General features: G+C 43.3%; 2 protein-coding genes and 1 pseudogene across 2 annotated transcripts; all 3 read left to right on the top strand.

The window, feature by feature from the left end:
• Positions 1-47,534: 47,534 nt before the first annotated feature.
• On the top strand, positions 47,535-63,816 carry LOC101413985 (sialic acid-binding Ig-like lectin 6; annotated as a pseudogene).
• A 6,937-nt stretch (positions 63,817-70,753) lies between these two features.
• On the top strand, positions 70,754-105,632 carry LOC105744222 (sialic acid-binding Ig-like lectin 6; the record flags this gene model as incomplete). Its single annotated transcript, XM_012527822.1, has 9 exons — positions 70,754-70,922; positions 71,123-71,401; positions 71,552-71,599; positions 72,443-72,676; positions 89,908-90,156; positions 90,369-90,416; positions 92,281-92,358; positions 92,966-93,072; positions 105,570-105,632. Coding segments are annotated over 9 exons (1,275 nt in total), but the record flags the coding sequence as incomplete, so codon positions are not given.
• A 9,314-nt stretch (positions 105,633-114,946) lies between these two features.
• Positions 114,947-125,345, top strand: LOC101413545 (sialic acid-binding Ig-like lectin 6). Its single transcript, XM_071209009.1, has 7 exons — positions 114,947-114,980; positions 115,049-115,429; positions 115,624-115,902; positions 116,046-116,093; positions 116,929-117,205; positions 118,103-118,184; positions 125,160-125,345. The coding sequence occupies exons 1-7, from the start codon at positions 114,950-114,952 to the stop codon at positions 125,343-125,345; spliced, it is 1,284 nt and encodes a 427-aa protein (XP_071065110.1). The 5' UTR covers positions 114,947-114,949.
• Positions 125,346-144,179: the final 18,834 nt, after the last annotated feature.

Genomic DNA, 144,179 nt, shown 5'->3' with positions numbered 1-144,179 from the left:
CTTCACACCAAAAGCACGAGCAGCAAAAGAACAAATAGATAAATGGGACCTCCTCAAAATTAAAGCATTCTGCACCTCAAAGGAGTTTGTCAAGAAGGTGAAAAGAAAGCCTACACAATGGGAGAAAATATTTGGTAACCATATATCAGATAGGAGACTTATAACCTGCATATATAAAGAACTCCTATATCTTGAAAATAAAAAGATAAACAATCCATTTACAAAATGGGAAAAAGATTTAAACAGACAATTCTCCAAAGAAGAAATACAAATGCCTATAAAGCACATGAAAAAATGCTCACAATCTCTAGCTATCAGGGAAATGCAAATCAAAACTACAATGAGATACGATCTTACTCACATAAAATTGGCAGCTATGAAAAAACAGAAGACTATAAATGCTGGAGAGGATGTGGAGGAATGGGAACACGCATCCATTGCTGGTGGGAATGCAAAAGGATCCAACCATTCTGAAGGACAATTTGGCAGTTTCTCAACAAACTAACCATAGATTTGCCATGTGACCCAGGAATCCACTGTTGTGTATATACCCAGTAGAACTGAAAACAAGGACACAAACCCATATATGCACACCAATGTTCATAGCAGCATTGTTCACTATTGCCAAAAGTTGGAATCAACCCAAATGCTCACCAACAGATGAATACATAAATAAAATGTGGTATATACATACAATGGAATACTACTCAGTTATGAGAGCAAATACACTACAAGCACACGTGATAACATGGAAGAATCTTGAGAACATTATGTTGAGTGAAGCAACCCAGGCACTGAAGGACAAGTACTACATGAACTCAATGGTATGAAATAAATAAACCAAGCTACCTCAGAGAGCGAGAGACTGGATGATAGGTTTGTAGGAAATTGGGGGGTAGAGGATGTAAGCTGACACCTACATGGGTGAAATCTATGATAAGCTGGAGGTAGGTATATGTACAAGGAAGGGATAAAATGGGGGCATAGGGTTACCTTTGGGTGGGGCTTTGCAGGCTGGAGGAGTGCTAGGGATGGGAGGATGGATAATATTGTCCAGGAAATTTGGGGGAGGGTGGGACACATATGAACATAGGAGATTGTCAGGTATTTGGTTGAAAGTAAAATGCTGAGAAAACCTTTCCAAAAATATAATAAGGAAAATTACCTCTTTAAGATGCTTAAAGGGGATAATCTGATGCAGGACAGGCTCCTAGGGAATATGCGAATGCTCATTTTGCCATAGTGGGTTATATCATTGGATAGAGACCCACATAATGAGAGTGAAAGTATACCCACATCCTGGGGAGGACTGATGCCATCAAATAGAGGGAACTGTATCTCTCAAGAGAAATGGTGGCTCCCAGTGCATTAGGGCAGTCGAGCATGTCAAGCCCTCAACACTGTTGCAACTATCTCTGAACATGGCTCTTCAAGAAATGAAGATTGACTGTCACTGTGGGCACCAAGGGGAGGGGGAAAGAGGTATTGAATAGATAGAACCAGTGTAACTGTGTGGGCAATAGAAGTGTTTCATAAGAGTATGCAAGGATGGATATAAGACATGTAAAATTACACCAAAAATATATAGGCTCTGATAGGCTAAAATGTAAATCATAATGTAAAACATAAGATAACTAAGAATTTAGAAAATTGTATAGTCTAAAATATAAACCACAATGTAAACAAAAATGTTACCTTGTTTGGAAGCTATTGTCTCAATATCTGTACATTATATTCAGTAAATACAGTATGAATATGCAAAAAAATTATTGCTGTGGAAGGGAAAAGGTTTTATGTTGGATATGTGGGAGTACTGTATATTGTATATATGAAGTACTGTGATCTAAAACTCTTGTGAAGATAAGTTTAATAATTAGAAAAAGAAAAGAAGAAGATAGGATGTAGAATTTTTCCAAATTAATATTTATCCTATATCTAACCTTTAAACTCATCGCTATATTCCATTTTACTATTAATGGAACATGGCAATATATTGGGCTTCACTTTTCAGGAAGTTTTGGATCACAGAGAGGTTCAACAATGGCAGCAGAGGAATACTGGTGTGGGATGTTATTGACAGGGGACACATGGTTGGCAGGGAGTTCTCCAGAAAATATATCCAGGGTACATAAAAATGCTTGGAGATTTTCATGGTGGCTACAATTAAAAACAGCAACTGAGGGAATGCTGAGTTCCTAGCTAGGGGAGCTCTGTCACAGTCCCTAAAGGAACAGCAACAATCCCCCAAATGCAAAAGCAAAAACCGAAAAAGAATGAAGGTCCAACAATGAGCCCTTGATACTAAGGACTGTGCTTGTGAGCCTGTGCACCTGAAATAAGAGCAAGGCCTAGAGCTGCATGGTGCCTAAGAGTTACCCCCTAAGAGCCTCCATGTTGCTCAAATGTGGACAGTCTCGAAACTATACTCAGCATGTAAATGCGTTGCCTTCCCCTTGGGTGGGGCATGACTTCAGGGGATGAGCCTTCCTGGTGCTGAGGGATTACTACTAAGTACCAGCTGATGATGCAGCTAGAAAATGACCTTGAATAAAAGGGTCAACTTGGACCAACAAAATATCTCAGTCTACATATAATACCAGGAGTTAAAAATGCTTTTTGACCTGAATCAAGGTGGAAATGGAAAGGACAAATGAGTTTATATGGCTATGAGTCTCCAAAAAGAGCCGGGAGGTTATCAGAGAGGTTTCCCTTATGCACACCTGAGTGGAGTCCCAGAGACAGAAAGTAGATACAATCCTGGGTATTGGTTCTTCTGAGGGCTACAGAGACCCACACGTTCTATGGTCATGGCAGATGGAGTTCAGTGCCATGTCAGTTGGCCCTTCTTTGGTGTTTGTGTTTCTGTGTGATGGAGCTGGAATCAGATGTGATCTTTTTTCACAAGCCTCTCCTGTTACTTTTACCAGAACTATAGTTGATGCTTGGGTTTAATATATACATGGGGATCTGAATCTCTGGACTGACCATATGATAGCCAGGCCTTGAGCCTCAACAATCTTCAGCTCCTACTCTCTGGTTTATTGGACTTACCCCACTCAGCTAACATGGAGTTAAAGAAGGTCAACCACCACACCATGGAGCCAAGAGTGCCTACAACTGAAAGCAGGAGGATTGCATCCAGCATCCATGTGGAATCTTAGCCCCCTCTTGATATAGATGTGGAGTGGACACAACCAATCCAAGGTCCACAGGATGGAGGAGTAGAGTATGGATTAGAGTGGACTTACTGATATTCTATTCATGAACTATAATGATTAGTAATCGAAGAAAAGTTGGCATTGGTGTGGATAAAGTGGCCATGGTCGCTGCTGAGTGTGGGGAATGGAAGGAAGAGATGAGATGTGGAGGCATTTTCTGGACTTGGAGTTGTCCTGGCTGTTGCTGCAGGGACAGTTACCGGACATTGTATGTCCTCCCATGGCCCACTGGGTGGAACTTGGGAGAGTGTGCGCTACGATATGGACCACTGACCATGAGGTGCAGCGGTGCTCAGAGATGTATTAACCAAATGCAATGAATGTCTCATGATGATGGACGAGATTGTTGCTATGGGGGGATGAGTGTTGTTAGGGGGGTGGGGAGTATATGGGGACCTCATATTCTTTTGAAAGTAATATTAAAAAAATAAAGCCAAAAAAATAAAAAGAAATAAGCCACTCCATCTGGAGGATTGCTCTCATAATGTTATTTTTTACTCCATCTCATAAAGTCTCTTCTGTATATTTTAATTAATTAATAAACAGGATGTAATTAATTCTGGCAGGGTCGCATTTGAGCACAAAGCAACAAGATTAAATGGATCCTGATATGAGTTAACCAGGACAGCACACCACTCTCGTGTGAGCACACACATGTAAATGGTCTTTCTTTTCATTGGAAATATTGTGTAATGATCTGCAAAGGAGTTTCAGAAGGTTAACTTGACTTTTGGGGGAAACTAAAGAGATACAGAATTACAGCAGAAGCGAATGTTCCAAAATAGTTGGTTACTGGTACATAGTGATGTATCTATACTTTAGAACTAAAAACACTAAATATCATGAACTGATACTTTCTAATAAACTCAAAATGGCTCATAAATAAAAAAAAATGAGCTTTGCATCTCGCTGCATTTATATGGGTTAGATTATGAAAATGAATAGCTTTTTGTGAAACAGGAGTGACTAATTTATCAGCAACATTATTGCCTTGTAATAATGATCCAGGTAAATTTGAATGAGATCGCATGCGAATGATAAAAAATGGACTTTTCCTATTTCTAATTATCTGTTGAAGTTTGTGAAAAAGCTTATAAAGAAACTGATTTATGTTAGGTTAAATAAGAGCTGTTTCAATCAATTGAGTAACCTGGATGACATACGCTGAATCTGAAAGGATGTTTATGGACTCTGGTATGTCTTGCAAACAGTAAGTACTGCTATTAATTCAGTTTGCTGAGGTGAAAATCCAAGAGTAGGAATTTTCTTAGTTTTATACATAGCACACCCAACTGTGCCATTTCCAGACCTGTCAGTAAAGATTGTAGGGGTGTCAAGTATTGGTTGAAACTTAGTTATGCTAAGTAAAATCCATTGAGTGCTTTTAATGAATTGTAATATGTGATTTTTAGGATAATGATTATCTATCTGTCTACTATAATCAGCAAAGGCTATTTGCCACTGTAAGTTATATTGTAGGCAAGCCTCAACTTCCTTGTGCAAAAGTTGAAGAATGATATGAAAAGAGTCCTGTCTGTGAAGGGCACGAGTGTGTTCATGGCCTTTAAGTATAATTTGGGCCATAAAATCCACATGAGGAGATAAAGTTTTAACAATACTGTTAGGTAAAAATATCCATTCTATAATATGATCTTGTTGCATAAGGATTCCCATAGGGGAGTGTAAAGAAGGCAAGATAATCAATTGCAATGGCTATTCTGGATTAATGCGCTCAACTTGGGCGCTTTGAATTTTTTTCTCTATTAGCTTTAATTCCTGTTTGCTTCTCTCATTAGAACCTGGGGGCTGTTTAATTGGGGATTTCCTCATAATAGGGAAAAAATATTAGACAATTCATATGTGGAAATGCCTACGATGGGCCTCAGCCAATTTATATGTCCCAATAATTTCTGAAGATCATTCAAAGTTTTAATAGAATCCCTATGAATCTGAACCTTCTGAGGCTTAATTGTAGTTTTATCAACAATAGTCCCAAGGTAAGAAATGCAAGTAAACTTTTGAATTTTCTCAGGGGCAAGTTATTTATTATTTATTTACTGTTACATTAAAAAAAATGAGGTCCCCATACACTCCCCCACTCCCCACACCACTCCTCCACCCACAACAACAACCTCCTCCATCATCATGAGATACTCATTGCATTTGGTGAATACATTTCCGAGCACCGCTGCACCTCATGGTCAATGGTCCACATCATAACCCACACTCTCCCACAGTCCACACAGTGGGCCATGGGAGGACATGAATTGTCCAGCAACTGTCCCTGCACTACCACCCAGGACAACTTCAACCCCCCAAAACACCCCCACATCACATCTCCTCCTCCCACTCCCTACCTCCAGCAGCCACCATGGCCACTTTCTCCACACCAATGCCACATTTTCTTCGATTACTAATCACAATAGTTCATGAATAGAATATCAGTAAGTCCACTCTATTCCATGCTCCACTCCTCCATCCTGTGGACCCTAGAATGGCCATGTCCACTCCACATCTGTATCAAGAGGGGGCTTAGATTCCACATGATGCTGGATGCAATTCTCCTGCTTTTAGTTGTAGGCACTCTTGGCTCACTGGTGTGGTAGTTGACCTTCTTCACCTCTATGTTAGCTGAGTGGGGCAAGTCCACTAAACCAGAGTGTAGGAGCTGCAAGTCTGTTGAGGCCTAGGGCCTGGCCATCACATGGTCAGTCCAGAGATTCAGGTCCCCTGGGTACACACCAAACCCCAGCACCAAATACAGTTCCAGCAAAAGTAACAGGAGAGGCCTGTAGACAAAGATCACATGAGTCCAGCTCCATCACACAGAAACACAAACTCCAAAGTAGGGCCAACTGACATGGCACTGAACTCCATCTGCCATGACCATAGAAACTATGGGTGTCTGTAGCCCTCAGAAGAACCAATACCTGGGGTTGCATCTACTTATATCTGCCTTTGGGACTCTGCTCAGGTGTGCATAACGGCAACCCCTCTGATAACCTCCCGGCTCTTTTTGGAGACTCATAGCCATATAAACTCATTTGTCCTTTCCATTTCCACCTTGATTCAGGTCAAAAAGCATTTTTAACTCCTGGTATTATATGTAGACTGAGATATTCTACTGGTCCAAGTTGACCCTTTTATTCAAGGTCATTTTCTAGTTGCATCATCAGCTGATACTTGGTAGTAATCCCTGGGCACCAGGGAGGCTCATTCCCTGGAGTCATGTCCCATGCTGGGGGGAAGGCAACACTTTTACATGCTGAGTTTGGCTTCGAGGCTGGCCACATTTGAGCAAAACGGAGGCTCTCAGGAGGTAACTCTTATGCACCCTGCAGCTCTAGGCCTTGTTCTTATCTCAGGTGCACAGGCTTACAAGCATATTCATTAGTACCAAGGGCTCATTGTTGGACCTTCATTCTTTTTTGGTCTTTGCTGTTGCACTTGGGGGATAGTTGCTGTTCCTTTAGGGACTGTGACAGAGCTCCCCTGGCTAGGAACTCAGCACCCCCTCAGTTGTTGTTTTTAATTGTAACCACTATGAAAATATCCAATCATTTTTATGTACCCTGGATATATTTTCTGGAGAACTCCCTGCCAACCATGTGTCCCCTGTCAATAACATCCCACACCAGTATTCCTCCGCTGCCATTGTTGAACCTCTCTGTGATCCAAAACTTCAAAAATGAAGCCCAATATATTGCCAGGTTTCATTAATAGTAAAATGGAATGTAGTGATGAGTTTAAAGGTTAGATATAGAATACATATTAATTTAGAAAAATTAAGGTAAAAATAAATTGGGGTATCAAAAAATTAAAAAATGCAAAAGCTTTTTTTTTGATATTTTTCCTTCCATAACAGAAATACATGTTGCCCTATATGCAAATTGGCAAGGCAACTTCTTCCATCTTTTCCTCAGTGTCTACGTCCTTTCTTTTTTCTTTTTTCCTAATTATTAAGCTTATCTTCACAGAAGTTTTAGGTTACAGTAATTCATATATACAATATACAGTACTCCCACATATCCAACATAAAACCCTTTTCCCTTCCACAGCAAAAATCTTTTTACATGTTCATATTTTATTTACTGAAACTGATGTACAGATATTGAGGCAATAGTTTTCAAACAAAGTAACATTTGGGTTTACATTGTGGTTTATATTTTAGACTATACAATTTTCTAAATTTTTAGTTATCATATGTTTTACAGTATGATTTACATTTTAGCCTATCAGCCTCTATACATTTTTGGTGTAATTTAACATGTCTTATATCCAACCTTGTGTAATTTTGTGGAACACTTCTATTGGCCACACAGTTACATTGATTCCATCTATTCAATACCTCTTTCCCCCTCCCCTCAGGGCCCACAGTGACAGTCAATCTTCATTGCTTGAAGGGCCATGTCAAGAGATACTTGTGACAGTGTTGAGGGATTGACATGCTCAACTGCAGGGGCAAGTTTTAACCCTGCTGTAGTTAAACTCTTTTCTAAGGCTTGATATGCTAGAACTAGAGTCTGGGAAGAGGGACCAGCACACAGTATATCATCCATGTAATGTATACTATAACAAGAAGGAAAAGCCAGTTTGACTGGATTTAAGGCTTTAGCTACAAAATTTTGACATATAGTGGGGCTATTAAGAATATTTCCACTGAAACTGTTTCATAGGTTCTTTGTTATTGAAAGAAGGCACTGAGAATGCAAGTTTCTCAGTCTTGGGGAGCCAAAGGTATACAATCCTTTAAATCAATAACAAGTGGCCAGCTCTGAGGGATCATAGCTAGAGTAGGCAAACCTGGCTTCAGTGCACCCATAGGTTGAATGACTGCATTTGCTGCTCAGAGGTCTGTTAAAAGCCTCCATTTGCCTGATTTTTTCTTAATAGGAAATACCAGAGAACTCCAAGGACTAAAAGATTCCTCAATATGCCCCTTATCTAACTAATTTATGGAGTGCCTCCAATTTTTCTTGTGTTAATGGCCACTGTTCAACCTAAACTGGAGAGGTTGCAGTCCATTTAAGAGGAATGGATTCAGGTGGTTCAAGGAGGCTAGACTGAGCAGTCATCATTATGGGAAAGGTGACTATCCTAATTCTTTACAGTTACTATGAGCTGTGGAATCTGTTGGTTTAACGATTCCCTGGTGGTGCTCACCCAATCCTAACCCTGGAACATGCCCTTGTTTCCTCATTATTTGTTGACTTTGTTTACTATATTGGCTAACCTGGGAAATATAAATTTCAGTGTGCCATTGTTCTAATAGATTACTTCCCCAGAGATTAATAGGTAAGTCTGCAACATACAGCTTCAGGGTGGCATGTTGCCCATCAGGTCCCAGACAATGAAAAATTTGTACACTCTGTTTTAAACCTCTGGGAGTGCCAAGTTCCACAGCAGAAATAGATGCACCTTGTAATAGCCAAGCAGAGGGCCAATGGTTAGAACTAATGATAGAAATGTCACCTCCAGTTATCAATAAGTCCTTTAAATCATTTGTTCTGAATGATTACTTCACTAATGGGACAGGATTCTAAAATTTTTTCAGTTAAGAATACTCCTGTTATTCTTGTACATTCAAAAAATATGAGGTCCCCATGTACCCCCAACCCCCTCACCCCATTACTCCCCCCATAGCAATATTTTCCTCCATTATCATGACACATTCATTGCATTTGGTGAATACATCTCTGAGCATCACTGCACCTCATGGTCAGTGGTCCACATCATAGCCCACACTCTCCCATGTTCCATCCAGTGGGCCACTGGAGGATCTACAATGTCCGGTAATTGTCCCTGCAGCAAACACCCAGGACAACTACAATTCCCGAAAAGGCCTCCACATCTCATCTCTTCCTCCCATTTCCCACACCCAGCAGCCACCATGGCCACTTTTTCCACACCAATGCCACATTTTCTTCGATTACTAACCACAATAATTCATGAATAGAATATCAGTAAGTCTACCCTAATCCATACTCTATTCCTCCATCCTGTGGACCTTGGTATTCTTGTACTTCCCAAACCATTTTTACCTCAGACTTTCTCACTAACTCCTACAGGAACATAAGGGAGCAACAACAATTGTGTTATGTGATCTCCAATATCAGCTTTCCATGGAACTCGGGTGGACATGGTAACCTGAATCTCTCCTTGATAGTCACAATCAATTACTCCTGTATTCACTCTAACTCCCTGGGAGGTGAGACTGCTCCTCCCGAGGAGAAGTCTGACCATGCCAGTTAGTAAATGTCCCCTTATTCCCATTTTTACACAGATGGGGGTAACACCTGCAAGGAAGATAACAGGTTCTGCTTCCTGCCATAGTAGGGGATAAGTCAAGGGCACTGTGAAATATTGGGGAGTGCTGGGATTGCAATGCTGAACCAGCAAAGCTCCCTTTTGGAATTGGCTAGGGGTGGGCCACTGGAAGTTTCCTGACAAGGGAGTGCCATTCTTATGATAATTAGACCGACATTGGCTAACCCAAGGATTTTCTTTACCGCAGCAGGGGCATGACTCAAATGGTTTCCAAGCAGAAGTATTCTGTCCAGTCAGCATTGTTTTCCCTCAGACTTTTTCTGACAATCTTCTCTCATGTGACCAATATTTCCACAATTGAAACATTTTCCAGAGAACCTCTTATTAATTTTTATTCCTGCCATAGTTTGAGCCATCAAAGTGCCCTACATCCTGGGACAATTTAATATATCCAGTCAAATCCACTTTACGTTTCATAAACCCAATAGCTTTCTGACAATCCTGATTAGAATTTTCATAAGCCATTAGCTGCAAAATGGTATCATCAGCTTCTAAATTATTGACCTGTTTTTTTAAAAGATTTGTTTTTATTTATTTCTCACCCCCACTTCCCCCAGTTGTCTGTTCTTTGTGTCCATTTTGCTACATGTTCTTCTTTGTCTGCTTCTGTTTTTGTCAGCGGCATGGGAGCCTGTGTCTCTTTTTGTTGCATCATCTTGCTGTGTCAATTCTTGGTGTGTGCGGTGCCATTCCTGGGCAGGCTGAAATTTCTTTTACACTGAGTGGCTCTCCTTATGGGGTGCACTTCTTGTGTGTGGGGCTCCCCTATGTGGGGACACCCCTGCATGGCATGACACTCCTTGTGCGCAACAGCACTGCACATGGGCCAGCTCCACACAGGTGAAGGAGGCCCAGGGTTTGAACCGCAGACCTCCCATGTGGTAGACGGATGCCCTAACCAATGGTCCAAGTCTGCTTCCTGACCTGTTTTTTGATAGCCTCTTGTAAATGAGTGATGAAGTCAAGGTAAGTTTCCTTAGGTCCTTGTAATATTTTTTGAAATGACAACAGAGGTTCACCTTTATTTATTTAATTTTTCTTTTTTTTAAATTCATTTAAAAAAAATATTACATTAAAAAAATATGAGGTCCCATTCAACCTCACCGCCCCCACCCCCCACTCCCCCCCCAGCAACACTCTCTCCCATCATCATGACACATCCATTGCACCTGGTAAGTACATTTCTGGGCATCGCTGCACCCCATAGTCAATGGTCCACATCATAGCCCACACTCTCCCACGTTCCATCCAGTGGGCCCTGGGGGGATCTACAATGTCCCGTAGTTGTCCGTGAAGCACCACCCAGGACAACTCCAAGTCCCGTAAACGCCTCCCCATCTCATCTCTTCCTCCCATTCCCCACACCCAGCAGCCACCATGGCCACCCTTCCCACACCAATGCCACATTTTCTCTGTGGACATTGGATTGGTTGTGTCCATTGCACATCTATGTCAAGTGGGGGCTTAGATTCCACATGGATACTGGATGCAATCCTCCTGCTTTCAGTTGTAGGCACTCTAGGCTCCATGGTGTGGTGGTTGAACTTCTTCAACTCTACGTTAGCTGAGTGGGGTAAGTCCAATAAATCAGAGTGTAGGAGCTAAAGTCTGTTGAGGCTCAGGGCCTGGCTATCATATTGTCAGTCCAGAGATTCAAATCCCCTAAATATATCTTAAACTCCAACACCAACTACAATTCCAGTAAAGTAGCATGAAAGTCTTGTGAAAAGAGATCCCATCTGAGTCCAGCTCCATCACACAGAAACACCAGCTCCAAAGAAGGGCCCACTGACATGGCAGTGAACCCCATCTGCCATGACCATAGAACCTGTGGGTCTCTTTATCCCTCAAAAGAACAAGTACCTGGGGTTGTATCTACTTTATCTGTCTCTTAGATGCTACTCAGTTGTGCATAAGGACAATCTTTCTGACAACCTCCAGAGTCTTTTTTAGAGACTTGTAGCCATATAAACTCATTTCTCCTTTCCATTTCCCCCTTACATTAGGTCAAACAGCATTTTAAAGTCATGTTATTATATGTAGACAGGGATATTCTGCTGATCCGCATTGAACCTTTAATTCAAGGTCATTTTCTAGTTGCATCTTCAGCTGGTGTGTGGTAGTGATCCCTTGGTGCCAGGGAGGCTCATCCCCGGGTGTCATGTCCCACGCTGGGGGGAGTGCACTGCACCTACATGCTGAGTTTGGCTTCGAGACTGGCCACATGTGAGTAACATGAAGGCTGTCAGGAGGAAACTCCCAGGCACAATGCTGCTCTAGGCCTTGTTCTTATTTCAGGCGTATTGGCTCACAAGCATAGTCATTAGTATCAGGAGCCCACTGTTGGACCCTCATTCCTTCCTGGTTCTTACAGTTGCACCTGGGGGACTGCCGCTGCTCCCCTAGGGACCATGACAGAGCCTCCCCGGCCAGGAACCCAGTACCCCTCCCAGCTGTTGTTTTTAATTGTTTCCACTATGAGTATATCTAAACATTACCATGCACCCTGGACATATGCCCTGTATAACTCCCTGTCAACCATATATAGCCTGTCAATAACATCCCATACCAGTATTCCTCCATTGCCATTGTTGAACCACTCTGTGATCCAAAACTTCCTGTAAAGTGAATCCCAATATAATGTCAGGTTCCCTTACTAGTAAAATGGAATATAGCAATGAGTTTAAAGGTTAGATCTAGAGTACATATTGATTTGGAAAAATTTCTACATCCTATCTTTTTCTTTTCTTTTTTCCTAATTATTGAGCTTCTCTTCACAAGAGTCTTAGATCACAGTAATTCATATATACAATATACAGTACTCCCACACATCCACCATAAAAACTTTTCCTTTCCACAGCGATAATCTTTTAACTTATTCATATCATATTTCCTGAAACTGATGTACAGACTCTGAAACAATAGCTTTCAAACAAGGTGACATCTGTGCTTACAATGTGGTCTATACTTTAGGATATACAGTTTTCTAATTTTTTTAGTTATCCTATGTTTTACATTATGGTTTACATTATTAGTCTGTCATCCCCTATATGTTTTTGGTGTAATATTACATGTTTTATATCCATCCTCGTGTACTCTCACGAAACTCCTCTCTTACCCATCATTTCCCTTGGTTCCATCCATTCAACATCCATTTTCCCCTCCCCTTGGGGCCCACAGCGACAGCCAATCTCCATTTCCCGAGGAGCCATGTCCAGAGATACTTGCAACAGTGTTCAGGGCCTGACTTGCTCAACTGCCCTAATGCCCTGGGAGCCACCCTTTCTCTCGAGAGATACAGTTCTCTCTATTTGATGGCATTAGTCCTCCCCAGGATGTGCGTCCACCCCAACTCTCACTTCTTGGGTCTCTACCCATTGGTACAACCCACCCTGGCAAAATGAGCCTTCAGACATTCCCCAGGAGTCTGTCCTGCATTAGACCATCCCCTCTAAGCATCCTAAAGAGGTAACCCTCCTAATTATATTTTGATACGATTTTCTCAGCATTTTACTCTCAACCAACACCTGACACTCTCCTATGTTCGTATGTTGCCCCTCCCTCCTCCCAATTTTTTGGGCAATATTACCCATCTGCCCTTTGTAGTATGTTTTGAAGTCAGGTAGTGTGATTCCTCCAATTTCGTTTTTCTTTTTCAGTATGTCTTTGGCTATTCGGGGTCTCTTTCCTTTCCAAATAAATTTCATAGTTAGTTTTTCTAGTTCCTTAAAGAAGGCTGTGTTGATTTTTATTGGGATTGCATTGAATGTGTAGATCAGTTTTGGTAGGATAGACATCTTAATAATGTTCAGTCTTCCTATCCATGAACAAGGAATAGTCTTCCATTTGTTTAGGTCTTCTTTGATTTCCTTGAACAATCTTGTATAGTTCTCGGTGTATAAGTTCTTTTTTTTTTTTAATTTTTTATTTTTTATTGACTTTGTAATAATATTACATTAAAAATATATATGTGAGGTCCCATTCAACCCCATCCCCCCCCCTCTCCCCCCCCCAACAACACTCGTTCCCATCATCATGACACATCCATTGGATTTGGTAAGTACATCTTTGGGCACCTCTGCACCTCATATACATTGGTTCACATCATAGCCCATACTCTCCTCCGTTCCATCCAGTGGGCCCTGTCAGGATTTACAATGTCCGGTGATTCCCTCTGAAGTACCATCCAGGGCAGCTCCATGTCCCAAAGACGCCTCCACCTCTCATCTCTTCCTGCCTTTCCCCATACCCTTCGTCCACTATGTCCACTTTTCCCATTCCAATGCCACCTCTTCTATGTGGACATTGGATTGGTTGTGTCCATTGCACCTCTATGTCAAGAGGAGGGTCAGATTCCACCTGGATGCTGGATGCAATCCTCCCATTTTCAGTTGTAATCACTCTAGGCTCCATGGTGTGGTGGTTGTCCTTCTTCAACTCCATCTTAGCTGAGTGTGGTAAGTCCAATAAATCAGATTGTAGGTGCTGGAGTCTGTTGAGGCTCAGGATCTGGCTATCACATTGTCAGTCCAGAGATTCAAATCCCCTAAATATATCTTAAACCCCAACATTAACTGCACCTCCAGCACATTGGCATGAAAGTCTTATGTAGGGAGATCCCATCTGAGTCCAGATTCATCACACATAAACACCATTTCCAAAGAGGGGCCATCTGCCCTGGTAGTTAACCCCATCGGCCATGACCATAACTCCCGTGGGTCTCTTTAGCCCTCAAAGGAACCAATATCTGGGGGTTGTATCTGCTTTATCTGTCTCTCTGACTCTGCTCAGTTGTGCATGAGGGCAAACCTTCTGCCAGCCTCCAGACTCTTTTTTAGAAACTCGTAGCCATATAAACTCATTTCTCCTTTCCATTTCCCCCTTACTTTAGGTCAAACAGCATTTTAAAGTCATGGTATTTTATGTAGACATGGATATTCTGCTGATCCACATTGAACCTTCCGTATAAGGTCATTTTCCAGTTGCATCATCAGTTGGTAGTTGATAGTGGTCCCTCGTTGCCAGGGAGGCTCATCCCCGGGTGTCATGTCCCACGCTGGGGAGAAGGCATTGCATTTACATGCTGAGTTTGGCTTCGAGACTGGCCACATTTGAGTAACATGAAGGCTGACAGGAGGAAATTCCCAGGCACAAAGTTGTTCTAGGCCTTGTTCTTATTTTGGGTTTATCAGCTCACAAGCATAGTCATTAGCATCAGGGGCTCACTGTTGAACCCTCACTCCCTCCCGGTCCCCGCCACTGTACCTGGGAGACTGTCGCTGCTCCCCTAGGGACCACGACAGAGCACCACTGGCCAGGAACCCAGTACCCCCCCTACTGTGGTTTTTAATTGTTGCCACTATGAGTATATCCAAACATTACCATGCACCCTGGACATATGTTCTGTACAGCTCCCTGTCAGCCATATATCACCTGTCATTGGTACCCCATACCAGTATCCCTCCATTGCCATTGTTGAAACACTCTGTGATCCAGAACTCCCCGAAATTTGAAGCCCAATATAATTTCATGGTCCCTTACTAGGGAATGGCATATAGCGATGAGCTTAAAGGATAGATAAAGAACTTGGATAAAGTTAGATAAAGAACTTAGATAAAGAATGTTGACTTGAAAAAATTCCACATCCTATCTTTTTCTTTTCCCCCCCCCTCCTAATTATTCAGCTTTTCTTCACAGGAGTCCTAGACCACAGCAATGTATATATATAATATACAGCACTCCCACACATCCACCAGAAAACCTTTTCCCTTCCACAGTGATACTCTTACGCCCTATTCATATCATATTTACTTAAAGTGATGTACAGAGTCTGAGACATTAGGTTTCTAACAAGGTGACATCTGTGCTTACATTGTGGTGCATACTTTAGGATACACAGTTCTTTACATTTTTAGTTATCCTATGTTTTACATTATGGTTTACATTATCAGTCTGTCATCTCCTATATGTTATAGTGTAATATTACATGTTTTATATCCATCCTTGTGTACTCTCAAGAAACTCCTCTCTTACCCCCCATTTACTTTGGTTCCACACATTTAACGTCCATTTTCCCTTCCACCTTGGTGTCCTCAGTGATAGCCAACCTCCGTTTCCTGAGGAGCCACTTCCAGAGATAGATGGAATAGTGTTCAGGTCCTAACTTACTCAACTGCCCCAATGCCCTGGGAGCCACCCTTTCTCTCGAGGGATACAGTTCCCTCTATTTGATGGCATTAGTCCTCCCCAGGATGTGGGTCCACCCCCACTCTCACTACTTGGGTTTCTACCCCATGGTGTCACCCACTCTGGCAGAATGAGCATTTAGACATTCCCCAGGAGCCCGTCCTGCATCAGACCCTCCCCTCCGAGCATTCTAAACAGGTAACCCTCTTTATTATATTTTGATATGATTTTCTCGGCATTTTACACTCCACCAACACCTGACCCTCTCCTAGTTCGTATGCTACCCCTCCCTCCCCCCACTTTTGGGCAACGTTACCCATCCGTCCCTCCCCAGCCACCCTCAAACCCGCAAAGCCCCAAGCAAAGGCAACCCCTTGCCCCCCTTTTATCTCTTCTTTGTGTTCATACTTACCACCATCTCGTCTTAAATTCGACCCCTGCAGACATCGGCTCATATCCTTCCTCCACCCTCCGATTTCCTATAAGCCTATCGTTCAGTCTCTTGCTATCTAGGGCAGCTTGTTTATTTCATATCATTGAGGTCATGTAGTATTTGTCCTTCAATGTCTGGGTTGCTTCACTCAACATAAGGTTCTCAAGATTCATCCATGTTATCACATGTGTTTGTAGTGTGTTTGTTCTTACAGCCGAGTAGTATTCCATTGTGTGTATATACCACATTTTATTGATCCACTCATCTGTTGATGGGCATTTGGGTTGATTCCAACTTTTGGCAATAGTGAACAATGCTGCTATGAACATTGGTGTACATATATCAGTTTGTGTTCTTGCTTTCAGTTCTGCTGGGTATATTCCCAGCAGTGGAATTGCTGGGTCATATGGCAAATCTATGGCTAGTTTTTTGAGAAACCGCCATACTGTCCTCCAGAATGGTTGGATCCTTCTGCATTCCCACCAGCAGTGGATGAGTGTTCCCCTTCCTTCACATCCTCTCCAGCACTTGTATTCTTCTGTTTTTTTCATAGCTGCCAATCTTATGGGTGTAAGATGGTATCTCATTGTAGTTTTGATTTGCATTTCCCTGATAGCTAGAGATTTCGAACATTTTTTCATGTGCTTTCTTGCCATTTGTATTTCTTCTTCGGAGAAGTGTCTGTTTAAGTCTTTTTCCCATTTTTTAAATGGGTTGTTTATCTTTTTATTTTCAAGATATAGGAGTTCTTTATATATGCAAGTTATAAGTTTCTTATCAGATATATGATTGCCAAATATTTTCTCCCACTGTGTGGGCTCCCTTTTTACTTTCTTGACAAACTCCTTTGAGGTGCAGAAGGCTTTAATTTTGAGGAAGTCCCATTTATCTATTAGTTCTTTTGCTGCTCGTGCTTTTGGTGAGATATTCATAAATCCATTTCCTATTACAAGGTCCTGTAGATGTTTCCCTACACTGCTTTCTAAGGTTTTTATGGTCTTGGCTCTTATATTTAGGTCTTTGATCCATCTTGAGTTGATCTTTGTATAGGGTGTGAGATGGTAATCCTCTTTCATTCTTCTACATATGGCTATCCAGTTCTCCAGACACCATTTGTTGAATAGGCCACTCTCTCCCAGTTGAGAGGGTTTGGTGGCTTTATCGAATATTATGTGGTTGTATATGTGAGGTTCTATATCAGAGCTTTCAATTCGATTCCATTGGTCTATGTGTCTCTCCTTATGCCAATACCATGCTGTTTTCACCACCGTGGCTTTATAGTATGTTTTGAAGTCAGGTAGTGTGATTCCTCCAATTTCGTTTTTCTTTTTCAGTATGTCTTTGGCTATTCGGGGTCTCTTTCCTTTCCAAATAAATTTCATAGTTAGTTTTTCTAGTTCCTTAAAGAAGGCTGCATTGATTTTTATTGGGATTGCATTGAATGTGTAGATCAGTTTTGGTAGGATAGACATCTTAATAATGTTCAGTCTTCCTATCCATGAACAAGGAATAGTCTTCCATTTGTTTAGGTCTTCTTTGATTTCCTTGAACAATCTTGTATAGTTCTCGGTGTATAAGTTCTTTATCTCTTTAGTTAAATTTATTCCTAAGTATTTGATTTTTTAATTTACTATTGTGAATGGTATTTGTTTCTTGATTTCCTCCTGATCTTGCTCATTATTGGTGTACAGAAATGCTACTAATTTTTGCGCATTGATCTTATAACCTGCGACTTTACTAAACTCATTTATGAGTTCTAGAATTTTTGTTGTAGATCTCTCAGGGTTTTCTATGTATAGGATCATGTCTTCTGCAAATAATGAAATTTTGACTTCTTCCTTTCCAATTTGAATGCATTTTATATCGGGTTCTTGCCTCAGTGCTCGAGCAAGTACTTCTAAGAAACAATGTTAAATAGGAGCGAAGACAATGGGCATCCTTGTCCTGTTCATGAGTTTAGAGTAAAGGATTTTAGAATTTCTCCATTGTAAACAATGTTGGCTGTAGGTTTTTCATATATACTCTTTATCATGTTCAAAAAATTTCCTTGTATTATGATCTTTTGGAGTGTTTTTATCAAGAAAGGGTGCTGTATTTTGTCAAATGCTTTTTCTGCATCTATAGATATAATCATGTGATTTTTTCCTTCAATCTCTTTATATGGTATATTACATTGATTGATTTTCTTATGTTGAACCATCCTTGCATACCTGGAATAAATCCCACTTGGTCGTGGTGTATAATTAGTTTAATGTGTTGTTGAATATGATTAGCAAGTATTTTGTTAAATATTTTTGCGTTTATGTTCATTAGAGAAATTGGTCTGTAATTTTCCTTTCTTGTGGTGTCTTTGTTTGGCTTTGGTACTAGGGTAATGTTGGCATCATAGAAGGAGTTCAGCAATGTTCCTTCTGTTTCAATTTTTTGGAATAGTTTCAGCAGGATTGGTGTCAGTTCTTTCCGGAATGTTTTGTAGAATTCACCTGTGAAGCCGTCTGGCCCTGGGCTCTTCTTAGTTGGGAGATTTTTAATGACTGATTCTATCTCTTTGCTTGTGATTGGTTTGTTAAGATCATCAATTTCTTCTTTCGTCAATATGGGCTGCTTATGTGTTTCTAGGAATTTGTCCATTTCCTCTAAATTCTCATTTTTGTTGGAATATAGTTTTTCAAAGTAATCTTATTAACATTTAAACTTATGTATTAATATAATAAACTTAAGTATTAATATAAGCGCTTATTTAATTTTTGGCCATTTGAATAGAGCTCTTTTAAAGATTTCTAGTAATTTATATTTACCATCTGGAGGTATCACAATATACGTTGACATTGAACGAACAGACAGACAAACACAGAACAATTACAACACATTAACAGAAATATATAATTTATTTACAGTTGACTCATAATTCTTACTTTCTTGGTATAGCTGCTTTTAAATCCTTTTTTATATAGCATATCATAGATTATACCCTTCAAGATTTCTTCTGGACTTCATGTTGCCTGTCCAGGAGGGAATATTTTACCTTCCTGCTCCACAGCAAAAGTGACCCTATCTATAAGGCAAGTATAGGTGTCCAGGTCCCAAAGCTGACACATGGTAAGCCACGGATTAAAGGGGAGAAGAAGGTCCCAATATACTTGGAGCTGTTTCAAAGAGATCTTACACTGGTGAGTGTCTAGGAGACTGGTGAGGGCCCGAACTTGTGGGTCTTGCTTAGCAGATAGGATGTTACCCATTGCTAATGGCCTTTTGGAGCCGATAAGAAAAGGGGCCCTTACCTTGAGAGCGTGGCGATGGGAGCCGAGGTGCATGGTGAGACGAGGGGTCGGAGCCGATGGGACTCCGACGGTGGTCGCGGGCCAAAAGAAGGCCCCGACGAGGGGAGGGCGGAACGACGAGCAGTGGAGCAAGGCAAAGGGGAGCAAGCATGGAGGGGAGGAGGCAGAGGTGAAGGCAGGGGTGGAGGTGCTCAGGCACGTGCTCCTGAGAGTTTTATTGGCGCCTCTTAATCATAGCGGGTCGGTATAAACCCCCGACATGGAAGGAGAAAGCCATCCAGCGATTCTCCCAGACCGCCGTGGATCATATGAGGTCACCAAGGTTCAGGAGCAGCAATGCAGAGCGAAAAGATAGGGGTGAGAAGAGAGGAGGGCATAGGGCTGTGGTAGGGTTACTTCAGACGTGCAAGCGCGCGCTCCCAAGAAATCCAAGGCTCCTCTTAATCATAGCGGGTCGGTATAAGCCCCCGACATGGAAGGAGAAAGCCATCCAGCGATTCTCCCAGACCGCCGTGGATCATATGAGGTAGCCAAGGCTCAGGTAGCAGCAATGTTGCACGAGAGAAGTCCCAAGGTGAGAAGAGAGGAGGGGGGGGCCGCCAGGTTATGGAGTGAGGCTGTGGTGGGGTTGCCTTGCCCCACGTTGGGCGCCAACTGCGACGGCTTGCTCGGTTGGTAGAGGTGGGGTCTGGCTGCGGACGAGGGGTCGGTCCAGCTCTGGACGAGGGGTCGGTCCCGCTTGGGACGAGGGGTCGGTCCCACCTGGGATGAGGGGTCGGTCCGGCAGCAGACGAGGGATCGGTCTCACAAGGGGTTGCGTGGTTCGGCTGATGGGGTCGCCCGGCGAAGCCGGCAATGAAGGGGTCGCCCGGAGAAGCAGGTGACGAAGGGGTCGCCCGGAGAAGCAGGCGACGAACTGGGGACAAGGGAGGCCAGGCCCTTGTCGGGGGCTCTCAGGACTGGAGGGCGCACGGCAGAAGAACTACCGCGGAGACAAGGTAAACACGCAAGTCCACTTTATTGAGGAAGAAGCAACAGTTTTATAGGGACTGGGGAAGGCTGATTGGTCGAAGCCACGCCCTGTTCTGATTGGTTGCCGGCGAAAGGTCAGTGGGCGGTACTGGACGGGGGAGGGGTGGTGGTTAGGGATTGGCTGTCGCTGTTGCTGGGGGAAGGGGCAGGGTTTAGGGATTGGTGGCTGCTGTTGCTGGGGTGGAGGGCAGACTTGAGTTTCCCGCCCACGCCTGGCTGTTGCTGCTGTCGGGGGAGGGGAAAGGGCAGACTGGATTTTTCCGCCCACGCCTGGCTGTTGCTGCTGTCGGGGGGAGGGAAAAGGGCAGACTTGATTTCTCCGCCCACGCCTGGCTGTTGCTGCTGTCGGGGGAGGGGAAAAGGGCAGACTGGAATTTTCCGCCCTGTGCCTGCGCAGGGAGAAGGAAGAAGGGTGCCACCCCACAGGCATCGTGTGGCGCCATCCAGGAGGAGGGGTGGCCGCGGAAGCATGGCTGCCGAGAAGGGGAGACCCGAGGGCACTCTGCGCCCATGCCGAGCTTCCTTCAGGGGTGGCGGTGAGTCCGACCAGCCACCCTATTATGGGGGCAGCGACTTGGCCTGCCGCGGCTGCTCCCTCACCAGGCCAGCAAACCACACTTCAGCCCGAGCGGTGACCGCAGTCCATTTCCTCTAAATTCTCATTTTTGTTGGAATATAGTTTTTCAAAGTATCCTCTTATGATAGTCTTTATTTCTGTGGGGTCAGTGGTGATATCGCCTTTCTCATTTCTTATTTTGTGTATTTGCATCTTCTCTCTTTTTTTCTTTGTTAGTCTCGCTAAAGGTTTGTCAATTTTGTTGATCTTCTCAAAAAACCACCTCTTGTTTTTGTTTATCTTTTCAAGTGCTTTCTTATTTTCTATTTCATTTAGTTCTGGTCTTATCTTTGTTATTTCCTTCCTTCTTCTTCCTGTTGGGTTATTTTGTTGTTTTTTTCCTAATTCCTCCAAATATGCAGTAGTTCTTCAATTTTTGCTCTTTCTTCTTTTTTGATATATGAATTTATGGCTATAAATTTCCCTCTCAGTACCGCTTTTGCTACATCCCATAAATTTTGGTATGTTGTGTTATCATTATCATTTGTTTCAAGGTAGTCACTGATTTCTTTTGAGATTTCCTCTTTGACCCACTTTTTTTCTAAGAGTGTGCTGTTTAATTTCCAAATCGTGGTGTGAAATCTGGGCCTCTGTCCCTTGCAAATTTCCAGTTTCACTCCACTGTGGTTAGAGATAATGTTTTGTATGATTTCAATCTTTCTGAATTCATTAAACCTTTCTTTGTGGCCTAACATATGGTCTATCTTGGAGAATGATCCATGTGCACTTGAGAAAAATGTATATCCTGCTGTGTTTGTGTGTAATGATCTATATATGTCTATTAGATCCAGCTCCTCTAATATACTGTTCAAATGTTTTGTTTCTTTAGTGATTCTCTTTTGAGATGTTCTGTCCAGAGTTGTAGTGGTGTATTAAAATCCCCCACTCTAATTGTAGATGCATCTGTTTTTTCACTTAGTTTTTCCAGCCTTTGCCTCACGTATTTAGAGGCACCCTTGTTAGAAGCGTAAATATTTATCATTGTTTGATCTTCTTGACAGATTGTCCCTTTCACTAAAATGTAGTATCCTTCTTTGTCTCTCACAATTGTTTTGCATTTAAAGTCTATTTTGTCTCATATTAATATAGCTACTCCTGCCTTTTTTTGGTTATTGTTTGCTTGTATGATTGTTTTCCAGCCATTCACTTTCAACCTCCATGAGTCTCTGGGTCTAAGATGTGTTTCTTGTAGATAGAGTATAGATGGGTCATATTTCTTTATCCAATGTCCCAGTCTGAATCTTTTGATAGGTGAGTTTAATCCGTTGACATTCAGTGTTATTCCTTTCAAGGAATTATTTGTGTTAGCCATATTTTGATTGGATTTGTGTTTGTCATATTTTGTTTGCATTTTTTTCCCTTCTATTTTTGTCTTTTTTGTTGCTACTCATACACTCTCCTCCAACTCTACCTGTCCTGCTTTTTCCTTTCTTCCTGCAGAACTCCCTTTAGAATTTCTTGAAGGGGAGGTTTCTTATTGGTATACTCTTTCAGTTTCTGTTTATCTGGGAGTGTTTTGAACTCTCCATCATTTTTGAATGCTAGTTTAGCTGGATAGAGTATTCTTGGTTGGAAATTTTTTTCCTTTAGTACCTTGACTATATCATACCACTGCCTTCTTGCCTCCATGGTTTCAGATGAGAAATCAGCTGTTAATCTTATGGAGCTTCCCTTGTATGTGATGGTGTTCTTTTCTCTTGCTGCTTTTAGAATTTTCTCTTTGTCTTGAGCATTGGATAATTTGACTAGTGTATGTCTTGGGGTGGGCCTGTTGGGGTTTATGACCAGTGGAGTGTGCTGTGCTTCTTGGATATGTACATCTGTCTCTTTCAGTAGATTTGTGAAGTTTTCAGCCATTATTTCCTGCAATACTCCTTCTGACCCCTTTCCCTTCTCTTCTCCTTCTGGAATGCCTATAATATGTATGTTTGTGCGTTTTGCATTATCATTCAGGTCCCTATGTCCTAGCTGGATTTTTTGTATCTTCTTATCGACCACTTCTACAATCTGTTTGATTTCCGATGTACTGTCTTCCACATCACTAATTCTCTGCTCTGCCTCTTCTAGTCTGCTGATATTTGCTGCAAGTGTATTTTTGATTTCTTGAACTGTGGTGTTCATTTCCATCATATCTGTTATCTTTTTGCATATGTCTGCAATTTCCCCTCCAACTGTTGTCTTCATGTTGTTAACCTCTTCCTTTACTTCATCAAATTTGCCGGTGATAAATATTCTGAGATCTTTCATTGCTTGTGCGAAGTCCTGTTCCCCTTCCTGATTTTTAGTTTGTTGATTGGATTCAGCCATGTTTTCTTGATTACTGGTTTGGTTTGTAGATTTTTGTTGCTCTCTGGTCATCATTTTTTCTTGACAGGTTTAATCAGTTCCTTAGCTTCTTTGTCTAGTCTTGGAGATTAATTAGCTGTTGTTTTTGTGTAAGTGTTATATCTTCTCTTTGTCACTTTGTTCTTCTTATTTTAATTTCTTATTGCTGGTTGAGTTCACTTTAAAGGAAATTATTAGTGCCGGGGAAAGGCAATTGTGTAAGCAAGGAAAAAGTGTAAAGTAGTATTGGTGATATATGTTAACAAAGCAACAATATGAGTTCTGGGAGGATGGAGGTTAGCTTCATGTAAATTGTGTAGAGTTATAGCAGTAGGTAGAGTACATATAATGAGATAGATGACTGAATATGGGAGTAATATGGTATGAACTAAAAAGCTATTGTTTTTGTGAGAGAGGGAAAGAGAAAAGAAAGGCAATAGTTTCAAGAGTGGATAACAGACAGAAAACAAAACAACGGTATTAGAAATTACGAGTTAGACACTTTTTGGATCAAAGAAAGGGAGATGAAATATAGGAGAGATAGTAGATGATGGTGTATATCAAGATGTAGGGGAAGGAGGATAGTGTAGATAGCCAAAATCTATTCACACAGAAATGAGGCAGTGGAGGATGAGGAAACCCAGCAAATGTGAGGTGTTTCCTGGAGCACCTATTGTATAGTTAAGATAAAATAGATTAAGAAGGAGATGGGGGACAAGAGAGTGAGAGAAAAAATACTTTGTGGGATACGCTGGGAGAAAAGACTAGGGGATAATGCAATGTTAGCAAACAGAACATTAAAAAATAAAATAAAAAATAAAAATTGAATAAAAATATAAACAAAACAAAACAAGAAAAGGAAAAACGCAAACGTTGAGGGCTAGTACATTCAAGGACTTCACATGGACCTTAGGGCGTGATGGATTCAGGGATGGAAAGTCTGAGATATTCAGGACTCAAGAGGTGTGAGTCTTTGGGGTGTGGGCCACCAGGGTTTAGGGGACTCAGATCTGGTAATCCCAAGTCTGGTTAACAGGAAGCCTGGGAGCACCACAGTGCATCACAGCCTTCAGGAATTGCCACAGCTGGGTGCCAGCCTTATGGGTGAGGTCACATCCACAAGCTCTATCCTGTGTTCTGTACCCCACAATTCACTCACTCACTGGGGTCTATTCTGTGGATATATCACCAATTGACTTCAGGACCCCTCCCACCCTGTGATCCCCCAGAACGGCCACCTGGGGGTGCCTCTAGGCTGCAGCCAATTTAATGACTCAGATCAATAGCCAGGTCCGGGGAAGGGGCTCCAGCTGGAAATGCTAATAACAGAGTCCAAACCCGAAATTCCCATGCTTCACAAAATATTCCCCTAATCAGCTTCCAAACATCTCCTACCCTGCCAGACCCTGGTGGCATCTCTTTATTGCTATCACTTTAAGTCCACTGTAGATTGGCAGCCAGGTTTGGGGGGGGCGTGGCTCTAGGTAGAAGCGCTATTGTTTGTGTCCACAATCAAAAATTCCCCCCGCTTTGCCATAAAACTCGCGTTTGTCTCCCCAAATTGGTCTGCAAGTGCCTCCTGTCCTATTAACCCCCCAATAGGCCACTCAGGGCTTATGAATTCCCCAGTAATGCAGAGCCTCCAAAAAAAAAAACTGCCATGGCAGTGCCCCGTGCCAGCAGCACCCAATGCCGCAGCTCTGCCCACCCAAGGAGGGAACTTTCCGTGCACAGCCAGGACCTCCGTGTATATTTTATAGACGTATTTTCTCTGTTACCTTCCCACCAAATGGATGCCCAGATACCTCCTGACCTGCAAAAATCCTGAAACAACCTGGTACAGAAGAGCCTCCAATGCTGCCCAGCTGCTTCTTTGCAGTAGATATTATCAGGTAAGTTCACTCAGCCACTATCTTGCCCCGCCCTCCAGAGGCTCACCTTTAGCCTCAATTTTTTCCCAAGCCCTTAAGCAATAGTGATGGACCTGTGTAATGGCTTGATCATTCATTGTTAATTGCTGATCTACCCTGCCCAATTCCCCACCCCCACTAACTGATTGAAGGAAATAGGGATATTATGGGCTCTATTATGAGCAGCCTGAGTCTCTACATGATCTTTCCACCAGGTTTTGAATTGTAAAAACTCTCCAGACTCTAGGATGATGTGTGCTAATGCAGACCAGTCAGCTGGGATCATCCTAGAGCCTTCAGCAAGCCCCTGCACTGTACCATAGGTAAAAGGAGAATTTGGACCATATTGTTGCACTGCTACTTTTAACTCTTTCAAAATTTTAAATGGGAAGTGTTCATGAGTGAACTCATAAACTCCATTCAGATTTTGAGGATCCACTCCAGGAGCTACTCTTTCTCATGCAGTGACTGAAAAGGCCATTTGAAGTGCCTCTAGTCACCCTCCCTTCTAGCCTGTAAAATGCCTTGCTGTAAAGTTGACAACTTTGGCTGAGCACCTCCAGGCATAGGAGGGGCAGGAGGTGTCAGCAGGGGAGAAAGTAACTTTCTAAAGTCAGTTAATGAAGGAGCTGAAGGCAAAATAACTTTAGATTTAGTATCATCAAAAAATTAAGTGGGACTTTCTAACTTTCTCTATTTTCAGTTTTCTATTCCTCTTCTTTTGCAAAGGTTCCAAAACAGATTTAATAATCATCCAAGTGGACCAAATAGTAATAGGGAGTGAAACATCTTGTAAATGTAATTTTTGTACTCATTCCCTGTGGAGGAAGAGATGAGATGTGGAGGCATTTTCGGGACTTGGAGTTGTCCTGGATGGTGCTCCAGGGACAATTGTCAGACATTGTATGTCCTCCTATGGCCCACTGGATGGAACGTGGGAGAGTGTGGGCTATGGGTGGACCACAGGCCATGGGGTGCAGCAATGCCCAGAGATGTACTCATCAGATGCAATGGATGTGTCATGATGATGGGGGAGAGTGTTACTGTGGGGGGAGTGGTAGGGTGGGGGCAGTGTGGGCGAATGGGGATCTCATATTTTTTGAATGTAATATTTTTTAAAAAAATGAATAAATTGAGTAGAATTTGAAAAAAAAAACTTCCTACTACTGGCAACCATGAGCAATATTTTTCTATAATCTGTAAAAATTCTAAAATACAAGACTTGCTGGCCTCAGTTCCTCCTACCTTGAGGAGTTATTTGAGGAGACAGACATTTGGGCAATATTTTGTTGAACTGTCTCCATTTCCCATCATAACCCTGCTAGAATACCTGGGAGTGTCCTTACTCACTGAGGACTTGGAAGGTCTTCTAAATCACCCAGGGCTCTTTGCCATGACAACACCTATAATTCTGCTTGAAGCAATTCTTCTTCCTTTCATGCCTCATGTTGGGCACCATTTGCTGAGACCAGCTCAGCAATGGGTTGGCACAAAAGGAAGGCAACACAGAACTGAAGAAATAAAAGGACAGAAAGAAAGACACAAGAGATGAAATAAAGATGGGACCAGGGGACACACAGCTGCTGAAAGTGAGAGCTTCAACCCTAGTTTCCACATCATATTTGTTTAGGAACTAACAAGTTGCTGTTTGTTATTTACTATAATAAGGGACAGGTGCAATATTTACAATAATAAGGTACAGGTCATACAAAGTTCAAATGCCTCCTTACACAAACATTTATTCATGCTGGCCAGAAGGTTTTCCATCTAGTCAAGGTCTGGTGTTCCTAAGTCCACACTTTTTGTCTGTGTTATGGAAATGTTTCAACTTCAAACATGTTCCTTACTGTTTTCCCACAACAAGGAAGGACACAGGGCTTTCATTTCAGATGACCTGGCTTCATCCCACTTGTCTGCATGAAGGCCAGGGTCCATGTTGGATTTGGTCATGGTGGCCATCAGAAAAGCAGCTGTGAAGACCCTGGTGCTCTGCATCTGCCTAATTGCTGGCCTGTTAGCACAGTCCCAGGGAGTGGAGGGGGCAGCATGACTTTGAGAGTTCACACATGCCCATCAGAGTTTGGCCCAAGTGTCCAAGCTGGGGAAACATCTGCTCTCATCAAGAAGGTCTGGCAAAGACCTGCCCCCTCCCCCACAGTCACCCCATAGGCCCATAGGAGGGAGTCCATGAGTCAGTCATCTGTGGCAAGTGATGGCAAGCCTGAAAGGCCCTGGTCTCATCATTCAGAATCATGTACTGCAGGAAGAAAGCAGTGGGGTGGAGGATACAGGTAAGAGGATTAAATGCTTCCATGGGCCAGAGTCTCAGGTGAGTGATATGGGTGTCCCACCACCCAGCATCCCACCCAGTCACCTCACTGATGGGCCCTGGCAGCTGTGCCCAGCATGGCCAAGCCTGAGCTGCCTGGCCCCCTCACCATCTCTCTTCTCCTCTGGGTGCCCCATTTCCCTGGTGACACTGCCTCCCCCATCTTCACAGCAGATCCAGAATGTGGTTCCCACTTAGCTTCCCTCCCTCCTGCCAGATTACTTGCACCCTCTACAGCCTGCCCTTCTTGTTTTCACAGTTCCTCATCTGCCCTTCTCATCCCAACCCCGACCTGCTCATTCCCATGACCTCATCTCTCTCTGCCTCCCTCTCTCTCCCCACACAGGCCTCTGGACTGAGCTTCCAGAATCAATGTGCACAGACAAGCTTGGACACCGATGTTTCCGCTCCATTGCCAGATGATATGGAGCCATCACCACAGCCTGGGCTCATGCCTGGCAGGGTGTCTTCTGCTGGCATTCCAGGCTGACCCCTCCCCTCCCAATTTGACCCAGCCAAGCTTCAGTGACTCTGTCTTTGCACATATAGTTCCTTCTCTCCAAGTGTCAATCATGCCACAAGCTCCATCCTCATGTCACCCCATCACATGTGTGTGTGTAACTCAAGGTATGTAACTATGTCCAGTCATTTATGCAGTTTTATTCATCAGCTCTTAGATACTGTGAATTGTCCTGAGTTCTGGGGGTGCATCAGTGAATACAACTTCAAAGTCTCTGTCATGTATTAGCTGACATTCTAGAGAGAAGAAGGGGAGGAACAAAGATAAATTAACAATAAAAAAATTAGTGCTGGCTGTTAATACATGTTTGGAGAAAAATATTTGAGGGAAAACAACATAAGACACATTGGGGATGGTTTTCTCCATCTGTTTTGTGAGGAGGTGGTGTTTGAATCAAACTGGGAGGAAGCAGGTTCTGTGTTGACCTCAGGGGAATTATTCTGGGAAGTGGGAATGGAGGGAGCAATAGTGCAGTTGCTGAGACAAAAGCAGGTCCTGTGTGTTGTGGAAACAACGAGGAGGCCAGTGTCTGAGAGCAAAGAGATGGCAAAAGACTTTGAAGCGGCTACCTGATGGTGCAGACCACCAGTGGCCTGGCAGGCCAATGTAAGATGCAGGAAATCTTTGGGAAGAGGGCAGAGGAAACTGGACTTTTATTTGAACAAGTTCCCATGGCTTCTCTGTTAAGAAAAGACCAGACAAACAGCAGGAAAAAGGACAATGAGAAGAATATTGCTGTGCATGCCCGGCAGTAGGCAATGGTGCTGTACACAGAGGTGGTGCTGGCAGTGAGGATGCAGTTTTGATATGTTTTAAGGTCAAGCTAAAGGATTTCCTAGTGGAAGGAGAGTGAGGGAAAGAGAAGGGCAAGGATGAGGCCAGCATGTTTCCCCGAGCCATCAGGTAGATTTTGCTATCTTATATAGACGATGTTAAAGAGCAGGGTTTTGAGGAGGAGCACTGACTCAAGGGGCTACTTGATCTCCAGGCAGGATGCCAGGTGGACATTGAGTCTAGATGTCTGTAGAGCAGGAGAGGCTTCCAGGCTGGATGTGTTACAATGCAGAACTGCAGTACAGTGATGATCGTCGCCAAGGTGAAATAGGGTTGACTTAGGTGCAGAAGACAAGAGGACAAGTCCCAATGCAGCCCAGTGAGGAAGAGCCAGCAAAGAGGAGCTGTGAGGAGTAAAGGGCAAAACAGATGGGCACCTTCTGGAGGCAAGGGAAGAGGATACTTCAGGAGGAGAGTGAGCTGTGAGTCCATGTTGTGGATGTGATGTCCATTGGGTGAGGGCTGAGAAGTCGACTGTTAAACGTGGAAACACATTTGTCATTGGGGATCTTGACAGCAGCATTTGTGTTTTTTTAAATTGAAGACTATCATTCATATATGCACATACATAAACAATAAGCATATAGTAAAATTTGTGAATTTTGAAAACAACCATACATTATCATCATACAATCTCCTGTACATTTCCCTTCCATCAACACCTTCCATTGTTTGAAACATCTGTTCCAAACCATGAAAGAACATCCTTAAAATATTTCTACTAACTGTAGCCCGTATCTTACATTTGGTGTATTTTCTCTCAACCCACTCAATAATATTAATATTAATAGTATTATATATTTGTTATTGTTCAGGAGAAAACATCCTCATGTTTGTCCTATTAACCACAGTCCATCTTCCACTACTGGATTTCCTGTGATATACAATCCCGTGCTGTGTACAATCCATTCAAAGTGTATGCTCAGTGGCTCTCATTTTCACCACAGAGTTGCGCCGTCATCACCTCAGTCAATTTTAGAATGTTTTCATTACTCCAAAAGGAAAAATGCCATACAAACTTAGACAACAGCAGTTTAAATGGTCAACCATTAATGAGAAAGGAGGTGAAGATGTGATTGGAGGATTTCAGAAGAGAATTGGAGGAGAGGATGTGGGAGAGTGGGTGCAAACTACACTTTGATGTATTTTGTTCTGAAGGGGAACTGAGAAATGGGGTCAGTGTTGGATGAACTGTGAAACCTTCATTCTCCCCTTAATCCTGTTGGATCCCTGTACTGTGGCTCAGTGCCCAGTTCCCCATAACATTAGGTTCTCATGGAGAGCATGGTGGGTCTGATGGGGACCCTGATATTCTCTCTCTTTTTTTCTTTGTTAATATTATTTTTTTAAAAATTTTTGTCTTTATTTATTTTTTTTAATACTACATTCAAAAAATATGAGGTCCCCATATACCTCCCATCCCCCTCACCTCACTCCTCCTCCCATAACAACAAACTCCTCCATCATCATGAGACATTCATTGCATTTGGTGAATACATCTCTGAGCACCGCTACACCTCATGGTCAATCGTCCACATCATAGCCCACACTCTCCCACATTCTACCTAGTGAGCCATGGAAGGACATACAATGTCCAGTAACTGTCCCTTCAGCACCACCCAGGACAAGTCCAAGTCCCGAAAACACCCCCACATCTCATCTCTTCCTCCCATTCCCTACCCCCAGGAGACACCATGGCCACTTTCTCCACACCAATGCCACATTTTCTTCAATTACTAATCACAACAGTTCATGAATAAAATATCAGTAAGTCCACTCTAATCCATATTCTAGTCCTCCATCCTGTAGACCTTGGATTGGTTGTGTCCATTCCACATCTATATCAAGAGGGGGCTTAGTTTCCACATGGATGCTGGATGCAATCCTCCTGTGAAGCCAAATTTTAAAGGTTACATTTTATTTGATACTATTTTTATGACATTCTGTGACAGGCAAAACAATAGGGAAGGACATCAGATCAGTGTTTTCCAGGGATTAAAACTGGGGAGGTTTGACTCACAAGAAAAGAGAGGAGGGAATGTTTTGGATAATGGAATTCTTCAGTAGCTTGATAGTGGTTGCAGTTGTACAAGTCTATGCACTTGTCAAGCTCAGAGAACTGTACACCACAAACTGTACACCTTTACTGTATGTAAGCTGAAAAATAAATGTAAAAGGAGAAAACACACAATGGCATTCCAATCTCCTCCCAGTGGAATTGTTAAAATGTAAGAGACTGACAGTATCTAACTGACAAATGGGTGGAGCAAGTGGAACTCAGTTGATGGGGCTGGTAAAGACAATAAGCCCTTTGGACAAGAGTTTAGCAATTTCTGTTTAAGACAAACATGAAGTTATTCTTTGATCTAGCAATTCCACTTAGTGGTATGCACTCGTAAGTATGGAAATGTGTCCATGAAAAGACTTGTACCTAAATACCATGGTGGTTTTCTTCATAAGAGCAAAACACTGAACATTCCAAATGCCCACATACAGATAAGTGGATAAAGGATTGTGGTATACACATATGGTGGAATACTATCTAGTAATTAATAATTATGAACAACATATATGTAAAACAACTTGGATTGATTTCAAGACTATTATTCTGAGTGAGAAAAGATAAACACAAAAGAGTACATGTATAGGAAATTCCCCAATCGGCAAAAGTTTTACAAATAGCACGTAGGTCATAGTGAATGGGGCAGCAGTTAGGAATGATTAGATATAAAGGGGAATGGAATTAAGAGGTGACACTTGGTGGAAATAATTTCCATCTTGATTGTGGAGGTTATAACCTGCTTGTCCATATTCTTAGACATGTTCACTTCAAGTATTTTACTTCACACAGATTTCATCTAATAATGTTCATTAAAACACAATGACAGCTTTCTTCATAATATTTGCCTAGTCCATGAACATGGTATATCTTTTTGTTGTTAAATCAAATGTATTGGTTTTTCCATTACATGCCACCAAACACATTCTTACTTTTTAAACCTAGAACAAGGTAATATTTTACAGATCAGGTACTCAATTTCCTCATATATCATATAAGGATGTAAAATTCTGCCTACATTAATAAGGTTGAGTGAATATATATCTAGATACTTGATGAAAAGATTGTACAAATATGTAAATGTTTATATTCTTATGTCATAAGTCTCAAGGACTTACCACATACATGCTGCATAGATCAAGAGGAAAAACCATGTGAACTGAGCCTAAAATTTTAATTTTAACCATTAATCATGTTTTCTGGGGATATGATGTCTTTTGAATCCCATATAGCTCTGAAAAAGTTATTTTGCATAAACATCAATGCTGACATGTGATGAAGACATAAGGAAAATCATGGAAGCCCACACTGCACTGAACTGCAGGCAGCACTTATGGTGAAGAAGTTCCTTCTGCACTGATTCATTCTTATTCATATTCTCCACTGTGTTCTCCTTTGTTTTACATGAAAAGATACTGCAAGGTTCTTATTCTGAAGATGTCTTTGAAGCTTTACAAATCAGCATCCTGGAAGCCAGGGAAAAAATTCGAAACTCACATTTTAAAACATCGACAATGTACTACTATACAGCCTTAGAGCCTGGCAGTTCTGAGCATTTGTTGAGGACATGATGTGGCTGGAGAACGCAAATCTCAGTGTCATGGACCAGGTAGGTCATAACCCTTCTTTTCTCCAATCCCCAAACCACATAAATGTTCACATGAATGGATGGGTGGATGGAAGGAAGGAAGGAAGGATGCTGAAGGAGCAGGCTGGTAAGGAAATGGAGGGACGAAGAGCCAACCAATAGGATAAGAGATTTTCAACCAATGGGATCCATTACCCTAATTAGTAATAAGTCAAGCAATGCCTCCCAGTTGGCATTCCTCATTAACATAAATGCTAATCTAGCCTCCAAACCCTAACCAATGCTCTCACACAGACCCAATGATTAACCAATCAGAGCATTCTTACTTCAGGCTCCACCCCCAGGGCTGCAGCACAGTGCTTCTGTCTCCACCCCGGCTAGACTAACACCATGAGCTGCAGCACCAAGCTGTGTGCCTCCACTGCCACCCCAGGCACCTCCACCTATATCTTGCCCAGGCTTGAGCCAAAACACTGAGCTGTAGTCAAATAAACATTTTTTTAAAATTATTTATTTATTTTTTAATTTACATTAAAAAAAATATGAGGTCCCATTCAACCCCACCGCCCCCGCCCCCCACTCCCCCCACAGCAACACTCTCTACCATCATCATGACACATCCATTGCACCTGGTAAAGTTCATCTCTGAGCATCACTGCACCCCATAGTCAATGGTCCACATCATAGCCCAGACTCTCTCACGTTCCATCCAGTGGGCCCTGGGGGGATCTACAGTGTCCCGTAATTGTCCGTGAAGCACTATCCAGGACAACTCCACGTCCCGAAAATGATTTGACTGTACTGAGGGCGTGTTTCTTTATTCTAAAGTCCGTCCAAACCAAAGAATAAATGTGTTGATAATATTTGGTGCCAGAGACTCGAATTGTATTTTTGCGCATTGAAAAAGCTTTAGCTTCTCTGACATGAAACGTAAACCGATGGCATTCTTTTTTAATGTAGAATGGCCTCAATACAACCTAAATTCTAAGAACACTGGCTGGTTAATGGGACTTTGAATTATAACACCATTTTACAGCTTGATCTTTTTTGCAAAAGAGAGGGGAAGTGGACAGAGATCCGTACCTCCTGCCTTTTATGCCCAGGATCACAATAGGAGAGAGAAATGCAGGGTCCTCCTAAGTAAGAGATCCATGAACCTCCCCCACGCCCCCACCCCCCAAAGAAAAAGGATCCCTCCCCAGACATGCTGACGAGCGGCCCCAATCTACCTCAATTGCGCCTCCCCCTCATTTACCACCACCGCCCTGGCGCCCTCCCTCCCCTAACCTCAGCTACCGCTGTAATACACGGAGGGGCCCCTTAAGCACCCAAAGGTGGGAGCACTTAAGGGAAGTAGCACAGCAGGCAGAAACAGGGTACAAGTACGTGTCCCCTTCACCACGACCGAGATAAATAAAAAATCGGAGAGACAGGGAGGTATTCTGAGGTTCAGCAATGTTTTTAGAGGGTTTAAAGCCACCGCACAGCTGTGTAACCTGACCTGGAGAGTGTGTACTTTATTCCCTCCAGCTGTACCACCGCTGATGAGAAACCCCAATTTGGGACTTGACCTTTAGTTTAAAGCACAGTCGCCCCTCATATTCAGTCACGAATCTGGAATTGTGGGCTTCCTTTAATTTGGAACGTCCCCACACTCAGGGAGCTGTGACTACAACACTCAATAAAATCACCATGAAGGACCCTACCCATTTCCGCAGTTTGGCAATACCCCACTGGAGATGGGAGACGGGTTAGAAGCCGATGAGGAACTTCTTGAACCACAGACAAGTCCCTTCCAAATCACTCTGGAACAGCCGTTTCCCCATAAGACAGTGTAATGGGGAGCACTGTCTTGTCCAGGACCTACAGGCAATCAGTGAGGAAGGGTCCCAAAAACCAGACAGCGCCTATTGGTCCTGCCTCCAGTCTAGGGAATCTCAGCTGGGGAATTCACCAACGCCCCCTCCTGGGAAGGGACACCCTATTCCACCTATCGTGTCCCAAATTCACAGACAAATGCTTCCTTTCCACCCTAAAACGGTCACCCCAGCCCGTTAAATTTGTGCCAGAATCAACAGCAGTACCCTGCACCCACCCGTCCTCACCACCATGCAGAGGTGTGGGAGCTGGGGAGGACTGGCAAATGGACTCTTCCACGTGCCCAGGCTACGGGTTCCCCTACTCCTGATCCCGCTAGAGGCTTTTCCTTGTCCCTCTGAGGAGGCTGCTGTTGAAGCCACGCCACTACTCATGGAAATCTTGAAGAGCCTAAATTGAAATGAAAACTTTATTTTTCTTAATGGAAGACTATGAGGTATATGAGACTTGAGTGGATATAAAAAGAAGTAAAAGTTTTGTGGGAGTGCAGACTAAAATTTGATGTTTGTTTAAAGGAATGTGTTTTGTCCTTAGATAAGATAGCTGGTTTCCATGAAATCAGAATGGAAGTACCGAGGACAAAATTGAATGCACATGGTAAGTTGTAGAAGATATTCCAGAAGGTAGCATTGAAAAGGGAACATGTTTAGTGAAGGTGGAATTTGTCTTAAGATGAAGAAGCTACAGTCTATGTGGTAATGGATAGTTTTAAGAGGTTTGTAGAAGCATTGTTAAACAGAAATATTGAAATGGCTGGTTCCAGGATGTCGTTATTAAACAGAAACTGAATTGATGCTAATAACAAAAGGTAACTTCATAACAGGTAGAGGACGGTTTGATCTGAATATTCAAATGGTGGTGAAGAAAGATAATCTTGATTCCATTGGGAATCTTCAGTTTTCACAAAATAAGGGAAAAATTGTTTTTCCTATACTGCTAGTTAAATTCCTTTTAATCAACATCTTCTTGGTAAAGGTATAGAAGTAAAAAGTGATGTACTCAAAAGTTAACTTTATTTGAGTACATCCCCCTGCCCTGGAAGTATTCAGAAAATGTATAAATATCCACAGGGATACACTATAGCACTGTCAGACTCCCTTGTACAGACCTTCACTTCCCTGCATTTTCCTCTCTATTTGAGTTATTGGCTAGGTTTTTCACTGACCCCTAAAACAATAAAGGTATCGACAACATCTCTAGGTTGTTCTCCTGAAGTCAATGGAGACTACGTTACAGTTTCTGACTCTTGCAGCAGCCAGTAATGGTTGCTGTTTCATGGCATTTCAGACTGGCTCTGTTTCATGGTGCTAAAGGATGCTATGCATCATGCCGATGGCATACTGGAGCCTGCCTTCCCAGCATCTCTCTAGTGTCCGTGGTGCTGCAGCTGTGAGGACATACCAGGTGGAGCAGCAATTACCAGAGTGATGTATGTAGAGTTTAAGCAGAATTGGCATCATGGCCTGCTCCCATGGAGAGATAACATGTATGGTATTTGCAAACCTGGAGCTTCGATCTATTAACTTCAGCTTCAAAAGAAACTTATGCATTAGTACATTGATTAATATTAAGTTGTGTACCTCCATTTTTCCTATTCTAGGCATAAGCCGGATGATTACAGTGGTATCTTTCCTAGATCATAGGCAGAGGGATATTGAACATTTTGAAAGTCCTGGTAAACTTTGTTTTAAAATTAGTTAATGAACATGCTTAACCCAGGTCTCCCTCCTAGCTCTTATTCCAGAACCTGTCCCACTCATATCCTGGTGATGATTGGCAGACCTGTATGCCCTCTGCCAGGGCTAAGCATTTCCCACCAGGAAGGAAACAGCAAACAAGGTGGCCAGGACCCACTTTAGCTTAGCCCCTTCAAGACAGTCTATGGGTAATCTTTCCTTACCAGGGCCTAGAAACCAGGTTTTGATCAAAGCCTGGAAAAACACAAATAAACATTCACACATACACAAAATCCCCCCCCCCCCCCCCCAAAAACACCCTCACTTTCAATAGAGCTACAATAGAAGGCACTTTAACTCTGAGCTATGATTACTCCCTCAGTTGTTAAAGTTAAAGAATTGCCCTCTGGGTATGCATAACTCCAGTGTATACAGTTGCCCAAGGAAGTGCAAGCTCTCCAGAAGCACCTGATGGGATGCACACATGCCAGCCACTGACAGTGTGAACTAGGTGAAGAAATGGAGCTAAGCAGTGTGTATATCAAAGTGGGCTGTTCCCTCTAACTCTAGCCCAGGGGCCTGTTGCTATGGGGAGGGCAAACCAGAAACCCCTTAAGAAACCTTGTCTGCTTTCATTTCCTGTAGTTTCTCCTTATGTAAACCACTCTGAAATAATCCTGAACAGCACTCAAAACCTGCAAAATAAAGCCTACTGACTTCAGCAAGATGCTGCATCAGAAAAGCACCTGACATTTTCTATTTGTGTACACCAATATCCTTTCAATGGAACCATGTATCTTCCATATTCTAATCTAGTTTATTTCTTCCAGAATTAGCATTTTGTTAGCCATAGGGGAACTTCATCCAGCTTCACCTATGATTCCAGATTCATCTTCCCTCAATTCCAATAGAATAGCAAGAGGGTTGTTTACCTTGTCAGGTAGGGCTCACTGCCCCTAATCATCAGGAAGTAGCTACAGAAGAATGATCATCTCCCTCTAGCACCCCTTTAAGAATAAAGGTGTAAACTCTTTGAGAGGGGAGTTGAGGATGGCTAGCTAGGGAATAAAGAGTTGAATCTGTGACCTAGCAGAAAAACCACTGCCATTAAACACATGGCCATGGACACCCCACAAGATGGTGCTGGAAGGACCTTGGGAGAATCCTCATTTGTAGCAGGATTTCCTCAAGAATCAAGGGGAAGCCCTGGATATTTTCCAGGTGCCTTAACACTGGGTGCTCCCAGGGGATTGATGGGTGGTATAACCAATCAGAACAGCAAACAACTGCAACCCCTTCCCCATCATTCTTAAAGGATGGAGTAATTAGTGGCTTACAAAGCAATTGCAAAGTCTGAATGGCCCCTGTTCTTGTCTTTTTCCTTTGCATGGATCAGCATACAAGTAAACCTGGGCATGTGTAATCTGTGATGGAGTACAATCATCCCTCTTCATCTCTTCATGCCCCTTCCTCTCTACGTGGGACCCAAAATCTGTTATTTTGTCCCATTTCTCTTCTCTGTCCATTCATGGAGAGGAATGCTGTTTTTAGGTTAACAGGTCATAAAAATCCTTACCATAATCCAAGAAGTGAAACAAGATGCTGACAAGTAGAAGCAGGAGGACAAGCCCACCTCTTCCCTCCAGTGATGGCTCCCCCACTTGTAACTCCCTGATCATCATCTTGCTTCTGCTCCTCCTGCCCCATCCCTGCTCAATGCTCTCACCACTCATCTCCTCCAAATTGCAGGCCCTTCTGTTGTGGAATTTAAGAGAAGTTCAATTATTTGAGTATAGAGAGGCCAGGACTCAGGAATGATTTTGAGAAGGAAAATGGTTTATTGACGGCCGGCCGGACTCGGGAGCTTTCTGTTTGAATCCCGAGCCCCGAACAAGATTTTCAAACGTCTTTTATACAGAGAGGAAAGGCCAAATGGTCCCTTTGTTTCAGTTCTCAATAGGCTTCAATTAGCATATATCTCTTCCACATCTTAGGTAAGCTTTTAGCAAGGACTCCAGACATTTTAGATAAGCCTTGGTTTTTGCATTTCCCCTAAATACTTAAAGTTTATAGCCCTTGCTTTGTTAAACATTTCCTGGGACTGGAGCCTGCTGGTCCCTAAGAGCAGGATTGCAGCCTCTTACCGTTTCACACCCACAAGTCAAACAACTTAGTTATTTCTGAAGAGACACAAGTCAAACAGCTTAGTTATTTCTGAAGAGACAAAGAGCCTTCCACCCATAGCCCACATCATTCCCCCCTTTGTCAAAGTTTACTTGCTAAGCTTTGGCATAATTATTGTTGTAGCTATGAGGTGGATGACTGTTTGTTGTCTTGACTGATTATTTATCAGTCTTTAGTACAGCATCAAGGACCGTTTTTAGAAGTTTAGAACTTTTCATTCTGGACAGCAGAATCTTGGGCAGGGGTATCCTGCAGTTATTCTGCTGCCACTGGCACTCACGTGGATTTCCAGTCAGGTTCCAGATCCATCTATTACTTTTATTTTACTCTTAAAGAGTTTACACCTTTAATTTAAAAGGGGTGCTGAAGGGAGACGATCTCTTTTCTGTAACTGCTTCCTGCTGGCCATGGGCTGTAGTCATTGCCTAATAAGGTGTAAAACTCTTAATTTATTCTAACTGGAGGAAGATGGATCTGGCATTCTGTACGAAGTTGGATGAAGTTTTCATATGGTTAATAAGATGTTCACTCTGAAAGAAACAAACTTAATTAAAAATTTGGAATACCCGTTTTTAAAAGAGGACACATTGGATTACAGAGATAGACAAGATTAGATGCCTATAAAGATGGCATTCCTTAAAAGCTGGTGGGAACAGCATATATATTCTTTTTTTAAGTTATCCATCTTTAGAGAGAAATTGCAACAGACACTTAGCTTTGTCTGAAGACACATTCCAAGCTGTTCAATGATTGACACTCATTCGCTTTGTCAGATGCTCCTGGTGAACTGGTACTCCTTGGGCAACTGGCTTCACTCAGGATTAGAACACTAATTTGGAAATACTCTTAGTTTTCACCTGTGGGAGTGATCAGAACTACAGAATAAAGATTTTTACACCTTGGTTTTCATTGTACAATTTCTAGCAATTTTGACTTGTTCAATAGGTGACTCACCATCAGCAAGCAAGCCTCACTTTTGCTAACTGAGACTGGCTGAGACTGCCACCTTATTCTATAGACATGTTATTAACTGTTTAGAAAATGATTTTACCAGGAATTTAACATGTCTAATATACTTCTGCACTTGATCCAAAATAGAAAAGATAACATTACAATTATTAGGCATATATTTAGTACAGGATAAAGGTACAGCACTTAATATTAACTAATGTATTACTTAATGCATAAGGATTCAGAGTTGCCATTATTAGTTTTGAGTTTCAGGTTTGTAATACTTTACATGTTATCTCTCCATGAGAGCAGGCCATAATGCCAATTGTGTTTAAGTTTTACTTACAGTCTCCTGGTATCATGGCTCCACTTAGCATGTTCTTCAACGCAGTGAGCAAGTTGCAGCATCCTTCATCTTAGAGAGATTTTCCAGTATTCTACTAGCCTGGTGCATAGCGCTCTCTGGCACCATGGAACAGTGCCAGTCTGGAAGCAATATCCATTGTACACTTGGCTGTACCGAGTCATTATTGGCTGCAGGAGCTTGAAACTGCAATATAGTTTCCATCAACTTCAGGAGCAGAACCAGAGACTGATATAGCACATATTTTTAATTGAGGGGTCAGTGACCAGCCTAGCCAATAACTCACATGGAGAGGCCACCTGTAATGTATACAAGGCCTGGTTCGAATGCACAAGAGTTTGACAATGTTAAAGTTTATTCCTTGTTTTATATATATTTTAAACAACTTAACGCAATACATATATCAAATGACTATTTACTTACACAATTTTACTATGAAGATAACAGTAGGTGCTTTACTTTAGTAATAGAGGAAAAATATTATTTTTCATTGTTAGAATGAAAACAATTTTTCCAATAGAATCAAGACAACTTTTTATTACCATTTACTTAAATGTGTATTTTGCAGTGGCCTTCAGACAGGTTTATTATTATGAAGTTATTTCTGCTACCAATACCAATCTAAGTTTCTTTAGTTAACAATAACTTCTACAACTAGAACTATTTAAACATTTTCAGTTTGGAAGATGTTTTACAAACTCTTTATAATTGACTATAACCGCATTGACTAGACACCTCATGTTTAAATAAACTTACTAAATTACAATTACCAATGAAAGAAATTTACTCTTTATTTAAGAGAGCATATCTACAATCTTTTCCCTTTAGCCTAATTTCACCAATGTGAACTTACAATTTTCACTTACAGTTTTCATTACTGTAAAGATTTTGTACATATGTTAATTTAGTTTATAAATTAACTATGGGAGATTACACTCAAGTTAAATAAAATTGAAACCATAATAGTTTATGCAAGGAATGTTCTCTTTTTCCCTTACAGGAAGCTAAAACTTCTTTTCTTTAAGTTATGAAAATTATTAATTTAAAAGCATAACTGACTACCAGGTTTCAAAACACATTACACAATTACTTAATTTTTTAAAATTATAACCCAGGAAAGATCTCTCCATAGTTTTTATGGACTTTCCTTTACTTACTGAAATTTGTTAATAGAGCCACTAATTACCTTATTTTGTTGGAAAGAAATCTTCTGGAAGAAAATAAGGCTCACCAGATTGTGGAGAAGAAAATACTTTATTCTCAATCTTGCAAGAAGGGGCGCAGAGCCAGATATGGCTGGTGCCCCGAACAAAGAAAAATGACACAATTTATACCCCTAAGCCTAGCATGCAAGCTCTTCCTGTTTTTCCATAGATTGGATACTTCAGAAGTTACAGCTTATCTGAGATTTAACTTTCCCACGCAAAAGTTCGATTTAACTGCTTCCTCTATCACATTCCAACCATTTTAGTTTTTACCTGCTCCCCCCTTTTTCAAATAAGGAATAGAATTTAGTGCTAAAATGGCACCGACTTAGTTAGCTCCTTCTTGGGCATCCTTCCACTGCCCATAGGACTGGCCTAAACTGGTCTCCTCCACTGCTGTCCAACCCGGGAGTGGGAGACTGAGGCAGCAGGCCACCGGGTTACATCAACATTTTTCTTCTGTGAAAATTAACCTAATCTTTGTTTTTTTTTTTTTTTTTTTTTTTCCAATTTATGGCTGACAAAGGTTTAAACTGGGAAATTACCAGGCAAACTGATTCTTAATTCCCTAGCCTAGTAGATAGGTTTAATCTGCCACACCTAGTCTTGCCTTAAAAGCTCTTGCAAAGAGGAGGCCCTTTCCCAATTGTTTCCATAATCAGATTTCTATGACTTTTTCATCCTGCTTAGTTCAATTTGGGCTTTAAGAATATTTATAAATATAACTGCATATTTAATTTTTAACAATTTGAGCAAATAGGCAGACATGAATAGTTTGACACAACAACATGACTTTAGTTACTTTAAACTTTTCAAAGACTTTTGAAACTCTTCTTAATTTGCACTATGACCATGCAGTTTACCACAAGAATTTTCTTTCTTACTTAATGGATTGTAATAACCAAAATGTTCTCAATGCCTTAGCACCATTGTTTTAGAACTTTATATTTTACCTTGAAATTAGCAGAATTTTGGATAAGCAACAAGATTAGTTTTATATATATTTACTGAGGCTATTTGAAGCCTCAGGGAGACAGACTGCTTTCTCTCATGAATTGCCACTCTTAGGAACACTGACCGTCAAGGCAGGAGACTTCTCCCCCTCCACCCCCCTTTTGATTTTGGAGATAATAAAACTCCAGTGGCCATTTAACCTTATTCTATCAGGCAGCCATTTATTTAGTTTACACTTGAATTCATGAGAGAAAGGGTTACTAATACCAGAAGAGGAGACAGTGATGTCCCAGCTCTTCTCAATTATGAAATAACCATAGGCAAAGGCAAAGGGTGAGGTTAGGCTTGAAGTAACCATAAACAAAGGAAAGGTTAGTGTAGAATTTACACTTAAATAATAGTTTCAGGCTAAATTCACCCAGCTATAATCTCAGTTATTGTCTTTCCACTGTTTTACAATATAAATGCATTTATAAATGATTTTAACTCTTAGTTACAGTTTTTATTAATTTTTTTAAAACCTATTAATTTTATAACACCTTTAAATACCTTTCATTCAACTTATAACATATTAAATGAACTTAACCATTACTTTAATTTTTCCTTTAAAGTGAAAGAATAAATCTCTTGCAGTTAGTTTGAAATAAAAGGCTACTTTTCAGGATTTGATTTCTAGAACATAAAATGTTCTTTTAAAAGAACTCTTCTTCAAACATTGAGGATATGATGAGGTTAAAGCACAAGAAGCTATTGATAAAATATTTTCTTTGTATATTGATCTTACTCAATTTAATCATAAAAATTTCCCTTCCACAAACCTTCTACACTTTCAGTATTCATTCAGGTTCTGTCCCACACTCTACTCTTTCCAATAATCAATCATTTTATCTTAGGACAAAATCATCTTCTGTTGCCTTAACAATAAAAACACACTCCATATATCCCACATACTAAGTTACCAGGCAAACTTCTTGCAACATATAATTGCCATTAATACTAAACAAGTTTGTTAAAATAATGAACTTTTCTTCTCTTTAAATACTTAGTAGCATGTAATACCAGAAACAGTTTTTTTGGAAGTAAGTTGGCAGGGGAGATTGGCTGCCGAATAAGTTTGTTATAAAATTGCCTTTTATTATTATTATTATCAATTCAGTTTTGTTAAATAATGACTTTCTGCAATTAGCCACTTAAATACCTTAAACAATGCTTTGTAAAACTTATATTTATACCCTTAACACAAATTTTACCTTCACAGAACATTCTCTTACTTAAGGTTACTGCAATACCTTCTAAGAACCTGAGCAGAATGCAAACGTATTTTGGCTTTGACACCCTAAGGAGGGAACTTTACTGCATTTATTCTGATTCTGCTTTTCACCTCCTTCACTTCCCCCCCCTTCCAGGCAGTCGGGTGCACAAGAAACAGGAATGCGGCTTATGAATAGAAGGGTGGACTCACTGGAAAGGGGCAAGCCGCTCCCCCCTTTCCAGCTTTCAGCCAAAATGGGCAGACAGAACCTACTCAAATTTGGCAACTCTCCCAGGAACCCAGCCGCCCTGACTGGGACATTCCCAACAGACTTGGGTGCTTGGCTCGGACACAGATGGCCTCCAAGCCCCGGCAAAGGGCCAGACCAGAGACAAGACACCAGAACATGCACAAACATCTAGACTCCGCAAACATCCAGACTCCTCAGCTTTTGCCCCAGAATCATTTCACCCCCTTGCCAATGGCAAGGGAGGGCTCCAGCTCAGCTGTAATTCTACTTCATGTAAGGACACAACTCCAACACTAACATTGAGCTGACACAGACAGAAGCACAAAGGTCACTAATCTGACTCACAAGTTTGTATATATATTTTCACCACGGCTGCCCCCACAGCCATCACAAACCTCAGAACACTTAACATTTGGTATAAAGCAAATTCATTCACAAATTAGCACCATAACAAAAGATTTCAGCTAGACTTTTCCACTGTTTAAACTTTACACCCAGACCAAGCTCCACCAGAAAAGCCGATCCATTTTCCTGTAACCAAGTTTTGTTTTCCTTAATCTAGACCAATTTCCAGGATATTAGGACTCGAACCTATAAATACCCTTCCTATTAAAATCGAGAATCCACTCCTTTAGTGGATATAAGACCAGTACCAGATTCTAACATGCAGTTAGACAAACCCAAAACACCAGGGCTTTTCCCCGGTTTTCCCCCTTTTCCCAAGCCTAGAGAGAACGGCTTCCCCCCAGCCTTCTGGGGCTACTAGGGTTCTCTCGGGAGGTGATCAGCCTCCCCTTCCTAGCAATTAAAGCTAGGGCCTTCCAGACTCTGCTCACCCGGGGAGTCTTACCTTCTTCCATGTTCGGAGTTCTTTTTCGTTCCCAGAATCTTTCTCTTCAGACCTTCCATTGCCCCTTGATTTTGTCGGGAAGATTCTGGTGGAGCCCACATCTTTTTCTGGATTAAATTTAATCCAGGGGCGCCCAGATTTGGGGTTCACCCGAGTCCTCCCGGCTTCCTCGGGGATTTGGAAGGGGCAGCAAAATGCTACCGTCTCTGGCCTTCATTTTTATCCCTTCGTGGTCACCATTAATGTTGTGGAATTTAAGAGAAGTTCAATTATTTGAGTATAGAGAGGCCAGGACTCAGGAATGATTTTGAGAAGGAAAATGGTTTATTGACGGCCGGCCGGACTCGGGAGCTTTCTGTTTGAATCCCGAGCCCCGAACAAGATTTTCAAACGTCTTTTATACAGAGAGGAAAGGCCAAATGGTCCCTTTGTTTCAGTTCTCAATAGGCTTCAATTAGCATATATCTCTTCCACATCTTAGGTAAGCTTTTAGCAAGGACTCCAGACATTTTAGATAAGCCTTGGTTTTTGCATTTCCCCTAAATACTTAAAGTTTATAGCCCTTGCTTTGTTAAACATTTCCTGGGACTGGAGCCTGCTGGTCCCTAAGAGCAGGATTGCAGCCTCTTACCGTTTCACACCCACAAGTCAAACAACTTAGTTATTTCTGAAGAGACACAAGTCAAACAGCTTAGTTATTTCTGAAGAGACAAAGAGCCTTCCACCCATAGCCCACATCACTTCCACTTCAGCTGATTCTACAACCAGCCCTGGGAAACTGGGTCGGACTGCCAGATACTTTGCTCAACCCTTTGCTCCAACCCCCTGCCTTTTTTACCACACCCCTGTAATACAAGAGGTAGCCAGATTCAAACTGCACCCCATCTCCCATAAAACAAAAGAGGGGAATGAAAGAGCAAGCTGGTAAGTGAAGTGTGACCCCTTGGCAGAGGGAGGAAGCCAATGAATAGGATAAAAGATTTTCAGGCAATAGGATTCTTTACCCTAATTAATCATTTGCCAATCGCCAGTCTCGAAGCCAAACTGAGCATGTAAATGTGTTGCCTTCCCACAGCATGGGACATGACTCCCAGGGATGAGCCTCCCTTGCGTGGAGGGATTACTACCAAGTACCAGCTGACAATGTAATTAGAAAATGACCTTGAATAAAAGGGTCAACTCGGACCAGCAGAATAACTCAGTCTACATATAATACCAGGTGTTAAAAATGCTTCTTTGACCTGAAGAAAAGGGGGAAATGGAAAGGACAAATGAGTTTGTATGGCTATGAGTCTCCAAAAAGAGCTGGGAGGTTATCAGAGGGGTTGCCCTTATGCACACCTCAGCAGAGTCCCAGAGACAGATAAAGTAGATACAACCCCAGGTATTGGTTCTACTGAGGGCTACAGAGACCCACAGGTTCTATGGTCATGGCAGATGGAGTTCAGTGCCACCTCAGTTGGCCCCACTTTGGAGTTTGTGTTTCTGTGAAATGGAGCTGGACTTAGATGTGATCTTTGTCCACAAGTCTCTCCTTTTATTTTACTGGAACTGTAGTTGATGCTGGGGTTTAATGTATACCCAGGACCTGAATCTCTGGACTGACCATGTGATAGCCAGGCCCTGAACCTCAACAGACTTGCAACTCCTACACTCTGGTTTATTGGACTTACCCCACTCAGCTAACATGGAAGTGAAGAAGGTCAACCACCACACCAGGGAGCCAAGACTGCCTGCAACTGAAAGCAGGAGAATTGCATCCAGCATCCATGTGAAATCTAAGCCCCCTCTTGATATAGATGTGGAGTGGACACAACCATTCTAAGTTCCACAGGATGGAGGAATAGAGTATGGATTAGAGTGGAATTACTGATGTTCTATTCATGAACTATTGTGATTAATAATTGAAGAAAATGTGGCATTGGTGTGGAGAAAGTGGCCATGGTAGCTGCTGGGGGTAGGGAGTGGGAGGAAGAGATGAGATGTGGGGCGTTTTCAGGACTTGGAGTTGTCCTGAGTGGTGCTGAAGGGACAGTTACCAGACATTCCAGACATTGTATGTCCTCCCATGGCCCACTGGGTGGAATGTGGGAGTGTGTGGGCTTTCATGTGGACCATTGACCATGAGGTGCAGTGGTGCTCAGAAATGTATTCACCAAATGCAATGAATGTCTCATGATAATGAAGGAGGTTGTTGTTATGGGAAGAGGAATGGGGTGAGGGGGGTGGGGGTTATATGGGGACCTCATATTTTTTGAATGTAATATTAAAAAATAATAAAGACAAAAAATATTTTAAAAAATCAGCCAATCAATAACTCCCAGTTAGTATACCTCATTAATATAAAATGTTAATCTAGCCTGCAAACCCTAAACAATGCTCTTGCATGGACCCAATGATTAACCAATCAGAACATCACAACTTGAGGCTCCACCCCCAGACCTGCAGCACAGTGAACATATATCTAGTGTAGCCCCAGAGCTCTGTGTGCACCTCTGTCTCTCCCTGGCCAGAATGACACCAGGAGGTGCAGCACTGAACAGTGGGCCTCCACCTACTGCTGGGGACACGTCCACTGAAGCCTCGGCCAGATTGAAGCAGTGACACTGATCTGTAATCAAATACATGTTTGACTGTCCTGAGGTCACGGTTCTTCATTCTGAATTCTGCCCAAACCAAGAAATAAAACTGGGGAGAACATTTGGTGCCATGGCTTGCATATATTCTCCTGCACTCTAAAGACTTCGGCTGAAGTCCATCTGAATCGAATAGTAAAAGTGGCGAGAAGAGAGGTCTTCCTACATAGAATCCTTTTCTTTTGCTATGCCCCTGACCCTCACAAGACCCTAAAAAATCCCACCCCTGGTGGGACTGTCCACCTCATGGCTCTAGATGAGGCTGGGGCTCTCTTCACCCAGAGCAGGAGTGGACGAAATCCCTGGTGGAAAGTGGTGTACAGAAGAGCCCCTCAACTGGAAGGACACATGCAGCAAGCCCTCCTCCAACATGTCAGGTATTCTGGAGATCCCTGTGCAGCAGGCCTGGAGACTAGGTGGTGGGATGTGAGGCTCTGTCCTTCCTGCCGTCACCCTTGGGCAGGTCTCTGGGATATCTGGTCTTGGGATTTCTGTCCCCTTTGAGTAGAGGGGAGACAAGCTCTGGTAGCCTGTGAGCGGAAGTTCCTCTTCTGTGAACGCTGTGGTCCGGTGCTCCTCAGCAGCTTCCGGGGTGTCCCCTTGCCATCCCTCCCCTTTCACTTGCCTTCCTCTGCTCATCTCAGACAGAGGCAGCTCTGGGTCCCCGTGCTCAGAGATGCTGCTGCTGCTGCCTCTGCTGTGGGCAGGTGAGTGCCCTTGGGGAGGGGGTCAGTGGGTGCTGGGCTGGAGCTGTGGCTGACCTGGTTTCCCACAAGGTCCCTGGCTCAATATCTGAGATTCCAGCTGCAAGTGGAGAAGTCGGTGGAGGTGCAGGAGGGCCTGTGTGTCTTCGTGCCCTGCAAATTCTCTTACCCCCAGGGTGGCTGGGCTGACTTCCACCCTGCTCTTGGTTACTGGTTCCGGGAAGGGGCTGATCCAGACCGGGATGCTCCAGTGGCAACAAACAACCCACATCGAAAAGTGCAGCAGGAGACCCAGGGCCGAATCCTACTCCTCGGGGACCCCAAGTCTTACAACTGCTCCCTGGACATCAGAGATGCACGGAGGGGGGACACTGGGACGTACATCTTTAGGTTGGAGAGGGGAGGTTTGAAATGGATTGACATATCACACAAGCTCTCTGTGCGTGTGACAGGTAAGTAAAAGGCCAAGGAGGGGACATGGGGGTGAATCCTGGGACCCCTGCCCCTAGTCCTGGAAGGGGCCCAGGGGGACAGGACAGAGGGGCTGGCTGAGAGCAGATGGGTTGTCTGAGGCAGAGGCTGTGCCCAGGGGCACACTCGGGGTCCCCACTCCAGGGTCCAGGCCTCTTCTCTCTCCTCTCCAGCCCTGACAAAGACACCGGACATCCACATCCAGGAGACGCTAGAATCTGGTCACCCCCACAACATAACTTGCTCCGTGCCCTGGGCCTGTGAGCGGGGGACGCCCCCCACCTTCTACTGGAAGAGGGCCACTCTCACCACCCTGGGCCACAGAACCCACCTTTCCTCCATGCTCACCCTCACCCCACAGCCCCAGGACCATGGCACCAGCCTCACCTGACAGGTGGCCTTCCCTGGAGCTGTGGTGACCATGGAGAGGACCGTCTGGCTCAACGTCTCCTGTGAGTGCTGGGCCAGGACACTGGGTCCCTGCAGGCAGAGGGGATGGGATGGGACTGCGCCAGGGTTTGCCCCACAGCAAGGGGCACCCCTTACCCATTTCCATGTCTACCAGGGACAGGCCCAAGGTCCAACTCCCTTTCTGTTTCAGATGCTCTCCAGAACATGGCCATCAGCATCTTCCAGGGAAGCAGCACAGGTAGGAAAGAATTCTCCTCTACTGGGTGGATGGAGGTGGGGTCGCTGCCTCTAGGGAAGGCCTTTGGGCACAGAGCTGTGGTGAGAGGGCACCATGGAGTCAGACGTGGGGGCTGCCGGGGACACCCACCCACCTCTCTGCCACACAATTAGTCTTCACTCACCACAGATTCCTTTTGCCAAATCCAAAGGAAGCTCCTTTTGCTTCTTCTCTGATATTTTACCTCCTGCTGCTTGATGTTTTTATTTCTGTAACAAACTATTTTTTAGAGCATGCGTAGGTTCATAGGAAAATTATCCAGAAAATACTAAATGCCCGTTTTACTTCTGCCCCAGGTTTTCCCTATTTACAACACGTCATATTAGTGCGGAACATTTGTTAAAATGGATGAACCAATGTCAGTACAGTGATATTATTAACCAAACTTTAGGTTTAAATTAGGTTCACTGTGTTGTGCAGTTCTGTGGTGTTTCATTTTTAATTATGGTCACATCTGTACAACCTGAAGGACCCATCTGAGCCCCTTCAAGTGTGTGACTCAGTGCTGTCCATGCACTCACAGTACAGTACTGTGCTGCCCTCACTACCCTTCACTTAGCAAAGCTCCACCGTCACTTCAACTCCCTTAGGTTTCCCCTTGGCCTGGAACTGCATTTACTCACCACACCCCAGCTAGGTAAACTGCCTGTACCTCATCTGAAGGCCCAAGACTCCAGTGGTCCCTTCACAGGCTGTTACGGGCCAGTGGGATTAGAGGGAGCTGCCCAGAGCCTGGCCAGGAGGAGGGCAGGAGCTCAGCCTCCCAGGACCACCCCTCACTCACTCTCCTTTTGTCTCTGCTTCTCTCTCCCAAAGCCCTCAGGGTCCTGAGAAACGCCTAGTTCCTTCCTGTCCATGAGGGCCAGGCCCTCCAGCTACTCTGTGATGCTGACAGCAACCCCCCTGCACAGCTGAGCTGGTTCCAAGCGTCCCCAGGCCTGCACACCTCCCCCATCTCCAACTCAGGGGTCCTGGAACTGCCTCGAGTAGTGAGAGGTGAAGCAGGAGAGTTCACCTGCCGAGCTGAGCACCCTCTGGGCTCTTTGCACTTCTCGATCAACCTCTCTGTGCTCTGTGAGTGGGGAGCTCTGAGGTCAGGACTCCATGGCATTAGAAAAGCAACAGCCTCCTTGCTGAGTCCTCTCTTAACTTCTTAGAGAGCCTCCTGTTCCTGCAGGTTGGAGGGTCTGTACTGCAGCTGCTCTTCCCAGCTCAGCAGCCCCCTCCCTGTACTGGAGGTAAATGGCTTTTTCAGTTCAGCCAGGCAGGCCCTGGGCCAAGAGCCCCTGAGCCTCAGGGTGTTGGCTTGTTGTAGTTGGGAAGGGTTCCACTAGGGCCGCAGGCTCAGCTCTGATGCCTAAATGTCCCTGGAGCTCACAGCCTCACTCTCCGGTTCCGGGTGGGTCAAGGGTCTGCCGGGGGTAATGCTTGGACCCTGGAGAGATGGAGCCCAAAGATGGTGCACTATGCCTGGACCAGAGCAGCTGGGGCATAAGATCTTCAGCCCTGTGATTGGGCCGGAGTGGTGGAGCCCAGGGCTACATGGAAAGGGGAGCCTGGAAGGTGGTTGGGCCCACAAAGCAGGCAGGGAATGGGGGGCTGGTGGAGGAGCCCGTGTACTTGGACTGGGCTTTACTGGAATGCCCACCACCCCCAGGGAAACGAGCACCCAGGACAGGGGGCATTCGGGATGCTGTCTGGGGTGCTGGTGCGATGGCCCTGCTCTCCATCTGCCTTTGCCTTCTGTTGAGGTGAGAATGGGCTCCAGGGTGGAGGGAGGGCATGGGGTGGGGAAGGGCACTCGTTCGAGAATGTTAGACCCCTGAGCTGGAGGAGTCTGTATAGCCTGGGAAAGAAGCTGGGAAGGAGGTTGAGTGGTGGCACAAGCACCCCAGCTGGGCCAGGCATGGGGTCTGGGGTGAGGGGGAGCACTGGAACTTGGACTCACCCAACCACGCTCAGGCCAACTGGTCAAACTTGTCGCCTCAGGCTGACAAACTGCAGGATGAAAGCAGCTCGGATGGCAGGAGGCACGAAGCATGGGAACCCAGTCAGGGGTTCTGACTCCGAGGTGAGTGGTGGGGACATCTCCCTTTCATCAGGGCAATTTCTTTTCCTGGTAGCACCCAGCGCTTAGCATCCTGCACCCATGAGTTCCACATCTGGAGGACTTGGAGCTCCTTCCCTGACCTTGCCTGACCCTGCTGGGCACCCTGTTGTACCTCTCCTGGATTCCTGTCCCACCTCACGTTCTTACCCCATCATTCAGACATAGTTATTTTCTCATTTCTTTGTGGCATGGACAGCTCTGCTTGAACCTATTGCTTGGAGCTGAGTCCAAATCTTTGACAGGTGTGTCAGGTCCTGGGCGACAGTCCTGCTCTTTCTAACCCATACCTCTCTCTCCATGTCTTCAGGATCTGCTCTGGGCTCCTTTTTCTCATTTGTCCCCAAGAGACCTGGCTATGCTCTGTGTAATCCTCTTCAGGTTTTGCCACTTGTTGCCTGGTCCACTGGCAAAAATCATGCCCATCCTTTAAGATACTAAGTAAATGCTACCTGTTCTCTGTGATGCCTGCTACGGAAGGTTGTCACTCCCTGCTCTGGGTCCCTATAAACCCAGTACATCCCCATCATGTGGGTTCACCAGGTCTGAGCTGCAGATCCAGGCCTTGATCTCATACTAGGGACTCACAAGACAAGGGCCAGGTTGATACAGGGCCCTGCTCATCTCCCTCACTGCCCCTGTCCCTGTCCTCTCCTAGGAGCATGTGGCTATTTAACTCACCTGGAGTCCATTAAACCAGCACCAGTGCTTGCTCTCCTCACGGCTCTCTTCTTTTTCATTTCTCCATTTATTTATTTTTAAAAGAGTATAAAACCATGAATTCTGACAATAACTTCTATGAATGCTGTGCTTATTTCTGATCTCTCCATGTCCATCCCAAATAACTTCCATATTTGAATTCTGTTTATCACTCCTTGTGTTTTTGGGCTATAACTCCTATCATTCTGCCTAAACAATATATTGATTGCATTAGCTAATTTAGTGATTTTCTAACAAGTGTGTTATGCCAAAGGCACTCTTAGGAGTCTTGCTTTTTCCACTGAAACTCACCTGAAGATTCATCCCTATTATTATATGTAGCGGTAGTTCATTAATTTCTACTGCCATTTAATAATGTATCAGTTGGTTATTATGACCCACTTGCTTTGTATTTCATGTTGACGTGCATTTAGATTGACTCCAGGTGAGCTGTTCTGAGCATTCTTATTTACCCCTCATTGTGTTCATATGCAGATGTTTATTTTGGGCATATACCTAAGATTAAATTATGAGTCACAGTGTGTGAATATGTTTACAAGCGTCTTGGTTTTCCAGGCTGACAAATATCATAGAATGCATTGGCTTAAATGATAGAAATTTACTGGCTCATTGTTTTGAGGCTTGGAGAAGGAGAAAATGAGGCACCAACAAGGCAATGCTTTCTTTGCAAAGTCTGTGGCATTCTGGGGCTGGCTTGCCTCTTGGCTTATGTCCCTGCCTCATGGTACATGGTGATGTCCTCTTCTCCCTCCTTGGGTTCCATTGATTTCCAGCTTCGGCTTCTCCATGTGAATTTCTCTGGCTGTGTCTGAATGTCTTCTGCCTCTAACCAGTCAGCTGGATAAACAGCCAACCTCATCCAGGGCATGCACATCTTAACTAAAAAGAACCTCAAAAGGTTCTATTTGCAATGGGTTCATCCTACAGGACTGTGGAGTAAGATTAAGAACATGTCTAAATTGGGGTGCACAGTTCAACGTACCACAAAAGGTAAAGCCCAGTGGGTTTTTAATAAGGTGTACCAAGGTACCTGCCTGCCAGTCTTGTCTCAGAGATTGTTAATTCATATCCTCTCCAGCACTTGGCTTTTCAATACTTTTCAATTTTTACCCATAGAATCAGGATAGCACAGTATCTCATTAAAACCTTGATTTACTTTTTCTTGATTACTGATTGCCTTGTAGGCGTTGATGCATTTGTTGACTAATGCATCCCTCTTCTATGAATTGTGTGCTCTCCATTGCCCAGTTTTTTTATTGATAGCTTGTCCTTTCCTATCTGGTTAGTAGGAGGTCATTATATATGTTCAATTCCAAATTATGTTAGTTATGTATATTGTAAATAATTTCTTTTAATTTGTAGCATGTCATTTCACCTTTCTTAAGTAGACTTTTGCTGATTAGATGTCCTTAATTTTGATATAGTCATATTAATTAAACTTTTTTAGTGACTGATTTTTGTGCCTTGCTAAAGAAAATATTTCCTGCTACAAGAGCAGAAATATGCACACCTATGTTTTCTACAGAAAGCTTAAAATGTTTGCTTTAGACATGCAGGTCATTTAGGTCATAATCATTCTAGAGCTGAGTTTTATGTATTGTGTGAAGACGGAATCTGATTTCATGATTTCTGTGTGGAAGGGCATTTTACCCTTCACCTTTACAAGATAATCCCTCTTATTAGGTTGGGGAAAAATGAATTGCAGTTTCAGACCGTGATTTTCAAATCATTATACTTAGGCTCAAATACATCTCTATTAATCAAAATAGTAACCATTACAATCAAGATATTTTTTCCAATGAAAAATAAGTTTGCTTATTCCTGTAGCATAAACCTATGCTTTGGGATTCAACAAACTCTTGGAAATCATTTTCTGTTTTCTGCTGGTTGTGGAGGTGTATTCCCTGCAAAAATTGCTGAGATGCTTGAAGAAGTGGTACTTGGTTGGCAAGAGGTCAGGTGAATATGGTGGATGAGGCAAAACTTAGTAGACCAATTGGTTCAACTTTTGAAGCATTGGGTTTGCGATGTGTGGTCAGGCATTGTAGTGGAGAAGAATTGGGCCATTTCTGTTGACTAGTGGCATTAGCAGGCATTGCAGTTTTTGGTGGATCTCATCGTTTTGCTGAGTGTACTTCTCAGATGTCCTGGTTTCACAGGAGTCAGAAAACTGTAGTGGATTAGACCAACAACAGACTTCCAAACAGTGACCGTGACTTTTTTGGGGAAAGTTTGGCCTGAGAAGTTCTTTGGAGCTTCTTTTGGTCCTTCCAGTGAGCAGCTCATCATCAGTTGTAGTATAACATCCACTGTTCATCGCACATCACAATCTGATCGAGAAATGGCCTGTTGTTGCATAGAATAAGAGAAGCTGACACTTTAAAAGAACATTTTATTTAAATTTTTGGTCAGCTCATGGGGCACCCATTAGTGGAGCTTTTTCACCTTTTCAATTGTCTTCAAAATCTGAATGACTGTAGAGTGGTCAACATTGAATTCTTTGGCAACTTCTCGTGCAGTGTAAGAGGATCAGCTTCAATGATTACTCTTGTTTGGTCATTGTCAACTTGATGGCCGGTCAATATGCTTCTCATCTTCAAGGTTCTTGTTTCCCTTGCAAAACTTCTTGAAACACCACTGTACTGTACATTCATTAGCCGTTCCTGGCCAAATGCATTGTTGATGTTGTAAGTTGTCTGCGCTGCTTTAAGACCCATTTTGAACTCAAGGAAGAAAATTGCTCAAATTTGCCTTTTGTCTAACAACATTTTCATAGTCTAAAATAAATATAAAATAAGAGCAAGTCATAAGTCATTAGCAAAAACACGTAAAGGGAGAAATGCACATTAAAATGATGTATAGCATACCACATTTATTTAATAATGTATGCCAATATCAAATGGCAAATTTCAAGAATGCAAAATTGCAATTATTTTTGCAAGAACCCAATACTTTCACAGATTGGCCATGCCAATACTTTTTGGGTAAAATTTCCCGAAAATACAATGTCAGCATTATCCAGAAATTATAATGCACATTCTCATCATCATATTGTTCTAACATTTAAAAATTCATATTATTATTTCTCCTTCGGTTTACCAGTTATTTGGCATACTTCTTTACATTTCCAAATGGAGGTGCCTTTTTGTCTTTTTGTCATTATTTTAACCATCTTGAATATTTCTAAGAGGAAGTGAATTATGTGATACCTATTATTTGACATACTGTGGCCTAGTACATGATCAATTTTTGTAACTCTATAATGGAGCTTGAGAGGAATGCTTTTAATTTATCACTGCTTAATTCAGAAGTACAGAGTTTAAATCTTCCACATCTTTGCTGGTTTTTGACTAGTTAACCTAAGGATAATTGAAAGATATGTGTTGAAATTTATTATATTGACATAGTTATCAGTTTCTTCCCCTGGCTCTCTTAATTTCACATTATTCATCCTTTCTCTCCCTTATGCTTCCATTTAACTTACAGTGTATTTAGTGGGGTGTTGGGATGGCTCCAACAGCATTCTTTGGGTAGGAATAGCCTGAGGTAACTTTTCCCCCATCCTTTTACTTTCAACTTTCCCTTATGCTTCTCTCCCTGCTTATTTCTCATAGACATCCTCAAGTTGATCTTCCAGATCTTTAATTTCTTCTTCAGTTTTATGTTCTGTCATTTCCCCCTACTATTATGTTCTGTACTTCAGCTATTATTATTTTTTGTGTATCATATCATATCATTCATATAAGGGTTATAATTTCTTATTCTTTTCTCTCACTGTCCTAATATCATTCTTTATCTTTAGCCATTTCTCATTTGTCCCAGACTGCAGACTCCACTGCATCCTTGAATAGACACAAACATCAGTTTAAAACACTCTTTCATTTCCCAGAGATTTCTCCCATATTTTTATTTATTTATTTTATTTTCCTCATCCCATAATTCCCTATATGGTTTCCCCTTGGTTGATCTTGGGGAATGTGATCTTTTGTGAATGCTCAACAGTACCTTGTCAGGAATCGGGATGTATCTTTTCCATTATTTTACTTCAGATTTTCAGCACCCATGTTGTGTTTTGTGGACGCCTCTTGTAGTCAGTACAGTATCGTGGTAAAGCATGTACCCTGGGGGGAGTCAGTATAGTATCGTGGTAGAGCATGTACCCTGCTTTCCACTCCTGCATTTCCCTTATGATGATCTTCGATCTTCATGATCTTGGCCTAAGGAGCAACTCACTGTGACCTGTATTTCCTTTCTGTACCATGGGAGGTTAATAGCTGGTGTACCTCGGGGTGTTTAAAACAGTGCCTGGCATGGATGAGCACAGGTGTCTTTATTGCTAATTAATACCATTTCCCCTCAAGCAAGTAAGTCCCAAGGACAGTTTCTTGCTGCTGTTGTTTCAATTTCTGTTGTATTCCAGAGCTTAGAGGAATGCCGATCTCATAACTCATAGTAGGTGTTCAATAAATATTCCTGGAATGGCTAATTGAGTAACCATAGTGATGGATCTCACAGTCTAATAAAATCAATGTCTGTAGCTTAATTGGTGAGGTTCATCCATAGACGAATGCTTTGTTCATGATTATTACTGGTACTTCTCCTTCTTCTCCATATTTTGGCTGCAGCAGATTTGCACAGTTGATTTATTTTCATCTTGCTTTGGCTTAGCATATTCAGCCTCCTCCCTGTCTTCTATGTGCTCTACTACAGTGGAGCCCTTTCCTCCTAATCTGGGAACACTTTGTTACTGCTCTGAGCTCCCATTTGAGGTTTTCTATTCCATATTTTATAGCTGGGGGGTGCCATGAGGTGGGCAGTGTTGAAGCTCATCTGGCTGCCTTCTCTGCTGAGGGCCTGCTCTCTGCTCTGTCTTCTAGCACCTGTCCAGGGACCAGCTGTGCCACCCCTGCCCCTCCTTTATATTTCAAACTATCTTCTTCCATGAATTGAGTATTTGAAGTGGATTTATTTTCTAATTGTTTAGGAAATGTCATAAGCTGCAGGATATAGGGACGGTGTCCACCATCTCCATTGCTCTGCATCCAGACCCAGCACTCTGCCTGGACATTGATAAGAGGGAGGCTCCAAAGTCAGCAAGATCTGGCTCTGAGTCCTGGCTCCAGGGGCCTTTATATAGATGCACATCTTCATGCAATATACATAGCTTTTTTTAGCCTCAGTTTTCCTATTTGTAAGATGAATGTGGTAATACTGTCCTCCCCACAGCATTATTTAAGAACCAAATACGACTAGTATAAGTATTCTCTGAGGCTGTCTCTCATGTCACTGAATCACCAGGCAGAGATGGGAATTCCTGAACTGGCTGTGATGGCTGTTCCTGACTGTGAAGGGGAAACAGGACTGCAGTCTCCCAATGAGGTAAGAAGAGCTTGCCTGGAATACAGGAGCTCCCTGAGGGTGATTCTTAGTGTTTCCATGACCTGTGACTAAAGTCAGTGGAAACTGTAACCCCCCTTCCAGCAAGGACTAACAATGGCCCAGAACCTTCAGGAAGGAAGGTCTGAGTCATCTCACCAGGCAGAGAACCATGGCCAGATGAGGCGCTTGCTCAAGGGAGAGGGCACCTGGAAGGGGTAGTTGAAAAAAGTAGTGAAAACCACGAACTACATGACTAGTTACAGAAACTAGGACTGTCATGGTTATGAGTATTTCTTCCTTGTTTTGTTAAGAATATGTTTGTATATGTACATAAAGCAAATATCTTTGTTTCTTCCCTATCTTTTCTCCTGATGTGACATAAATTATGTTAGTTTATATATTTATTTTGAGGTACCAGGCCTGGTGATTAAACTTGGGACCTCATATGTGGGAAGCTGGCCCTCAATCACTGAGCCACATCCACTCCCCTGTGTTGTATTTTGCATTTGTTTGCTGCTTTGTTTTTGTTTCTAGTAGGTACCAGGAACCAAATTCAGGATCTCCCATGTATTAAGCAGGGGCTCAACTGCTTGGGCCACATCCAGACTTGTGTGTTAGTTTTTGTCCAAGTATTTAAGTTATAGGATATCAAGTTAAAGAGTAAATGTTACCCAAGGACTTGCACCCTATTCTGAAGAGGGTCAGTGCATTTCCAGTTGTACACAGGTCAGTTCAGTATTGTTAGGTGAAAAATATGAGTATTATTAAATATTCTTGAGTGAACGAATGGGCAAGTGATAAAAGTCCCATCAGTCCTAACTCCTCTCTGTCATTGACTGCCTTCTCCAAGTTCTCATTACCTTGTTCTGAATCCTTCTCTTTCTTCCACTTAGAGGCACCAGCACCAGCTCGGCAAAAGCAGCCCTGCTGACCACTCGGCCCCTGTTGAGGCTGAGCCCACCACAGGAGAAGGACAGGAGCTCCATTATTCTGTCATCAGATTTTATAAGCCAAAGCCTGAGGAACTGGAGGTCAACAACCCTGAGTACACAGAGATCAGAAAGCCACAGACTTGCCTAGAGAGAACATGATGTTCTCAGGGTCTGAGTCTTTAAAAGTCCATGGCTGAGTGTGGGCTATGATGTGGACCATTGACTATGGGGTGCAGTGATGCTCAGAGATATACTTACCAGGTGCAATGGATGTGTCATGATGATGGAAGAGAGTGTTGCTGTGGGGGGAGTGGGAGGTGGGGGTGGTGGGGTTGAATGGGACCTCATATTTTTTGAATGTAATATTAAAAAAAAAAATCCATGGCTGATAAATAAAACGGATGGTTTATGTGGAAAAACATGTGAATTGTGGCCAAGAGAAATGAGTGAAATCCATCTCTGACAATTATTGAGCAAATCACTTTCTCTCTCTGTGAGTCTTTGGGCCTGACTTTACTGTTCTGTAGAGCAGGGAAGTAAGCCCCATCTTTCACCTGCTTGCAAATCATCAATGAAGAATTACATGTAAAACAGTCAAGAAAAGTCCTGGCACAAAGCATATACTTAGTGAATGCTAGATTTTTCTGCCTTTAACAGAAAGCTTCTGCTGACAATTCCTCCTGAAGTCAGTCAGCCCAGTTCCAGAGGCCAAAGTCACCTGCTCTGTCAGACCCTGCTCAGAAATCTTCCACAACCTCCCCAAATAAAATTAATGACTTCACCTTTCTATTGAAGGCTCTTCATGACTGTGGTCCATGCAAACATCTCCAACTTCATTTCTCACCCATCACTTGTATTCCACATCTATTCATCAACTTCCTCTTAGGTGCCCTTGCCTACATTTTCTTCAATGAAACTCAAAAAAACCTGTGACAACCAATAACCTAGGAAATTTCTTGATAGTTGCCCAGAAAATGACAGGTTACATTTATAGACCACAGTTAGTCTGATGACTGTTTCTTTCAGGAGGGAGCAGTGTTAGAAGCCTGCATGGAATGATATCTTTGATATCTGTAAAGAGGTAAGTTAGTTTAGAAATCATTCATTGTCAATGAAGATACGTTTTATACTGGAGAATAAAGAAAGATATTTTAAGGCAAAAAATGTGAGAATTGGGGAGTGGATATACCTCAAGCAGTTGGGCACCCGTCTCCCATGAGGGAATTTCCAGGTTTGGTTTTCAGTGCCTCCTAAAAAAGGTGAGTGGACAACGGGTGGTATCAACAAGTAGAGACAATGAGTAGTCAGATGAGGAAGCTGTCACATGGGGGAGGGAATGTGAGAGTTCATAACCAAGACTCTTCAAAGGAAATTGTAAAGGATATAATTCAGGCATTAGGAACATGACCCCATCTAGAAGCCTTCAGGGACAAAAAGGAATGAAACCCTTAAGAAATCGGCTAATATATGAGCAAAAGAAGAACAACATTTCTTGTAAAAAATAACGATAGTTTGTAGATGGTGTGATTAAAATAACATTGAATCACCAGACTACAATAACATGTAACCAGGAGAGAGTAAATAGAATTTATGTTTTCTTTAAAGTCTTTATATTAGTCAGTAAAGGATTAAATGTTAAGAGAAAATTTATATTTTGATATTGTTAATGTTACAAATTCAAGTAAATTTACTAAAATATTTGAAACCAAGTTTATCATCTTCAAATAGAAGTATGAAAGGTTTTGGAAATTTTAGGCTATAAAATCTTAGAAGACAAAATATGAGGTATTAAGAAAAAAAAAGAGTGATTGGAATATAGAGAAAATAAATATAAGATGCTATATTTAGACCCAAATATCAAGAAAAAGTAAAAAAATTGCAAAAGTGGACTTAATGCTCCAGACAAAATGAAAGTAGAGTCAAACTGGAAAAAAAAAAAACCCAACAAAACCCTGCAGCAATATATTGTTTAAAAGAGACCTATATAAAAATATGCATATAGAGAAGAAGATATGGAGAAAAACAGGAACAGATATACCATGCAGATACTAACCAAAAGAAAACTAAGACAGGACTGTGTCAGCCAGGCTCCACCAGGAGAGTAGAACCATTAAAATATGCACAGATATTGAGATTTACTCACAGCGCGGGTGGACATGCTCTGGGGCTGGCTGGGCACCTCCAAAGCCACCAGGGGAAGCTGCCAGTGCAATCCAAAGGCAAGTTTTTTTTTTCTTTCTCAGGGAAGCTCCTAAGTCTTTCAATGGCTGAATCAAGTCTACCCAGATAAAAGGATAATCGTCCTTCCTTAAAGTAAATTGTAGACTTAGTCACATTTACAAAATTCCTTCACAGTAACACCTAGATTAATTAATGTTTGACTGACACATAAAACTCACCATCATACATCAATATAAATATATATTATATATATATATATAAAATTTACAACACATACTGGTAAGTGGGAGGATTTCAAAATGACCAAATATTAAATCTACCAAGAAGATAAAGCAGTTGAAACATGCATGCTTATGGTTACAGACTCTCAAAATATATAAGGTGAAAACTGACCACAAAAACCTAGACAAATCCACATTGGAAGAGGGTAACTTTATCACATAGTTTATACTAACCAATGTAACAGACAAGAAAACCATTAACTCTATATAAGACTTGTAAAAAAAAAACAAAAAAAAATAATGTGATTAAAAATACTGCCCTAACAACCACAGATAGCACACTTCTCCCCAGAATTCACTTTCTGTTTGAGTACACATAGAGCATATCAAGAATTTTACCATACCCTGCACCATAAGGTAAATTTCAACATACAGCAAAGGGCAGAAATCATACAGAATATATTCTCTGATCCCAATATTAAGTTAGAAATCAATAACAAAAACATAATCAAATACATTTTCACATTAATGGAAAACTAGAAACTCCCTTATAAATAAGTCATTGATTAAATAATCACAATGTCAATTATAAATTATTTAAATTGAATGATAATGCAAATACTATGAAACATTTACTGTAAAACTAAAGTAGTTTTTAGAGGAAATATATATAATCTCAGATGTGTATATGAAAGATGAAGAAATGTTAAGATTTGTTAAGGTAAGTTTTCATCTCAAGAACTTAGAAAAAAAGAGTGGTAAAATAAAACAATAGGACCTTTTTTTGAGGTACAGGGGGCCGGGGATTAATCCCAGGACCCTGTATGTGGGAAGCTGGCACTCAACCACTGAGCCACATCCAGTACCTTGAGTTGGTGTTTTCATTTGTTTTGCTTATTGTTGTTTTTTGCTGTTGGTTTCTCAGGAGAGAGCTGGAACCAAACCCAGGACCTCCCATGTGGGAAGTGGGCAAAACTGCTTGAGCCAAATCTGCTACCCCAAAATGAATTTGAAGGAAGGAAATATCAAATCATAAAAGCATATATCTAGGAAACATTCAATAGAGAGGATCAATAACATGAACAGTTGTTTCTTTGATGTGAATAAATGAAACTGATAATCACAGTTGAGATTAACCCATAAATGATAAGAGGCAAAAATAACTAGTCTCCAGGAATATAAAGGAGAAGACATTTCTGAATACTCCAGAAATTAAACAGTAAGTAATGAACAATATAAAAAGCTTTTTATTCATAAAGATAAAAATGTGTTTTAAATGGAAAAATTCCTAGAAAAAATGCTTTCCAAACTTTTAGCCACAATTCAGCATAGACCTGTACTTTCAGCCATTCTCTCAGTCCAGATGAAATGAACAACCAGATGCACTGATGAAATTCTTCCACTGCAGAATTCCCTTCAGCACTGCTGGGTTCACTGCTCTTGGGTTTGCACAGCTGTGACTGTCCAGAATATCATGCAGAACACACTATAAACATGATGGGGAACGCTCTGATCCTCCAACAATGATCATAAAGAACTTCCCCTGAGGGATGGGTGCTATTACATAAATAAGGCACTGCACCAAGAGTAGGTGTTGAGGGGTCTGCACCACCTGCCCCCATGCCTTATTGGTGATTTATGGTGCTGCTGAAGCCAAGGTCATGGACATTTCACCTGAAGATGGGCTGCTGCTGCACATGCCCAACTTTGGCTTGGTGGATCATCTTGCACCTTGTTCCTAATGGGTGGTCCATATCATATATTCATTTGATAGCCCATGGTCAGTAATATGTCAGAAGCTCTTTCTCAAAAGGCCCACCATGTGCTGAAAAAGAGAGCATAGCTTTGCAACAAAAATCTCAGAGCCTGCACTATGGGGATTGCCAGAGAATGCACACAACCTTCGTAATGTCACGAATGCTTCTAGTGTAATTTGAACTTCTGAATTCTAATCCCAAAGTTGTAAAGCTTCTTCCTTTAAAGGCTGGACTTGCTGTAGGACCTTGTTTTGTTCTTGAACAAACTCAAACTAGAAGGCTTAAGGGATACATGATAAATGATTTAGAGCTGCAGATCAAGTAGACCTTGCCCCTAAAATACAAAGATGATAAAAATCATGGACCTGTTTTTCTATAGGGTGATTGCCACTTCATCCCTGCAGTTCTTTATAGTCAATGTGCCCACCTTGTCTCTAAGGTTTCAGTGTTGCCACTCTGCATTCACCACTCTAGCATCACATTGTCCCTGTTGAAATCAGAGGTCCATGTCAATTGCACTATTTCCCTCTGTCAACCCCAACCTAATCACAATAGCCCCCATGAAACTTTACACAGATACTAGTGCTCTTCTTACTAATGTATTACCTCAGGAGAAGCAGGGGGAATGGATGTGCAGGTTACACACAATAGATCCATTCCAACATTTTTATCTCCCAAAACCTTTGGATTAACTTCCTCTGTGTTATACCAAGAAAGTTCTGGCATCAACATTATTAAATATAGGCCATTGTTGAATCCATGTTCTTTGTGTCCATGGGTAAAACATGGTCTCACTCAAACAGCCAAGTGAACCCTAATCCATTTGACAACTTCATGAACTAATTATATCCATTATCATTCATTAAAGACCCAAATTAATAAATTTGGCTCTGTGTGCTGTGGTATTTTATCTCCCTTGTTTTCACATCCTTAGAACTCATTTTCAAATGTGTTCTCCAGATTTCTGGCCCTATAAATTGGCTAATCTTTCAATTCTTTTAGAGTTTAAGATCTCCTGAGTCATCATTGTAGTTATTCTGTAATGTCTTAGTTAGGGTTTTCCAGGGAAACAGAATCAACAAGTGATATCTTTTGATAGGAAGATTTATCAGAGTCTCATGCAGCCATGGGGATACACAAGTCCAGGTTCCACAGGCAGGCTGCAACCAGGAGTTCCAATGGAAGTCCAATGAAGATTCTGGATGAGTTCTGGGAGATGTTGGCTGTCCAAAGAAGAGCTGAGAAATTCTCTCTCAATGCTGAAATCACTTCCCCTTTTAAGGGATTTGACTAATTGGGTAAATCATCACCCGCTGCTGATGCAATCTCCCTGACTGATGTAATTATAACCAGCTATCTATGATTTACCACTGTAGTGAAGTCAATGGTGAGTAAAGTCCTCAATGCCCTTGCATTACAGTTAGCCCAGTGTTTGACCAAACAGCTGGGCACAACTACGTGGCCAAGTTGACACAATAGCCTAACCATTACAGGATCCATTCCCCTAATTAATAATCAGCCAAGCAATGCCTCCCTGCTAGCATATCTCATTAACATAAATGCTAATCTTGCTTCCAAACCCTAACCAAATGTCTCACACAGACCCAATGATTAACCAATCAGATCATCACAAGTTCAGGCTCCACCCTGAGGGCGGAAGCACAGTGAACCTATATCTAGTTCAGCCCTAAACCCCTCTGGACATTTCTGTCTCTGCCCCTGTCAGACTAACACCTTGAGCTGCAGCACCAAGCAGTGTGCCTCCCTCACTCACCAGGGCTCTTCCACCTATGCCTAAGTCAGCCTTGAGCCAAAACACTGAGCTGTAGTCAAATAAACATTGACTGTACAGAGGGCATGTTTCTTTATTCTTAAATCCGTTCAAACCAAACAATAAGAATTGTGATAATATTTGGTGTCACGACTTGGATTGTATTTTTGCACACTAAAAATTCTGTGGCTTATAGGACGTGAAAAGTAAATGAATGGCATTCTTGTGTAATGTACAATGGCCTCAATACAATCTAGAATTCGAAGAACAATGGCTGGTTCATGGGACTTTGATTATTACACCATTTTACAGCCCTATCTTTTTTCAAAAGAGAGGGGAAGTGGACAGATATCCCCACCTCCTGCCTTTATGCTACTCTCCCAGGACCACAAGAGGAGAGAGAAATGCAGGGTCCTCCTAAGTAAGAGATCCATGAACCTCCCCCACACCCCCGAGAGAAACGGGATCCCTCCCCACACATGCTGGATGATCGACCCCAAACTACCTCAATTGTCCCTCCTGCTCCTTTACCACCACCGCCCTAGCGCCCTCCCTCCAAAGCCTCAGCTATCGCTGCAACACACGGAGCGGGAAATCCTTATGCACCCGATGACGCGGGTACTTAAGGGAAGTAGCACAGCAGGCGGAGACAATGTTCAAGTACGTGTCCCCTTCAACACGACCAAGTTAAATTAAAAGGAGGAGAGCCCGGGGAGGTATTCGTTGGTTCAGCAATGTTTTTAGACGGTTTAAACCCACAGCACAGCAGTGTAACCTGGCCTGGGTGTGTGGACTTTTTTCCCTCCAGTTGTACGGCCGCTGAAGAAAACCCCCCATTTGGGACTTGACCTTTGGTTTAAAGCACAGTCGCCCAGAAGGTGACCCGTTTGTAGGGTGGGAAGATGGACGACTGGGCGCAATCCCGCCCACAAGCCCGGTCATGCCCAGGACTCGTGCACCCCCACCGTGCCCCACATGCGCAGAGACTGGCACTGGGAGAGGGAGCGCCCCTCCCTGGGGCCCCCAGAGCTGAAGGCGCTTTCTGGGAAGGGGGACATCAGCCAGGACTCAGAATGAGGGGACCCAAATTCAAGCCGGCCTCAGCACCCCTTCCTTCCACAGGAGCCTTGGGGTGACCTGACTGTTGACAAACAGCTGCCCCTCTGCCTGGACGTGACATCCTAACTCGCATTGGGTAAAGATTTCGTGGACTATGCCAGTCTGGCTTATGCTGCCTCCAGAGCGGCTTGCGGCCGCCTCCTCATATCCCTCTGTAAGTCTGGAATTGGGGATTTCCCTTAGTTGGGGACACCTCCACACCCAGGGAGCTGTGAGCACCACTCCCGATAAAATCACCTTGAAGACCCCACCCAGTTTCCGCGGGTTCAGCAATACCCCATCAGAGGTGGCAGACAGGGGTTAGCCGCTGATGAGGAATTCCTGAACCACGAATTCGAGTCCCTTGCAATACAGCCTACAACAGCCGTTTCACAGTCAGACACGGTAGCGGGGAGCCCCGTCTTGTCCAGGATTTAAAGGCAATCAGCGAGGAGGGGTCCCAACCACCCGACTGTGCCTATTGATCCTCCCTCCACGCTAGGGAAGCTCAGCTGGGGAATCCACCCACGCCCCCTCCTGGGAAGGGACGCCCTATTCCACCTATTGTGTCCCAAATTCACGGGCAAATGCTTCCTTTCCACTCTAGAACAGTCACATCTGCCTGTTAAATTTGTGCCCAAATCAACAGCAAACCCCACACCCACCCGCCCTCACCACCACGCAGAGGCAGCGGGTGGGGAGACTGGCAAATGGACTCTCCCACGTGCCCAGGCTACGGGCTCCCCTACCCCTGGTCCCAGTAGAGGCTTCTTCTGTCTCTCTGAGGAGGCTGCTGACACAGCAATGCCTCTATTCACGGAAATCTTGAAGTGCCTAAATTGAAATGAACACTATTTCTTTTTCATAACAGAATACCATGAGGGATATGAGACTTGAGTGGATATAAAAAGAAGTAAAAGTTTTGTGGGAGTGCAGACTAAAATTTGATGTTTGTTTAAAGGAATGTGTTTTGTCCTTAGATAAGATAGCTGGTTTCCGTAAAATCAGAATGGAAGTATGGAGGACAAAATTGAATGCACAGGGCAAGTTGTAGAAGGTATTGCATAAGGTAGCATTGAAAAAGAAACGTGTTTTGTGAAGGTGGAATTTGTCTGAGGATGAAGTAACTACAGTCTATGTGGTAATGGATAGGTATAAGAGGTTTGTAGAAGCATTGTTAAACAGAAATATTGAAATGGCTGGTTCCAGGATGTCATTATTAAACAGAAACTGAATTGATGCACATAACAAAAAGTAACTTCATAATAGGCACAGGCCGCTTTGATCTGCATATTCAAATGGTGGTGAGGAACGATAATCTTGATTCCACTGGGAATCTTCAGTTTTCACAAAATTATGAAAAAGAAAAAGTTTTTCCTGTATTGCTAATGTAAAATACCTGGTATTGACATCTTCATGGTAAACGTGTAGAAGTAAAAAGCAAAGTACTGAAAAGTTAACTTTATTTGATATGTTCCACCTTGCCTTGAAAGTAAACATCCAAAGTGATAGATGGTAGCACTGTCAGACTCTCTTGTACCAGTCCTTCAATTCACTGCATTTTCCCCTCCATTTGAATTATTCGCTAGGTTGGTCACTGCCCCTTAAAACAACAAAGGCATCTACTACATCTATGGTTGTGTTCTTGAAGTCGATGGAGACTGTGTTACAGTTTCAGACTCTAGGAGTAGCAGCCAGTGGTGGTTCAAAATGGCCAGATGTATAGTGGATATTGCCTCTAGACTGGCTCTGTTTCACGGTCTGAAGGGTGCTATGCAGCAGGCTGGTGGAATACTGCAGCCTGCCTTCCCAGCTACTCTCTAGGCTCAGTGGTGCTGCAGCATGCTGGCTGTGTAAAGGACATATTAAATGAAGCAGAGATTACCAGAGTGGTGTAAGTAGAGCTTAAGTACAATTGGCATCATGGCCTGCTCCCATGGAGAGATAACATGTATGGTATTGCAAACCTGGAGCTTAGATCTATTAACTGCAGCTTAAAAAACTTATGTATTAATTAGTGCATAGATTAGTATTAAGTACTGTACTTCTCTTGTTCCTATTCTAGACATATGCCTGCTGATAACGGTGATATCTTTCCTAGATCATATGCAGAGCGATATTGAACATGTTAAAAGTCCTGGTAAACTCCATTTTAAAATTAGTTAATGAACATGCTTAACCCAGGTCTCCCTCCTAGCCCTTATTCCAGAACCTGTCCCACTCATATCCTGGGGAGGACTGGCAGACCTCTATGCCCTCTGCCAGGGCTGAGCATTTCCCACCAGGAAGGAAACAGCAAACACGGTGGCCAGAACCCACTTCAGCTTAGCCCCTTCAAGACTGTTTATGGGTAACCTTTCCTCACTAGGGCCTGGAAACCAGGTTCTGATCAAAACCTTGCAAAACACATACACACACAAAACAAACAAACAAAAATGGCCTCACTTTCAGTTAGAGCCAAAATGGAAGGCACTTTACTCTTAGCTATGATCACACCCACAGTTGTTAAAATGAAAGGAATTGCCCTCTGGGTGTGCCTGTGTCCAGTGTCCCCAGTTGCCCAAGGAAGTGCAAGCTCTCCAGAAGCACCTGACAGGATATATGCATCACAGTCATTGATGGCCTGAACTAGGTCAAGAAATGGAGCTGATTAGTGTGCTCATATGAAAGTGAGTTCTTCCCTCTAATTCTAGCCCAGTGGCCTGTTGCCGCTTAAGAAACTTTGACGGCTTTCATTTCCTGCAGTTTCTCCTTATGTAAACCACTCTGAAATAGTCCTAAATAGCACTCAAAACCTGCAAAATTAAGCCCACTGACTTCAGCAAGATGCATCATCAGAAAAGCACCTGACCTTTTCTACTTGTGTGCTCCAGTATCCTTTCAACGGGACCATGTATCCTCCAAATTCTAATTAAGTGTATTTCTTCCAGAATTATCATTTTTTTGGCCATATGGAGACTTCATCCAACTTCACCTGCAATTCCTGATCCATCTTCCCTGAACCGGAGTAGAATAGCAAGAGGGTTTTACACCTTGTGAGGTAGGGCCTACTGCCTCTAACCAGATGGAAGTAGCCACAGAAGAATGATTATCTGCCTCCAGCACCCCTTTAAGAATAAAGGTGTAAACTCTTTGAGGGAGGAGTTGAGGCAGACTAGCTAGGGAATGAAGAGATGAATCTGTGACCTAGCAGAAAAAATGCTGCCATTAAACATGTGACCATATATCTCCCACAAGATGGTGCTGGAAGGACCTTGGGAGAATCCCCATTTGGAGCAGGATTTCCTCCAGAACCAAGAGAAATCCCTGGATATTCTCCAGGTGTGTTAACATTGGAACCTCCCAAGGGATTGATGGGTGGGACAACCCATTAGAACGGCAAACAACTGGGACCCCTTCCCTGACATTCTTAAAGGGTGGTGTAATTAGTGGCTTAAAAAAATCCACATGGCCCCTATTCTTGTCTTTTTCCCTTGCCTGGAACAGCATACAAGTAAACCCTGGCATGTATAATCTGAGATGGAGATTGTAGTTTGTAAACCAGCCCTCTTTATCTCTTTCTGCCCCTTCCTCTCAACCTGGGACCCAAATTCTGTTATTTTCTCCCATGTCTCTTCTCTGTGCATTCATGGAGAGGAATGCTGTTTTTAGGTTAACAGGTCCAGAAAAATCCAGATCATAATTCAAAACAATATTTTGACAAGTGGAAGCAGGAGTACAAGTCCAACTCTTCCCTCCGACGATGGTTCCTGCCTGTCGTCCCCCACTTGTAATTCCCATATCATCATCCTGCTGTCCCACCTCTGCTCAATGCTCTCCCTGCTCATCTTCTCCAGATTGCAGACCCTTCCATTTCAGCTTATTCTCCAACCTGCACTGGGAAATGGGGTCAGACTGCCAGAACCTTTGCTCAACCCTTTGCTCCAACCCCCTCCCCCTTTTTAACCATACACATGTACTGCAAGAGGTAGCTGGACTCAAACTGCACCCCATCTCCCATAAAGAAAAAGGGCTGAATGCAGGAGCAGGCTGGTAAGCGAAGTGTGAGCCCTTGACAGAGGGAGGAAGCTAACCAATAGGATAGAGATTTTCAAACAATAGGATCCCTTACCCTAATTAATAAATAGCCAATAAATGCCTTCCAGTTAGCTTACCTCATTAACATAAAATTCTCTTGTAGCCTCCAAACCCTAAACAATGCTCTTGTGCAGACCGAATGATTAACCAATCAGAGCATCACAACTTGAGGGCCCACACTCAGGGTAGTGACACAATGAATCTATATCTAGTGCAGCCTCAAAGCCCTGTGGGTGCCTCCATCTCCCCCAGGCCAGAATGACACCAGGAGCTGCAGCACAGAGCTGTGCTCCTCCACCTCACCATGGCAGCCCTTCCACCAAAGCCTAGGCTAGGTTGGAGCAGCAACACTGAGCTGTAATCAAATGAATGTTTGACTGTAGTAAGGTTGTGGTTCTTCATTCTGAAGCCCATCCAAACCAAAGAATAAGAATGGGGAGAACATTTGCTGCCATGACTCTCATTATATTTTCCAACACTGTAAGGACTTTGGCTGAAGTCCATCTGAAGTGAAGAATAAAGGTGGAGAGAACAGAGGCCTCCCTACTTAGAATCCTTTCTTTTTCTTTGCCCCAGACCCTCACAAGACCCTAAAGAATCCCACCCCTGGCAGGACTGTTTGCCCTATGGCTCTTGTTGTGGCTGGAGCTCTCTGGGCCAGACCAGGAGTGGATGAGCTTCCTGGTGGAAAATGGTGCACAGAAGAGCCCCTCGACTGGGAGGACATGTGTAGCATCCGCCTCCCTCCCACATGCTTGATGTCCTGGAGATCCATGTGCACCAGGACTGGAGACTGGTGCACCAGGACTGGGAGTCTGGGAGACGGAACATGCAGCTCTATCTTTCCTCCTGTCCCCCTTGGGCAGGTGTCTGGGGTCTCTGGTCTTGGGGTATCCACCCCCTGTGAGCAGAAGGGACAAGCTCTGGTCACCTGAGAGCTGAAGTTCCTCTTCTGTGAATGCCGTGGTCTTGTGCTCTTCACCAGCTTTTGGGGTGGCCCCCACCATCCCTCCCCTTTCACTTGTCCTCTGCTCATCTCAGACAGAGGCAGCCCCGGGTCCCCCTCCTCAGAGATGCTGCTGCTGCTGCCTATGCTATGGGCAGATGAGAGCCCCTGGGGAGAGGGGAAGGGAGTGCTGGACTGGAGCTGTGGCTGACATAGTTTCTCACAGGGTGCCTGGCTCAGGATTCAAGATTCTGGCTGCAAGTGTGGAGGTTGAGGTGCAGGATGGTCTGTGTGTCTTTGTGCCCTGCAAATGCTCCTAACCCCAGGATGGCTGGGCTGACTTCTACCCTGCTCCTGGTTACTGGTTCCAGATTGGACTGATATAGACCAGGATGCTCCAGTGGCTACAAACCACCCACGTCAAAAAGTCCAGGAGAATGGCGGCAGACTTGGCCCAGTGGTTAGGGCATCCGTCTACCACATGGGAGATCCGCGGTTCAAACCCTGGGCCTCCTTGACCCATGTGGAGCTGGCCCATGCGCAGTGCTGATGCACGCAAGGGGTGCCCTGCGCAGGGGTGTCCCCCATGTAGGGGAGCCCCATGCGCAAGGAGTGCGCCCATAAGGAGAGCAGCCCAATGTGAAAGAAACTGCAGCCTGCCCAGGAATGGTGCCGCAAACACGGAGAGCTGACACAACAAGATGACGCAACAAAAAGAAACACAGATTCCCATGCCACTGACAACAACAGAAGTGGACAAAGAAGACCCAGCAAATAGACACAGAGAACATACAACCAGGGTGGGGGGAGAAGGGGAGAGAAATAAATAAATCTTAAAAAAAAAAAGTCCAGGAGGAGACCCAGGGCCGAATCTGCCTCCTCGGGGACCCCAGGACTGGCAACTGCTCCCTGGATTTCAGAGAATCACTGAGGGGGGTCTCAGGGACGGATGTCTTTAGGTTGGAGAGGGGCAGTTTGAAATGGACTTACATATCAGACAAGCTCTCTGTGAGTGTGACAGGAAAGCAACAGGGCCAAGGAGGGGACATGGAGGGGGGGTGGACCCTGGGCCCCAGTCTCTCATCCTGGGAGGGCACCAGGGGACAGGACAGAGGCTGGCTGGGAGCAGACAGCTTGTCTGAAGCAGAGGCTGTGCCCAGGGGCACACTCAGTGTCCCCACTGAAGGGCCCAGGACTCTTTCTCCTCTCCAGTCCTGACAAAGACACCTGGCATCCACATTCAGGGGACTCTAGAATCTGGCCACCTCAGGAACATAACTTGCTCCATGCCCTGGGCCTGTGAGTGGGGGATGCCCCCCACCTTCTCCTGGACCAGGGCCACCCTCACTGCCCTGGGCCCCAGGACCCAAATCTCCTCCATGCTCACCCTCACCCCACAGCCCCAGGACCACGGCGCCAGACTCACCTGCCAGGTGGCCTTCCCTGGAGCTGGGTTAACTGTGGAGAGGACCATCTGGCTCAATGTCTCCTGTGAGTGCTGGGTCAGGATGCCGGGTCCCTGTGGGTAGAGGGGCTGGGACAGGACTGGGCCAGGGTTTGCCTCACAGGAAAGGGCACCCCTTACCCATTTCCATGGCTACCAGGGGACAGGCCCAAGGCCCAACTACCTTTCTCTCCCAGATGCTCCCCTGAATGTGGCCATCAGTGTCTTCCAGGGAAGCAGCACAGGTAGGAAAGTCTTATCCTTTCCTGGGTGGATGGAGGTGGGGTTGCTGCCACCCAGGCAAGGCCTTTGGGTGCAGAGGTGTGGCGAGATGCCAGTGTGGAGGCAGACATGGGGGCAGCAGGGGTCACCCACCACCTCTCCGCCCCACAGTCAGTCTTTACTCACCACAAATTCCTTTTGCCAAATCCAAAGGAAGCTCCTTTTGCTTCTTCTCTCTGATGTTTTACCTCCTCCTACTTCTTGATATTTTTATTTCTAGAATAGACTTTGTTTTCTAGAGTACATGAAGGATTACAGAAAAATTACCCAGAAAATACTAAATGTCCATTTTACTTCTGCCCCAGGTTTTCTCTATTTAAAACATGTTGCATTAGTGTGGAACATTTGTTATAATTGATGAAGCAATGATAGTACAGTGATATTATTAACTAAAGTCTATGGTTTAAATTAGGGTTTCACTCTTGTACAGTTCTGCAGTTTCATTTTTAATTATGGTCACATCTGTACAACCTAAAGGCTCCATCTGAGCCCCTTCAAGTGTGTGACTCCGTGCTGTCCATGCACTCACAGTACTGTGCTGCCTCACTACCCTCCACTTAGCAGAGCTCTGCCCTCACTCCCTTAGGTTTCCCCTTGGCTCTAACTGCATTTACTCACCACAGCCCAGCCAGGTAAACTGCCTGAACCTCTCCTGGAAGTTCAGGTTGCCAGCGGCTGCCTCGCTGGCTATCACAGTCCAGCAGGAGGAGAGGGAGGTGCCCAGAGCCTGGCCAGGAGGAGGGCAGGAGCTCAGCCTCCCAAGACCTGCCCTCACTCTTGTCTGTCTCTGCTTCTCTCTCCCAAAGTCCTCAAGGTCCAGAGAAATCCCTCGTTCCTTCCCATCCTGGAAGGCCAGGCTCTCCAGCTGCTTCATGTTGCTGACAGCAACCCCCCTGCACAGCTGAGCTGGTTCCAGGGGTCCCCGGCCCTGCATGCCTCCCCCATCTCCAATTCAGGGGTCCTGGAGCTGCCTCGAGTAGGGACTGTTGAAGCAGGAGAGCTCACCTGCCATGCTCAGCACCTGCTGAGCTCCTTGCACTGCTTTTTTTTTTTTGTCTTTATTTTTTTAATATTACATTGAAAAAATATGAGGTCCCCATATACCCCCCAACCCCCTCACCCCACTCCTACCCCCATAACAACAGTCTCCTCCATCATCATGAGACATTCATTGCATTTGGTGAATACATCTCTGAGCACCGCTGCACCTCATGGTCAATGGTCCACATCACAGCCCACACTCTACCATGTTCCACACAGTGGGCCATGGGAGGACATACAATGTCTGGTAACTGTCCCTACAGCATCACCCAGGACAACTCCAAGTCCTGAAAACGTCTCCACATCTCATCTCTTCCTCCCATTCTCTATCCCCAGTAGCCACCATGGCCACTTTCTCCACACGAATGCCACATTTTCTTCGATTACTAATCACAATAGTTCATGAATAGATTATCAGTAAGTCCACTCTAATCCATACTCTATTCCTCCATCCTGTGGACCTTGGAATGGTTGTGTCCACTCCACATCTGTAACAAGAGGGGACTTAGATTCCACATGGATGCTGGATGCAATCCTCCTGCTTTCAGTTGTAGGCACTCTTGGCTCCCTGGTGTGGTGGTTGACTTTCTTCAACACTATGGTAGCTGAGTGGGGTAAGTCCAATAAACCAGAGTGTAGGAGCTGAAGTCTCTTGAGGCTCAGGGCCTGGCTATCACATGGTCAGTCCAGAGATTCAGGTCCCCTGGGTGTATATTAAACCCCAGCACCAACTACAGTTCCGGTAAAATAACAAGAGGGGATTGTGAACAAAGATCACATCAGAGTCCAGCTCCATCTCAGAGAAACACAAACTCCAAAGTAGGGCCAACTGGCATGGCACTGAACTCCATCTGCCATGACCATAGAACCTGTGGGTCTCTGTAGCCCTCAGCAGAACCAATACCTGAGGTTGTATCTACTTTATCTGTCTCTGGGATTCTGCTGAGGTGTGCATAAGGGCAAACCCTCTGATAACCTCCCGGCTCTTTTTGGAGACTCATAGGCATATAAGCTCACTTGTCTTTTCCATTTCCCCCTTGATTCAGGTCAAAAAAGCATTTTTAACTCCTGGTATTATATGTAGATTGAGCTGTTCTGCTCGTCCAAGTTGACCCTTTTATTCAAGGTCATTTTCTAGTTACATCATCAGCTGGTACTTGGTAGTAATCCCTCAGTGCCAGGAAGGCTCATTCCCAGAAGTCATGTCCCATGCTGGGGTGAAGGCAATGCATTTATATGCGAGTTTGGCTTCGAGACTGGTCACATTTGAGCAACACAGATTACCTCCTTGGACTTCTTGATCATCCTCTCTGTGCTCTGTGAATGGGGAGCTCTGAGGTCAGGACTCCATGGCATTAGAGAAGCAACAGCCTCCTTGCTGAGTCCTCTCTTAACTTCCTATAGGCCCTCCTGCTCCCAGAAGGATGGGGCTCTGCACTGCAGCTGCTCTGCCCCAGCTCAGCAGCCCTTTCCCTACATTAGGGGGAAATGGCTTTCCTAGTTCAGCCAGGCAGGCCCTGGCCCAACAGCCACTGAGCCTCAGTGGAGGTGGTGGGAAGTATTTGGAAAGTGTTCCACTAGGGCCCCAGGCTCAGCTCTGAGGCTTACATGTCCATGGAGCTGATAGCATTACTGTCCCATTCCAGGTGGGTCAGGGGTCTGCTGGGGGTGATGCTTGGACCCTGGAGAGATGGAGCCCAGAGATGCTGCCCAGGGCTGGGACATAAGACCTTAAGCCCTATGATTAGTGCCGGAGTGGTTGGGTCCAGGGCTACAGGGAAATGGGAGCCAAGTGAGCTAATCTCAGAAGGGGTTTTGGCCTACAAAGGCAGGGCAGGAATAGGTGGCTGGGGCAGGAACCCATGTATTTGGACTGGGGTTTACTGGAATGCCCACCACCCCCAGGGGAATGAGAGCCCAGGACAGATGATGTTGTGGATGCTGGCTGGGGTGCTCATGTGATGGCTCTGCTCTCCATCTGTCTTTGCCTCCTGTTGAGGTGAGAGTGGGCTCCAGGGTGGAGGGAGGGAGTGGGTTGGGGTGGGGCATGGATTCCAGAATGTCACAGCCTCTGAGCTGGTGGAAGCTGGAGGGCATGTAAAAGAAGTTGGAAATGAGGTTCAGTGCTGGTACAATCAGCCCTAGATGGGTCCGGCATGGAGTCTGGGATGAGGGGAAACCCTGGAGTCTGTACTCACCCCTGCCATGCTCAGGCCGACTGGTCAACCTTGAAGACCTGCAGGAGGAAAGCAGCTTGGATGGCAGGAGGAATAGAGGATGGGAACCCAGTTGAGGGTTCTGGCTCCCAGGTGAGTGGTGGGGATGCATCACCTTCATCATGGTCACTCACAGTGTCCCTTGGTTTCCCTCATAGCACCCACGAGTCCACATCTGGAGGACTTGGAATCCTTCTGAGACTGCACTCCTTCCCTGGCCCTGCCTGACCCTCATAGGCACCTTGTTGTCCCTCTCCTGGATGTCTGAACCCCCTCATTTTCTTGCCCCATCATTCAGACATAGTTATTTTCTTGACGCTCTGTGGCATGGACAGCTCTGCTTGAAGTGATTGCTTGGAGGACAGTCAAATGCTTTGGCAGGTGTGTCATGTCCTGGGTGACAGTCCTGCTCCTCTCCAGCCTGTTCCTCCCCTCCATGTGCCAATTCTGCTCTGGATCCTTGTTCTCATTTGTCCCTAAGAGACCTTGCCCTGCTCTGTATAACTTTCTTCTGGATTTGCCACTCAGTGTCCTGGTCCACTGGCAAAAAACATGCCCATCCTTTAAAACACTAAGTAAATGCTACCCATTCCCTGTGATGATTCCAAGAGGAGTTTGTCATTTCCCTCTCTTTGTCCCTCTAAGCCCAGTGTGCATCCCCATCCTCTGGGTTCACCAGGTCAGAGCTGTGGATCCAGGCCTGGATCTCATACTATGGACTCACAAGAGGAAGGGCCAGGTTGATACAGGGTCCTTCTCTCTTCCCTCACTGGCCCTGTCCCTGTCCTCTCCTAGGAGCACGTGGCCATTTAATTCACCTCAGATCCATTAAATCAGCACCAGTCCTTGCTCTTCTCATGGCCCTGTTCTGTTTCATATCTCCATTTATTTATTTATAAGAGAGTATAAAACCATTAATGCTGACAATAACTTTCAGGAACATTGTCCTTATTTCTGATCTCTCTATGTCCATCCCAAATAACTTCCATATTTGAATTCTATTTATTACTCCTTGGATTTTTGGGCTGTAACTCATATCATTCTGCCTAAACAATATATTGATTGCATTAGCTAATTTAGTGACTTTCTAACAAGGATGTTATGCCAAATGTACTCTTAGGAGTCTTGCTGTTTCCACTGAAACTTACCTGATGATTCATCCCTGTTGTCATGTGTAGCTATAGTTCATTAATTTCTACTGCCATTTAATAATATAGCAGTTGGATATTAGAATCTGCTTGCTTTGTATTTCATGTTGACATTATTTAGATTGATTCCAGGTAAGCTGTCCTGAGCATTCTTATTTACCCCTCATTTGTTCATAGGCAGAGGTTTCTCTGGTGCCTATACCTAATATGAAATTATGAGTCACAGGGTATGTGAATGTCTTTACAGGGTCTTGGTTTTCCAGGCTGACAAATACCTCAGAATGGGTCAGCTGAAATGATAGAAATTTATTTGCTTGTGCTTTTGAGGCTAAGAGTAGTAGAACACTGAGGTACCAACAAGGTGATGCTTCTTCCCAAAGTCTATGGTGTTCTGGGGTTGGCTTGTCCCTTGACTTTGTCCCTGCCTTGTGGTACATGGCGATGTCCTCTCCTTCCTCCTCAGGTTGCATGGATTTCCACCTTTGGCTTCTCCCATGGCTTTCTCTGGCTGTGTCCAAATTTCTTCTTCCTCTAAAGGACCCCTTTCAGCTGGATAAAGACCCAACCTCATCCAAATGGTCCACATCTTAACTAAAAAGAACTTCAAAAGGTCCTATTTGCAATGGATTTATCACACAGGATTGTGGAGTAAGATTAAGAACATGTCTAAACTGGGTTGCAAAGTTAAACCTATCACAGAAGGTAAAGCCCAGTGGTTTTTTAAAATGACATACCCATGAACCTGCCTGCCAGCCCTGTCACAGAGATTCTGATGATTCACATCCTCTCCAGCACTTGGCTTTTTAACACTTCCAAATTTTCACCAGTACAATCAGGATAGCCCAGTATCTTTTTTTTTTTTTAAGATTTATTTTTATCTATTTATTTATTTCTCTTCCCTCCCCCACCCAATCCCAGTTGTCTGTTCTCTGTGTCTATTTGCTGCATCTTCCTTGTCAGCTTCTGTTGTCAGCAGCACTGGAATCTGTGTTTCTTTTTTGGTTGCGTCATCTTGTTGCGTCATCTCTCCCTGTGTGCGGCACCATTCCTGGGCAGGCTGCACTCTCTTCTGCGCTGGGCGGCTCTCCTTATGGGGCGCACTCCTTACGCGTGGGGCTCCCCTATGCAGGGGACACCCCTGCATGGCACAGCACTCTTTGCACGCATCAGCACTGTGCATGGGCCAGCTGCACAGGAGTCAGGGATGCCCGGGGTTTGAACCGCGGACCTCCCATGTGATAGACGGACGCCCTAACCACTGGACCAAGTCCGCTGCCCCCAGTATCTTATTTCAGTCTTAATTTACTTTTTCTTGGTTACTAGTTGCCAGGCATACATTGATGCATTTATTGACTATTTGCATCTCTCTTGTATGAATCATGTCCTCCCCATTGCCCATTTTATTCGATTGGAAGTTTGTCCTTTCCTATCTGGTCTGTAGGAGGATATTATATACATTTGATACCAAATTATGTTAGTTATATATATTGTAAATAACTTCTTTTAATTTGTAGCTTGTCATTTCATGTTTCTTAAGTAGACTTTTGCTGATCAGAAGTCTTTTATTTTGATGTAGTCACATTAATTAAGCTTTTTTAAAGAATGATTTTTGTGCCTTGTTAAAGAAAATATATCCTGCTCTATGAGCAGAAATATATACACCTACATTTTCTATGGAAAGCTTAAAATTTTTCCTTTTAACTTGCAGGTCATTTATTTCTTTTTTTAATTTATATTTTTAATTCATTTTTTAAAATTACATTAAAAAATATGAGGTCCCCATATACCCCCCACCCCCCTCACCCCACTATTCCCCCATAGCAACATTCTCCTCCATCATCATGACACATTCATTGCATTTGGTGAATACATCTCTGAGCATTGCTGCACTTCATGGTCAATGGTCCACATCATAGCCCACACTCTCCCACGTTCCACCCAGCGGGCCATGGGAGGACATACAATGTCCGGTAATTGTCCCTGCAGCACCACCCAGGACAACTCCAAGTCCCAAAAACGCCTCCACATCTCATCTCTTCCTCCCATTCCCCGCACCCAGCAGCCACCATGGACACTTTTTCCACACCAATCCACATTATCTTCCATTACTAACCACAATAGTTCATGAATAGAATATCAGTAAGTCCACCCTAATCCATATTCTATTCCTCCATCCTGTGGACCTTGGATTGGTTGTGTCCATTACACATCTATGTCAAGAGGGGGCTTAGGTTCCACATGGATACTGGATGTGATCCTCCTGCTTTCAGTTGCAGGCACTCTTGGCTCCCTGGTGTGGTGGTTGACCTTCTTCAACTCCATGTTAGCTGAGTGGGGTAAGTCCAATAAACCAGAGGGTAGGAGCTGAAGTCTGTTGAGGCTCAGGATCTGGCTATCATATGGTCAGTCCAGAGATTCAGATCCCCTGGGTATATCTTAAACCCCAGCACCAACTACAATTCTGGTAAAGTAACAGGAAAGGCTTGTGAAAAGAGATCACATCTGAGTCCAGCTCCATCACACAGAAACACCAACTCCAAAGAAGGGCCAACTGACATGGCACTGAACTCCGTCTGCCATGACCATAGAACCTGTGGGTCTCTGTAGCCCTCAGCAGAACCAATACCTGGGGTTGTATCTACTTTATCTGTCTCTGGGACTCTGCTGAGGTGTGCATAAGGGCAACCCCTCTGATAACCTCCCAGCTCTTTTTTAGAGACTCATAGCCATATAAACTCATTTGTCTTTTCCATTTTCCCCTTGATTTAGGTCTAAAAGCATTTTTAACTGCTGTTATTATATGTAGACAGAGATATTCTGCTGGTCCGATTTGAACCTTTAATTCAAGGTCATTTTCTAGTTACGTCATCAGCTGGTACTTGGTATTGATCCCTTGGTGCCAGGGAGGCTCATCCCTGGGGGTCATGTCTCATGCTGGGGAGAAGGCAATGAATTTACATGCTGAGTTTGGCTTCGAGACTGGCTGCATTTGAGCAACATGGAGGCTCTCAGAAGGTAACTCTTAGGCACACTGCTGCTCTAGGCCTTGTTCTTATTTCAGGTGCGCAGGCTCAAAAGCATAGCCATTAGTATCAGGGGCTCATTGTTGGACCTTCATTCATTTTTGGTCTTTGCCATTTGCAGGTCATTTAGATCTTAATCATTCTAGAGATGAGATTTGTGTATTGTGTAAAGAGGGAATCTGTTCCCATGATTTATGTGTATAAGAGCATTTTTCCCTCCACCCTTTACAGGATAATCCCTCTTATAAGGTTGGGGAAAAATGGTTTGCAGGTTAGGACCATGATTTTCAAATATTATAAGTAGGCTCAAACACATCTTTATTAATCAAAATAGGAACCATTACAATCAACACATTTTTGACAACAAAAAATATGTTTGCTTATTCTTGTAGCATAAAAACCTGTGCTTTTGGATTCAACAAACCCTTGGAAATCATTTTCTGCATTCTGCTAGTTGTGGAGGTGTTTTCCCTACAAAAGTTGTTGAGATGCTTGAAGAAGTTGTAGTTGGTTGGTGAGCGCTCAGGTGAATATGGTGGATGAGGCAAAGCTTAGTAGTCCAATTCATTAAACTTTTGAAGCATTGGTTGTGCAATGGGTGACAGGTGTTGTCATGGAGAAGAATTGGGCCCTTTCTGTTGACTATTGGCATCAGCAGGTGTTGCAGTACTGTACATGTCATCATTTTGCTGAGCATACTTTTCAGATGTACTGGTTTCACTGGATTCAGAAAGCTGTAGTGGATTAGACCAGCAGAAGACCACCAAACAGTGAGCAAGACTTTTTTGGTGCAAGTTTGGCTTGTGAAGTTCTTTGGAGCTTCTTTTTGGTCCAACTACTGAGCAGCTCATCACCAGTTATAGTATAACATCTACTTTTTTTTTTAAGATTTATTTATTTATTTATTTCTCTCCCCTCCCCCCCCCCCCCCACTCCGCTTATCTGTTCTCTGGGTCTATTTGCTGCATCTTGTTTCTTTGTCTGCTTCTGTTGTCAGCGGCACAGGAATCTGTGTCTCTTTTTGTTGTGTCATCTTGTTGTGTCAGCTCTCCATGTGTGCGGTGCCATTCTTGGGCAGGCTGCACTTTCCTTCACTCTGGGCAGCTCTCCTTGCAGGGCGCACTTCTTGCACGTGGGGCTCCCCTACGCGGGGGATACCCCTGCGTGGCAGGGCACTCCTTACTCACATCAGCACCACATATGGGCCAGCCCCACACCGGTCAAGGAGGCCTGGGGTTTAAACCACAGACCTCCCATGTAGTAGACGGACGCCCTAACCACTGGGCCAAGTCCGTTTCCCAACATCTACTTCTCATCACACATCACAAGATGATGGAGAAATGATCTGTTGTTGTGTAGAATATGAGAAGCTGACACTTTAAAATGATGTTTTATTTAAATTTTTAGTCAGTTCATGGGGCACTCATTTATGGAATATTTTCACCTTTCCAGTTTGCTTCAAAAGCTGAATGACTATATAATGGGCGACATTGAGTTCCTTAGCAACTTCTGTGTAGTTGAAGAGGATCAGCTTCAAGGATTGCTCTCATTTGGTTGTTGTCAACTTCTGATGGATGGTCAATATCCTCCTCAACTTCAAGGCTCTCATCTCCTTTGCAAAACTTCTTGAACCACCACTGCACTGTACATTTGTTAGCAGTTCCTGGCCAAATGGGTTACAGATGTTGCGAGTTGTCTCCTCTACTTTACGACCCATTTTCAACTCAAGGGAGAAAATCACTCAAATTTGCCGTTTGTCTAACAACATTTCCATAGTCTAAAATAAATATAAAATAAGAGCAAGTATTAAGTCTTTAGCAAAAAAACTTAAGGTGAGAAATACACATTAAAATCATGGATAACACAACCACATTTATTGAAGAATGTATGCCAATATGAAATGGCAAATATCAAGAAAGCAAAATCACAATTACTTTTGCAATAGCCTAATACACAGATTGGCCATGCCAATAAATTTTGGATATTTCCTCAACATACAATTTTAGCTCTATGCACAAATTATAATGTACATTTTCATCACCATAGTGTTCTCACATTTAAAAATTCATAGTAATATTTCTTCAATTTACCAGCTATTTGACATACTACTTTAAATTTCCAAATGGAGGTGTCTTTTGCCTTTTTGTCATTATTTTTAACTGAACTGAATATTTCTCAGGAGGTGAATTATGTGATTCCTATTATTTGATGGTCTGTGGCCTAATATATGATCAATTTTTGTAACTGTTTCATGGAGCTTGAGAGGAATGTTTTTAATTTATGGCTGCATGATTCAGAAATGTAGAGCTTAAATCTTCCACATCTTTGCTGGTTTTTGCCTAGTTAACCTAGGATAATTGAAAGATATGTGCTGAAATCTTCTTTCATGTTGACATAGTTAACAATTTCTTCCACCAGCTCTCTTAATTTCACTTTATTCATCCCCTCTCTCCCTAATGTTTCCATTTGACTTAAAATGTATTTAGTGGGGTTTTGGGATGGCTCTAACAACTTGCTTTTCAGTAGGAATAGCCTGAGGTGCCTTTCCCCCATCCTTTTACTTTCAACTTTTCCTCATGTTTTTTTCCCTGCTTATTTCTCATACAGATCCACAAGTTGATATTCTAGCTCTTTAATTTCTTTTTCAGTTTTATGTTCTGCCATTTCCCCCAAATATTATGTTCGGTACTTCAGCTATTTTTATTTTTTGTGTTTCATATCATTCTCATAAGGATCATAATATCTCATTCTTCTCACACTTTCCTAATCATTCTTTCTCTTTAGCCATTTCTCATTTGTCCCAGGCCGCATACTCCACTGTATCCTTGAATAGACACAAACATCAGTTTAAAACACCCTTTCATTTCCCAGAGATTCTCACATATTTTTATTTATTTTATTTTCCTCATCCCATAATTCCCTATACGACTTCCCCTTGGTTGATCTTGGGGAATGTGACATTTTGTGTACACTCAACCCTACCTTGTCAGGAATCATGATGTATCTTTTCCATTATTTTACTTCAGATTTCCAGCACCCATGTTGTGTTTTGTGAATGCCTGTTGTAGTCAGTATAGTATCGTGGTAAAGTGTGTACCCTCCTGTATTTCCCTTCTGAGAAGCTTTGTGTCCTTGGCCTAAGGAGGAACTAGCTGTGACCCGTATTTCTCTTCTGTACTGTGGGATGATAATTTCTTTTCTGTACTTGGGGTTTTTAAAACAGTGCCTGGCATGGATGAGCACAGAAGTCACTATTGCTAATAAGTATCATTCCCCCTCTAGCAAGTAAGTCCCAAGGACAGTTTATTGCTCGGCTGTTTCAATTTCTGTTGTATTCCAGAGCTTAGAGGAATGCCTATTTCGTAACTCATAGTATCTGCTCAACAAATATTCCTAGAGTGAATAAGTGAATAACCTAACTGATCGATCTCACAGTCTAATAAAATCAATGTCTCTAGCTTGACTGGTGACGTTAATCCATAGACAAACACTTTGCTCATGATTGTTAGTGGTATTTTTCCTTCTTTTTTGTGTCATGGCTGCAGCTGATTTGCACCATTGATTTATTTTCATCTTGTTTGGCTTAGCATGTCCAGTCTCCTCCCTGTCTTCTATTTGCTCTGCTACAGTGGAGCCCTTTGCTCCTAATCTGGGAACTCTTTGTTATTGCTTTGAACTCCCGTTTGAGACTTTCTATTCTGTATTTTATAGCTGGGGGTGCCATGAGGTGGGCAGAGTTGAAGCTCATCTGGTTGCCTTCTCTCCTGAGGGCCTGCTCTCTGCACTGTCTTCTAGCACCTCTCCAGGAACCAGCTGTGCCAACCCTGCCTGTCTCTTATATTTCAAAATATCTTCTTCCACGAATTTAGAACTTTTAGTGGATTCATTTTCTATGTGTTTAGGAAACACATAAGTTCCATAAGCTCTAGGACCTCAGGGACAGTGTCAGCCCTCTTCATTGCTCTGCATCCAGACCAGCACTCTGCCTGGACATTGATAAGAGGGAGGCTCCAAAGTCAGCAAGAACTGGCTCTGGGTCCTGGCTCCAGGGGCCTTTACATAGATGCACATCTTCACTCAATAACACAGCCTTTCTTAGCCTCAGTTTTCCTGTTTGTAAGAAGAATGTGGTAATACTGTCCTCCTCACAGCATATTTAAGAACCAAATATAACTAGATTCAGTGACATGAGGCTGGTTCTCATGTCACTGAATCACCAGGCAGAGATGGGAATTTCTGTCCTGGCTGGGGTGGCTGCTCCTGACTGTGAAGGGGAAACAGGGCTGCAGCCTCGCAATGAGGTAGGAAGAGCTTGTGTGGAATACAGGAGCCCCACAAGGGCAACTCTTAGTGCTACCCTGGCCTGTGACTAAAATCAGTGGAAACTGTGAACCCCCCGCCAGCAAGGACTAACAATGGCCCGGAACCTTCAGGAAGGAAGGTCTGAGTCACCCCACCAGGCAGAGAACTGTGGCCAGATGAGGTGCTTGTGCAAGGGAGAGGGCACATTGAATGGGTAGTTGAAGAAGGGAGTGCAAACCACGAACTATGTGGCTAGTTTCAGAAACTAGGACTGTCGTGGTTATGAGTATTTCTTCCTTGTTTTGTTATGAGTATGTTTGTATATGTACATAAAGCAAATATCTTGTTTCTTCCCTATCTTTTCCTCTTATATGACATAAATAATGTTACTTTACGTATCTATTTCGAGGTACCAGGCCTGGTGATTAAACTTGGGCCCTTATATGTGAGAAGCTGGCCCTCAATCACTGAGCCACATCCACTCTCCTGTATTGGTTTTTATTGGTTTTTGGGTTTCTTTGCTTATTTTTGTTTTTAGGAGGCAGCAGGAGCCAAACTCAGGATCTCCCATGTATTAAGCAGGGCCTCAACTGCTTGAGCCACATCCAGACTTGTGTGTTATTTTTTGTCACAGTATTTAAGATATAGGATATCAAGTTAAAGAGTAAATATTACCCAAGGACTTGCACCCTATTCTGAAGAGAGTCAGTGCATTTCCAGCTGTACACAGGTCAGTTCAATATTGTTAGGTGAAATACATAAGTATTATTAAATATTTTTGAATGAACAAATGTGTGAGTGATAAAAGTCCCATCAGTCCTAACCCCTCTCTGTCGTTGGCTGCCTTCTCCAAGTTTTCATTACCTTGCTCTGACTCCTTCTCTTCCATTCACTCAGAAGAACCAGCACCAGCTCTGCAGAAGCAGCCCTGCTGACCACTCAGCCCCTGTTGAGGCTGAGCCCACGCTAGGGGAAAGACAGGAGCTCCATTATTCTGTCATCAGATTTCACAAGCTGAAGCCTGAGAAACTGGAAGTCAACAACCCTGAGTGCACAGAGACCAGGACCACATGAGAAATCATCGAAAGCACAGCCTTGCCTGGAGAGAACATGGTGTTCTCTGGGTCTGAGACTTTAAAAATCAATGGCCCACTCAGCCATGGATGTGTGAATCCAATGGTACATGTGGACAAACATGGGATTTGTGTCCAAGAGAACTGAGGCAAATTCATCTATTGCAATTATTGAGCAAATCACTTTCTTTCTCTGCGAGCCTCTGGGACTCACTTTACTGTTCTGCAGAGCAGGGAAGTAAGCCCCATCTTTCAATGATCTTGTGAAAGATCAGAGAAGAATTACATGTAAAACAGCCAAGAAAAGTCCTAGCTAGTCAATGCTCATTTTTTCTGCCTTGACCAGGAATCTTCTGCTGACTGTTTCTCCTGAGGTCAGTCAGCCCCAGTCTCAGAGGTCAAAGGCACCTGCTGTGTCAGCCCTGCTCAGTACTATTCCATGACAACCCTAAATAAAGTAAATGCCTGAACCTTTCTGTTCAACACTCTACATGACTGTGGTCCATGCAAATATCTCCAATGTCATTTCTCACCCATCACCTGTATTCCACATCTATTCAATAACTTCCTCTTAGATGCCCTTGCCTCCTTTTTCCTCAGTGAAACTCAATAAAACCTGTGAAAATTAATGACCAAGGGAGTTTCTTGAGATCCTCCCTGAAAATAACAGGTTATATTTAAAGAGCACAGTTAGACTGATGACTGATTTTTTCAGGAGCAGTGTTAGAAGCCTGTGTGCAGCAGAATGATATCTCTGATACCTGTAAAGAGGGAAGTAAGTTTAGAAATAATTTTCAGTGAAAACAGGTTTTATACTGGAGGATAAAGAAAGATATTTTAAAACAAAAAATGTGAGAATTGGGAAGTGGATATGACTCAAGCATTTGGGGACCCATCTCCCACGAGGGAGATTCTGGGTTTGGTTTCTGATGTCTCCCAGAAAAGATGAGCAGACAATAGGTAGACTCAAAAAGCAGAGACAATGAGTAGTCAGAGGAGGAAGTCATCTCATGGGGAGGGGGAAATGTGAGAGTTCATCACCAAGACTTTTCAAAGGAAATTCTAAAGGATGTAATTCAGGCTTTAGGAACATGATCCCATCTGGAAGCCTTCGGAGGCAAAAAGGAATGAAAACCTTAAGAAATTAGCAAATATGTGAGCAAAAAACACAAACATTTCTGGTAAAAAATAATGATAGTTGTAGATGGTGTGCATAAAATATAACATTGAATTACCAGACTGCAATCAGATATAATTCAGGAGGGAGCAAATAGAATTTATATTGTTCATAAACAATAGTGCACTGCATCACCAGGAGTAGGTGTTGAAGGGGTCTGCTCCACCTGCTCCTATGCTGTATTGGTACTTTCTGGACCTGCTGAAACCAAGGTCATGAACACAATTCAGTTGATGATGGGCAGCTGCTCCACATGCCCAACTCTGGCTTGGTGCGTCATCTGGCACCTCATTCCTAATGGGCGGTTCATCTCATATATTCATTTGATAGCCCATGGTCATTCATTCGGTCTCTACCAGGGCCCAGTAATATGTCAGAAGTTGTTTCTCAAAAGGCTTGCCATGTTCTAAAAAAGAGAACATAGCTTTGCAACAAAAATCCCAGGGGCTCGCTAGGCAATGCATGCAGCATTTCTAATGTCACAGATACCTCAAGTAGAATTTGATCTTCTGAGGTCTAACCCCAAAGTTGCTTTAAAGGCTGGACTTGCTGTATGACCTTCCCTTGCTCTGCAACCAACATAAACAGGAAGCCTTAAGGGTTACAAGATAAAGGGTTTAGAGCAGCAGATCAAGTAGAGTATCCCTTGCTTCTAAAATAACAAAGATGCCTACCAAATAAGGGCCTCTTTTGTAGGATTGGGTGATTGCCACTTCATCCCTACATCTCTTTATACTCAATGTATTCACCTTGTCTTTAGGGCTTCAGTGTTGCCTTCAGCATTCACCACTCTAACATCCCATCATCCCTGTTAAAATCAGAGCTCCATGTCAATTGCACTATTTCCCTCTGTCTTCCCCAGCTTGAACACGACAGCCCCCATGGAGCTTTACATAGAAACTAGTGCTCTCCTTACTAATATATTACTCCAGGGAAAGTAGCAGGAGAAGTGGATGTGCAGGTTACACATGATAGAATCACTCCAACATTTTTATCTCCCAAAATCTTTGGTATAAGTTCCTCTGTGTTATGTTCTTGCATCAACCTCATTATTGAGTTCTTGTTCTTTGCATCCATGTATATCACATTGTCTCAAACACTTAAGTGAATGCTGATCCATTTGACAGCTTCATGAACTCAATTATATCCATCTTCATTCATTAAGAACCCAAATTAATAAATTTGGCTCAATCCAGTGTGATATTTGATATTTCTTGGTTTCACATCCTCAGAATTCATTTTCACATACAATCCAGGTCTTTACCCATATAAATCAGCAAATCTTACAATTCCTTTAGAGTTTAGAGTTTCCTTAGTGTTGATATATTGTTTATCCTATTAGAAGAGGCTGACATTTTCTTCTTAGTTTAGTGGGAATAAGGGGTGATTGGGATGGTTTCCATGAGGGAGCTGAACACCTTCCTCTTAGGCAACAGCCCCAAGTGGAATTATTATAGGACCTTCAAGCAAGAAAGACTAATCTATTTAGACCTAGGAAAGCAGGCTAGCTTCTCTGACAGAGAGGATTAAAGTACTTGGGAGTGCCAAAGAAGAAGCACAAATAGCACACACACACACACAAACACATGAAGAAATGCTCAACATCACTAATGATTAGGGAAAAGCAAGTCAAAACTATGGGATGTCATTTCACATGTATCAGAATAGCCACTATGAAAAAGACAGAGAACTACAAGTGTTGGAGAGGATGTGCAGAGATAGCAACACAAGTTCACTGTTGGTGGGAATACAGAATGGTACTGCCTGGTTGGCAGTTCCTAAAGAAGTTGAATATATATGTTGCCACCTGACCCTGCAAATACCACTAGTGGGTATATACCCAGAAGAATTGAGAGCAGTGTCAGTCTGCACAGCAATGTTCATAGCAGCGTTATTCATGATTGCCAAAAGTGGGAAACAATCCAGTTTTAATAAACCAATGACTGGGTAAACAAACTGTGGTCGATTACATGCTGGAATATTATGCAGCTGTAAGAAGAAATGAAGTCATAAAGCATATGACAGCCTGAACTGGACGGATATATGTTGAGCAAAGCAAAAGCAAGTCAGACACAAAAGGACAAATACTGTATGATTTTTTAATATATATCCAATACGTTTAACCGAGAAATGTAAGTATTTATTTAATGGCGTTTTGTACTTATTTTTAAAATGTTTGTATTTTCAATTATTAAATGTACAAAATAAAGTTTAAAATAAAATACTTGGGGTTGGGGGTTGGGGTTCAAGATTCTCAGCTTCGTCCAAAACCAGCCATCCATTCCCTTTCCAAGTCTCAGCTTCTTCAGCTTTTCCAATCACTCCTAAATGTCATAGAACGGACCCAGGACAATCAAGGTTTCAAGTTATACCAAAATTCCTCAATCAATGCAATTAAATCTTGGGTCTGACTTCCTGAACTTGCACCTACAGTCAAATGGGATGGGATAATTTTGGAGCCACAGGACAGAGTTTGTCATCTTTGAGAATGACTTGACCTAAGGGATAAGAGCTGAGCTGGGAGCTGGCTTCTAGTCAGTTACCCAGTGCATCTGGAAGCAAAGCATCCAGCACCTGGTCTTTGTGGTCAATAGTGTCACCACAGCAGCGAGCAGTAGTAGCTGCTGGTCCTGCAAGGCATGAACTCTGGAGTTTCTTCATCACAATCAACCACAAGAGATGATTTCATGAACCATGATGGCATTGCACGTAGACTTCAACCCATCTAAGGAAGAAACAACAGGAAACTCTTCCAAGCTTTCTCAGTGGATGGGGACACACACACCCATTTGGTGAAGCCAAATATGAACCTGATACCATAACCCAACCAGGACATTCCAGGAAAATAAAATTGGAGACCAATATTCATCATGAACATGGAAAAATACCAAAAAATTAAGCAAAGGAGATGACCCAAAAAAAAAATTTTTCCTCAATAAGAGAACTCATGGAACAAGACTGCCAAATATTCAAAGTTTAAGCAATTCCAATTTTACATGAACTCTTCAGATATGTGAAATCAGGAGAAAAGACATCCTGCAATGATGCATGGGTGTACAATGATTTTCTGGAAATCACTGTCTTCTCTGAAGCTTGTTGCATCTTTCTGCAGAGGAGGGAAGTGGGAATGGCTAGTCACCAAGGACCTCTCTGTTGATCTGTGGGTCTGAACTTCTGTGGACTTCCCTGTCCACTCCCACTGATAGCCTGTTGGAGCATCCACGTGTTTTCCTATGCATGTTTTTCTTTAGCCTGAGGGACCCTGAGAACCAAACATCACCAGTGTATGGTGCAGCAATTTCAATTCAAGAGATGCTCCTGGCATCTTTCCAAAGTAGACATACAGATGACCAATAACCTTAAGAAAAGATGCTCAATGCCATTCAACATTTGGGACATGAATATCAAAAGCACAATGAGATACCATTTCATACCCACTCAATGCTATTATCTAAAAAATGGGAAATAGCAAGTGCTGGAGAGGATGCTGAGAATTTGAAACTCTAGAGTTGTGGGAATGTAAATTGGGGCACACACCATGGAAAGCAATGTGTGAGTTCCTCAGAAAGTTGAATATAAAAATCCCATATGATCCAGCATTTCTCACTTCTGGGTACATAGACCAGTCTTCCACCCATCCACAGCAGATTGTCTCTCCCTGATGATGGTCTTCCCCATTGACCCCAGGACAAAGCCCCAGCCCTACAGCTGGTCTGTACTGATGCCTCCTTGGCCTCCCTCCAGTAGCAGGTGCAGTTCTGGTCCCCTGCCTGGTTGCCTCAGTGTCTTTGCACCTCACTTCCTTCCACCTGAGACACCCTCCCACCATGTGCTGATAACACTACCCCCTCATCCTTCTAGTCCCAACTCAGCCTCCCCTTCCTCCCTGAACCCTAAGCCTGACCTGAAGCCAAGGTCATTTAGACATTTCATCCCATATTCATCCACTCCTGAGCCTTGCCATATGGTCATGGGCACTCTCTGTGGGTGGGGGCAAAGGAGAGCATGGGGATGTACTTCTATAGGGTGGAGAGGGGACCTAAGGTGAAATACAGTTACATAAATAATCAGCTGTCCGTGCGGGTGACAGGTAAGGAGTGGGTCAAGGAGAGGACACCTGGGCTGGATCTTGAGTGGCCCTGGGGCAGGGCTGACCTGGGACCCCTGCTCCTTTTCCTGGGGAGGGGCTAGGGTGGTCTTAGGGGAGGAGCTGGAGCAAGCCCGAGGCTCCTCTGGGGCTCACCTTGGCACCCCCTCCTCCTGGTTCCTGCATCACCCCTCTCCTCACCAGCCCTGACCCACACTCCTGATGTTCAGATCCCTGCGACCCTCGACTCTGGCAGTGCCAGCACTCTGACCTGCTCTGTGCCCTGGGTCTTTGGAAAGATGCCCTCCACCTTCTCCTGGACTCCTGCCACCATCATTGCCCTGGGCCCCAGCACCAGCCTCTCCTCCATGCTCACCCTCACCCCATGGCCCCAGCCTCACTTGCCAGGTGGCCTTCCCTGGAGCTGGGGTGACTGTGAAGAGGCCCGTCCGGGTAACGTTTTCTGTGGGTGCTGTGCCAGGACGCCAGGTCCCTGAGGGCGGAGGGGGCGAAGGGTCAAGGCCTGGACACTGGGCACTGGTGCCGGGATCTGGGCTGCGAGGGTGAGGGGTCGCCTGCCCCCGCCTGCTCCCCTCGCTGGCCCTGGGGTGGGGGCGCTCTCTCCCAGTCCTCCCACTGACGCGGGTCTGCCCGGCTCTGCCCAGACGCCCCCCAGAACCTGACCGTGGCCGTCGTCCAGGGAAACGGCACAGGTAGGACAGGCCTCCCCTCTGGGGGCTCGGGGTGGGGCTCTGCCGGCTCAGGCCCCTCCTCAGCCTGCCCTCACCTCAGGCCCCTCGTCGGGGAGCCCAGGGCCCCTCCACCCGCAGCCCCCATGGCGCTGGGAACCTGCCCCTCGAGCCTCCCCCGTGGATCCCCCCTCGGCTCAGGAGGACAGGGCAGCGCTGGCTCCCGTGGCCCCTCGTCACCCGCCTCGGGACCCCTCGGCCTCCTCTGTGACCCCTCCCCACACAGCGTTTACTCAGGAGCTTTTGGAGACCTGGATGCTCCTAGGGTCACAGCTCAGATGCTCCGCGGAGTCTCGCTCCAGCCCTGCCCCCAGGAGCCCCGAGGTCCCCGGGTTCCCCCGAGGCCTCGCCCGAGGCGCCTGCTCGGGCCCTGCCACGCACGGACTCCAGCTCCGCTCGGGCAGAGGCAGCACGTTCCCGCCGGCACAGAGGCCGCCCCGAGTCCCCGTGACCTGCCCGCGCGGGTCTGTGGGGTCCTGCCTGAGGAGGGGTCAGGTCCTTGCAGTGAGGGCGGCGGCCAAGCTGGGCCCAGCGAGCTGCGCACGTGTCCACCAGCAGGGGGCGCCGCGGGGCTGCCTGGGCCTCAGCGCAGCAGGAGCAGAGGCTTCCCCCTGCTGGTCTGGGCGCAAGGTCCCTGAGCAGGAAGAGACGAGCTCCTTCCCGTCGTCCAGAGCTCGCGTGTCCTTCACCCGGGAACTCTGTCCCTCCTGGGCCTGGTTTTCTGCTCAGTGACTTGACTTTCATCATTCACTTCGGGAGCTTTTCCCAAGTTACAGGAATTGGTCTGTGGTGGGAGGAGCAAGAATTTTCCCAGCAGCCCACGCGGCTTCCTCCTTGGATAACGTGGTTTTTATGGCTATAGGGATGGATTTCTTTCTGTAGTCAGTTACTAAGCTCTTCTTTCATGGCTCCTGATTTTTCCAGCTCTGAATTTTTAAAATGTGCTGTCCCTATCCCCTCCCATGGCCTCGTCTCTGACCACACGTCCCCCACCCACCCCTAACCCTCCCCATCCTCCTTGCTCCAGATCTGCAGGGTGGTTTGCTTTTCCCTGGCTATGCCTGGGTCCTGGGCCTCTCTTCCTGTTCTCTTCCTTCTCCACACCCTAGCCCCCATCAGCGGCCCCTGCTTGCCCTTCCACCCTCTACTTCACGGGCTGCCTCCTCCAGGAAGCCCTCCCAGATGAGCCTGTTGCTCCCACATTTCCACCAGTCCAAGCACCTGTTCCTGGAAGCCTGTCCCCACCAGACTGGGGTTTTCTCAGTCTCCTCTCAGAGGTGCCTCATTAAATCAGGGACCTGAGGTCGGATGAAGGGGTGAAGAGAGGTCAAGGCCCTTCAGGGATAATCTGGGTTCTGAGTCATCAGCAGGACCACCTGGGAGTCCTGGCAGGGCAGGACTTGGGTGGGCTCTGTCAGGGCGTCCTGGGAAGCCCGAGGCCCGCCCTCCCCGCTGGGCTTCCGGGGTGAATCCAGCCTGAGGGGCTGCACAGAGAGGAATCCAGGTCATGTGTGTGGGGAGAAGGAGCCTGACGAGCTCACCTCCCCGCTCTGGTTTCTCTCTTTCTGTCTCCACCTGTGTGTCTGCCTTTGTCCTCCCTCTCCCTCCCTCTCCCTCACATCCTTCTCTCCCTTTCCCTCTCTTTCTCTGTTTCTCTCCCTCCCTCTGTCCGTCCCTCCATCCCTCTCTCCCTCCCTCTTGCTCTCGCACTCTCTCCCTCCCCACCTGTTCATCTCATCCATGCTCCAGCATCCAAGTTCCTAGGAAACGGCTCATCACTGCCTATCCAGGAGGGCCAGGCCTTGTGTCTTGTCTGTGTCGCCTACAGCAACCCCCTGCCAGATTGAGCTGGGCCCGGGGGAGCATAGCCAGGAGCCCCTCACGGTCCTCAGACCCCAGCGTCCTGGTGCGTCCTTGAGTATACATTGATGATGGAGCTGCAAAAGTGCTGGGCACCCAGTACTGCTCCGTGAGACTCTGCCTGCAGAGTGAATGTCAGGGGTGCACACAGTTGACCTCACACCCCTAATGACCTTGAGTTCCCCTGGCAATGAGCACGCAGCCCTCAGGCACAAGGCAAGCAACCCAGAGCCCTCTGAGCAACTGCTGGACAGTCAGAGAGTGGGGTGGGGTGAGGCCTGGGGGCATGTTTAGTTTCATGTTGAATTGTTAAAACTCTTTACATATGCTGGAAACTATACCTTTATCTGGCATGTGATTTGCAAATATTTTCTCTCATTCTGTGTGTTTTCTTTTCGCTGTCTTGATAGAGAGTTGTGAGTAATAGAAGTTTTTAATTTTGATGAAGTCCAAGTTGTCTATCTTTGCTCTGTCCCACTGTTGTACAGGCAGGTCAAGGGAAGGTTGGAGTCTGGGTGGACATGATCCCACATCCAGTGATGCAGGGATGGAGGGTGGGGGCTGCAGAGCAAACCACAGGATCCTGTAGGGAGAAGAAGGACATGGGGCTACTGTTTAGGACATTGTCCAGTCTTCATCCCAATTGTCTGCAGGGAGGCCAGGGCCCATGGTGGATGTGGTCATGGTGGCCATCGGGACAGCAGCTGTGAACAGATCCATCGGGACAGATGCTGCTCTGTATCTGCCTCGTCGCTGGCCTGTGAGTGTAGCTGCAAGGGGTGGAGGGGGCGGGGTGGAGAGGGGGATGTCTTGGCTTTGAGAGTCTACAAATGCCCATTGGAGAGTGGTCCAAGTGTCCAGGCTGGGGAAGCACCTGTTCTCATCAAGGAGGTCTGGGGTAGACATGCCCCTCCCCCACAGTAACCTCCCGGCCCCATAGGAGGGAACCCAGGGGGCAGTGTTCTGTGGCAAATGATGGCCAGCCTGAAAGGCCCTGGTCTCTTCACTCAGAGTGACATCCAGCTCGAAGAAAGCAGTGGAGTGAGGATACAGATGAGGGGATAAAACACAGCCATGGGCTAGAGCCTCAGGTGAGTGATGTGGGCGTCCCAGCACCCAGGATCCCACCCGGGCATCTCACTGACCTACCCAGGGCTGCCAAACCCATCATGGCCAAGGCTGAGCTGCCCGTCCTCCCCACCAGCCCTCTTCTCCTCTGGGTGCCCTGTCTCACTGTTGACACGACCACCCCATCTTCACAGCAGATCCAGAGTGTGGTTTCCACTTGGCCTCCCTCCCTCCTAACAGATCCAGTGCCTCTGCTGCTGCCCATCCTTCCTGTTTTCACAGGTCCTCATCTGGCCTTTTCCTCTCCACCCAGACCTGGTCATTTCTGTGGCCCCTTCTCTTCCCAGGTCATGGAAACCACCTTCCTCCCTGCCTCCCCATCTCTCCTCACACAGGCCTCTGGACTGTGCTTCCAGAATCAATGTGTGCAGGTCCTCCACTTTGGACACTGATGCTTCCTCTCCACTGCCAGAGGGTACAGAGCCATCGCCACAGCCTGTGCTCATGCCTGGTGGGGTGTCCTTTGCTGGGCTCTCCAGGCTGACCCCTCCTTTCCCAACCTCACCGAGCCAAGCCCTTGGTGACTCTGAGTTTGAATGTGTAGTTCCCTCTCTCCAAGTAGTGCTCATGCCACAAGCTCCATCCTGCACGTCACCCCATCTTGTGTGTGTGTAACCAAATGGGTGTAGCCAAGTCCATCCATTCATGCAGTCTTAGTCATCAGTTCTTAAGTGATGTGAATTGTCCTAGGTCTTGGGGGTGCATCCATGAACACAACTTCAAAATTTCTCTCATGTATTAGCTGACATTCTAGAGACAAGAAGGGGAGGAGCAAAGATAAATTAACAATAAAAAAATTAGAACTGGCTGTTGATACATATTTGAGAAAAACACTTCAGGGAAAGCAGGATAAGATACATTGGTGATGGTTTTCTTCATCTGTCATGTGAGGAGGTGGTGTTAGAATCAAACTGGTTTGTGTCCTTGTTTTCAGTTCTGCTGGGTATATACCCAGCAGTGGAATTGCTGGGTCATACGGCAAATCTATGGTTAGTTTTTTGAGAAACTGCCAAACTGTCCTCCAGAATGGTTGGATCCTTCTGCATTCCCACCAGCAGTGGATGAGTGTTCCCCTTTCTTCACATCCTCTCCAGCATTTGTATTCTTCTGTTTTTTTCATAGCTGCCAATCTTATGGGAGTAAGATGGTATCTAATTGTAGTTTTAATTTGCATTTCCCTGATAGCTAAAGATTTGGAGCATTTTCTCATGTGCTTTTTAGCCATTTGTATTTCTTCTTTGGAGAAGTATCTGTTTAAATCTTTTTCCCATTTTTTAATGGGTTGTTTATCTTTTTATTTTCAAGATATAGGAGTTCTTTATATATGCAAGTTATAAGTCTCTTATTGGATATATGGTTGCCAAATATTTTCTCCCATTGTGTAGGTTCCCTTTTTAATTTCTTGACAAAATCCTTTGAGGTGCAGAAGGCTTTAATTTTGAGGAAGTCCCATTTATCTATTTGTTCTTTTGTTGCTCGTGCTTTTGGTGTGATGTCCATGAAGCCATTTCCTAGTACAAGGTCTTGTAGATGTTTCCCTACACTGCTTTCCAAGGTCTTTATGGTCTTGGCTCTTATATTTAGGTCTTTGATCCATCTTGAGTTGATCTTTGTATAAGGTGTGAGATGGTAATCCTCTTTCATTCTTCTACATATGGATATCCAGTTCTCCAGGCACCATTTGTTGAATAGGACATTTTCTCCCAGTTGAGAGGGTTTGGTGGCTTTATCAAATATTATCAAATATTATATGGCTATATCAGAACTTTCAATTCGATTCCATTGGTCTGTGTGTCTCTCCTTATGCCAATACCATGCTGTTTTCACTACTGTAGCTTTGTAGTATGTTTTGAAGACAGGTAGTGTGATTCCTCAAATTTCGGTTTCTTTTTTTTTTTCAATATGTCTTTGGCTATTCGGGGCCTCTTTCCTTTCCAAGTAGATTTCATAGTTAGTGTTTCTAGTTCCTTAAAGAAGGCTGTGTTGATTTTTATTGAGATAGCATTGAATGTATAGATCAGCTTTGGTAGCATAGACATCTTAATAGTATTTAGTCTTCCTATCCACGAACAGGGAATATTCTTCCATTTATTTAGGTCTTCTTTGATTTCCTTGAACAGTCTTGTATATTTCTCAGTGTATAAGTTTTTTACATCTTTAGTTAAATTTATTCCTAAATATTTGATTTTTTTATTTACTAATGTGAATGGTATTTGTTTCTTGATTTCCTCCTGATCTTGCTCATTATTGGTGTACAGAAATGCTACTGATTTTTGCGCCTTGATCTTATAACCTGTGACTTTACTAAATTCATTTATGAGTTCTAGAAGCTTTGTTGTAGACCTCTCAGGGTTTTCTATGTATAGGATCATGTCATCTGCAAATAATGAAATTTTGACTTCTTCCTTTCCAATTTGAATGCCTTTTATATCTGGTTCTTGCCTCAGTGCTCAAACAAGTACTTCTAAGACAATGTTAAATAGAAGGGGAGACAGTGGGCATCCTTGTTTTGTTCCTGACTTTAGAAGGAAGGATTTTAGGATTTCTCCATTGTAAACGATGTTGGTTGTAGGTTTTTCATATATCCTCTTTATCATGTTCAGAAAATTTCCTTTTATGCCAATCTTTTGGAGTGTTTTTATCAAGAAAGGGTGCTGTATTTTGTCAAATGCTTTTTCTGCATCTATAGATATAATCATGTGATTTTTTCCTTCAATCTGTTTATATGGTGTATTACATTGATTGATTTTTTTATGTCGAACCATCCTTGTATACCTGGAATGAATCCCACTTGGTCGTGGTGTATAATTAGTTTAATGTGTTGTTGAATACAATTAGTAAGTATTTTGTTAAGTATTTTTGCGTCTAGGCTCATTAGAGAAATCGGTCTGTAATTTTCCTTTCTTGTGGTGTCTTTGTTTGGCTTTGGTACTAGGGTAATGTTGGCATCATAGAATGAGTTAGGCAATGTTCCTTCTGTTTCGATTTTTTGGAAGAGTTTCAGCAGGATTGGTGTTAGTTCTTTCTGGAATATTTTGTAGAATTCACCTGGGAAACTGTCTGGCCCTGGGCTCTTCTTAGTTGGGAGGTTTTTAATGACTGATTCTATCTCTTTACTTGTGATTGGTTTGTTGAGATCTTCAATTTCTTCTTTCATCAATGTAGGCTGCTTATGTGTTTCTAGGAATTTGTCCATTTCCTCTGAATTGTCATTTTTGTTGGAATATAGTTTTTCAAAGTATCCTCTTATGATAGTCTTTATTACTGTGGGGTCAGTGGTAATATCTCCTTTCTCATTTCTTATTTTGTGTATTTGCATCTTCTCTCTTTTTTTCTTTGTTAGTCTCGCTAAAGGTTTGTCAATTTTATTGATCTTCTCAAAAAACCAGCTCTTGGTCTTGTTTATCTTTTCAAGTGCTTTCTTATTTTCTATTTCATTCAGTTCTGCTCTTATCTTTGTTATTTCTTTCTTTCTTCTTCCTGTGGGGTTACTTTGTTGTTTTTTTATTAATTCCACCAAATGTGAAGTTAGTTCCTCAATTTTTGCTCTTTCTTCTTTTTTGATGTATGAATTTATGCCTTTAAATTTCCATCTCAGTACTGCTTTGCTGCATCCTATAAATTTTGGTATGTTGTGTTATCATTATCATTTGTTTCAAGGTAGTCATTGATTTCTTTTGAGATTTCCTCTTTGACCCACTGTTTTTCTAAGAGTGTGCTGTTTAATTTCCATATCTTGGTGTGAAATCTGGGCCTCTGGTCCTTGCAGATTTCCAGCTTCACTCCACTGTTGTCAGAGATATTATTTTGTATGATTTCAATCTTTCTGAATTCATTAAGCCTTTCTTTGTGGCCTAGCATATGGTCTATCTTGGAGAATGATCCATGTGCACTTGAGAAAAATGTATATCCTGCTGTGTTTGGCTGTAATGATCTGTATATGTCTATTAGATCCATCTCCTCTAATATACTGTTGAAATATTTCGTTTCTTTAGTGATTCTCTTTTGAGATGTTCTGTTCAGAGTTGATAGTGGTGTGTTAAAATCCCCCACTATAATTGTAGATGCATCTATTCTTTCACTTAGTTTTTCCAGCATTTTTCTCATGTATTTAGAGGCGTCCTTGTTAGGAGCATAAATATTTATGATTGTTCGTTCTTCTTGAGAGATTGTTCCTTTCACTAATATGTAGCATCCTTCTTTGTCTTTCACAATTGTGTCGCATTTAAAGTCTATTTTGTCTGAGATTAATATAGCTACTCCTGCCTTTTTTTGGTTATTGTTTGCTTGTAAGATTGTTTTCCAGCCATTCACTTTCAGCCTCCATGAATCTCTGGGTCTAAGATGTGCCTCTTGTAGACAGCATATAGATGGGTCATATTTCCTTATCCAATGTCCCAGTCTGAATCTTTTGATAGGTGAGTTTAATCCATTGACTTCCAGTGTTATTACTTTCAAGGAATTATTTATGTTAGTCATATTTTGATTGGACTTGTGTTTGTCATATTTTGTTTGTTTTTTCTTCTCTTTTTGTCTTTTTTGTTGCTCTTACACAATCCTCCAACTCTGCCTGTCCTGTTTTTTCCTTTCTTCCTGCAGAACTCCCTTTAGTATTTCTTGAAGGGGAGGTTTCTTGTTGGCATACTCTTTCAATTTCTGTTTATCTGTGAATATTTTGAACTCTCCATCATTTTTGAATGCTAGTTTAGCTGGATAGAGTATTCTTGATTGGAAATTTTTTTCTCTTAGTACCTTGACTATATCATACCACTGCCTTCTTGCCTCCGTGGTTTCAGATGAGAAATCAGCACTTAATCTTATGGAGCTTCCCTTGTATGTGATGGTTTTCTTTTCTCTTGCTGCTTTTAGAATTTTCTCTTTGTCTTGAGCATTGGATAATTTGACAAGTATATGTCTTGGGGTGGGCCTGTTGGGGTTTATGACCAGTGGAGTGTGCTGTGCTTCTTGGATATGTACATCTGTCTCTTTCAGTAGATTTGGGAAATTTTCAGCCATTATTTCCTGCAACACTCCTTCTGACCCCTTTTCCTTCTCTTCTCCTTCTGTAATGCCTATAATACGTATGTTTGTGCGTTTTGCATTGTCATTCAGGTCCCTAAGTCCTAGCTGGATTTTTTCATTCTTTTTATCGATCAATTCTATTTTTTTGATTTCCGATGCACTGTCTTCCACATCGCTAATTCTCTGCTCTGCCTCTTCTAATCTGCTGTTATTTGCTTTGAGTGTATTTTTGAGTTCTTGAACTGTGGCGTTCATTCCCATCATATCTGTTATCTTTTTGCGTATGTCTGCAATTTCCCCTCCAAGTGTTGTCTTCATATTGTTAACCTCTTCCGTTACTTCATTAAATTTGTCTGTGATACATGTTCTGAGATCTTTAATTACTTGTGTGAAGTTCTGTTCCCCTTCCTGGTTTTTAGTTTGTTCATGGGATTCAGCCACGTTTTCCTGATTACTGGTTTTGTTTGTAGATTTTTGTTGCTGTCTGGTCATCATTTTATCTTGACGGGTTTAATCAGTTCCTTAGCTTCTTTGTCTAGTCTTGGGCATTAATTAGCTGTTGTTTTTGCATAAGTGTTATATCTTCTCTTTGTCACTTTGTTCTTCTTATTCTAATTTCTTATTGCTGGCTGAGTTCACTTTAAAGGAAAGTGTTAGGGCCAGGGAAAGCCAATTGTGTAAGAAAGGAAAAAGTGTAAAGTAGTATTGGTGATAAATGTTAACAGAGCAACAATATGAGATCTGGGAGGATGGATATTAGATTCAAGCAAGTTCTGTAGAGTTATAGCAGTAGGTAGAGTACTATATAGAGGTAGTCGACTGAATATGGGAGGAATATGGTATGAATTAAAAAGCTAGTGTTTTTGTGAGAGAGGAAAAGAGAAAAGAAAGGCAATAGTTTCAAGAGTGGATAAAAGACAGAAAATGAAACAAAGGTATTAGAAATTAAGAGTTAGACAATTTGGGGATCAAAGAAAGGGAGGTGGAATATAGGAGAGACAGTAGAGGATGGAAGATATCAAGATGTAGGGGAAAGGGGATAGTGAAGGTAGCCAAAATCAATTCACACAGAAATGAGGCAACAGAGGATGAGGAAACCCAGCAAATGTGAGGTGTTCCCTGTAGCACCTATTGTATGATTAAGATAAAAGAAAATAAGAAGAAAATGAGGGACAGGAGAGGAAAAAAAAAGAGAAGCAAGAAAGAAAAAAAAGGGGGGTGGGTAAAGGGAGGGGAACAACTAAGGAAAAGAAAAAAGATATAGAACAGCAACAAGAAAAATCCCCTAAACAACTGGAAAAAAAAAAGACCTTGGGGAATACATTGGGAGAAAAGACTAGGAGATAATGCAATGTTAGCAATGAGGACAATAAAAAATAAAAAATTAAAATAAAAAAAACGTAAAAGAAAAAACACGCATGTTGAGGGCTAGGACATTCAAGGACCTCAGATGGACCTCAGGGCATGGTGGACTCAGGGATGGAAAGTCTGTGATATTGCAGACTCAAGAGGTGTGAGTCTCTGGGGTGTGGGCCACCAGGGTTTATGGGACACAGACCTGGCAACCTCAAATCTGGTTAACAGGGAGCCTGGGAGCACCGCAGTGCAACACAGCCTTCAGGGATCCCGGCAGCAGGGTTCCAGGCCTATGGGGGAAGTCACATCTGCAAACTCTGACCTATGTGTCTGAAACCTGCAATTCCCCCTCACTAGGGTCGCTTCTGTGGTTGTGTCACCAATTTGATTTCAGTATACCTCCCTCCCTGCAAGGTCCCGAAACAGGCAGCTGGGGGTGCCTCTACACTGCAGCCAATTTAATGGCACTGCAGATCAGCAGCCAGGCCCAGGGTGCGGGGTTCCAGCTGGAAGCGCCGATATCAGTGTCCAAAACCGAAATTCCCACGCCTCGCAAAAGATTCCCCTAATTGGCTTCCAGACATCTCCCACCCTGCCAGTCCCTGAAACAGCCTCCTGGTGACGTCTCTTTATTGAGAGTGATTTAAGGCCACTGCAGATTGGCAGCTGGCCTTGGGGGCCGGGCTCTAGCCAGAAGTGCTATTATTCATGTCAGAAATAAAAAATTCCCTGCCTTGCAAAAAAACTCCCATCTCTCTCCCCAAATCAGTCTGCAAAGGCCTCCTGCCCTGTTAGTCCCCCAATAGCCTTCTCAGGGCTTACGAATTCCCCAGTACCGCAGAACCTCCAGGAATTGCCACCGCAGTGCCGATGTCACAGCTCTGCCCACCCCAGGAGGGAGCGTCCAGCGCGCAGCTCCCACCTCCGTGTAAGAGAGCCTCAATTTTATCTTATACATGAAATTTCTCTGTTACCTTCTCATGAAATCGAGGTACAGACACCTCCTGCCCTGCAAAATCCCGAAACAGCCTGGTCCCGAAGAATTTCCAATGCTGCCCAGCCGCTCCTTTGCAGGAGAGACTATCAGGTGCACTCACTCAACCACCATCTTGCCCTGCCCTCGGAGATACCATCTTACTCCCATAAGATTGGCAGCTATGAAAAAAACAGAAGAATACAAATGCTGGAGAGGATGTGAAGAAAGGGGAACACTCATCCACTGCTGGTGGGAATGCAGAAGGATCCAACCATTCTGGAGGACAGTTTGGCAGTTTCTCAAAAAACTAACCATAGATTGGCCATATGACCCAGCAATTCCACTGCTGGGTATATACCCAGCAGAACTGAAAACAAGGACACAAACCGATATATGCACACCAATGTTCATAGCAGCATTGTTCACTATCGTCAAAAGTTGGAATCAACCAAATGCCCATCAACAGATGAGTGGATCAATAAAATGTGGTATACACATACAATGGAATACTACTCAGCTTTAAGAACAAATACACTACAAACACACGTGATAACACGGATGAATCTTTTTTTTAAATTTTTTTATTCATTTTTTAAAAATATTACATTAAAAAAATATGAGGTCCCATTCAAACCCGCCACCCCCACCCCACCACTCCCCCCACAGCAACACTCTCTCCCATTATCATGACACATCCATTGCATTTGGTAAGTATATCTCTGGGCATCACTGCATCTCATGGTCAATGGTCCACATCATAGCCCATACTCTCCCATGTTCCATCCAGTGGGCCCTGGGAGGATCTACAATGTCCGGTAATTGTCCCTGAAGCACCACCCAGGACAACTCCAAGTCCTGAAAACGCCTCCACATCTCATCTCTTCCTCCCATTTCCCGCACCCAGCAGCCACCATGGCCACTTTTTCCACACCAATGCCACATTTTCTCGATTATTAACCACAATAGTTCATGAATAGAATATCATTAAGTTCACTCTAATCCTTACTGTATTCCTCCTTCCTGTGGACCTTGGCTTGGTTGTGTCCATTGCACATCTATGTCAAGAGGAGGCTTAGATTCCACATGGATACTGGATGCAATCCTCCTGCTTTCAGTTGTAGGCACTCTATGCTCCATGGCATATGTTGAGTGACGCAACCCAGGCACTGAAGGACAAATACTACATGACCTCAATGATATGAAATAAGCAAGCTGCCTCAGAGTGCTAGAGACTGGAAGATAGGCTTACAGGAAATCAGGGGGTAGAGGAAAGATGTAAGCTGACATCTACATGGGTGAAATCTATGATAAGCTGGCGGTAAGTATGTGTACAAGGAAGGGATAAAATGGGGGCATAGGGTTACCTTCGGGTGGCGCTTTGTGGGCTTGAGGGGGGCTAGGGATGGGCAGATGGTTAATATTGCCCAAGGAATTGGGGGGAGGGAGGGGCAACATATGAACATAGTAGATTGTCAGGTGTTGGTTGAGAGTATAATGCTGAGAAAACCTTTTCAGAATATAATTAGGAAAGTTACCTGTTTAAGATACTTAAAGGGGATAATCTGACACAGGACAGACTCCTCGGGAATATCTGAATGCTCATTTTGCCAGAGTGGGTTATACCATTGGGTAGAGACCCATATAATGAGAGTGAAGGTATACCCACATCCTGGGGAGGACTAATGCCATCAAATAGAGGGAACTGTATCTCTCAAGAGAAATGGTGGCTCCCAGGGCTTTAGGGCAGTTGAGCAAGTCAAGCCCTCAACACTGTTGCAAGTATCTCTGAACATGGCTCCTCAAGAAATGAAGATTGACTGTCACTGTGGGCCCCAAGGGGAAGGGGAAAGAGATATTGAATAGATGGAACCAACGTAACTGTGAGGACAATAGAAGTGTTTCACACGAGTACACAAGGATGGATATAAAACATGTAATATTACACCAAACACATATAGGCGACGACAGACTAATAATGTAAACCATAATGTAAAACATAGGATAACTAAAAAATTTAGAAAACTGTATAGCCTAAAGTATAAACCAAAATGTAAACACAAATGTTACCTTGTTTGAAAGCTATTGTCTCAATATCTGTACATCAGTTTCAGTAAATATGATATGAATAAGTTAAAAAGATTGTTGCTGTGGAAGGGAAAAGGTTTTAAAATGAATATGTGGGAGTACTTTATATTGTATATATGAATTAGTGTGATCTAAGGCTCTTGTGAAGAGAAGCTCAATAATTGGGGAAAAAAGAAAAGAAAAAGATAGGATGTAGAATTTTTCCAAATCAATATGTATTCTATATCTAACCTTTAAACTCATCGCTATATTCCATTTTACTATTAAGGGAACCTGACATTATATTGGGCTTCACTTTTCAGGAAGTTTTGGATCACAGAGTGGTTCAATAATGGCAGCAGAGGAATACTGGTATGGGATTTATTGACAGGGGACATATGGTTGACAGGGAGTTATACAAGGCATGTGTCCAGGGTGCATGGTAATGTTTGGATATACTCATAGTGGAAACAATTAAAAACAACAGCTGGGGGTGTACTGGGTTCCTGGCCGGGGGGGGGGGGGCTCTGTCGTGGTCCCTAGGGGAGCAGCGGCAGTACCCAGGTGCAACGGTAAGGACCAGGAAGGAATGAGGGTCCAACAGTGACCCCCTGATACTAATGACTATGCTTGTGAGCCTATACACCTGAAATAAGAACAAGGCCTAGAGCAGCACTGTGCCTAAGTGTTCCCTCCTTACAGCCTCCATGTTACTCAAATGTGGCCAGTCTCAAAGCCAAATTCAGCATGTAAATGAAATGCCTTCCCCCCAGTGTGGGACATGACACCCAGGGATGAGCCTCCCTGGCACTGAGGGATCACTACCAAGTACCAGCTGATGATGCAACTAGAAAATGACCTTGAATTAAAGGTTCAACGTGGACCAGCAGAATATCCCTGTCTACATATAATAACAGGAGTTAAAAATGCTTTTTGACCTAAATCAAGGGGGAAATGGAAAGGACAAATGAGTTTACATGGCTATGAGTCTCTAAAAAAGAGTCTGGAGGTTGTCAGAAGGATTGCCCTTATGCACACCTGAGCAGAGTCTCAGAGACAGATAAAGTAGATACAAGCCCAGGTATTGGTCCTTTTGAGGGCTAAAGACACCCACATGTTCTATGGTCATGGCAGATGGGGTTCACTGCCATGTCAGTTGGCCCTTCTTTGGAGCTGGTGTTTCTGCGTGATGGAGCTGGACTCAGAAGGGATCTCTTTTCACAAGACTTTCATGCTACTTTACTGGAATTGTAGTTGGTGGTGGGGTTTAAGATATATCTAGGGGATTTGAATCTCTGCACTGACAATATGATAGCCAGGCCCTGAGCCTCAACAGACTTCAGCTCTTACACTCTGATTTATTGAACTTACCCCACTCAGCTAACATGGAGTTGAAGAAGGTCAACCACCACACCATGGAGCCTAGAGTGCCTACAACTGAAAGCAGGAGGATTGCATCCAGTATCATGTGGAATTTAAGCCCCTTCTTGACATAGATGTGGAATGGACACAACCAAGCCAAGGTCCACAGGAAGGAGGAATACAGTAAGGATTAGAGTGGACTTAATGATATTCTATTCATGCACTATTGTGGGTAATAATCAAGAAAATGTGGCATTGGTGTGGAAAAAGTGGCCATGGTGGCTGCTGGGTCCAGAGAATGGGAGGAAGAGATGAGATGTGGAGGCATTTTCGGGATTTGGAGTTGTCCTGGGTGGTGCTGCAGGGACAATTGCCAGACATTGTATGTCCTCCCATGGCCCACTGGATGGAATGTGGGAGAGTGTGGGCTATGGTGTGGACCATTGGCGATGGGGTGCAGCGATGCCTAGAGGTGTACTCACCAGATGCAATGGATGTGTCATGATGATGGGGGAGAGTGTTACTGTGGGGGGAGTGGTGGGGTGGGGGCGTTGAGTGTGAATGGGGACCTTATATTTTTAGAATGTAATATTTTTTTAAAAAATGAATAAATAAAATAAAATTACAAAGAAAAAAGGAAAAAAAGAAACCTGCCCTTTTTGACCTTGAATAAAAGAGGGAAATGGCAAAGACAAATGAGTTTATATGGCTAAGAGTCTTCCAAAAAGAGTTGGGAGGGCATCTGCGGGCTTGCGATTACACACATCTCAGCAGGACCCCGGTGAGAGCCAAAGTAGATACCCACTAAGTGCTGATTCTCCTGAAGGCTATTCCTATACAACCTTAAAACCTGACAGCCCAGTGCATTTGCTGAGGATGTAATGTGGCCAGAGAAGGAAAATCTCAAGGTCATGAGCCAGGCAGGTCATAACACTTTTTGTCTCCAACCCCCAAAACACATAAATGTTCACATAAATGGATGGATGGATGGATGGATGGATGGATGGATGGATGGATGGATGGAAGGAGGCTGAAGGAGCAGGCTGGTAAGGAAATGTGATCCCTAAGGCAGAGAGGAAGAGCCAACAAATACGATATGAGATTTTCAACCAACAGGATCCATTGCCATAATTAATAATCATCCAAGCAATGCCTCCCAGTTGGCATACCTCATTAACATAAATGTTATTCTTGTCTCCAAACCCTAAGCAATGCTCTTACACAGACCCAATGATTAACCAATCAGAACATTGCAACTTCAGGCTTCACCCCCAGGGCTGCAGCACAGTGAATCTATATCTAGGGCAGCCCCAAACCCCTGGGAGCGCTTCCCTCTCTGCCCCTGCCAGACTAACACCATGAGCTGCAGCACCAAGCTGTGTGCCTCCACCGTCCAGAGCGCTTCCACCTAGTCTTGTCCAGGCTGGAGCCAAAACACTGAGCTGTAGTCAAATAAACATTTGGCTATATTGAGGGCATGTTTTTTTTATTCTGAAGTCCGTCCAAACCAAATAGTGAAAGTGGTGATAATATTTGGTGCCACGGCTCCAACTGTATTTTTGTGCACTGAAAAGACTTTAACTTATCTGACTTGAAACATAAATGGGTGGCATTCTTGTATAATGTAGAAGGGCCTCAAAACAACTTAGAATTGGAAGAACAATGGCTGGTTAATGGGACTTTGAATTATAACACCATTTTACAGCCTGATCTTTTTCGCAAAGGAGAGGGGAAGTGGACAGAGATCCCCCACGTCTTACCTTTTATATACTCTCCAAGGACCGGAAGAGGAGAGAGAAATGCAGGGTCCTCCTAAGTAAGAGATCCATGAACCTCCCCCACACCCCCGAGAGAAACGGGATCCCTCCCCAGACATGCTGGACGACAGGACCCAACCGCCCTTGCCCTCAATTGCGCCTGCTCCTCATTTACCACCACCGCCCTAGCACCCTCCCTCCCCAAACCTCAGCTATCCCTGCAACACACTGAGAAGTAATCTCTTAAGTCCAGGAGGACGCCAGCACTTAAGGGAAGTAGCACAGCAGGCGGCGGAGACAGGGTACAAGAATGTGTCCCCTTCAACAGGACCGACCAAGTTAAATCAAGAGGAGAGACAGGGAGGTATTTGGAGGTTCAGGAAAGTTTTTAGAGGGGTTTAAATTCACCGCATAGCAGTGTAACCTGACTTGGGGAGTGTGGACATTATTCTCTCCAGCGGTAAGATGAGAAAACCCCATTTGGGACTTGGCCTTTGGTTTAAACTGCTCAGAAGGCGGTGGGAGGTTCAGGTGTGGAAGACGGGACACTGGGCGCAACCCCCCCATGAGCCTGGCCGTATCCATGACTCGTGTGCCCCCGGCCATGCCCGACGTGCACAGAGAAGGGCACTGGGAGAATGAGTGCCCCTCCCTGCAGCTCCCAGAGCTGAAGGAGCTTTCAGGGAAGGGGGATGTCAGCCAAGACTTAGAATGAGGGGACCCCGGGTTTCAGCCACTCTCAGCCCACCATCCCTCCACAGGAGCCTTGGGGTGGCCTCACGGTCCACAGAACAGCTATTCAATTGTTAGTGTACTCAGGGCCACTTAATCCATCCTAACAGAACTCAGGGGAATGCCCCCTTGGCCCTCTGCCTGGATGTGATGTCCTGACATGCCTTGGGGCAAAGATTTCATGGACTATGCCAGTCCGTCTTATGCTGTCATCAAAGCAAATCCCAGGGCCCTCTCATATCCTGCTGCGAGTATGGAATTGTGGGTTTCCCTTAGTTTGGGACACCCCCACACTTGGGGAGCAGTGACCACCACACCCAATAAAATGAAGGACCCCACGCAATTTCCACGGGTTTGGCAATATCCCATCGGAGGTGGGAGACGGGTTAGATGCCGATGAGGAACTTCTTGAACCATGGACAAGTCCCTTCCAAATCACTTTGGAATACCCATTTTCCCATAAGACAGTGTAATAGGGAGCACCGTCTTGTCCAGGACCTACAAGCAATCAACGAAGAGGGGTCCCAACCACTTGACTGTACCTATTGGTGCTGCCTCCACGCTATGAAAGCTTAGCTGGGGAATCCACCAACATACCTTCCTGGGAAGGGAACCCTGTTTCACCTATTGTGTCCTAAATTCATGGGCAAATGCTTCCTTTCCACCCTAGAATGGTCATCTCAGCCTGTTAAATTTGTGCCAGAATCAATAGCAACACCCTGTACCCACCCGTCCTCACCACCATGCAGAGGTGCAGTAGCCAGGGAAGATTGGCAAATGGACTCCCCCTCATGCCCAGGCTACGGGTTCCCCTACTCCTGGTCCTGGTAGAGGCTTCTCCTTGTCCCTCTGAGGAGGCTGCTGACATAGTGATGTGGCTATTAGTGGAAATCTTGAAATGTCTAAATTGAAATGAACACTATTTTTCTTAACAGAATACCATTAGGGATATGAGACTTGAGTGGATATAAAAAGAAGTAAAAGTTTTGTGGGAGTGCAGACTAAAATTTGATGTTTGTTTAAAGGAATGTGTTTTGCCTTAGATAAGATAACTTGTTTCCATAAAATCAGAATGGAAGTATGGGGGATAAAACTTGAATGCACATGGCCAGTTGTAGAAGGTAATGCAGAAGGTAGCATTGAAAAGGGGATGTGTTTGTGAAGGTGGAATTTGTCTTAAGATGAAGTAACTACAGTCAATGTGCTAATGGAGAGTTATAAGAAGTTTGTAGAAGCATTGTTTAAACAGAAATAGTGAAATGGCTGGTTCTAAGAAGTCATTATGAAACAAACGGAATTGATGCTAATAAAAAAAGTAACTTCCTAATAGGCAGAGGCCACTTCAATCTGCATATTCAAGTGGTGGTTAGGAGAGATAGTCTTTTTTTTTTTTTTAATTAAAATTATTTATTTTTACGAATTACATTCAAAAAATACGAGGTCCCAATCAACCCCACCGTCCCTACCCCCCACTCCCCCCACAGCAACACTCTCTCCCATCATCGTGAGACATCCATTGCACCCAGTAAGTACATCTCTGAACATCACTGCACCCCGTAGTCAATGGTCCACATCATAGCCCACACTCTCCCCCGTTCCATCCAGTGGGCCCTGGGGGGGTCTACAATGTCCTGTAATTGTCCGTGAAGCACCACCCAGGACAACTCCACGTCCTGAAAATGCCTCCACATCTCATCTCTTCCTCCCATTCCCCAAACCCAGCAGCCACCATGGCTACCCTTCCCACACCCATTCCACATTTTCTCTGTGGACATTGGATTGGTTGTGTCCATTGCACATCTATGTCAAGTGGGGGCTTAGATTCCACATGGATACTGGATGCACTCCTCCTGCTTTCAGTTGTAGACACTCTAGGCTCCATGGTGTGGTGGTTGACCTTCTTCAACTCCTTGTTAGCTGAGTGGGGTCAGTCCAATAAATCAAAGTGTAGGAGCTGAAGTCTGTTGAGGCTCTGGGCCTGGGTGTCTTATTATCAGTCCAGAGATTCAAATCCCCTAAATATATCTTAAACCCCAGCACCAACTACAATTCCAATAAAGTAGCATGCAAGTCTTGTGGGAAGAGATCCCCTCCGAGTTCAATTCCATCATGTAGAAACACCAGCTCCAAAGAAGGGCCATCTGCCATGGCAGTGAACCCCACCTGCCATGACCATAGAACCTGTGGGTCTCTTTATCCCTCAGAAGAACCAATACCTGGGGTTGTATCTACTTTATCTGTCTCTTAGACTCTGCTCAGTTGTGCATAAGGGCATTCCTTCTGACAACCTCCAGACTCTTTTTTAGAGACTCATAGCCTTATAATCTCATTTCTCCTTTCCATTTCCCCCTTATATTAGGTCAAACAGCATTTTGAAGTCATGTTATTATATGTAGACAAGGATCTTCTGCTGATCCGTATTGAACCTTTAATTCAAGGTCATTTTCTAGTTGCATCTTCAGCTGGTATGTGGTAGTGATCCCTCGGTGCCAGGGAGGCTCATCCCCGGGTGTCATGTCCCACGTTGGGGGGAATGCACTGCATCTACATGCTGAGTTTGGCTGTGAGAGTGGCCACATTTGAGTAACATGAAGGCTGTCAGGAGGAAACTCCCAGGCGCAGTGCTACTCTAGGCCTTGTTCTTATTGCAGATGTATAGGCTCAAAAGCATAGCCATTAGTATCAGGAACCCACTGTTGGGCCCTCCTTCCTTCCTGGTTCTTGCCGTTGCACCTGGCGGACTGCCGCTGCTCCCCAGGGCCCATGACCGTGACCCCCTGGCCAGGCGCCCAGTACCCGCCCCAGCTTTTGTTTTTAATTGTTTCCACTATGAGTATATCTAGACATTACTATATACCCTGGGCATAGGCCCTGTATAACTCCCTGTCAGCCATATATATCCTGTCAATAACATCCTATATCAGTATTCCTCTGCTGCCATTGTTGAACCACTCTATGATTCAAAACTTCCTGTAAAGTGAATCCCAACATAATGTCAGCTTCACAAGAGTCTTAGATCACCGAAATTCATATATACAATATACAGTACTTCCCCAGATCCACCATAAAACCTTTTCCCTTCCATAGCGATAATCTTTTAGCTTATTCATATCATATTTCCTGATACTGATGTACAGATTCCGGGACAATAGCTTTCAAACAAGGTGACATCTGTGCTTACTATGTGGTCCATACTTTAGATTGTACAGTTTTCTAAATTTTTTAGTTATCCTATGTTTTGCCTTATGGTTTACATTATTAGTCTGTCATCCCCTATATGTTTCTGGTGTAATATTACATGTTTTATATTCATCCTCGTGTACTAGGAGAGATAGTCTTGATTCCACTGGGAATCTTCAGCTTTCAAAAAATTATGGAAAAAATAGTTTTTCCTGTATTGCCAATGTAAAATACCTGGTATTAACCTCTTCATGGTAAAGGTGTAGAAGTAAAAAGCAAAATAGTCAGAAGTTAACTTTATTTGATATGTTTCACATTGCACTGGAAGTATTTAGAAAATTTATAAATATCCAAAGTGATAGACTGTAGCACTGTTAATCTCTTGTACCAGTCCTTCAAATCACTGCATTTGCCTCAATTTGAGTTATTGACTAGGATGGTCACTGACCCCTAAAACAATAAAGGGAATCTACTACATCTCTGGTTGTGCTTCTGAAGTCAACGGAGACTGTGTTACAGTTTCAGACTCTTGAAGTAGCCAGTGATGGCTCAAAATGGCCAGATGTACCATGGATATTGCCTCAAGACTGACTCTGTTTCATGGTACTGAGATCACTATGCACCAGGCTGGTGGAATATTGGAGCCTGCCTTGCCAGCTTCTCTCTGTTGTCAACAGTCCTGCAGCATGCTGGCTGTGTGATGGACATAACAAGTGGAGCCACAATTACCAGAATGATGTAAATATAGCTTAAGCACAATTGGCATCACGACCTGCTCCCATGGAAAAATAACATGTATGGTATTGGAAACCTGGATTTTAGATCTATTAACTTCAGCTTAAAAAAAATGCTTATGCATTAGTTAGTGCATTGATTAGTATTAAGTTATGTACCTCTATTGTTCCTATTTTAGACATTTGCCTGATGATTATGGTGATATCTTTCCTAGATGATATGCAGAGGGATATTGAACATTAAATAAGTCCTGGTAAAATTTGTTTTAAAATTAGTTAATGAACATGGTTAACCCAGGTCTCCCTCCTAGCCCTTATTCCAGAACCTGTCCCACTCATATCCTGGGGAGGACTGGTAGACCCATATGCCCTCTGCCCAGGCTAAGCATTTCCCACCAGGAAGGAAACAGCAAACTTCAGCTTATCCCTTTCAAGATAGTCTATGTGTATCCTTCCCTCACCAGGGCCTGGGAACAGGTTCTGAACAAAACCTGGAAAAATGCACATACACAAAAACAAAAACAAAAAACAAAAAACAAAACACCCTTACTTTCAATTAAAGCGAAAATAGAAGGCACTTTATTCTAAGCTATGATCACTCCCAGAGCTGTGAAAGTTAAGGGAATTGCCCTCTGGGTGTGCTTAACTCCAGTGTACCAGCTGCCCAAGGAAGTGCTAGCTCTCCAGAAGCACCTGACAGGATGCACACATTCCAGCCATTGATTGCCTGAACTAAGTTAAGAAATGGAACTAAGTAGTCTCTGTATCAAAGTGAGCTGTTCCCTCTAACTCTAGCCCAGTGGCCTGTTGCTATGGGGAGGGCAAACCAGAAACCCATTAAGAAACCTAGTCTGCTTTCATTTCCTGTAGTTTCTCCTTATGTAAACCACTCAGAAATAGTCCTAAGCAGCACTCAAAACCTGCAAAATAAAGCCCACAGACTTCAGCAAGATGCAGAATTAGAAAAGCCCCTGACCTTTTCTACTTGTGTGCTCTAGTATCCTTTCAATTGGACTATGTATCCTCCAAATTCTCATCAAGTTTATTTCTTCCAGAATTAACATTGTGTTAGCCATAAGGGGACTAAATTCAGCTTCACCTATGATTCCAGATTCATCTTCCCTCAATTGCAATAGAATAGCAAGAGGGTTTTACACTTTGTCAGGTAGGGCCTACTGCCCCTAATCAGCAGGAAGTAGCTACAAAAGAATGCTTTTTGACCTTGAATAAAAGGACAAATGAGTTTATATGGTTATAAGTCTCCAAAAAAGAGCCCGGAAGTCATCAGAGGGGTCACCCTTATGCACACATCAGCAGAGTCCCAGAGACACCTAAAGTAGATACAACCCCAGGTATTGGTTCTTCTGAGGGCTACAGAGATCCACAGGTGCTATGGTCATGGCAGATGGAGTTTAGTGCCATGCCAGTTGGCCCTACTTTGGAGTCTGTGTTCCTGAGTGTGATGGAGTTGAACTCAGATGTGATCTTTGTTCACAAGCCTCTCCTGTTACTTTTACCAGACCTGTGGTTGGCACTGGAGTTTGGTATATACTCAGGAGACCTGAATCTCTGGGCTGTCCATGTGATAACCAGGCCCTGAGCCTCAACAGACTTGCAACTCCTACCCTCTGGTTTATTGGACTTACCCTAGCCAGCTAACAGGGAGGTGAAGAAGGTCAACTACCACACCAGGGAGCCAAGAGTGCCTACAACTGAAAGCAGGAGAATTGCATCCATCATCCATGTGGAATCTAAGCCCCCTCTTGATATAGATATGGAGTGGACATAACCATTCCAGGGTCCACAGGATGGAGGAATAGAGTGTGGATTAGAGGGGACTTACTGATATTCTATTCATGAACTATTGTGATTAGTAATCGAAGAAAATGTAGCGTTGATGTGGAGAAAGTGGTCATAGTAGCTGCTGAGGGTAGGAAGTGGGAAGAAGAGAAGTGATGTGGGGGCATTTTCAGGACTTGGAGTTGTCCTGGTTGGTACTACAAGGACAGTTACTGGACACATTGTATGTCCTCCCATGGCCCACTGGGTGGACTGGGGGAGAGTGTAAACTACAATGTGGATGATTGACCATGTGGGCAGCAGTGCTCAGAGATGTATTTACCAGGTGCAATGAATGTCCCATGAAGATGGAGGAGGTAGTGGTGAGGGGGGTGTGGGATATGTGAGCACCTCATATTTTTTTAATGTAACATTAAAAAAATTTAAAAAGACAAAAAAAATTAAAAACACTACAAAAATAAAATGAATAAAGGTGTAAACTCTTTGGGGGTGAGGGTAGGTTGAGGCAGGCTAGCTAGAGAATAAAGAGATAAATCTGTGACCTAGCAGAAAAACCACTGCCATTAAACACGTGGCCATGGATACCACACAAGATGGTGCTGGAAGGACCTTAACAGAATCTGCATTTGGAGAAGGATTTCCTCCAGAATCAAGGGGAAGCCCTGGATATTCTCCAGGTGCCTTAACATTAGGCCCTCCCAGGGAACTGATGGGTGGGATAAACAATCAGAACAGCAAACAACTGGGACCTCTCTCCCAACATTCTTAAAGGGCAGAGTAATTAGTGGCTTAAAAAGCAACTGCAAAATCCAAATGGCCCCTGGTCTTGTTTTTTTTCCTTCCTGGAACAGCATACAAGTAAACCTTGGCACGTGTAATCAGAAATGGGGATTGTAGTCTGCAAATCAGCCCTCTTTATCTCTTCCTTCCTCTTCCTCTCTACCTGGGACCCAAAATCTCTTATTTTCTCCCATTTGTCTTCTCTGTCCATTCATGGAGAGGAATAGTGATTTTAGGTTAACAGGTCGTGAAAAATCCAGATCATAATCCAAGAAGTGAAACACGCTGCTGACAAGTGGAAGCGGGAGGGCAAGTTCAACTCTTCCCTCCAGCAATGGCTCCTGCCTGTTGTCCTCCACTTTAACTCCATGGTCATCAACCTGCTCCTGCTCCTCCTGCCCCACATATGCTCAGTGCTCTCACCACTCATCTCTTCCTGACTACAGGCCCTTCTATTTCAGCTTATTCTCCAACTTGCCCTGGGAAACCGGTCAGGCTGCCAGATCTTTTGCTCGACCCTTTGCTCCAACTCCCCCCCCACTTAAATACACCTCCATACTGCAAGAGGTAGCCAGACTCAAACTGCACTCCATTTTCCATAAAAGAAAAACGGGGGAATGAAGGAGTGGGATGGTAAGTGGAGTGTGAGCCCTTGACAGAGTGAGGAAGCCAACGAATAGGATAAGACATTTTCAACCAATAGGATTCCTTACTCTAATTAATAATCAGCCAGTCAATGCCTCCCAGTTAGTATACCTCATTAACACAAAATGTTAATCTAGCTTCGAAACCTTAAACAATGCTCTTGCTTGGATCCAATGATTAACCAATGAGAGCATGACAACTTGAGGCTCCACCCCCAGGCCTCCAGCCCAGTGAACCTTTATCTAGCACAGCCCACCCAAAGCCCTGTGGGCATCTCTGTGTCCCCAGGAAAGAATGACATCAGGAGCTGCAGCACAGAGCTATGTGCCTCCACCTCCCCCTGGGGCACATCCACCAAGTCTTGGTCAGGTTGGAGCAGCAACACTGAGCTGCAATCAAATAAATGTTTGACTGTACTAGGTCACTGTTCTTCATTCTGAAGTCCGAACAAACTGAAGAATAAAAGTGGGGAGTACATTTCGTACCACGACTTGTATTATATTCTCCTGCACTGGAAAGACTTTGGCTGAAGTTCATCTGAAGCAAAGAAGAAAAGTGATAGGAACAGAGGGCTCCCTACTTAGGATTCTTTTCTTTTGCTTTGCCCCAGACACTCACAAGACTGTAAACAATCCCACCCTTGGCAGGACTGTCTGCCCCACAGCTCTAGATGAGGCTGGGACTCTCTGGGCCCAGACCAGGAGAGGACGAGCTCCCTGGTGGAAAATGGTGCACAGAAGAGCCCCTCAACTGGGAGGACATGTGCAGCAACCCCCTCCCGACCTCTCAGATATCCTGGAGGTCCCTGTGCAGCAGGACTGGAGACTAGGAAGCACTTGAGACAGGGAGGCAGGATGAGGTGCTCTCTCCTTCCTCTCATCCCCCTTGGGCAGGTTACTAGGGTCTCTGATCTTGGGGTTTCTCCCCTCTGAGTAGAGGGGGACGAGCTCTGGTTGCCTATGAGCTCAAGTTCCTCTTCTGTGAACGCTGTGGTCTCGTGCTCCTCACCAGCTTCCGGGGTGTCCCCCGCCATCCCTCCTCTTTCACTTGCCTTCCTCTGCTCATCTCAGACAGAGGCAGCCCCGGGCCCCCTCCTCAGAGATGCTGCTGCTGCTGCCTCTGCTGTGGACAGGTGAGTGCCCCTTGGGAGAGGGCCAGGGGGTGCTGGGCTGGAGCTGCAGCTAACCTGGTTTCCCACAGGGTCCCTGGCTCAGGATCCGAGATTTCAGATGCAAGTGCGGAGGTCGGTGGAAGTGCAGGAGGGCCTGTGTGTCTTCGTGCCCTGCAAATTCTCCTACCCCCAGGATGGCTGGGCTGACTCCAACCCTGCTCTTGGTTACTGGTTCTGGGAAGGAACTGATACAGACCGGGATGCTCCAGTGGCCACAAACAACCCACATCGAGAAGTGCAGCAGGAGACCCAGGGCCGAATCCGACTCCTTGGGGACCCCAAGTCTTACAACTGCTCCCTGGACATCAGAGATGCACGCAAGGGGGACACGGGGATGTACATCTTTAGGGTGGAGAGGGGAGGTTTGAATTGGACTTACATATCACACAAGCTCTCTGTGCGTGTGACAGGTAAGAAACAGGCCAAAGAGGGGACATGGTGGGTAAACTCTGAGACTCCTGTCCCTAGTCCTGGGAGGCGGCCCGGGGGACAAGACAGAGGGGCTGGCTAGGAGCAGATGGCTTGTCCGAGGCAGAGACTGTGCCCAGGGGCACACTCAGGATCCCCACTCCAGGGCCCAGGTCTCTCTCTCTCTCCTCTCTAGCCCTGACAAAGACACCCGACATCCACATCCAGGGGACCCTAGAATCTGGCCACCCCAGGAACATAACCTGCTCCGTGCCCTGGGCCTGTGAGCGGGGGACGCCCCCCACCTTCTCCTGGACTCCAGCCACCCTCACTGCCCTGGGCCCCAGCACCCACCTCTCCTCTGTGCTCACCCTCACCCCACGGCCCCAGGACCATGGTGCCAGCCTCACCTGCCAGGTGGCCTTCCCTGAAGCTGGGGTTACTGTGCAGAGGACTGTCCAGCTCAACGTCTCCTGTGAGTGCTGGGCCAGGGTCCCTGTGGGTGGAGGAGCTGGGAAGGGGCTGGGCCAGGGTTTTCCCCACAGGAAGGGGCACTCCTTACCCATTTCCAGGGCTACCCGGGGATAAGCCCAAGGCCCAACTCCCTTTCTGTCCCAGATGCTCCCCTGAACGTGGCCATCAGCGTATTCCACGGAAGCAACCCAGGTAGGAAAGGCTTCTCCTCTCCTGGGTGGATGGAAGTGGGGTTGCTGTCACCCAGGCAAGGCCTGCTGGTGCAGAGCTGTGTGGAGAGGCCAGCATGGAGTTAGACATGGGGGCCACCGGGGGCACCCACCCACCTTTCCATCTGCAGTCAGTCTTCACTCACCATAAATTCCTTTTGCCAACTCCAAAGGAAGCTCCTTTTGCTTTTTTATGTTTTACCTCCTTCTTCTGCTTGATGTTTTATTTCTGTAACAGACTATTTTTCAGAGCTTGTGTAGGTTTATAGGAAAATTACCCAGAAAATACTAAATGCCTGTTTTAGTCCTGCCCCAGGTTTTCCCTATTTACAACATGTCCCATTAGTGTGGAACATTTTTTACAATTGATGAACCAATGTTAGTACAATGATATTATTAACTGAAGTCTAGGGTTTAAATTAGGGTGCAGTTCTGTGGTGTTTCATTTTTAATTATGGTCACACCTGTACCACCTGAAGGTCCCATCTGAGTCCCTTCAAGTGTGTGACTCAGCACTGTCCATGCACGCACAGTACTGTGCTGCCTTCACTACCCTCCACTTAGCAAAGCTCCACCCTCACTCCAACTCCCTTAGGTTTCCTCTGGGCATCTAACTGCATTTACTTACCACACACCAACCAGGTAAACTGCCTGCACCTCTCCTGAAGGCCCAGGACCCCAGCAGCCCCCTCACAGGCTGTCACAGGACAGCAGGAGGAGAGGGAGCTGCCCAGAGCTTGGCCAGGAGGAGGGCAGGAGCTCAGCCTCACAAGACCCACCCTCGCTTGCTCTCCTGTCTCTGCTTCTCTTTCCCAAAGCCCTCAAGATCCTGAGAAACGCCTCATTCCTTCCCGTCCTGGAGAGCCAGGCCCTCCAACTGCACTGTGATGCTGACAGCAACCCCTCTGCACAGCTGAGCTGGTTCCGGGGGTCCTCAGCCCTGCACGCCTCCCTCATCTCCAACTCAGGGATCCTGGAACTGCCTCGAGTACAGAGTGGTGAAGCAGGAGAGCTCACCTGCCAAGCTTGGCACCCGCTGGGCTCCATGCATATCTCCATCAACCTCTCTGTGCTTTGTGAGTGGGGAACTCTGAGGTCAGGACTCCATGGCATTAGATGAGCAACAGCCTCCTTGCTCAGTCCTCTCTTAACTTCTTAGAGACCCTCCTGTTCCTGCAAGGCCAAGGGTCTGCTCTGCAGCTTCTCTGCCCCAGCTCAGCAGCCCCCTCTCTACACTAGAGGGAAATGGCTTTTTCAGTTCAGCCAGGCAGGCTCTGGGCCAAGAGCCCCTGAGCCTCAGTGGAGGTGGTGGGAAGCAGTTGGGAAGTGTTCCACTAGGGCCCCAGGCTCAGCTCGGAGGCATAAATATCCATGGAGCTGACAGTGTCAATATCCTGTTCCAGGCAGGTCAGGGGTCTGCTGGGGGTGATGCTTGGACCCTGGAGAGAGCCCAGAGATGGGTCCCAGGTTGTGGTGTAAGTCCTTCAGGCCTGTGATTGGGGCCAGGGTGGTCATGCCCAAGGTTATAGGGAAAGCGGAGCCAAGTGAGCTAATCTCGGAAGGGGTTTGGGCCCACAGAGGCAGGGCAGGAATGGGTGACTGGTGGAGGAGCCTGTGTACTTAGACTGGGCTTTACTGGAATGCCCACTACCCCCAGGGGAACAAGTGCCCAGGAGAAGGGACATTCGGGACGCTGTCTGGGGTGCTGGCGCGATGGCCCTGATCTCCATCTGCCTTTGCCTCCTATTGAGGTGAGAATGGGCTCCAGGTTGGAGGGAGGGCATAGGGCAGGAAGGGACACTCGTTCAAGAATGTCAGAGCCCCTGAGCTGGAGGAATTTGTAGAACCTGGGAATGAAGTACAGAAGGAGTTTCAACAGTGGCACAACCAGCCCCAGTTGGTCCAGGTGTGGGGTCTGGGGTTAGGGGGAATCCCTGGAGCCTGGACTCACCCGTCCACACTCAGGCCGACTGGTCAACCTTGTCACCTCAGGCTGACAAACTGCAGGAGGAAAGCAGCACGGATGTCAGGAGACACGAAGGATGAGACCACAGTCAGGGGTTCTGACTCGCAGGTGAGTGATGGGGACATCTCCCTTTCATCCGGGCCATTGGTTTCCCTGGTGGCTACCAGCAATTGGCATCCTGCACCCACGAGTCCCACATCTGGAGGAGTTGGAGTCGTTCTCAGACTGGGCTCCTTCCCTGAACCTGTCTGACCCTCCTGGGCACCTTGTTGCCCCTCTCCTGGATTCCTGTCCCACCTCACATTCTTACCGCATCATTCAGACATAGTTATTGTCTCATTTCTTTGTGGCATGGACAGCTCTGCTTGAACTGATTGCTTGGAGCTGAGTCCAAATCTTCGGCAGGTGTGTCAGGTCCTGGGTGACAGTCCTCCTCTCGAGCCTGTTCCTCTCCCTCCATGTCTTCAGGATTTGCTCTGGGCTCCTTGTTCTCATTTGTCCCCAAGAGACCTGGCTCTGCTCTGTGTAATCTTCTTTCAGTTTTGCCACTTGTTGCCTGAGTCCACTGGCAAAAATCATGACCATCCTTTAAGTTACTGAGTAAATGCTACCCATTCCCTGTGACACCTGCCATGGGAGGTTGTCCCTCCCTTCTCTGGGTCCCTATAAGCCCAGTCCATGTCCCCATCCTGTGGGTTCACCAGGTCTGAGCTACAGATCCAGGCCTGGATCTCACACTAGGGACTCACAAGCCAAGGGCCAGGGTGATACAGGTCCCTGCTCATCTCCCTCACTGCCCCCATCCCTGTCTTCTCCTAGGAGCATGTGGCTATTTAACTCACCTGGTGTCCATTAAATCAGCACCAGTGCTTGCTCTCCTTGCGGCTCTCTTCTCTTTCATTTCTCCATTTATTTATTTATAATACCGTATACAACCACGAATCCTGACAATAACTTCCATAAACCCTGTGCTTATTTCTGATCTCTTTATGTCCATTCCAAATAACTTCCATACTTGAACTCTGTTTATCACTCCTTGGCTTTTGGGGCTGTAACTCCTATCATTCTGCCTAAACAGTATATTCATTGCATTAGCTAATTTAGTGACTGGGTTTCTAACAAGGGTGTTATGCCTACCAGATGCACTCTTAGGAGTTTTGATTTTTCCATGTACACTCACCTGAAGATTCATCCCTATTGTTATATAGCAGTAGTTCATTAATTTCTACAGCCATTTAATAATATATCAGTTGGCTATTATGACCCGCTTGCTTTGTATTTCATGTTGACATGCATTTAGGTTGACTCCAGGTGAGCTGTCCTGAGCATTCTTATTTACCCCTCATTGTGTTCCTATGCAGATCTTTCTTTTGGGCATATACCTAAGATTAAATTATGAGTCACAGTGTGTAAATAGATTTACAGGTGTATTGGTTTTTTAGGATGACAAATACCACAGAAATTGTCAGCTTAAATGACAGAAATTTACTGGCTTATTGTTTTAAGGCTAGGAGAAGGAGAAAACTGAGACTCCAACAAGGTGATGTTTTCTTCCCAAAATCTGTGGTGTTTTGGGGCTGGCTTTCCCCTTGGCTTGTGGAGCTGCCTCATGGTACATGATGTCCTCTGCTTCCCCCTGAGTTTTGTTGATTTCCAGCTGCCTCTAAGGACCTTTAAAAGACCCCCGTCAGCTGGACAAACAGCCAACCTCTTTCAAGTCATCCACATCTTAACTAAAAAGAACTTCAAAAGGTCCTATTTGCAATGGGTTCATCCTACAGGACTGTAGAGTAAGATTAAGAACATGTCTAAATTGGGATGCACAGTACAACCTACCACAGAAGGTAAAGCCCAGTGGGTTTTCAATATGCTGTACCAATGTACCTGCCTGCCAGCCTTGTGTCAGAGATTCTGTTGATTCATATACTCTCCAGCACTTGACTTTTTAACACTTTTCAATTTTTACCAATAGAATCAGGATAGCACATTATCTCATTGCAACCTTGATTTACTTTTTCTTGATTACTAATTGCCTTGGATGCACTGATGCATTTGTTGACTAATTCATCCTTCTTCTATGAATTGTGTCATCTCCATTGCCCAGTTTTTTTTATTGATAGTTTGTCCTTTCCTATTTGATCAGTAGGAGGTCATTATATACATTCAATACCAAATTATGTTAGTTATGTATATTGTAAAAAACTTCTTTTAATGTGTAGCTTATCATTTCACTTTTCTTTAGTAGACTTTTGCTGATCAGAAGTCTTTAATTTTGGCATAGTCATATTAATTAAACTTTTTTAAAGAGTGATTTTTGTGCCTTGTTAAAGAAAATATTTTCTGCTCCAAGAGCACAAATATATATACCTATGTTTTCTACAGAATGCTTAAAATTTTTGCTTTTGCCATGTGGGTCATTTAGGTATTAATCATTCTAGAGCTGAGTTTTGTGTATTAAGTGAAGAGGGAATCTGATTTCATGATTTCTGTGTGGAAGGGCATTTTACCCTCCACCTTTACAGGATAATCCCTCTTATAAGGTTGGGGAAACAAGAATTGCAGCTTGAGACCATGATTTTCAAATCATTATAACCAGGCTCAAATACATCTGTATTAATCAAAGTAGTAACCATTACAATCAACACATTTCTGCCAATGGAAAATAAGTTTGCTTTTTCTATGTAGCACAAAAACCTGTGCTTTGGGATTTGATGAATTCTTGGAAATCATTTTCTGAATTCTACTGGTTGTGGAGATGTTTTTCCTGTAAAATTTGCTGAGATGCTTGAAGAAGTGGTTGTTGTTTGGTGAGAGGTAAGGTGAACATGGTGGATGAGGCAAAACTTAGTTGTCCAATTTGTTCAACTTTTGAAGCATTGGTTTTGTGATGTGCAGTCAGGCATTGTAGTGGAGAAGAATTCAGCCATTTCTGTTGATTATTGACGTCAGCAGGCATTGCAGTTTTTGGTGCATCTCATCATTTTGCTGAGCATCCTTCTCAGAGGTACTGGTTTTAATGAATTCAGAAAGCTGTAGTGGATTAGACCAGCAGCAGACTGCCAAACAGTGACCATGACTTTTTGGGGGGCAAGTTTGGTCTGGGAAGTTCTTTGGAACTTCTTTTTGGTCCATCCACTGAGCAGCTCATCACCAGATGTAGTATAACAACCACTGTTCATCACACATCACAATCTGATCAAGAAATCATTCATTGTTGCATAGAATAAGACAAGCTGGCACTTTAAAACAATATTTTATTTAAATTTTTGGTCAGCTCATGGGGCACCCCCTTATGGAGCTTTTTAACCTTTCCAATTTGCTTCAAAATCTGAATGACTGTAGAATGGTCAATGCTGAGGTCTTTGGCAACTTCTTGTGCAGTTTAAGAGGATCAGGTTCGATGATTGCTCTCATTTGGTCACTTTCAACTTCTGATGGCTGGTCAATATGCTCCTCATCTTCAAGGCTCTCATTTCCTTTGCAAAACTTCTTGAACCACCACTGCACTGTACATTCTTTAGCAGTTCCTGGTCAAATGAGTTGTTGATGTTGTGAGTTGTCTCTGCTGCTTTACGACCCACTTTGAACCCAAGGCAGAAAATTGCTCAAATTTGCCTTTTGTCTAACAAGATTTTTATAGTCTAAAATAAATATAAAATAAGAGCAAGTAATAAGTCATTAGCAAAAACAAGTAAAGTGAGAAATGCACATTAAAATGATGTATAGCGTACCACATTTATTTAAGAATGTATGCCAATATCGAATGGCAAATTTCAAGAATGCAAAATCACAATTACTTTTGCAACAACCCAGTACTTTCACAGATTGGCCATGCCAATAATTTTTGGATAATATTCCCTCAAAATACAATGCTAGCTCTATCCACAAATTATATTGCACATTTTCATCATCATATTGTTCTAACATTTAAAAATTCATAATATTATTTCATCTTTGACTTACTAGTTATTTGGCATACTTCTTTACATTTCCAAATGGAGGTGTCTTTTTGTCTTTTTGTCATTAATTTTAACTGTATTGAGTATTTCTCAGAGTAAGTGAATTATATGATACCTATTATTTGACATTCTGTGGCCTAATACATGATCAATTTTTGTAACTGTTTCATGGAGCTTGAGAGGAATGTTTTTAATTTATCACTGCTCAATTCAGAAACGCAGAGTATAAATCTTCCCCATCTTTGCTGGTTTTTGCCTAGTTAACCTAAGGATAATTGAAAGATACATGTTGAAATCTATCCTGTTGACATTTCTTCCCTCAGCTCTCTTAATTTCACATTATTCATCCCTTCTCTCCCTAATGCTTCCATTTGACTTAAAGCATATTTAGTGGGGTGTTGGGATGGCTCCACCAGCACACTTTTGGGTTGGAATAGCCTAAGGTACCTTTTCCCCCATCCTTTTACTTTCAACTTTCCCTTATGCTTCTTTCCTTGCTTATTTCTCATAGACATCCTCAAGTTGACCTTCCAGTTCTTTAATTTCTTTTTCAGTTTTATGTTCTGTCATTTTCCCTAACTGTTACATTCTGCACTTCAGCTATTATTATTTTTTGTGTATCATATCATTCATATAAGGGTCATAATTTCTTTTTCTTTTTTCTCATTTTCCTAATATCACTCTTTATCTTTAGCCATTTCTCATCTGTCCCAGGCTGCAGACTCCACTGCATCCTTGAATAGACACAAATATCAGTTTAAAACACTCTTTTATTTCCCAGAGATTTCTCCCATATTTTTATTTATTTATTTTATCGTCCTCATCCCATAATCCCCTATATGGCTTCCCCTTGGTTGATCTTGGGGAATGTGACCATTTGTGCATGCTCAACTTTACCGTGTCAGGAATCCCGATGTATCTTTTCCATTATTTTACTTCAGATTTTCAGCACCCATGTTGTGTTTTGTGAATGCCTCTTTTAGTCAGTATAGTATCATGGGAAAGCATGTACCCTGGGGGGAGATGGCTGCTTTCCACTCCTGTGTTTCCCTTCTGATGATCTTCGATCTTTGTGATCTTGGCCTAAGAAACAACACGCCGTGAACTGTATTTCCTTTCTGTACATGGGATGAAATAGCAGGTGTACCTCGGGGTGTTTAAAACAGTGCCTGGCATGGATGAACACAGGCATTTTTATTGCTAATTAGTATCATTCCCCCTCAAGAAAGTAAGTCCCAAGAACAGTTTCTTGCTGCTGTTGTTTCAATTTCTGTTGTATTCCAGAGCTTAGAGGAATGCCTATCTCATAATTCATAGTAGGTGCTCAATGGATATTTTTGGAATGACTAATTGAATAACCATAGTGATGGATCTCACAGTCTAATAAAATCAATGTCTCTAGCTTGATTGGTGAGGTTCATCCATAGACAAATGCTTTGCTCATGATTATAACTTGTACTTTTCCTTCTTCTCTGTATTTTGGCTGCAGCAGATTTGCAGAGTTGATTTATTTTCATGTTGTTCTGGCTTAGCATGTCCAGCCTCCTCCCTGTCTTCTATGTGCTCTGCTACAGTACAACCCTTTCCTCCTAATCTGGGAACACTTTGTTACTGCTCTGAGCTCCCATTTGAGGCTTTCTATTCCATATTTTATAGCTAGTCGGGGAGCCATGAGGTGGGCAGAGGAGAAACACGTCTGACTGCCTTCTCTCCTGAGGGCTCTGCTCTCTGCTCTGCATTCTAGCACCTGTCCAGGAACCAGCTCTGCCACCCCTGTCCCTCCTTTATATTTCAATATATTTTCTTCCACAAATTGAGATTTTGAAGTGGATTTATTTTCTATGTGTTTAGGAAATGCCATAAGCTGCAGGACCTCAGGGACAGGGTCCACCCTCTCCATTGCTCTGCATCCAGACCCTGCACTCTGCCTGGACATTGATAAGAGGGAGGCTCCAAAGTCAGCAAGAACGGCTCTGGGTCCTGGCTCCAGGGGCCTTTATACAGATGCATGTCTTCATGCAATATACACAGCCTTTTTTAGCCTCAGTTTTCCTATTTATAAGATGAATGTGGTAATACTTTCCTCCCCACATGATTACTTAAGAACCAAATATGATTAGTATAAGCATTCACTGAGGTTGGCTCTCATGCCACTGAATCACCAGGCAGAGAAGGGAATTTCTGAACTGCCTGGGGTGGCTGCTCCTGGATGTGATGGGGAAACAGGACTGCAGCCTCTAGTGAGGTAAGAAGAGCTTGCCTGGAATACAGGAACTCCCCGAGGGAGAATCTTAGTGCTGCCATGGCCTGTGTCTAAAGTCAGTGGAAACTGCAACACCCCCTCCAGCAAGGACTAAATTCAGGAAGGAAGGTCTGAGTCACCCCACCAGGCAGAGAATCATGGTCAGATGAGCTGCTTGTTGAGGGGAGAGGGCACATTGAATGGGTAGTTGAAAAAGGTAGTGAAAACCACGAGCTACATGACTAGTTACAGAAACTAGGACAGTCATGGTTATGAGTATTTCTTCCTTGTTTGTTATGAATATGTTTGTATATGGACATAAAGCAAATATCTTTGTTTCTTCCCTATCTTTTCCCCTTATATGACATAAATTATGTTAGTTTATAAAATTATTTTGAGGTACCAGCCCTGGCGATTAAACTTGTGACCTCCTATGTGGAAGCTGGCCCGCAATCACTGAGCCACATCCACTCCCCTGTATTTATTTTGCAGTTTTTACTGGTTTGTTTTTATTTCTAGGAAGCACCAGGAACCAAACTCAGTATCTCCCATGTAGAATGCAGGAGCTCAAATGGTTGAGCCATATCGAGTCTTGTATGTTAGTTTTTTTCGAAATATTATGTTACAGGGTATTAAGTTAAAGAGTGAATGTTACCCAAGGACTTGCACCCTATTTTGGAGAGAGTTATTTCCAGTGCATTTCCAGTGGTACGCAGGACAGTTGAGTATTGTTAGGTGAAGAATATGAGTATTATTAAATACTTTTGTGTGAATGAATGGGTAAGTGGTTACAGTCACACCAGTCCTAACCCCTCTCTGTCCTTGGCGCCTTCTTCAAGTTCTCATTATCTTACTCTGAATCCTTCTCTTCCATCCACTCAGACAAACCAACACCAGTTTTGCAGCAGCAGTCCTTCCAAACACTCAGCCCCTGTCTGGACTGAGCCCACCCTAGGAGAAGGACAGGAACTCCACTATGCTGGCATCAGATTTCAAAAGCCAAAGCCTGAAGAACTGGTCAACAACTCTGAGTATGCGGAGATCAGAAAGCCACAGCCTTGCCTGTAGAGAACATGATGTTCTCAGGGCCTGAGGCTTTAAAATTCAGGGCCTTCTCAGCCATGGATATATGAAACTGATAGTATATGTGGAAAAACATGCAAACTGTGTCCAAGAGAAATGAGTCAAATCCATCTATGCCAATTATGTGTGAGTCCATGGTTCTCACTTTACTGTTCTGTAGAGCAAGGAAGTAAGCTCTAATTTTCACCTAATTGTGAAAGATCAGTGAAGAATTACATGTAAAACAGCCAAGAAAAGTCCTAGGGCAAAGTACATACTTAGTGAATGCTAGTATTTTCTGCCTTTAACAGAAAGCTTCTGCTGACAATTCCTCCTGACGTCAGTCGGCCCCGGTCTCAGAGACCAAAGGCACCTGCTCCCTCAGGCTCTGCTCAGAAATCTTCCATGACCCCCCCTCCGAATAAAGATGATGCCTTCACCTTCTATTCAAGTCTCTTAATGACTGTGGTCCATGCAAACATCTCCAACTTCATTTCTCACCTATCACATGAATTCCACATCTATTCAGCAACTTCCTCTTAGTTGCCCTTACCTCCATTTTCTTCAGTGAAATTCAATAAAACCTGTGACAACCAATAACCAAGGGAATTTCTTGATAGTTGCCCAGAAAGTGACAGGTTACATTTACAGAGCACAGTTAGAATGATGACTGATTCTCTCAAGAGCAGTGTTATAAGCCTGCATGGAATGATATCTTTGAAATCTGTAAAGAGGTAAGTTAGTTTAGAAATCATTCTCAAATAAAACATGTTTCATACTGGAGGATAAAGAAAGATATGTTAAGACAAAAAATGTGAGATTTGGGGAGTGGATATTCCTCAAGCAGTTGGGTACCCATCTCCCACTAGGGAGGTCCCATATTTGGTTTTCGGTGCCTCCTAAAAAAGACAAGCAGACGAGTGGACTCAACAAGTAGAGACAATGAGTAGTCAGACAAGGAAGCCATCTCATGGGGGGGAATGTGAGAGTTCATAATCAAGACTCTTCAAAGGAAATTCTAAAGGATATAATTCAGGCATTAGGAACATGATCCCATCCAGAAGCCTTCAGGGACAAAAGGGAATGAAAACCTTAAGAAATCGGCCAATATGTGAGCAAAAGAAGAACAACATTTCTTGTAAAAAATGATAGTTTGTAGATGGTGTGTATAAAATATAGCATTGAATTACCAAACTATAATAACATAATCAGGAGAGAGTAAATAGAATTTGTGTTTTCTTTAAAGTCTTTATAGGCGGCAGACTTGGCCCAGTGGTTAGGGTGTCCGTCTACCACATGGGAGGTCCGTGGTTCAAACCCCAGGCCCCCTTCACATGTGTGGAGCTGGCCCATGTGCAGTGCTGATGTGCGCAAGGAGTGCCATGCCACACAGGGGTGTCCCCCACTTAGGGGAGCCCCACGCGCAAGGAGTGTGCCCTGTAAGGAGAGCCGCCCAGTGTGAAAGAAAGTGCAGCCTACCCTGGAATGGGGCCGCCCACACAGAGAGCTGACACAACAAGATGACACAACAACAACAAAAAAAACACGGATTCCCATGCCGCTGACAACAACAGAAGCGGACAAAGAAGAAGATGCAGCAAATAGACACAGAGAACAGACAACTGGGGTAGGGGGGAAGGGGAGGGAAATAAATAAATAAGTAAATCTTAAAAAAAAATAAAGTTTTTATATTATTCAGTAGAAGATTAAATGTTAAGAGAAAATTTATATTTTGATATTTTTAATGTTATAAACAGAAGTAAATTTATTAAAATAATTGAAACCAAGTTTATCATCTCCAAAATAGAAATATTAAAGGTGTTGGAAATTTTAGGCAATAAAATATAAGAAGACAAAATATGAGGGATTAAGAAAAAAAGAATGATTAAAATATAGAGAGAACAAATATAAGATGCTATATTTAGACCTAAATATCAAGCAAAAATTTAAAAAATTGCAAAAGCAGAAAAACAAAAAACCGAGCAGCAATATGCTGCTTAAGAGAGACCTATATAAAAATATGCAGATAGAGAAGGAGAAATGGAGAAAGACAGGAACAGATATACCATGCAAATATTAACCAAAAGGAAACTAATATAGGACTGTGTCAGCCAGGCTCCACTGGAAGAATATAATCACTAAGACACACACAGATATTGAGATTTACTGCACAGAGGCGGGGCAAGATGGTGGCTGAGCGCACCTGATATTCTCTTCTGCAAAGAAGCAGCAGGGCAGCGTTGGAAATTCTTCGGGATCAGGCTGTTTCGGGATTTTGCAGGGCAGGAGGTGTCTGGACATCAATTTGGTGGGAAGGTAACAGAGAAAATTCGTGTATAAGATGAAATTGAGGCTCTATTACACAGAGGTGGGAGCTGCGCGTGGGATGCTCCCTCCTGGGGTGGGTGGAGCTGCGGCACCGGCGCTGGGGCGGCAATTTCTGGAGGCTCTGCAGTACTGGGGAATTCATAAGCCCTGAGTGGGCTAATGGGGGGCTAAAGGGCAGGAGGCATTCGCAGACCGATTTGGGGAGACAAACGGGAGTTTTATTGTGAGGTGGGGAATTTTTGATTGCAGACACAAATAACAGTGCTTCCGCCTAGAGCCCCGCCCCCCAGGGCTGGCTGCAGATCTGCAGCAGCCTTAAATTGTTCATAATAAAGAGACATCACCAGGAGACTATTTCAGGAACTGGCAGGGTGGGAGATGTCTGGAAGCCGATTAGGGGAATATTTTTCGAAGTGTGGGAATTTCAGTTTGGACTCTGATATCGGCATTTCAGGCTGGAGCCCCACACCCAGGCCTGGCTACAGATCTGCAAGTCATTAAATTGGATGCAGTGTAGAGGTGCCCCCAGGTGGCCATTCTGGGGGCTTACAGGGTGGGAGGTGTCCTGAAGTTGAATTGGTGATACAGCCACAGAAGAGACCTCAGTGAGTGAGTGAATTGCGGGGTTCTGACACATAGGACAGAGTTTGTGGATGTGACCTCCACCATAGGGCTGGAACCTAGCTGCGGGGATCCCTGAAGGCTGTGTTGCACAGCAGTGCTCCCAGGCTCCCTGTTAACCAGATTTGAGGTTGCCAGGTCTGAGTCCCCTAAACCCTGGTGGCCCACACCCCAGAGACTCACAGCTCTTGAGTCTTCAATATCACAGACTTTCCATCCCTGAATCCATCATGCCCTGAGGTCCATCTGAGGTCCTTGAATGTCCTAGCCCTCAACGTTTTTTTTTTTTTTTTAAAGATTTATTTTTATTTATTTAATTTCCCCCCCTCCCCTGGTTGTCTGTTCTTGGTGTCTATTTGTTGCGTCTTGTTTCTTTGTCTGCTTTTGTTTCTTTGTCCGCTTCTGTTGCGTTTTTTCTTTTTTGTTTTGTTTTGTTTTTATTTTGTTTTTATTTTTTTATTTTTTAATGTCCTGATTGCTAACATTGCATTATCTCCTAGTCTTTTCTCCCACTGTATCCCCCAAAGTCTTTTTTTTTTCCAGTTATTTAAGGGTTTTTTTGTTGTTGTTGCTGTTGTGGTTGTTTTATATCTTTTTTTCTTTTCCCTACTTGTTCCCCTCCCTTTACCCAACCCTTTTATCTTTCTTTCTTTCTTTCTTCTCTTTTTTTTCTCTCTCTTGTCCCTCATTTTCATCTTATTTTATTTTATCTTAATTATATAATAGTGCTGCAGGGAACACCTCATGTTTGCTGGGTTTCCTCATCCTCCGTTGCCTCATTTCTGTGTGAATTGATTTTGGCTACCTACACTATCCCCTTTCCCCTACATCTTGATATCCTCCATCCTCTACTGTCTCTCCTATATTCCACATCCCTTTCTTTGATCCCCAAAGTGTCTAGCTCTTAATTTCTAATACTTTTGTTTTGTTTTCTGTCTTTTATCCACTCTTGAAACTATTGCCTGTCTTTTCTCTTTCCCTCTCTCACGAAAACAATAGCTTTTTAATTCATACCATATTCCTCCCATATTCAGTCAACTACCTCATTATAGGTACTCTACCTACTGCTATAATTCTACACAACTTACATGAATCTAATATCCATTCTCCCAGATCTCATATTGTTGCTCTGTTAATATTTATCACCAATACTACTTTACACTTTTTCCTTTCTTACACAATTGCCTTTCCCTGGCCCTAATACTTTCCTTTAAAGTGAACTCAACCAGAAATAAGAAATTAGAATAAGAACAACAAACTGACAAAGAGAAGATATAACACGCAAAAACAACAGCTAATTAATCCCCAAGACTAGACAAAGAAACTAAGGAACTGATTAAACCCGTCAAGATAAAATGATGACCAGACAGCAACAAAAATCTACAAACCAAACCAGAAATCAGGAAAACATGGCTGAATCCCATGAACAAACTAAAAACCAGGAAGGGGAGCAGAACTTCACACAAGTAATTAAAGATCTCAGAACATATATCACAGACAAATTTAATGAAGTAAAGGAAGAGGTTAACAATGTGAAGACAACACTTGGAGGGGAAATTGCAGACATACGCAAAAAGATAACAGATATGATGGGAATGAACACCACAGTTCAAGATATCAAAAATACACTTGCAGCAAATAGCAGCAGACTAGAAGAGGCAGAGCAGAGAATTAATGATGTGGAAGACAGTACATCGGAAATCAAACAGATAGTAGAATTGATCGATAAAAATATAGAAAAAATCCAGCTAGGACTTAGTGACTTGAATGATAATGCAAAACGCTCAAACATATGTATTATAGGCATACCAGAAGGAGAAGAGAAGGGAAAGGGGTCAGAAGGAGTGTTGCAGGAAATAATGGCTGAAAACTTCCCAAATCTACTGAAAGAGACAGATGTACATATCCAAGAAGCACAGTGCACCCCAATCATCACAAACCCCAACAGGCCCACCAGAAGACATATACTTCTCAAATTATCCAACTCTTAAGACAAAGAGAAAACTCTAAAAGCAGCAAGAGAAAATAAAACCATCACATACAAGGGAAGCTCCATAAGATTAAGTGCTGATTTCTCATCTGAAACCATGGAGGCAAGAAGGCAGTGGTATGATATAGTCAAGGTACTAAAAGAAAAATACTTCCAACCAAGAATACTCTATCCAGCTAAACTAGCATTCAAAAATCATGGAGAGTTCAAGATATTCACAGATAAACAGAAACTGAAAGAGAATGCCAACAAGAAACCTCCCCTTCAAGAAATTCAAAAGGGAGTTCTTCAGGAAGAAAGGAAAAAACAGGACAGGCAGAGTTGGAGGAGAGTGTAAGAGCAACAAAAAAGACAAAAAGAGAAGGGGGAAAAAAACAAACAAAATATGACAAACACAAGTCCAATCAAAATATGGCTAACACAAATAATTCCTTGAAATTAATAACACTGAATGTCAACGGATTAAACTCACCTATCAAAAGATTCAGACTGGGACATTGGATAAGGAAATATGACCCACCTACATGCTGTCTACAAGAGACACATCTTAGACCCAGAGACTCATGGAGGCTGAAAGTGAATAGTTGGAAAACAATCTTACAAGGAAACAATAACCAAAAAAAGGCAGGTGTAGCTATATTACTAACAGACAAAATAGACTTTAAATGCAAAACATTTGTGAGAGACAATATTAGTGAAAGGAAAAATCTGTCAAGAACGAACAAACAATCATAAATATTTATGCTCCTAACAAGGGCACCTCTAAATACGTGAGGCAAACACTGGAAAAACTAAGTGAAAGAATAGATGCATCTAGAATTATAGTGGGGGATTTTAATACACCACTATCAACTCTGTACAGAACATCTCAAAAGAGAATCACTAAAGAAAGAAAATATTTGAACAGTATATTAGAGAAGCTGGATCTAATAGATATATACACATCATTACAACCAAACACAGCAGAATATACATTTTTCTCAAGTGCACATGGATCATTCTACAAGATAGACCATATGCTAGGCCACAAAGAAGGGCTTAATGAATTCAGAAATATCAAAATCATACAAAATAATATCTCTGACCACAGTGGAGTGAAGCTGGAAATCTGCAAGGGCCAGAGGCCCAGATTTTGCACCAAGATATGGAAATTAAACATCACACTCTTAGAAAAACAGTGGGTCAAAGAGGAAATCTCAAAAGAAACCAATGACTACCTTGAAACAAATGATAATGATAACACAACATACAAAAATTTATGGGATGCAGCAAAAGCAGTAAGGGAAATTTATAGGCATAAATTCATACATCAAAAAAGAAGAAAGAGCAAAAATTGAAGAACTAACTGCACATTTGGAGGAATTAGGAAAAAAAAACAACAAAGTCATCCCACAGGAAGAAGAAGGAAGGAAATAACAAAGATAAGAGCAGAACTAAATAAAATAGAAAATAAGAAAGCACTTGAAAAGATAAACAAGACCAAGAGCTAGTTTTCTGAGATCAATAAAATTGACAAACCTTTAGTGAGACTAACAAAGAAAAACAGAGAGAAGATGCAAATACACAAAATAAGAAATGAGAAAGGCTATATCACCACTGATCCCACAGAAATAAAGACTATCAAAAAACTATATTCCAACAAAAATGACAATTCATAGGAAATGGACAAATTCCTAGAAACACATAGGCAGCCTATATTGACAAAAGAAGAAATTGATGATCTCAACAAACCAATCACAAGTAATGAGATAGAATCAGTCCTTAAAAATCTTCCAACTAAGAAGAGCCCAGGGCCAGACAGCTTCACAGGTGAATTCTACAAAACATTCTGGAAAGAACTAACACCAATCCTGCTGAAACTCTTCCAAAAAATCAAAACAGAAGGAACATTGCCTAACTCCTTCTATGATGCCAACATTACCCTAGTACCAAAGCCAAACAAAGACACCACAAGAAAGGAAAATTACAGACCAATTTCTCTAATGAACTTAGATGCAAAAATACTTAACAAAATACTTGCTAAATGTATTCAACAACATATTAAATGAGTTATACACCACGACCAAGTGGGATTCATTCCAGGTATGCAAGGATGGTTCAACATAAGAAAATGTAATACACCATATAAACAGATTGAAGGAAAAATGTCACATGATTATATCTATAGATGCAGAAAAAGCATTTGACAAAATACAGCACCCTTTCTTGATAAAAACACTCCAAAAGATCAGAATACAAGGAAATTTTTGAACATGATAAAGAGGGTATATGAAAAACCTACAGTCAACATCATTGGAGAAACCCTAAATCCTTCCCTCTAAAGTCAGGAACAAGACAAGGATGCCCACTGTCTCCCCTTCTATTTAACATTGTCTTAGAGGTACTTGCTCGAGCACTGAGGCAAGAACCAGATACGAAAGGTATTCAAATTGGAAAGGAAGAAGTCAAAATTCATTATTTGCAGACGACATGATCCTATACATAGAAAACCCTGAGAGGTCTACAACAAAGTTTCTAGAACTCATAAATGAGTTTAGAAAAGTCACAGGTTATAAGATCAAGGTGCAAAAATCAGTACCATTTCTGTACACCAATAATGAGCAAGATCAGGAGGAAATCAAGAAACAAATACCATTCACAATAGTAAATAAAAAAATCAAATACTTAGGAATAAATTTAACTAAAGAGGTAAAAAACTTATACACCGAGAACTATACAAGACTGTTCAAGGAAATCAAAGAAGACCTAAATAAATGGAAGACTATTCCCTGTTCATGGATAGGAAGACTAAATATTATTAAGATGTCTATCCTACCAAAACTAATCTATACGGTCAATGCAATCCCAATAAAAATCAACACAGCATTCTCTAAGGAACTAGAAAAACTAACTATGAAATGTATTTGGAAAGGAAAGAGGCACTGAATAGCCAAAGAGATATAGAAAAAGAAAAATGAAATTGAGGGAATCACACTACCAGACTTCAAACATACTACAAAGCTACAGTAGTGAAAACAGCATGGTATTGGCATAAGGAGAGACACACAGACCAATGGAATCGAATTGAAAGTTCTGATATAGAAACTCATATATATAGCCACATAATATTCGATAAAGCCACCAAACCTTCTCAACTGGGAAAGAATTGCCTATTCAACAAATGGTGCCTCGAGAACTGGATATCCATATGTAGAAGAATGAAAGAGGATGACCATCTCACACCTTATACAAAGATCAACTCAAGATGGATCAAAGACCTAAACATAAGAGCCAAGACCATAAAGACCTTGGAAAGCAGTGTAAGGAAACATCTACAAGACCTTGTAATAGGAAATGGCTTCATGGACATCACACCAAAAGCACGAGCAGCAAAAGAAAAAATAGATAAATGAGACTTCCTCAAAATTAAAGCCTTCTGCACCTCAAAGGAGTTTGTCAAGAAAGTAAAAAGGGAGCCTACACTATGGGAGAAAATATTTGGCAACCATATATCCGATAAGAGACTTTTAACTTTCATATATAAAGAATTCCTATATCTTGAAAATAAAAAGATAAACAACCCATTTAAAAAATGGGAAAAATATTTAAAGAGACACCTCTCCAAAGAAGAAATACAAGTCACTAAAAAGCACATGAGAAAATGCTCCAAATCTTTAGCTATCAGGGAAATGCAAATCAAAACTACAGTGAGATACCATCTTACTCCCATAAGATTGGCAGCTATGAAAAAAAAACAGAAGAATACAAATGCTGGAGAGGATGTGAAGAATTGGGAACACTCATCCACTGCTGGTGGGAATGCAGAAGGATCAAACCATTCTGGAGTACAGTTTGGCGGTTTCTCAAAAAACTAACCATAGATTTGCCATATGACCCAGCAATACCACTGCTGGGTATATAACCAGCAGAACTGAAAACAAGGACACAAACCGATATATGCACACCAATGTTTATAGCAGCATTGTTCACTATCACCAAAAGTTGGAATCAACGCAAATGCCCATCAACAGATGAGTGGATCAATAAAATGTGGTATATACATACAATGGAATACTACTCAGCTTTAAGAACAAATACACTACAAGCACATGTGATAACATGGATGAATCTTGAGAACCTTATGTTGAGTGAAGCAACCCAGGCATTGAAGGACAAATACTACATGACCTCAATGATATGAAATAAGCAAGCTGCCTCAGAGAGCTAGAGACTGGAAGACAGGCTTACAGGAAATCGGGGGGTGGAGGAAGGATATGAGCTGACATCTGCAGGGATGGAATCTATGATGAGCTGGCAGTAAGTATGAGCACAAAGAAGAGATAAAGTGGGGGCATGGGCTTGCCTTTAGGTGGGGCTTTGTGTGTTTGAGGGGGTTGGGGATGGGTGGATGGGTAATATTGCCCAAAATATTGGGGGGAGGGAGGGGCAACATATGAACATAGGAGATTGTCAGGTGTTGGTTGAGAGTAAAATGCTGAGAAAACTGTATCAAAATATAATTAGGAGAGTTACCTGTTTAGGATGCTCAGATGGGATGGTCTGACATGGGACAGACTCCTGGGGAATGTCTGAATGCTCATTTTGCCAGGGTGGGTTGTACCATTGGGTAGAGACCCATGAAGTGAGAGTGTGGGTGGACCCACATCCTGGGGAGGACTAATGCCATCAAATAGAGGAAACTGTATCTCTCAAGAGAAAGGGTGGCTCCTAGGGCATTAGGGCAGTTGAGCAAGTCAGGCCCTCAATACTGCTGCAAGTATCTCTGGACGTGGCTCCTCGGGAAATGGAGATTTGCTGTTACTGTGGGCCCCAAGGGGATGGGAAAATGGATGTAGAATGGATGGAACCAAGGTAAATGTCGGGGCAAGAGAGGAGTTTCATGAGAGTACACAAGGATGGTTATAAAACATGTAATATTACACCAAAAACATATAGGGGATGACAGACTAATAATGTAAACCATAGGATATCTAAAAAATTTAGAAAACTGTATAGCCTAAAGTATGGACCACAATGTAAGCACAGATGTCACCTTGTTTGAAAGCTATTGTCTCGGAGTCTGTACATCAGTTTCAGTAAATATGATATGAATAAGTTAAAAGATTATCGCTGTGGAAGGATAAAGGTTTTATGGTGGATGTGTGGGAGTACTGTATATTGTATATATGAATTACTGTGATCTAAGGCTCTTGTGAAGAGAAGTTCAATAATTAGGAAAAAAGAAAAGAAAAAGATAGGATGTAGAATTTTTCCAAATCAATGTGTACTCTATACTAACCTTTAAAGTCATTGCTATATTCCATTTTACTAGTAAGGGAACCTGACATCATATTTGGCTTCACTTTTCAGGAAGTTTTGGATCACAGAATGGTTCAGCAATGGCAGCGGAGGAATACTGGTATGGGATGTTATTGACAGGCGATGTAGGGTTGATAGGGAGTTATACAGGTCACATGGAAATGTGTGGATATACTCATAGTGGCAACAATTAAAAACAACAACTGGGAGGTACTGGGTTCCTGGCCAGGGGAAGCACTCTCATGGTCCCTAGGGGAGCAGCAGCAGTCCCCCAGGTGCAACGTTAAGGACCAGAAGGAATGAAGGTTCGACAGTGAGCCCCTGATACTAATGACTATGCTTGTGAGCCTATACACCTGAAATAAGAACAAGGCCTAGAGCAGCACTGTGCCTAAGTGTTCCTTCCTGACAGCCTCCGTGTTACTCAAATGTGGCCAGTCTCGAAGCCAATCTCCAGCATGTAAATGCACTGCCGTCCCCCCAGTGTGGGACATGACACCCAGGGATGAGCCTCCCTGGCACCGAGGGATCACTACCAAGTACCTGCTGATGATGTAACTAGAAAATGACCTTAAATTAAAGGTTCAACGTGGACCAGTCAAATATCCCTGTCTACATATAATAACAGGAGTTAAAAATGCTGTTCGACCTAAAGTAAGGGGGAAATGGAAAAGACAAATGAGTTCATATGGTTATGAGTTTCTAAAAAAGAGTCTGGAGGTTGTCAGAAGGATTGCCCTTATGCACATCTGAGCAGAGTCTCAGAGACAGATAAAGTAGATACAAGCCCAGGTATTGGTCCTTTTGAGGGCTAAAGAGACCCACAGGTTCTATGGTCATGGCAGATGGGGTTCACTGCCATGTCAGTTGGCCCTTCTTTGGAGCTGGTGTTTCTGCATGATGGAGCTGGACTCAGATGGGATCTCTTTTCACAAGCCTTTCATGCTACTTTACTGGAATTGTAGTTGATGCTGGGGCTTAAGATATATCTAGGGGATTTGAATCTCTGGACTGACAATATGATAGCCAGGCCCTGAGCCTCAACAAACTTCAGTTCCTACACTCTGATTTATTGGACTTACCCCACTCAGCTAACATGGAGTTGAAGAATGTCAACCACCACACCATGGAGCCTAGAGTTCCTACAACTGAAAGTAGGAGGATTACATCCAGTATCCATGTGGAAGCTAAGCCCCTCTTGACATAGATGTGCAATGGACACAACCAATCCAAGGTCCACAGAGAAAATGTGGCATTGGTGTGGGAAAATTGGCCATGGTGGCTGCTGGGTGTGGGGAATGGGGGGAAGAGATGAGATGTGGAGGCATTTTTGGGACTTGGAGTTGTCCTGGGTGATGCTTCATGGACAATTACGGGGCAAATTTGTAGATCCCCCCAGGGCCCACTGGATGGAATGTGGGAGAGTATGGGCTATGATGTGGACCATTGACCATGAGGTGCAGCGATGCCCAGAGATGTACTTACCAAATGCAATGGATGTGTCATGATGATTGGAGAGAGTGTTGCTGTGGGGGGAGTGGGGGGTGGGTGCTGTGGGTTGAATGGGACTTCATATTTTTTGAATGTAATATTTTTTAAAAAAATGAATAAAAAAAAAAAAAAAACATGAGAAAACATTGCACTTTATCCATTACAGCAGAGAGTATAATTTTGTTTTACCCAACTAACCAACAATGAAGAATGTGGTACAGAAGGAGGGACTTTGCAGCCTATTCCAATTGTTTGCTTAGTTCAGGCTCTTAAGATTCTATTGTCTCTGATATTTCTTTTCATTCTGAAAAAAGGATTATTGGCTAACATAATGTCATCAGTAGAGTTTTAGCCACAGATTTCTTCTACACAGCCAGATTCTTTGCCACAAGGTCAGGGCAGATGGTTGGGCTATACACAGAGCCTGGGGGAGGCACTGCAAAAGTCTATTGTTGACTTTTCTACAAGTAGAAGAATGCAGGCTGGCTTGACTTGCCTAAGGAAATACTAAAGAAAGTCTTAGCACATTTTAAAACAAAGTGATAGTGACATAGTTGGATATTAACTTCTTGCAACAAACTAGCAATATTTGGGACTACTGCATACTACAGTGTTGTTATTTTAATTTATGATAAGAGGTTGTTTTTGTGACACATACCTTTTTATAATAATGAAAACCATAATTAACCTCATTGTACCTCCGTTTAATATTATGCTGAAATATTGGTAAATTTATACACTCTTAAGTATTCATTTGAAAGTTTTACTCATACAACTTTAATTAACAGAGGGTTAAAAAATCCTGTTAATTTTATAACACTTTTAAATACCCTTCACTTAACTTATAACATATTAAATGAACTCAACTATTACTTTAAATTTCCTTTCATGGTAAAAGAACTAATCTCTTGTAACTAGTTTGAAATAAAAAGCTACTTTTCAGGATTTGATTTTTAGAAAGTCGGTTTGAACATTATGTTCCTTTAAAAGAGTTAAGACCTTTTCTTCTTCAAACACTGAGGAAATGATGAGGTTAAAGCACAAGAAGCTATTTTGATAAAACAGACTTTCTTTGTATACTGATTATTCAGGATAGAAATTTTTCATAAACTTTTACCAAAACAGATTAATGACTTGAGAGGCTTGGAGAAAGAACAAAATTTTTAACTTTGCTTTACTATACTACTTGATACTAAAGCTTTTAAAACTTTATAGATAGACCCATCAAATTTTATTTAACTTTAACCTATAAAATTTCTTATTCACAAACCTTTTACACTTTCAGTATTCATTCAGGTTTTGTCCAACATTTTACTCTTTCTTAATAAGCAATCATTTTATCTTAGGACAAAAATTTTTGGTTTGTTTCTTTATTAATAAAAACACATTATATATATCCCACATACATAACAAAACAACTTTGGAAACTGTCTCTAGGCAAACTTCTTCCAACATATAATTACCATCAACACTAAACAAACTTCTTAAAATAACAAACTTTCTTCGCTTTAAATACTTAGTAGCATGCAATATCAGAAACAGTCTTTTAGAAGCAAGTTGGGAGGGGAGGCTGGCTGCCAACAAGTTTTCCTGTCATAAAATTACCTTTTATTATTATTATTATCATCATCATCATCATCATCATTAATACAGCTTTTGTTTAATAATGGCTTTTTGGAATTAGCCATTTAAATACCTTAATTAAAACAATGCTTCATTAAACTTCTTATAATTATTTATAACCACATAGGCTATAATTACATTATTTTAAGACAAATTTTACTTTCACAGAAAACATTCCCTTACCCAAAGTTACTACAATATCCTTTATAATTTAACACATGCATTCACGTACCATTCTGCATATGTTCTTTCTGATTTTATGAAGACCAGCTGTCTTATTTTAGGATAAAATATACGTTTTAAAAACAAACTTATCAACTTTTAGCTAGCGCTTCTAAAAAATTTTACCTTTCAAAATATTTATTCAAGTTTTACATCCTTTATTTTGTGAAGAAAAATAAACCATTCCTTTTTAAAAATTAATTAAATAATTAATTTTTTCTTTTAAATGTTACATTAAAAAAAATGAGGTCCCCATATACCCCCCACCCCACCCATGCCACCCCTCCCGCATCAAGAAACTCTTCCATCATTGTGGCACATCCACTGGACCCAGTGAATACATTCTGGAGAACTGCTGCAGCTCGTGGATAGTGTTACACATTGTAGTCCACGTTCTACCCCAGTCCACCCAGTGGGCCATGACAGGACACACAATGTCCAACATCCATCCCTGCAGCACCACCTAGGACATTGGGATCAGGGGACCTGTGAGAATTGAAGCCTCACGCTCATCAGACAAGTTTATTAATCTCAAGGGCTTCTTTATATACCCCAAGCAATCATGAGAACCAGCAACTATTCTAGCTAACTATTCCCATTACCTCAGCCTGTGTAATATAATGGATCAAATGCTATGATTATAATTCAAAGTACAAAATTTCAATGTTCTATTATATTGTTGAGAAAATATACCCATAAATCTTGTTGCCCAGGTTGTTCCATTCTATGTAGTCCTCGTTCCACCTGAATGTACATACCTCCTTGCTAGATTTATGACCTGCACATATAGCTATGGGGACAGCATGACTCAGTGGTCAAGGAAGTAACTTGCTTCCATGGAAACAACATGCCTTTGTTTCCTACATTTCCCCCTTTTTGTTTTAGTCAGGGTGGTTGTGCCTGTCTTAGGTTGCCCTCCTCTGAGAGTCTTACCCATCATTGACTACCAGCCAAGTGCACTGACCATGGGGAACTCATTGCAAGGTTCTTGCAAGTACCAAATTATTGGCTTGTCCCATAGTATTCACATGGTGCAGTCTTTGGCAAACACCTCATCCCAGGCAGGCAATAACAATGAGCAACAAGATTAACACACAAAGTCCTATTCCTAATGCTGATAAAAAATCTTGAGACTTCCACCAATTTACTGGATTAAACTTACTGAAATGAGAAATCAAATCATTAAAGATATCCTTATCATCAGCTACATAAATCTGATTGAGACATTTCTAATATCTTTTTCTGTAATTCTTCTATTTCTAATGACATATTACCCTTATGACCTAGCAAATGATTTTTAATCTTTTCCCAGTCAAACATAGAATTATTATAGGCAAGCAGAGTAATACAAAAATTACTCTCATTCCAATCACATTTTAATCCTCTAAGTAAATTTAAGTTATATACTTGATCTCCAAGATGTAAAACTGCTGATTCTAGATCATTAACTCTACTGTTTAATTCTTCATCAATATGTTCTTGACTATGCCATAAGTCACTAGCATTCTTATGCCAATCATGCACATATTCCTGAGTCTGCACAGTCTCATGCAAGGCTACAGTAGCTGTAGCAGCTGCTGCAATAACACCAAATCAGTCCCAATATGCCAGCTATTGACAGTTCCACAAACTGCTTTGAGCGCTTCCGGATTTCTTGAGCCATATGGAACAGCAGTTGACTCTCAGGTGATGATTGCCAAATTCAGTTCAGTCACACTGGAATCCACACTCCCCACTGCCTTTGAGCCATTGTAATGAAATCTCCATTCTGTAAAATATTCTCAGACAAACAGGTATACTATGTCCCACTTTTATAAAATAGAGCATTCTTAGTTATAGTTAGTTTTCCAACCACAAACACATAAGGATCTCTTACACATGATTGAAAATGATGAGTTTGATCTAAATGCGAATATTGACTATTCTCACTGTTATTCCTGATTCATTCTATAGTAGGTGATATTCCCAAAAACTCTCCACAAATTCTTTTGACTATGCATAGATGTAATATTATACTATGGAGAAGGGATCCATTTTCCTTTATATTTCCAAACACTGTTATTTTTGGTAAAAATTATATTTTCATCCAATTCAAGGGATTCATGAAAGGGATATTGCATATTACTAATTTGCTGTCCTTTACTATTTAGACCATACCAAATAAATCTGCCATTATATTTGGTGGGACTCCCCATAGGGGCACTTTCCCATGCTATTCCATAGGAATCATTAAAAATGACAGATCCTCTTCCTATATGGCATTCTTGCCACCCTTCTTTGTCCCCAATAGCTCTTTGCAGACAGTTATAGGTAGGTTTTACAGTCACCATATAATTATAAGAAGGAAATAATGTCACTAAAGACTTAGTATTATTATTTTTGAAGATAATCATAGTCCAATTTTTAACATACATACAGAGAGGATGGTTACCAATGCATAGGGGTTGATAATCAAATGGTAATATGAGATTATAGATTCTTCATCCTTCCTCATGGGGCTTAATTGGTAACCTATCATCAATTGGTCCAGGGAATATATGGGTCTTATTCAAATAAATAAGAAAGGGTGGATCTTTCCAGGTTAACACTCTGAGTAATGGGGGGTTAGGTATATAGGCCCAATAGGTGTAATTACCAATGGCTTCCTCATTACTTATGATCACCATCATCAGAAGGTGCAGGAGACCCCATCTCTTAAATTCTGTGGTTTAATCCTCTTTGCAGGCAGCCAAATATGCTCTCCATTTTCTGAAATGACAAGAGCATAGCCTCGCCCCCATACTTTAATCCTGCCTTTTTTCCATTCATTGCTTACAATATCTTCCCAGAATATTGTTGATCTTCATTTCCAGTGTCCACTGTAGATGTTTGACATTTTCCAAAGTGAAATTCTGCAGGTGTCAGTGAATTATAAACATTAAGAAAATTTAAAGTAAATAAACCTTTCACCGATTGATTTTTTGGTGTTATAATACCATCATCTCCCCCTTTTTGTTTTAAAAGCATAGTTTTTAGGGTACGATGGCTGCGTTCAACTATGGTTTGACCTGTAGGATTGTAAGGAATCCTAGCAACATGCTCAATAGCATACATAGAAAAAAGGAAGCAAAAGGCTTACTGGTGTAAGAAGGGCTATTATCAGTTTTAATTTTCAAGGGACAGCCCATCACAGCAAAAGCAGACCACAAATAGGAATGAACGTGATGAAAATGTTCACCACTTTGTGCAGTAGCCCACAAAAAATGAGAGTAAGTATCAATACAGACATGAACATATTGTAATTTACCAAATGATGGTATGTGAGTAACACCCATCTGCCACAGTTGATTAGGAGCCAGGCCTCTGGGATTAGTTCCAGCCTGAAAAGGCACTGTGGCCAAGAGTCCACAGGTGGGACAGGTGCAAATAATCTCTTGAGCTTGATGTTTTGTCAATTGAGGAAATTTATGTCTAAGTCCTTTAGTATTAATATGAGTCAATGCATGATATTTAGCTGCATCCTACAAACATCCCACTAATAAATCAGCTCTTGCATTTTGAGTAGCTAGCGGACCAGGAAGGGAAGAATGAGACCGGATATGAGTAATATGTTTGGGCTGACTCCTTTGCTGAATGAGGGCTTGAAGGTCTGCAAATTTGAGACAATTCATCAGTAATAAACATATGAGCTGTTTCAATATGAGCTACAGTTAAACACACATATTCAAAATCAGAGACAATATTCAAGGGCTCCTGAAACGTTTGTAAAACCTTAATGATGGCCAAAAGATCTGTGTGTTGAGCAGATGAATAAGGAGTCTGCCAAACCTGTTCTTTTTGAGAGGTAACGTATGCTGCTTTTCCATTACTACTACCATTAGTAAATATTGTACAAACATTTTCAATAGGAACAGTTTTCACAATTTTTGGTAAAATCCAAGTGGTTCTTTGTAAGAATGTTAACAGTTGGAAGTAGGATAATGATTATCAGTAATGCCTTGAAAATTACTAATAGCAACTTGCCATCGAGGATTAGTTACATATAAGTGTTCAATTTCTTCATGAGAAAGATCACAAATAATCCTGTCTGGATCAGACCCATTTAATTGTAACAATCTAACATGGCCTTTTGCTAGAATGGAAATAAGTTTTTGGAGATATGTCTGCAGTCTCTTTTGTTTATTATTAGGTAAAAAAAAAAAACATTCCAATATACCTTCTTGCCAAAATAAAGTTGTAGGAGATTGAGGGATTGAGAAAATAATCAAATCAACAGCTTTGTCAGGTTCTATTTATGTTAATTGCCCTTGAGAGATTCGATCCTCTATCAATGCCAATTCTTTTTCAGCCTCTACAAACAATGTTCTAGGACTAGAAAGATTTACATTCTTTCTGATAGTGACCAGGGTTCCCACATTTAAAACAATTTCCTTTCTTTCTCTCCTCCTTTGAGCTACCTTTAAAGGCTACGGCCAAGACTGCCTTTTTACATTTACTGTTAGCCTGATTAAAAGCAAGCATTAACAAAATTAACTCTCTTGCTTCTGATATCTCAATTGTTTTCATCAAAATGTCAGTTAATCGGGCTACAAATTCCACATATGGTTCATTAACTCCCTGGATCACTTTGGCAAAAGGTTGAGTAGGTTTGCCAGGTGCAGAAATCCATTGCTAAGCTGCCAAATATGAATTGCACACTTATGTTATGGTCTGATCATTGTATTGGAGCTGTCTTTGAATTCCAGACCAATCACCAATACCCAATAATTGTTCAGCAGAAATAAGAACAGGAGGATTCTGTACTGTGTTATGGCTTGCAATCATATTGGCTTCATCTGTCCACCAGGTTTTAAATTGCAAAAACTCAGCCGAGCTTAAAACAGTTCTAGCCAGCATGTCCCAATCCCAGGGAATAAGTCAGTCAGCTTGAGCCAGCCCTTGCACTAAGCCAAAAGTGTAAGGACTATTAGTTCCAAATTGTGCACAGGCTTAAGTTCTTTCAGAATTTTAAATGGCAGGGGTTCATGATGAAAATTTTATCCCCCTTGAGGGTTGTTTGCATCTGGGGGAAATTGTTGAATATTTACTGGGAAAGCTGTTAGTAATTGCATTGCTTCAGGATCCCCCTGTCAAGATCCTTGCAGCAAACAATGCATTATGGGAGTAGTTGGAACTGGGTTAGATACAAATACGTTGTTAGTGTAGGGCCTGGTGTCAATGGCATCAGTAAATATTCCCGGGGCTGTAGGCATTGTAACCAATGGGACAGTAGGGGCTACATTACACAA

This window comes from Dasypus novemcinctus, chromosome 18, assembly GCF_030445035.2.
Source record: "Dasypus novemcinctus isolate mDasNov1 chromosome 18, mDasNov1.1.hap2, whole genome shotgun sequence".
NCBI classification, from domain to species: domain Eukaryota; kingdom Metazoa; phylum Chordata; class Mammalia; order Cingulata; family Dasypodidae; genus Dasypus; species Dasypus novemcinctus.
This window is presented reverse-complemented; position numbering and strand designations above follow the sequence as displayed.

Coding starts and splice junctions, on each gene's coding strand:
- LOC101413545 (XM_071209009.1), top strand. CDS start 114,950: ATGCTGCTGCTGCTGCCTCTGCTGTGGACAG. Junction 114,981..115,048: donor GCTGCCTCTGCTGTGGACAG/GTGAGTGCCCCT, acceptor GGTTTCCCACAG/GGTCCCTGGCTCAGGATCCG. Junction 118,185..125,159: donor TCAGGGGTTCTGACTCGCAG/GTGAGTGATGGG, acceptor CCATCCACTCAG/ACAAACCAACACCAGTTTTG.